The sequence below is a fragment of the Oryzias latipes genome, chromosome 9, assembly GCF_002234675.1.
Source record: "Oryzias latipes chromosome 9, ASM223467v1".
NCBI lineage: Eukaryota > Metazoa > Chordata > Actinopteri > Beloniformes > Adrianichthyidae > Oryzias > Oryzias latipes.
The window spans coordinates 31,440,865-31,555,943 of NC_019867.2; the positions used below are offsets into that span (position 1 = coordinate 31,440,865).

The 115,079-nt window shown below is 45.8% G+C and overlaps 5 protein-coding genes and 1 long non-coding RNA gene across 12 annotated transcripts; 4 read left to right on the forward strand and 2 right to left on the reverse strand.

The window, feature by feature from the left end:
* The first annotated feature begins 38,586 nt into the window (after positions 1-38,586).
* On the forward strand, positions 38,587-47,006 carry LOC101174599 (fibrinogen C domain-containing protein 1). The gene is made up of 9 exons (XM_011479728.3): positions 38,587-38,809; positions 40,459-40,537; positions 43,359-43,474; positions 43,548-43,908; positions 43,983-44,115; positions 44,298-44,434; positions 45,247-45,343; positions 46,267-46,446; positions 46,518-47,006. The coding sequence occupies exons 2-9, from the start codon at positions 40,460-40,462 to the stop codon at positions 46,775-46,777; spliced, it is 1,362 nt and encodes a 453-aa protein (XP_011478030.1). The 5' UTR covers positions 38,587-38,809; position 40,459; the 3' UTR covers positions 46,778-47,006.
* On the reverse strand, positions 39,084-51,062 carry LOC111947939. The gene is made up of 2 exons (XR_002873909.1): positions 50,774-51,062; positions 39,084-39,644 (listed from the first exon to the last, which is right to left on the reverse strand). It is a non-coding gene; the product is annotated as an uncharacterized LOC111947939 (long non-coding RNA).
* A 102-nt stretch (positions 51,063-51,164) lies between these two features.
* phf19 (PHD finger protein 19) lies at positions 51,165-58,221 on the forward strand. 3 transcript variants are annotated; one of them, XM_023958868.1, is made up of 14 exons: positions 51,165-51,380; positions 51,768-51,948; positions 52,037-52,118; positions 54,727-54,840; positions 55,189-55,280; positions 55,367-55,515; positions 55,591-55,686; positions 55,759-55,948; positions 56,071-56,138; positions 56,217-56,357; positions 56,458-56,518; positions 56,598-56,683; positions 56,764-56,850; positions 56,925-58,221. In XM_023958868.1, exons 2-14 carry the CDS (start codon positions 51,769-51,771, stop codon positions 57,244-57,246), a joined length of 1,668 nt encoding a protein of 555 aa, XP_023814636.1. In that variant the 5' UTR covers positions 51,165-51,380; position 51,768; the 3' UTR covers positions 57,247-58,221. The 3 variants fall into 3 exon arrangements, with proteins under 3 accessions (XP_023814636.1, XP_023814637.1, XP_023814635.1); XM_023958869.1 differs by having other exon boundaries at positions 56,461-56,518; positions 56,761-56,850; XM_023958867.1 differs by having other exon boundaries at positions 51,166-51,380; positions 56,761-56,850.
* Positions 58,222-58,446: 225 nt separating this feature from the next.
* On the forward strand, positions 58,447-84,828 carry LOC101175325 (disabled homolog 2-interacting protein-like). The gene is made up of 23 exons (XM_023958863.1): positions 58,447-58,559; positions 58,756-58,845; positions 60,289-60,407; positions 60,789-60,891; positions 68,274-68,350; positions 69,116-69,225; positions 75,524-75,668; positions 75,751-75,923; positions 76,873-77,144; positions 77,229-77,437; positions 77,545-77,689; positions 77,775-77,919; positions 78,005-78,241; positions 78,462-78,651; positions 78,725-78,960; positions 80,151-80,242; positions 81,587-82,060; positions 82,132-82,403; positions 83,099-83,212; positions 83,281-83,403; positions 83,471-83,550; positions 83,618-83,705; positions 83,791-84,828. The coding sequence occupies exons 2-23, from the start codon at positions 58,785-58,787 to the stop codon at positions 83,959-83,961; spliced, it is 3,636 nt and encodes a 1,211-aa protein (XP_023814631.1). The 5' UTR covers positions 58,447-58,559; positions 58,756-58,784; the 3' UTR covers positions 83,962-84,828.
* Positions 84,817-95,015, reverse strand: LOC101158206 (gelsolin). Of its 5 annotated transcripts, none has more exons than XM_020706345.2 (20): positions 93,327-93,600; positions 93,174-93,207; positions 91,628-91,828; positions 91,291-91,445; positions 91,051-91,212; positions 90,920-90,979; positions 90,767-90,856; positions 90,568-90,657; positions 90,355-90,487; positions 90,196-90,284; positions 89,977-90,105; positions 89,816-89,902; positions 88,666-88,799; positions 88,430-88,520; positions 88,182-88,352; positions 87,528-87,702; positions 87,323-87,444; positions 87,175-87,252; positions 87,045-87,105; positions 84,817-85,123 (listed from the first exon to the last, which is right to left on the reverse strand). In XM_020706345.2, the coding sequence occupies exons 3-20, from the start codon at positions 91,818-91,820 to the stop codon at positions 84,975-84,977; spliced, it is 2,169 nt and encodes a 722-aa protein (XP_020562004.1). In that variant the 5' UTR covers positions 91,821-91,828; positions 93,174-93,207; positions 93,327-93,600; the 3' UTR covers positions 84,817-84,974. The 5 variants fall into 5 exon arrangements, with proteins under 5 accessions (XP_020562004.1, XP_020562002.1, XP_023814633.1 ...); XM_020706343.2 differs by lacking the exon at positions 93,327-93,600 and adding an exon at positions 93,034-93,099 and having other exon boundaries at positions 93,174-93,193; XM_023958865.1 differs by lacking the exons at positions 93,174-93,207; positions 93,327-93,600 and adding an exon at positions 94,719-95,015.
* LOC101175573 (protein FAM160B2-like) lies at positions 94,517-114,832 on the forward strand. Its single transcript, XM_023958866.1, has 18 exons — positions 94,517-94,795; positions 96,839-96,917; positions 96,996-97,081; positions 97,171-97,254; positions 99,653-99,757; positions 102,701-102,820; positions 102,890-103,054; positions 105,137-105,336; positions 107,207-107,297; positions 108,414-108,490; positions 108,674-108,830; positions 108,909-109,069; positions 109,138-109,281; positions 110,098-110,188; positions 112,187-112,324; positions 112,402-112,542; positions 112,617-112,717; positions 114,019-114,832. The coding sequence occupies exons 1-18, from the start codon at positions 94,745-94,747 to the stop codon at positions 114,182-114,184; spliced, it is 2,157 nt and encodes a 718-aa protein (XP_023814634.1). The 5' UTR covers positions 94,517-94,744; the 3' UTR covers positions 114,185-114,832.
* The last annotated feature ends 247 nt before the right edge of the window (positions 114,833-115,079 follow it).

The window sequence follows — 115,079 nt, forward strand, 5'->3', positions numbered from 1 at the left end:
AAGTTGTTTTAAAATGGTTCAAAGACACCCCAGTTAAAGCTGTTTCAAGGCTTTTTCTTTAGCAGTGCAGGTCAGACGAACAAGATGGTCAGAAGGGTTTGAAAGGTTCAGGTCTGCATCTCAACACTGACTTTTATTTTGAAAAGTCGAACCTCCTCTCCTGCACTAACGTCGAGGGAGTCTGCTTCCAACAGACCACTTCCTGTCCCTCACCCACACACAGATCCACATCTGTAACTCATTAATGACAGGGGCGGTTTGTTTCCACGGCAACAGACGAAGCTTGGTCAGAAAGGTTCAGGCTGTTTGTCTGTGAACACGGGTGGAAGTCCAGCGGAAGAAAGGTGGATGAAGCTAAAACAAACGGAGCTGTGAGGATGTTTCACGGAGGAAGCCAAACTCATTTCCACTTTCTCCAACACGAAAACTTTGTGCCGTCAACACCTCAAACTGACACTGGAGATAAATGTTGGGTTAAAACAACCTCTCTCCGCTCTGGCGCATATTCTGTTGCCTCCCCTTTTATTACGTTTGTTGAGTTTTCCCTCATTTACATTTGCGCTGAGCTCTATGGAGGGGAAACTTCTGTCAAATGACCCTTTTATACAGACACCATCAATCTAAACAAGCACTGCTAACATTTCTGTCCTTATTTGAAGACCATGGAAACAAAAACAATAAGAGTGACTTTCAACAAGCTAAGAGTCATTTTGAAGCAAACATTTGTGGCACTAAAATTCTAAACTATGGCTCATATTTCAAACATCTATCTCTTTTTCATACCCATTTATTAAAGTAGGGTCAACCAGCTACAGTCAGGCAAAAGCTGGGTCCACTTTGGACAGCAGTCAGTGTTTCAACTCAGCACTCTCACATTTAGGGTACAGCAGAGAAACATCAGTTAAGCCAGTGTTTTCAACTGGTGTGCCGCCGCACACTAGTGTGCCGTGAGATATGGTCAGATGTGTCGTGGGAAATGACCCATTCACTGATCTAAAAACAATTACCATCTCCAGCATATCAGCTCTGTGTTCATCCAAACAGGCCCTGATAAAACAATGAGTAGTTAGGAATATCCATCCATCTTCCTCTGCACATCCGGGACTGGGTCGCAGGGGCAGCAATCTAAGCAGAGATGCCCAAACTTCCCTCACCCCGGCCACTTCCTCCAGCTCCTCTGGGGGAACCCCAAGGCATTCCCAGGCCAGCCTAGAGACATAGTCTCTCCAGTGTGTCCTGGGTCTTCCCTGGGGCTTCCCTCCGCCCAGTGGGACATGCCCAGAACACCTCCCCAGGGAGGCGTCCAGGAGTCATCCGGACTAGATGCCCGTGCCACCTCAACTCGCTCCTTTCAATATGGAGGAGTAGCGGTTCTACTCTGAGCTCTCCGCGGGTGCCCAAGCTCCTCCCCTATCTCTAAGGGAGCGCCCAGCCCCCTTTTACGGAGGAAGCTCATTTCAGCCGCTTGTATTCAGGACCTCACCTATGGTCATAACCCAGAGCTCATGACCATAGGTGAGTATTGGAACAAAGATCAACCGGTAAATTGAGAGCTTCGCTTTTTGGCTCAGCTCTCTCTTCACCACAATGGACCGATAAAACGACCGCATGACTACGGACGCCGCTCCGATTCACCTGTCAATCTCACGCTCCGGTCTTCCCTCAATCGTGACACAAGACCCCAAGATATTTAAACTCCTCCACCTGGGCCAGGGACACTCCACCCACCGAGAGATGGCAAACTACCTTTCTCCGGTCGAGAACCACAGCCTCAGATTTAGCGGTGCTAACCCTCATCCCAGCCGCTTCACACTTGGCCGCAAACCGCCCTAATGCACACTGGAGGTCATGGCTCGATGAAGCCAACAGGACAACATCATCTGCAAAAAGCAGAGAGGAAATCCTGTGGTCCCCAAGCAGACCCCCTCCGGCCCCTGGCTGCGCCTGGAAATTCTGTCCATAAAAACTATGAACAGAACTGGGCAGCCCTGGCAGAGTCCAACGTGCAGCGGGAACAGGTCTGACTTACTGCCGGTTAAGCGAACCAAACTTTTGCTCCGGTCATACAGAGACCAGACAGCCCTCAGTGAAGCCCCCTGGACCCCATACTCCCAGAGCCCCCTCCACAGGAAACCACGGTCGAACGCCTTCTCCAAATCCATAAAGCACATATGGACTGGATAAGCGAACTCCCACAATCCCTCCAGCACCCTAAAGAGGGTGTAGAGCTGGTCCACTTTCCCACAATCAAGACAGAAACCATACTGTTGTTCCTGGATCTGAGGTTCCCCAGCGGGGAAGGAGGCTCCCCCGTGAACCACCACCTTAATGTGGTGGGGGAGTTTAAGAGGTTGAGTGATCCCAGGATATAAGCTGTCTGGGGCTTAAGCCCCTGGTAGGGTCTCCCATGGCAGACAGGTCCTGGGTGACGAGTCCGACAAAGAGCGGTTCAGATACCTCTGATGAATCTGGTGTCAGACCGTTGAACAAGTGAACAAAACCATGAAGCTAAGAGAAGGGAGTCTGTCTGCCCTTTTTCAGCAGTTTTTCCCACTACATCTCCCATGATGCATTGGGTTAAAGTGACAGCGTCTCAGCGTACAATGAGTCTTCCCTGTTACACATCTTGAAACAACAACAAACACACATCAACCAGTTTTGAAATCTTGATGAAATCAGAGGTCAACAGTTTAGTTCTCCTTCAAGGTTTTTGTTTCTTAACAGCCAAACATCCCAGAATTTGGTCCAAGTCGTCTTTCTAACTCAAACACTTTTCTAATAAGGTCTGGATTATATTAGATGTTACACTTAAGAAGAAGTAAGAACAACATTTAAGAAAGAAGATGAAGGTGAAGTGACCAACAGACACAATTAAACTAAATTGAATTGTTATCGCTTAACACGATAACAAAGTGGCGCATTACTGCCGCCACCTGGTCTGGAGGCGAACTACTTCTATTTAACGCGGAGAATGACACCTGTTTGTCAAAGTAAAAACCTAATAAATATGAACATTTCACGAAGACTATTTATGAATCTGCTGTGTTCTGATCATGGAAAACGTGGCTGATTTATAAATAATAAAATAACAAACACATTGGTGTTGATTTAATGCATTTTTTCAGAAATAAACCCTCAAGTCATAAGTCCATGGCAAAATTTATTTATTTTTGTGCCGCTGAACGATTTACGGGCTTTTGCGAGGAGGCATTTTTTTCTGTAGTTTTCTCTTCCACCTTTCTGAAAATGGCTTTGAATATGAATCTGTCCGTGTTCCTGGCAATAATTCAACCGTTTTTCGTGAGATCAAACCGGAAACGAGCAGATATGCAGCATCACAGGGCGGCAAGGAGAAGCAGACGTCTCAGAAGATTTCCTCTGGATGCCCTGGCCAGACATGAACAACTTGTGAGTTAAACTGAGTTTAACATTCTTTTTCAACGTTGGATTATAGTTGTATAGTCTAACTACATGAAACACTTGTGAGTTCAAAGTTTAGTATTTTTTATTCATAGTCAAACCATATCACTTGTTTTAAACAAAAATACTTTCATTTTTAAAAATGTATATGAAAATCCAAAAACCCACCAAAAAACATGATTTTCCAGTGTTCATAAATACTTGATAAACTAAGACATCAGAATAAATAGAAACATTCCAAAAATGAGATTTCATTTCCTCAATGAAATACATTAATGTTCCATTTTACAGGGTCTTCCACATCTCTACTGCTTTGCCAACTTAAAGGTTTCTGTCCTGGCCCTTTACGCCGACGGACAGTCCGACAGAAGACCGGATTTTCGCTTGACCCACAGGACCATCGAGCATCTGGTGGAGCAGCTTTGGGTTCCTCACACTCTGGGGGGGGGCAGGAGACTGAGGTCCTGATGTTTCTTTTCTGGCTGGTGTGCGGCACATCTTACGGTGTGGTAGCCAGAGCCTTTGACATGCCACAGTCCACTGTGATGGACATTGTCCACAGGACGACAGACCGCATCCTCCAGCTGATGAGTAGGGTCATCCGGCTTCCCAGTGGGAATGAACTGCCATAAGTCACCTCTGGTTTTTTAGCAGCTCGCTTGGTCTTCCACCTTCCAAAAGGTCGTGGAGCATAGATGGCTGCCACAAAAGAATAAAGGCCCTAAAAGAAAATGCAGCTTGTTATTTTAACAGGAATCTTTTTTATTCCATTCAAATGCAGGAAGTATGTGACTATAATGCCAAATTTATAGATATTTTTGTTGGGAATCAAGGATCAGTCCATGATTAACAGGTTCTACGTAGAAGCCCAATTTATGGAAATAAAACATTACCCACCTGAAGGATCCTTTTGGGTGATGGTGGGCATCTCAGCATTGCACATCCCATCACGCTGCTGACACCCTACAGGGAACCCATGAGGAATGGGGTTGAGGCCCGTTACAACCAGAACACGCTCTGTGGTGGAGAGAGAGCATTTGGCATGATTAAGATGAGGAGGAGAACAATATTTCTGGGGGCACTGGAAGTAAAAAAAAAACCTTTGCAATGAAAATCATTGCCTGCAGTTCAATTCTGCACATTCTGTGCATCAGCAAAGGGGATTGCTTGGAGCCACAGATGTTGAGCCACAGCGGTACGACACCAGGAACCAGCAGGACGACACCAGGAACCAGCAGGACGACACCAGGAACCAGCAGGACGACACCAGGAACCAGCAGGACGACACCAGGAACCAGCAGGACGACACCAGGAACCAGCAGGACGACACCAGGAACCAGCAGGACGACACCAGGAACCAGCAGGAGGACACCAGGAACCAGCAGGATGAAACCAGGAACCAGCAGGATGAAACCAGGAACCAGCAGGAGGACACCAGGAACCAGCAGGACGACACCAGGAACCAGCAGGATGACACCAGGAACCAGCAGGATGAAACCAGGAACCAGCAGGACGACACCAGGAACCAGCAGGACGACACCAGGAACCAGCAGGACGACACCAGGAACCAGCAGGACGACACCAGGAACCAGCGGTACGACACCAGGAACCAGCAGGACGACACCAGGAACTAGCAGGACGACACCAGGAACCAGCGGTACGACACCAGGAACCAGCAGGACGAGCAAAATGGCGTCCGTCTGCGAGGACAAATCTCTGCTTTCCTTTCAGCTCCAACTGTGCCACACATGACTCTAGAACGGTGTTTTTCAACCTTTTTTGAGCCACGGCACACTTTAACCTTGTCAAAACTCCCGCGGCACACCAGCATCCAAAAAAATAGATAAATAAAAAAAAAGAAAAAACTCATAGTCTGTATTGATCTACAGCCGCTCTGCAATCTCACATGCATTTTTGTGATAATTGTTGCAGAAAACGCTGAAGCTGCAGCTGTTTTTTCTAAAAGATGTATTAAAAATTAAGTCAAAAGATTCAAAACCTGTTTTATGTGTGTTCGTTGTTTTAAGACGTTAAGAGGAGAGACTCATTGTGCGCTAAGACAGTCACTTTACTGCATCATGGGAGATGTAGTGCCCGTAATCCGCCGACCGCAGAAAGACCAGCGTCTTTGAGCTTCATGGTTTTGTTCCAGTCTGATACCAGATTCTGTGGAAAGCTACACCGCTATAGACGAGCTTTAGCTGGTATTTTTTGTTAGAACAGAGAGACTTTTTTGCGCTAAATCGAAACAAGGAAGTGAAGACTTTAACCACTTCTGATTGGTCAGACTGATGACATGTGACTAAGCCTTCAAGAATGATTGGTGGAGACAGTTAAAGGGGCGGGACTTTTCCTTACACAGTTATAGCTGCAGCTAAATCGCGGTATCCCGTTATTCTTATCAAAATATCTTTAATAGAATCATATAAACACAAAGAAAAACAAATTTTATGATATTTCATATTCTTAACTTCTCAGTGTTTTATCAGGGCCTGTTTGGATGAACAAAGAGCTGATTTCCTGGAGATGGTAATAATTGCTTTTAGATCAGTTAATGAGGGCAATTTCTCACGGCACACTTGACCATCTCCCACGGCACACTAGTGTGCCGCGGCACACTGGTTGAAAAACACTGCTCTAGAAGACCACGATTATTGTTAACATGTATAAAAATAAATGTTTACATATAAAACGAAATTGTAAAAATGTACATTTGATATTTATATGAAAATCCTTTTGAGATTTTTAAAAATGGCTCAGATTTAAATAATACATGTAAATAATTCATTTTTGTTCATGCATTTATTAAACAATTTGCAAAAACAACGACGACATTACATTTTTTGAACAATATTTTCAACTCCAGTAGCTTAACAGACTCTCCTGTTGCTCTTCCTCCATTCTTGCTCTTTCCTCCTCTCCTCTGGCTCTTATAACAAAAACCTTTACCCCAATATGATAACATGTGATGATGTCACATGTCAATAGTATTCGTAATTCTGAGAAGCGACCAAAACCTTGTCTGTATGTGAATGATTCAACATTTCCTCGTAAAGTTTAACCCCCTGGCTTCTTTCTATTTCTATTCTTGTTTTTTTTTATGCATCATGTGTATTTGATATTTGCAAATATGTTCTTATTGCATACCTGAATGTGAACTTTTGTAAAATGGCATAATGTGCAATAAAGTTTATTTAAAAAAAATGACAAAACAAAGAAAAATAACAAAAAAAACATTCTGCTTTGACAATATGTGATGATGTCATATTATATCACATGATCTCATTTGACACAGATGAGGTCACATATCATACATGACTCAGATGATGTCACATGTCATCATACATGACTGAGATGATGTCACATGTCATCATTTGTCACATGAACCAAAACGGAAAAATGTCCTTAATATAGGCAATTTGTTCAATTCCATACTGACTGTGTCCATAGGGTTTTTGAGAACAAGAAGGTTGGAAAGAAAGACAATGGAGACAGGACATTTTCTGAGCGACATGATAGGTCCGGAGCTAATGGTTGAGAAACTGACTCATTATCTCAACCAAATGACAACGGATCAGTTGTGTCAAATCATTGCTGGAACTCCCAACAAGGCCACAAAAGAGCATGTTGGAGGCTTTGGGGAAGAGGTGATTACATTAACGTTGGATACCATGGTCAAGACAATGTTAGAAAATGTCTGTCACTCCGTGGCAAATAACTTGGCCAAAGAAATTAAGAGCCACCAGAACAAAATGGGTCTTGGTAAAAAAACTGTGGATAGTTTTAAAGAAAATTCAATTATCTACAGAACTGCCAATACCATTAAAAAGTGTTTGGAGAAACCCGCACATGTCCAACACAGTGGCAAAACTGAAACACACCGTCCAACGAGCGATGCGTCTTCTCCAAAACTCCGTCCAACGAGCGATGCATCTACTCAAACACTTAGTCAAATGAGCGATGCACCTTCCCAAAAGCTCCGTCCAATGAGCGATGTATCTACTCAAATACACCGTCCAACGAGCGATGCGTCTTCTCAAACACACCGTCCAACGAGCGATGCGTCTTCTCCAAAACTCCGTCCAACGAGCGATGCATCTACTCATACACTTAGTCAAATGAGTGATGCACCTTCCCAAAAACTCAGTCCAATGAGCGATGCATCTACTCCAACACACCGTCCAACGGGCGATGCGTCTTCTCAAACACACCGTCCAACGAGCGATGCGTCTTCTCAAAAACTCCGTTCAACGAGCGATGTGTGTTCTCCAAAGCACCGTCCAATGGGCGATGCATCTACTCAAACACACTGTCCAACGAGCGATGCGTCTTCTCCAAAGCTCCGTCCAATGAGCGATACATCTACTCAAACACACCGTCCAACGAGCGATGCGTCTTCTCAAACACACCGTCCAACGAGCGATGCGTATTCTCCAAAACTCCGTCCAACGAGCGATGCGTCTTCTCCAAAACTCCGTCCAACGAGCGATGCATCTACTCAAACACACCGTCCAACGAGCGATGCATCTTCTCCAAAGCTCCGTCCAACGAGCGATGCATCTACTCAAACACACCGTCCAACGAGCGATGCATCTTCTCCAAAACTCCGTCCAACGAGCGATGCATCTTCTCAAAAACTCCGTCCAACGAGCGATGCATCTTCTCAAAAACTCCGTCCAACGATCGATGCGTCTTCTCAAACACACCGTCCAACGAGCGATGCGTTTTCTCCAAAGCTCCGTCCAACGAGCGATGCATCTACTCAAACACTTGGTCAAATGAGCAATGCGTCTACTCAAAATACAATGGTCAAGACCCAGGACAGACAAACTCAGACCCAAACCAAGGAACCTCAAAAAGTCAGTGTGGCAGTCCAACACGGAGTCCAAACACAGAACCGATGGACTCAAACATACGTGCACACACAAAACAAAATGGCTCAAACACATGAGGTCAAGACAGAAGTGGAAAGAGTCCAGACAAAGGAGGAAAAATCATCTGGGCTGTGGGTTGTAATGCAGAGCTTAAAGTCTAAGGGACATCTCAAAGGTTCCACAAAGGATGGAGACGAGGTTTCCCAAGAGAAGCAAGAAAAAGTCAGCAACGATGCTCCAGATGGGGATCTGACAGCAGCTGACAGTGGTGCACCTGCTAGAGGAACACTGTCTGCCACTGCAGTAGACCAAAATGACCAAATACAAATAGTCATTCAAGAGTCTATTAGAAAGTTGGTTAAGCTGACAGCCTCAAAATCCAGCCGAAGCATCAGTGAACTTGAGATCCATGAGATCACTCAACGACTTTGTGACACGTTTTGGGACACAGTTAAGGCAGAAGAGATCCTGATGAGCAAAATGGACATTTTGACAAAACTTCCTGAGCTTGTTTACAAAGATCTTAAGAAAAGATGGCTGAGTTCAGAAATTGTGTCTCTTCTGACACGTTTGGGCAAACAAGCAAGCGACAGAACCATTGTGTTAGTTTTAAAAAATTATCTGGTGAAAGAGAGTCGCTCCAAAAAGTGGTTGTCTCGGTTTTTTAAGAGGCAGCAAAAGGCATAAAAAGTACGATTAGTTTATTTTATAGTAGGACAAACATTATTCATTAGTTTTAGGGGGACAAAATAGACTCAGTAGGACAAACATTATTCAATAGGGATTTATTTCAGTGTAGGACAAATAACTTTAATTAGTTTTAGAGGGTAACCAACATATCATCTTGACCATGCCTCCATGCCTAAATGTATAAAAGTTACTACCATGTGATTGGCTAATTAGAGGTTTGTGTTAGACTGCTGGACAATGTGCTTCATAGGTTGATTAGCGACTCTTACGGTATCTTCTTCCTCTTTCGGCTTCTCCCATCAGGGGTCGCCACAGCGAACAAGACGAATGGTAAACTTGGCAATGTTTTACGCCGGATGCCCTTCCTGACGCAACCTTCTCAAACCGGGCTTGGAACCGGCACAGGGGTAGAGAAGGGAACAGGGAGCAGCCCGGAGTCGAACCCTGGTTTCACGGACGGAAGGCGCCACGAACCAGCACGAGCTAAACTGGCTCCGCGACTCTTACAGTATAGAAAGGAAAAATATAAATTTACAAAGCCTAGAACAATAAAGATTAATTCTAGCCGCGAGCGGCGTTGTAAGGTCGCAGGCGCTACCCGCCCCTTGCCGCCCCAAAGCTAATGTAGCTAAAAGTTCTAGCATTGCTCACTCAGAAAAACATTTTGCTTAAGATTATCATTTTGGTAAGAGCTACATGTGATAAGTTGATAGAAAATCCACTTTTCTATCAACATATCGAGCAATACGGAAAAAAAATGAATGGGCTGAAAATCCATTCAACTCTATAAAATTAACTTATCTGTTGATTTTATCTTCATAACCTCCCAATTTTTTGGTCACCTGGGGTAACGAACAGATCAACGGCAGTTTTGGACAAATTGGAAACTGAGGTTTTTTGCTAACCACGGCCACATTCCTTAGATCAATCAATCAATCAATTTATTATTTGTATGGCACTTTATAAGCAGAAGCAACAAAAGTGCTTAACATAAAATCACATAAAATCAGAGACTATATGAAACAATAAAGAATCAATAAATTCAACAAAACAATAAAACAGTAAAAGAATAAAATTGACAAGCTGACCCACTAAATCCGCTCACTGGAGTTAAAAGCCCGGCTAAAAAGATGAGTTTTTAAAAGTGACTTAAAATCACTGACAGTTCTGGCTGACCTCACAGAGAAGGGGAGAGCATTCCAGAGTTTAGGACTTGCAACTGAAAAGGCTCTGTCTCCCCGAGTCACAAGCCGAGTCCTGGAAACCAGTTAAAGCATTTGATCTTCAGATCTTAGGACTCGACATGGACGATATACATGTAACAGCTCAGAGAGGTACAGAGGTGCCAGACCATTCAAACATTTAAAAACCAAAAGTAAAGTCTTAAAAGTGATCCTAAAAGACACAGGCAGCCAGTGAAGAGAGTGTAAAAGTGGAGTGATATGCTCACACCGTCTGGTCCCGTTAACAGGCGGGCCGCCGAATTCTGAACCAGCTGGAGACGGCAGAGCAGAGACGGTCAATACCACTGTAGAGAGAGTTACAGTAGTCCAGTCTGGAGAAGATTAAAGCATGAATCACTTGTTCCAGAGCATGAGGAGGTAGATATGGCTTAACTTTGCTTATTAGCCTCAAGTGATAAAAACTAGACTGGACTACTGCACTGGACTGCCCGTCAAATTTAAAATGCCTGTCAAGGTTTACCCCAAGATTCCTAATAAAATCTTAGATGTCCTTATCCGGGGTTTTTCAATATGTTCAGTTCAAGCCATGGATGCATGCAGTATTCCATTAAATAGCATAAGAGTTATAACAGGACGCCACTTTTCCAAGCTTTCCACGTGCACGCCATTAAAAAATCTATAACTTATAATTGCAAATGAGACAATCAATGAAAATTTGTACATTTTGGACCTGAAGTTAATTTTGGTACTAAATAATGCTCCACGATAATATCGGACTGGAAAGTCTAATAAAGAGTTTGTACAATCTGTTGTTCAATTTATTTGCAGGTAAAACTAGTTCTGTAAATTTGTTGAATACATAAGAGCCGTTCACTGTTACTTTATACTTACCAATATTTTTTTCTTAAGTATTTTAAAAAAATCGGTTGAGTATTGGTATCGGCCACAAGAGGCAAGAAAATATCGGGTATCAGTATCGGTTGTAAAAAGTCATTATCGTGCATCACTAGTACTAAACTGCTTTCTTTTTTTTATCAAGATGGCAGCCTCTTCCCGAGGTCAAAGTTTGACGAGGTGGTTGTAGACTTTTGACTTAACGCTTGCATCATGTACAAGAAATTTTGTTGAAATCGATTAAACAAAAAGGTAATTTTCCCATAATATGGAAAAACGTGATAATCGCGAAATCACAGGTTTTAGCTCAAAATGGCCGCCAAACCGTTGGCCGTGTCGCCATCCCATAATGATTTATACAATTTTTCCCCCGACAAAGTTATGTAGGTTTGTTATGCACCTTATGTCTAGGGGTGCGGGGCATAACATAAATAAGAAGGAAAATGCCCTAAATGCCAGAAAGTAAGCCCTCAAAATCACCAAATTTAATAAAGCTGCCAAAACTAATGTCTTTACAAATAATAGAAGCGTTTATTGTTCCAAATGTAAAGATGACAAAAGGTAAGAAAAGTAGAAAAAGAAATGACAGAGTCTGGCCTGTCTCCCTGAACATGAACCAAAACCGGACAAAACAGTCACAAACAAAATGGCCATTCACCCATACTGCTTTACAACATCAACAAAATATCCTGATGAAAGTTACACAATGTTTGAGAATGGTTCACACAAAAGCTCACCAAAAACTCATGACCTGAGGGTGTGCACGTGCCACTAACTTTACCACTGACCTTTCTGTCTAGCTCCCTTAAGCGTACGCCATTACTTAAATATATTGTTATTACCGACATGAGGAGGATTGAAGGCTTGGTTTGCCGACTGCGGAGTTTCAACATGATGAACGGAGCAGAGATGTCGCATCATGGAGGATGTACTGTCATTAAATGCCAATTCATGTTTGCAAATCAAACATTGCACCTAAAAAAGAAATGGAAAGAATAAAAATGATTCCTTTAAACTGACAGACATACCTATAAAACTGACATAATCAGCAATGGCTACTAATAAAATAGCGTTATTATAGCTTTATACCTTATTAGGTGAAATTAAGTTGAAATGATCCCAAGCCACAGAAGGTTTTTTACCGGGTGCCATGATGTTGATTTCATATTGCATACCTGAATGTGAACTTTTGTAAAATGGCATAATGTGCAATAAAGTTTATTTAAAAAAAAAAGACAAAACAAAGAAAAATAACAAAAAAACATTCTGCTTTGACAATATGTGATGATGTCATATTATGTCACATGATCTCATTTGACACAGATCTTCTTCCTCTTTCGGCTTCTCCCATCAGGGGTCGCCACAGCGAACAAGTCGCATGGTAAACTTGGCAATGTTTTACGCCGGATGCCCTTCCTGACGCAACCTTCTCAAACCGGGCTTGGAACCGGCACAGAGGTAGAGAAGGGAACAGGGAGCAGCCCAGAGTTGAACCCTGGTTTCACGGACGGAAGGTGCTGAAAACCAGCACGAGCTAAACCGGCTCCCATCTCATTTGACACAGATGAGGTCACATATCATACATGACTCAGATGATGTCACATGTCATCATACATGACTGAGATGATGTCACATGTCATCATTTGTCACATGAACGAAAACGGAAAAATGTCCTTAATATAGGCAATTTGCTCAATTCCATACTGACTGTGTCCATAGGGTTTTTGAGAACAAGAAGGTTGGAAAGAAAGACAATGGAGACAGGACATTTTCTGAGCGACATGATAGGTCCGGAGCTAATGGTTGAGAAACTGACTCATTATCTCAACCAAATGACAACGGATCAGTTGTGTCAAATCATTGCTGGAACTCCCAACAAGGCCACAAAAGAGCATGTTGGAGGCTTTGGGGAAGAGGTGATTACATTAACGTTGGATACCATGGTCAAGACAATGTTAGAAAACGTCTGTCACTCCGTGGCAAATAACTTGGCCAAAGAAATTAAGAGCCACCAGAACAAAATGGGTCTTGGTAAAAAAACTGTGGATAGTTTTAAAGAAAATTCAATTATCTACAGAACTGCCAATACCATTAAAAAGTGTTTGGAGAAACCCGCACATGTCCAACACAGTGGCAAAACTGAAACACACCGTCCAACGAGCGATGCGTCTTCTCCAAAACTCCGTCCAACGAGCGATGCATCTACTCAAACACTTAGTCAAATGAGCGATGCACCTTCCCAAAAGCTCCGTCCAACGAGCGATGCGTCTTCTCAAACACACCGTCCAACGAGCGATGCGTCTTCTCCAAAACTCCGTCCAACGAGCGATGCATCTACTCAAACACACCGTCCAACGAGCGATGCGTCTTCTCCAAAACTCCGTCCAACGAGCGATGCATCTACTCATACACTTAGTCAAATGAGTGATGCACCTTCCCAAAAGCTCCGTCCAATGAGCGATGCATCTACTCAAATACACCGTCCAACGAGCGATGCGTCTTCTCAAACACACCGTCCAACGATCGATGCATCTTCTCCAAAACTCCGTCCAACGAGCGATGCATCTACTCATACACTTAGTCAAATGAGTGATGCACCTTCCCAAAAACTCAGTCCAATGAGCGATGCATCTACTCCAACACACCGTCCAACGGGCGATGCGTCTTCTCCAAAGCTCCGTCCAATGAGCAATGCATCTACTCAAACACACCGTCCAACGAGCGATGCGTCTTCTCAAACACACTGTCCAACGAGCGATGCGTCTTCTCCAAAGCTCCGTCCAATGAGCGATGCATCTACTCAAACACACCGTCCAACGAGCGATGCGTCTTCTCAAACACACCGTCCAACGAGCGATGCGTATTCTCCAAATCTCCGTCCAATGAGCGAAGCATCTTCTCAAACACTTGGTCAAATGAGCAATGCGTCTACTCAAAATACATTGGTCAAGACCCAGGACAGACAAACTCAGACCCAAACCAAGGAACCTCAAAAAGTCAGTGTGGCAGTCCAACAACGAGTCCAAACACAGAACGGATGGACTCAAACATACGTGCACACACAAAACAAAATGGCTCAAACACATGAGGTCAAGACAGAAGTGGAAAGAGTCCAGACAAAGGAGGAAAAATCATCTGGGCTGTGGGTTGTAATGCAGAGCTTAAAGTCTAAGGGACATCTCAAAGGTTCCACAAAGGATGGAGACGAGGTTTCCCAAGAGAAGCAAGAAAAAGTCAGCAACGATGCTCCAGATGGGGATCTGACAGCAGCTGACAGTGGTGCACCTGCTAGAGGAACACTGTCTGCCACTGCAGTAGACCAAAATGACCAAATACAAATAGTCATTCAAGAGTCTATTAGAAAGTTGGTTAAGCTGACAACCTCAAAATCCAGCCGAAGCATCAGTGAACTTGAGATCCATGAGATCACTCAGCGACTTTGTGACACGTTTTGGGACACAGTTAAGGCAGAAGAGATCCTGATGAGCAAAATGGACATTTTGACAAAACTTCCTGAGCTTGTTTACAAAGATCTTAAGAAAAGATGGCTGAGTTCAGAAATTGTGTCTCTTCTGACACGTTTGGGCAAACAAGCAAGCGACAGAACCATTGTGTTAGTTTTAAAAAATTATCTGGTGAAAGAGAGTCGCTCCAAAAAGTGGTTGTCTCGGTTTTTTAAGAGGCAGCAAAAGGCATAAAAAGTACGATTAGTTCATTTTATAGTAGGACAAACATTATTCATTAGTTTAAGGGGGACAAAATAGACTCAGTAGGACAAACATTAGTCAATAATTTAAGGGGAAAAGGGATTTATTTCAGTGTAGGACAAACTTTAATTAGTTTTAGAGGGTAACCAACATACCATCTTGACCATGCCTCCATGCCTAAATGTATAAAAGTTACTACCATGTGATTGGCTAATTAGAGGTTTGTGTTAGACTGCTGGACAATGTGCTTCATAGGTTGATTAGCGACTCTTACAGTATACAAAGTAAAAATATAAATTTACAAAGCCTAGAACAATAAAGATTAATTCTAGCCGCGAGCGGCGTTGTAAGGTCGCAGGCGCTACCCACGCCTTGCCGCCCCAAAGCTAATGTAGATAAAAGTGCTAGCATTGCTCACTCAGAAAAACATTCTGCTTAAGATTATCATTTTGGTAAGAGCTACATGTGCTATCAACACAGCGAGCAATAGCGTAAAAAAATGAATGGGCTGAAAAACCATTCAACTCTATAAAATTAACTTTTCTGTTTATTTTATTTCTATTTTATTTTATCTTCATAACCTCCCCCCCCCCTTTTTTTTGGTCACCTGGGATAACGAACAGATCAACATCAGTTTTGGACAAATAGGAAACTGAGGTTTTTTTGCTAACCCCGCCCACATTCCTTAGGCGTCCTCATCCAGGGTTTTTCAATATGTTCAGTTCAAGCCATGGATGCATGCAGTACTCCATTGAATAGCATAAGAGTTATAACAGGACGCCCATTTTTGCAAACCTGTACATTTTCGACCTGGAGCTAATTTCGGTACTAAGTAGTGCTCCACGATAATATCGGATACCGATAATTATTGGCCGATAATGGACATTATGATGTCATGCCGATAATTCCGATAAGAAAAAAATTTGCAGATAAAATGGACCGTCGTCTCTCAGCGTCTGCACTAGAGAGCTCTGTCTGCAACATGGCGCAGCTCTCACCCATGTGGCTTATTTAACCGTGTGTGAGAACAACAACTCACTCGCTGTTTGCAAAATTTGTTCGACAGAAGTGTCACAAAGAGAAAAAAGGTCAAGCTTTAACACCACAAATCTCACAAGCTATTCAAAAATTCACCACCGCAGTGTGTGGAAAGAACATGAAGCTCCCGTCATTGATTGCGCTCATTCTGGAAAAACAAACAAACTGCATGGAAATAGCTGTCAGCGCCCTGCACTAGCATTGAGAGTGAGAGTTTTTTTTCTTCTGATGCAAATTTACTGGATGAAAAACATCAACAGCTAACCTGTCAGAAAGCAGAGATGCTACTTGTTGTCAGGAAAAATCTCTCATTGATCCAACCACAGTAAAAAACAACAAAACAATTGTAATTGTGGTGGTTTATTTCTTTTCATTCTGGTTTTTAAAATTCTTGAATGCCTATGCTTTTGAAAAGTTTATTTCTATGAGCAACCATGATTAACTTTGCACATCAGTTAAAAACTTTACAGTTGTTATTTTGCATTTCAGTTTCAAACAAAGCAATTGGTATTTACACTTTAAGATTAAACTATTTCTTTTTATATGTATTGAACAAAATACTTGTTACATTGGTATTTAAGTTAAAGTCTTAGTATTTGTTCTGACCATTGAAATGCACTTTCTCTGTTCACAGACGTATGACAGACTGGAAAGTCTAATAAAGAGTTTGTACAATCTGTTGTTCAATTTATTTGCAGGTAAAACTAGTTCTGTAAATTTGTTGAATACATAAGAGTATCGGTTGTAAAAAGTCATTATCGTGCATCACTAGTACTAAACTGCTTTCTTTTTTTTATCAAGATGGCAGCCTCTTCCCGAGGTCAAAGTTTGACGAGGTGGTTGTAGACTTTTGACTTACGCTTGCATCATGTACAAGAAATTTTGTTGAAATCGATTAAACAAAAAGGTCATTTTCCCATAATATGGAAAAACGTGATAATCGCGAAATCACAGGTTTTAGCTCAAAATGGCCGCCAAACCGTTGGCCGTGTCGCCATCCCATAATGATTTATACAATTTTTCCCCCGACAAAGTTATGTAGGTTTGTTATGCACCTTATGTCTAGGGGTGCGGGGCATAACATAAATAAGAAGGAAAATGCCCTAAATGCCAGAAAGTAAGCCCTCAAAATCACCAAATTTAATAAAGCTGCCAAAACTAATGTCTTTACAAATAATAGAAGCGTTTATTGTTCCAAATGTAAAGATGACAAAAGGTAAGAAAAGTAGAAAAAGAAATGACAGAGTCTGGCCTGTCTCCCTGAACATGAACCAAAACCGGACAAAACAGTCACAAACAACTTAGCTAGTCATGGGTTTGTACCGGTTGGGAGGAAACATAGTGCTAAACGCAAAAACTTAGAGCACCCGAGACTCCACGTTAGTAATAGGTTCTCCCCCCTCGGCGACACACCCGCTGAACACTCAACTCTGGTTATTGGCTCTTCTGAAGTTAGAAACGTGGAGCTCCCAGCGGCTACAGTCAGGTGTTATCCGGGGGCCAGAGTTGGTGACATCGAGGGGAACCTTAGGATGTTAGCTCAGAATAAGTCCAGGTTCCGGACAAAACAGTCACAAACAACTTAGCTAGTCATGGGTTTGTACCGGTTGGGAGGAAACATAGTGCTAAACGCAAAAACTTAGAGCACCCGAGACTCCACGTTAGTAATAGGTTCTCCCCCCTCGGCGACACACCCGCTGAACACTCAACTCTGGTTATTGGCTCTTCTGAAGTTAGAAACGTGGAGCTCCCAGCGGCTACAGTCAGGTGTTATCCGGGGGCCAGAGTTGGTGACATCGAGGGGAACCTTAGGATGTTAGCTCAGAATAAGTCCAGGTTCCGTCGAGTCGTGATTCACGCAGGCGGTAATGATGCCCGACGGAGACAGTCAGAGGTGGTTAAGTTAAACGTAACTTCGGTGTGTAAACTGGCTAAGACGATGTCCGACACTGTAATTTTCTCTGGTCCCCTGCCATCAGTGATGAAATGTACAGCCGCTTTTCATCATTTAACCGCTGGCTTTCTAGATGGTGCCCAGAAAACGGCGTTGGTTTTGTGGATAACTGGAGCGCGTTTTGGGGGAAGCCCGGTCTCATGCGGAAAGACGGCGTCCATCCCACCCGGGACGGTGCCGCTCTTCTTTCTAGAAACATTTCTGCTAGCCTTAGTCTGTTAACCTGACAATCCAGAGACGAGACCCGGGCGCAGAGCAGCAGTGGAAAACGCTCCTCTGGCACCGGCACTGGCACCGGCACTAACCCTTAGGGTTAGTGCCGGTGCAAAACCCATGCAGGGAAAGTCAAGCAGGTCATAGCTTTAGCTTATGTGCTGAAAGACAAATGAAAGGAGCGAGTCTTAGAAACCTTAAAGTGACAGACAGCAGTTCTCACAAGCAGAATTATGATGTCATTAAATGCGGTTTATTAAACATTCGATCCATTTCCTCCAAGTCCCTCTTAGTCAATGAGTTAATCATTGATAACAACCTCAGTCTTTTAGCCTTAACAGAAACCTGGCTCCAACAGGATGACTATGTTAGATTGAATGAAGCAACCCCCCCCCCACTTATGCTAACTATCAGAAATCCAGGATTTCAGGGAAAGGAGGTGGTTTGGCAGTAATATCAAAGTCTAGCTTACTTCTCAGCCCTAAAGTTAAAAATGCTTATAATTCATTTGAAAGCATCATATTGTCTTTAAGTCACCCAAACAGGAAAACTCGAAAACCTGTTTTACTCATAATTATTTATCGCCCCCCCCCCCGGCCCATTCAGAATTTTTAACTGAGTTTTCCGACTTCCTATCGACTATTGTCTTAGATTCTGATCAAACTATAATAATAGGGGATTTTAATATTCATGTTGATGAACCCAGTGACTGTCTAGGAAATGCTTTTGCAGCTTTATTAGATGATGTTGGTTTCACCCAAAGTGTGAATGAACCCACTCACTGTCATAAGCACACCCTGGACCTTGTTCTAACCCATGGTATAGAGATCAGCCAGCTGAGTGTCCTTCCTCTTAACCCCATCATTTCTGATCACTTTCTGATTACCTTCCAGCTTACACTGGAACATCCTTCTGCACCAGTGAATCAGAAACAGCTTAGAAGAACCTTAACTGACCGTTCTGTGTCTGAGTTTAAACACACAGTTCAGCCAGTACTTAGTGATATTCTGAGAAAATACTCTGAGTCCAGCTCCCATAGTATCAGTCCTAGTATAAATGACCACTTTGTTAATGATGCCTTACAAGCCCTCAGGAGTACACTCGATGCTGTTGCCCCCTTTGAAACCTAAGTTCGTCAGACAAAACCGAGTAGCACCGTGGTTTAACGCTGAAACTTATTCTCTTAAACAAGAAACCCGTAAGTTGGAAAGAGAATGGCGCCGCTCCGGTTCAGAGCAGTCTCTGGATATCTGGAAACATAGCCTATTAAATTATAAAAAAGCTCTGCGTAGAGCTAGAAGCCAGTACTATTCAACCTTAATATCAGAGAATGGAAACAATCCAAGATTTCTTTTTAGCACCATTGCTAAATTAACTCGCAGTCAGAGCTCAGTAGAACCACATGTTCCTGTTTCTCTCAGCTCTGTTGATTTTCTTACATTTTTCGACAGTAAAATCTCAAATATTAGACATAAGTTAAATCAAGTTATTCCTACTATCAGCCCAGAACAGGCTGAAGCGGTAGAAATGGAGGCATCCATAGAAACCTCTGTAACATTAGACTGCTTCACTGCTGTGGATCAAGTGGAAATAGCATCAATTATTACGTCCTCCAAATCCTCAACGTGTCTGTTAGACCCAATTCCCACTAGACTTTTTAAAGAAACTTTTCCCCCTAATTAATGATCCCATATTAACAATGATAAATGCCTCTCTGGAAACGGGTTATGTGTCACAGTCTTTTAAATATGCAGTTGTTAAACCTCTTCTGAAAAAGCCCAGTTTGGATCCTAGCATCTTGGCCAACTATAGACCAATATCAAACCTGCCCTTTATTTCTAAAATCCTAGAAAGAGTTGTAGTTAAGCAGCTTTACTGCCACCTACAGGACAACAGCCACTTTGAAGACTTTCAGTCAGGGTTTAGACCCCACCACAGTACGGAAACTGCACTAGTTAGAGTCTCTAATGACTTGTTATTGGCCTCAGAAAAGGGACTACTTTCTATTCTGGTCCTGTTGGACCTCAGTGCAGCCTTTGACACTATCGACCACGGTATTTTACTCCATAGATTAGAGCAGGACATAGGAATCAGAGGATCTGCTCTCCAGTGGTTTAAATCTTATCTGTCCGATAGGTATCAGTTCGTTAATGTAAATGGCCATTCCTCTCAGTGCACTCGAGTCAACTATGGAGTCCCACAGGGCTCAGTCTTGGGACCGATCCTGTTTACGCTTTATATGCTACCCCTAGGAAACATAATCAGGAAACACAGCATTAATTTTCATTGTTATGCCGACGATACGCAGTTATATTTATCCATGAAGCCTGACCAGAATGACCAGATAGAGAAACTGAACGCCTGCATCAGTGACATCAAGACCTGGATGACAATTAATGACCTCCTCTTGAACCCAGAAAAAACTGAGGTCATTATACTTGGTCCTAAAAACCTCAGAGATACTCTGTCTGCTCAGATAGTCTCCCTGGATGGCATAAGTATAGCCCCTAATTCCAAAGTTAGAAACCTTGTGTTGTGGTTCTGTTGAGCATGCCTCCTCCTTGGAGCCCAACACCTGCTGCTCATCTCTACAATCAGCACCTCCACACCTGCAGGCCATCACAGACTCTATTTATTCCTGAGGAGGATCTCCAGCCAGCGCCAGATTATTGTTCACTCTGTGGTAACAAGTCCTTGGCTTTGAACAATCCTTCACACTCAAGAGCAACTAAAATAACTTTTGCATCTCTTTCCAGTCTGCCTGCCTGCCTGCCTGCTTCCAGTCTGCCTGCCTGCCTTCCAGTCTGCCTGCCTGCCTGCCTATCAGTCTGACTGCCAATTCAAATTAAAAAACCTAACTTCTATCAGTTTGTGTCTGCACTTGGATTCAGTTATTCATTCCCCTCTCCCAACACCTTGGGGTTTTATTTGACCAGGATTTATCATTTAAGGCTCATATCTCAGGCTTGTACAACTGCCTTTTTTCACCTGCGGAATATTGCTAAGATCAGAAATCTACTTTCTAAGAGTGATGCTGAAAAACTCATCCATGCATTTGTTACGTCTAGACTGAATTACTGTAACTCCTTGTTAGCAGCGTGTCCTAAGAGTTCCTTAAGAAGTCTCCAGCTTGTTCAGAACGCAGCAGCTAGATTGTTAGCTGGAACTAGCAGAAGAGATCACATCACTCCTGTGTTAGTTTCGCTCCATTGGCTCCCAGTTGATTCTAGAATTAAGTTCAAGATCCTCCTGTTAACCTATAAGGCCTTACATGGAATGGCCCCGTCCTATATTAAGGACCTCATAGTCCCTTACCATCCAATGAGAACACTTCGCTCGCAAAATGCAGGACTGCTTGTGGTTCCTAGAATTAGTAAAAGTACGGTTGGAGGTAGAGCGTTTAGCCACCAAGCCCCTGTCTTATGGAATAAACTCCCAGCTCATGGAAGAGAGGCCGACTCAGTTTCTACATTCAAAGTTAGACTGAAAACATTCCTCTGTGGACAGGCTTATTGTCAAACTAGTTAGTATTCAGAGATTATTTAACTTAATGTTAATTTGTTTAAATTAAACTTAATAATAACTATTTCTTTTAAAAGGCTGCTAGAAGTTGAAGGTGGGGTAACTATGGTGCTCTGGGGTTCTGTCCTCTTTCCTTTTTTTACTTCTACCCTTCCTCTCCTCTATTCTTGATCATAATTTATCATTTAGTTCTCCATGCCTCTGTTTGGTGCAGTGCGATTCATGTATTGTCCCTCTTTTCCTCTCCCCTCCTGGGGAGTGGGAGTGCTTCCAGACTCCAGTTGTTTCATCCGTGCTCCTGTTCCTGACCGTTTACCTCGCCTCTGCTCCTGCTCCTACACCTGGCTGTGGTTCCTGTCTCCGGCTCGATTCGCGCCTTTGACTGTCCCCCCAACCACGGCTGGATGAAGCTCGTCTGCTGGACTTTTATATATGTAGTTGTAGATTTAGATAAGTTAATTCTTCTCTAAGAGTTCTGGTAAATCGCCTGTCCGTCCTGGGGGAGGATCCCTCCTTCATGTGGGCACCCCTGAGGTTTCTTCGTTTTTTCCGGAATCCGGTTTTTTTGGGAGTTTTTCCTTACCGCGAAGGGGGGTCTAAGGGCAGGGATGCCAGTATAGCTTAGTCAGTTTGTTAGTTCATTTTAGTATTTTTCTATTGAACTCTTTGTATTCGTGATCCTTTTGATTTCATGTTTTACTTCGAAGCCCATCGAGACGACTGTTGTTGTGATTTTGGGCTATACAAATAAAATTGAATTGAATTGAATTGAAAAATATGTGGGAATAACATCAGCCTTTATTTTGTCGGGACACGACTGTAAACACAAATCGACGTGGTCGTTTTTACGGTTTTGTAAGGAAACCGTAAAAGCTGGAAAGTTGGAAACATCTTCTCCTGCTGCTCTTATAGAGCTGCGGGGCCGATGGCAGTCTGAAGGCTCCCACAAGTAACAACGCATCCGCCCCTCATACACAAAACGTACAGTATTAAGTCCGATTGCTCGGCACAGACACGATTTGCTCCGTCCACCGGCGCAATGGGGACGAAGCGCTCCTCCTTGAAGCCGCCCTGGCCAGAGGTGTCGGAGTAGATAGGAAAGGGAGACAAGGAGCGCGCGGGGCGGGAGCGGAGCGCAGAGGCTTCTGACGCACGCCCCGCACTGAGGCGCGCGTATCGCTTTTCAGTCGCCGCTGCTTTATTTTACCGGTGTGTTTTTTAACCAGTCCTGTTACTCCCATAACGCTGCCGCGACACAAGCGGAAGGAGAGCTTTACCCCTTCACCCCTCCATGCACTGCTGCTACTTGCTCATTCTTAAACACGTACAACAGTATGGCGAGCCGGGCGTTGGCCCCGCCTTTAGCCCCTAAGACTCATGGGAAATGGGGAATCGCGGATGTAAATTTCCTCATCATAACTGAGGGATGTAATGTTGATTATATGGTTACTGTTTGTAATTTTATGTATGATACCTAGATTGTCAATAAGTAAAAAAAAAAGAAAAAAGAATGAAATAAAAACACCATAACTGAGGAACTTGTGAACAGAATAGAGGTCCATGCTGTTTGACAGATGTTGATACACTCAAATACATGAGCCAGAGGCAAAGCTGACTCCACCCACAGTGTGTTAATGAATTGCACTCACTCTGGGATGCTGGCTGCGAACTGTCAGGGTGACAATATCGCCTAACACATGCGCGGCCTGTACTCTGATGCGGCTTGTGTATGTATAAAAGCAGTTAAACACGTGAAAATGCGTGGAATTTACGGTATGTAGTTGTAGATTTAGATAAGTTAATTCTTCTCTTTGAGTTCTGGTAAATCGCCTGTCCGTCCTGGGGGAGGATCCCTCCTTCATGGGGGCACCCCTGAGGTTTCTTCGTTTTTCCGGAATCCGGTTTTTTGGGAGTTTTTCCTTACCGCGAAGGGGGGTCTAAGGGCAGGTATGCCAGGATAGCTTAGTCAGTTTGTTAGTTCATTTTAGTATTTTCCTATTGAACTCTTTGTATTCACGATCCTTTTGAGTTCATGTTTCACTTCGAAACCCATCGAGACGACTGTTGTTGTGATTTTGGGCTATACAAATAAAATTGAATTGAATTGAATTGAATTGAAACAAAATGGCCGTTGACCCCTACTGCTTTACAACATCAACAAAATATCCTGATGAAAGTTACACAACCTTTGAGAATGGTTCACACAAAAGCTCACCAAAAACTCATGACCTGAGGGTGTGCACGTGCCACTAACTTTACCACTGAGCTTTCTGTCTAGCTCCCTTGAGCGTACGCCATTAGTTATATATATTGTTATTACCGACATGAGGAGGATTGAAGGCTTGGTTTGCCGACTGCAGAGTTTCAACATGATGAACGGAGCAGAGATGTCGCATCATGGAGGATGTACTGTCATTAAATGCCAATTCATGTTTGCAAATCAAACATTGCACCTAAAAAAGAAATGGAAAGATTAAAAATGATTCCTTTAAACTGACAGACATACCTATAAAACTGACATAATCAGCAATGGCTACTAATAAAATAGCGTTAATAGTGTATTACCTTATTAGGAGAAATCAAGTTGAAATGATCCCAAGCTACAGAAAGTTTTTTACCGGGTGCCATGACGTAGATTTCATATTGCGTACCTGAATGTGAATTTTTGTAAAATGGCATAATGTGCAATAAAGTTTATTTAAAAAAAAAAATGACAAAACAAACAAAAAAAAAACATTCTGCTTTGACAATATGTGATGATGTCATATTATGTCACATGATCTCATTTGACACAGATGAGGTCACATATCATACGTGACACCGATGAGGTCACATGTCACACACATGACTCAGATGATGTCACATGTCATCATTTGTCACATGAACGAAAAACGGAAAAATGTCCTAAATATAGGCAATTTGTTCAATTCCATACATAGGGTTTTTGAGAACAAGAAGGTTGGAAAGAAAGACAATGGAGACAGGACATTTTCTGAGAGACATGATTGGTCCGGAGCTAATGGTTGAGAAACTGACTCATTATCTCAACCAAATGACAACGGATCAATTGTGTCAAATTATTGCGGGTACTCCCAACAAGGCCACAAAAGAGCATGTTGGAGGCTTTGGGGAAGAGGTGATTACATTAACCTTGGATGCCATGGTCAAGACAATGTTAGAAAACGTCTGTGACGCCGTGGCAAATAACTTGGCCAAAGAAATTAAGAGCCACCAGAACACAATGGGTCTTGGTAAAAAAGCTGCGGATTGTTTTAAAGAAAATTCAATTATCTACAGAACTGCCAGTACCATTAAAAAGTGTTTGGAGAAACCCGCACATGTCCAACACAGTGAGAAAACTCAAAAACTCCGTCCAACAAGTGATGCGTCTTCTCAAACACTCCGTCCAAGGAGCGATGGGTCTATTAAAAAACTCCGTCAAATGAGTGATGAGCCTCCTCAAGAAATCCGTCAAATGAGGGATGCGTCTTCTCAAACACTCTGTCCAAGAAGCGATGAGTCTACTCAAGAACTCAAACAAACAGAAAATGTAGACGAACAAACCGAAATTTCGATGAGTAAAATAAAAGTCCATACAGAAAATACAATGGTCAAGATCAAGGACAGGCAAACTCAGACCCAAACCAAGGAACCTCAAAAAGTCAGTGTGGCAGTCCAACACAGAGTCCAATCACAGGATGGACGGACTCAAACATGCGTGTACACACAAAACAATATGACCCAAACCAAGGAACCTCAAAAAGTCAGTGTGGCAGTCCAACACAGAGTCCAATCACAGGATGGACGGACTCAAACATGCGTGTACACACAAAACAAAATGACCCAAACCAAGGAACCTCAAAAAGTCAGTGTGGCAGTCCAACAAAGAGTACAAACACAGGACGGACGGACTCAAACATGCGTGTACACACAAAACAAAATGGCTCAAACACATGAGGTCAAGACAGAAGTGGAAAAACCACTAGGGCTATGGGGAAAGACATTACTCAGGCTCACAAAGCCTAAGGAGCATCTTAAATGTTTCACAAAGGATGGAGACGAGATTTCCCAAGTGAAGCAAGAAAAAGTCAGCAACGATGCTCCAGATGGGGATCTGACAGCAGCTGACAGTGGTGCACCTGCTAGAGGAACACTGTCTGCCACTGCAGTATCTGCTACCACGGAGACCAAGGGCAACTTTCACAAAGAGATGAATAAAGTTACTCTTCCAGAAGGATCAGAGTCTGAGAAAGTTCCCAAAGACCAAAATGACCAAATACAAATAGTCATTCTAGTGTCTATTAGAACATTGGTTAAGCTGACAGCCTCAAAATCCAGCCGACGCATCAGTGAACTTGACATCCATGAGATCACTCAGCGACTTAGTGACACGTTTTGGGACACAGTTAAGGCAGAAGAGATTCTGATGAGCACAAAGGATATTTTGACAAAACTTCCTGAGCTTGTTTACAAAGATCTTAAGAAAAGATGGCTGAGTCCAGATATTGTGTCTCTTTTGACATGTTTGGGCAAACAAGCAAGCGACAGAACCATTGTGTTAGTTTTGAAGAATTATCTGGTGAAAGAGAGTCGTCCCAAAAAGGGCTTCTTTTGGTTTTTTAAGAGGCAGGAAAAGGCATAAAAAGTACGATTAGTTTATTTTATAGTAGGACAAACATTATTCAATAGTTTTAGGGGGAGAAAATAGACTCAGTAGGACAAACATTAGTCAATAATTTAAGGGGAAAAGGGATTTATTTCAGTGTAGGACAATTAATATTCATTAGTTTAAGAGGAAAACTAACACAACATCATGACCATGTCTACATGCCTAAATGCATAAAAGTTGCTGCCTTGTGATTGGCTAATTAGAAGTTTGTGTTAACAAGCAGTTGGACAACATGCTTCATAGGTTGATTTGTGACTCATAAAAGGGTAAAAAAAAAAATATATATATATATATATATATATATATATATATATATATATATATATATATATATATATATATATATATATATATATATATATATATATATATATATATATATATATATATATACAAAGCCTGGAACAATAAAGGTTAATTCAAGCCGCAAGCGGCGTTGTAAGGCCGGCAGGCGCTACCCGCCCCCTGCCGCCCCAAAGCTAATGTGGCTAAAAGTGCTAGCATTGCTCACTCAGAAAAACAATTTGCTTACGTTTATCATATTGGTAAGAGCTACATGTCATAAGTTGATAGAAAATTCATTTTTCTATCAATACAGCGAGCAATACCGTAAAAAAATGAACGGGCCGAAAATCCATTAAAATCTATAAAATCAACTTTTCTGTTGATTTTATCTCCATAGCAACCTTTTTATTTTCTGGTCACCTGGGATAACGAACAAATCAACATCAGTTTTGGACAAATTGGAAAAAGTAAACTTTTGGATGTCCTTAACAACTGAGTTTTTTGCTAACCACACCCACATTCCTTATATGTCCATATCCAGTGTTTTTCAATATGTTCAGTTCCACCCATGGATGCATGCATTCAAGATTCACAGTACTCCATTAAAAAACATAAGAGTTATAACAGTATGCCACTTTTGCGAGCTTGCCACGCGCTCACCGTTAAAATCTACAACTTCTATTTGCAAACGAGACAATCAATGAAAATGTGTAAATTTTGGAACTGGAGCTTATTTGGTACAAGATAGGGTTCCACGATAATATCGGACACCAATAAATATTGGCCGATAATGAACAGTATGACGTCATGCCTTTAATTCCAATAATAAAAAAATTTGCAGATAAAATGGACCGATAAGTAAAAGCTTAAACTGTCGTCGCTTCCTCTCTCAACACTCTGTATTTGGTTATGCCAGCAAGGTGTCTGCTCACCCCGCCCATCCTGCAAGGTCTGTCGCATGGAAGTGACATCATCTCTCAGCGCCTGCGCTAGAGAGCTCTGTCTGCAACATGTCAGCTCAGCACTAAGCGGGTCAAAGACCAACGACTCACTCGCTGTTTGCAAAATGTCTTCGAACGAAGTGTCACAAAGAGGGAAGAAAGGTCAAGCTGTAACACCACAAATCTCACAAGCTATTTAAAAATTCACCACCGCAATGTTTGGAAAGAATACGGAGCTGCCGTCATTGCTAGCTCATTGCTAGCGCTCATTCTGAAAAAATAAATAGAAACTGTAGGGCCTGCATGTAAATAGCTGTCAGCATCCCGCACTAGCCAGCAGACTGAAAAGGCTAATAAAGAGTTTGTACAATCTGCTGTTCAATTTATTGCAGGTAAAATTAGTTCTGCAAATTTGTTGAATACATGAGAGCTGTTTGCTGTTATTTTGTACTTAATAATATTTTTTTCTCAAGTATTTGAAAAAATATCGGTTGAGTATCGGTATCGACTACAAGAGGCAGGAGAATCTTGAGTATCGGTGTCAGTTGTAAAAAGTCATTATCGTGCATCACTAGTACTAAAGTGGTTTTGTTTTTTTTAAAACAAGATAGCGGCCTTTTCCCAAGGTCAAAGTTCAACGAGGTGGTTGTAGACTTGTAGACTTAAGCTAGTGGCAAGTACGTGAAATTTCATTGAAATCGCTCGAAAAAAAGCAATTTTGTCATTTTAAGGAAAAACGCAAAAATCGCGTAATGTGTCGACGTCCCATAATGATTTCAATACTTTGTTTGGATATCCCCCGACAAGGTTGTATAGGTTTGTTGTGCACCTTATATCTAGGGGTGCGGGGCATAACATAAGTAAGAAGGAGATTACCCCAAATACCAAAAAGTACGGCCTCAAAATCACCAAATTTAATAAAGCTGCCAAAACTAATGTCTTTACCAAATAATAGAAGGGTTTATTGTCCCAAATGTAAAGATGACAAAAGGTAAAAAAATGTAGCATCTAACTTCAGGGTGAACCCAGGCCAAAATAATTAACAAAACATAGCTAACTCAGATGTCAAATGCTTCAGAAAAAAACAAAAGAAAAATAAACAACAGAGTCTGACGTGTTTCCCTGAACGTAAACAGGAGAAAACAGTCACAAACAAAATGGCCGTTCACCCCTACTGCTTTACAACAACAAAATATCCTGATGAAAGTTACACAAAGTTTGAGAACTGTCTACACAAAAGCTCACCAAAAAGCTTACACAGCCTAAGGCCTCACTAAAGCACTTAATTGTTGTCAATGGGGGGGAAGGAGAGACAGAGGCTACAGCCAAAAACTTCTTCCCCCATGGGGCAGTGGAGATGCCAGGTTTTTTAAAGTTCCATCCTCCAATCATGTGCAGCCACCAATCTTCCTCCCTCCAATCCTGAGCCAGCACCAGTCACTCAAGGCCACAAAGCCTTGTGCAGCAACCCAGGTCACCTGAAGAAAATAAAAAATACACACATACAAAATCCCAGTATCATCTGCAAACATCATAGTCCATGGTGATTCCTGTCTAACCTCGTCTGTCAGCCTGTCCATTTCTGTTGCAAACAGGGAGGGGGTCAACGCTGATTCCTGCGGCAGCCGAGAGGTGCGAGACATGTTCACATTTAAGATACAACAAGAAATCCCAGTACAAATGAACAAATATGGCAACAGAACAACAAATCACAGAACAAATATCTGAGTCCGGAAACACAAAGGCAAATCTCGGTGCAAATGACCAAATTTCGAATGACCATTACACATGAATAAATCCAGAAACACGACAACGAAAGCGGAGACACGGCTTCTAACGGAAAGGGGACGTTATAAATACATGAGACAGTCCAAAAGCATTTTAGAAATAAGCAGCGGGTCAGCAAGGGCAAAACAGGACAGCAGAAGATGGAGACAAAATTAACAAAAGCGAGCAGCTAACGGAAAGGGAATACCCTGAATACCTTGCTAACCATTGTTGGAATTTTTATTCAATTAATGCAATCAAAAAATGCTTTTGGACTGTTTCAATTTATAATGGACACATAAAGAAAACAGTCAAAAATAACTTTGAAAAAATCAGACATGATTTGGTCATTTGTACCGAGATTGTTTTTAGTGCCCCATGATTCGTTCGTTTGTGCGGGGATTTCCTTTTTGTTGTATCTTAAATGTAAACGTGTCTTAGTGGAACTCAGACTTGCATATGTCAGAGGATCCAATAACTTTGGGAAAGAACAGTTTTAAAGAGTAAATAATGAGAAGCCACTGCGACCGCTAGTGGGTGAGAGACTCTAGATCAGTGGCCCCCAACCTTTTTCATGCCACGGCCCGGTATGACGTCACACAAACTTTCGCGGAGCGGTCTTTTAAATATAGGCAGATGATTATTGTAGCAATACTAGGATGATGGAAGATCAAATACGTGACAAGACGAACCCTGTGCTTCTATTTTGACATGCTTAACAGTTGACATGGCACAGGTGTCATCATCCTCCCCCCGTCCCACAGTCATGGTACAAAAAAAGTAGTAGTCTATTAATGTAGCTTTCTTTTTTTTGGAAGTGGAAGGCTCCTCTGTCTCCTGGAGGGGCCTTGTCCCCTCGGCAGAGAAACTTTCCAAAGATGTTTTGTTTTTTTACTCATTTTTTTAGCTCCTGGGTTTTATTTTAGTGGTAACCTATCACGTGACCGAGAAGAGAGCCTTGGAATGCGTCAAAAATGACAAATATATACATACCATTAGTAAATGTGTCATGGCTAGCAGGCTTTAGCAGACCCAAGTGCTGGAACCCGGAAGTATACTCGGCAGACAAAGAAGTAAGTGGTAACAGGTTTTAATGTGGCAGCAAGGATGGAGTTTTGTCCCAGGTATTTTCAGAGGTAGCCAGAGGAGGTGGTTGGAGGGTCTTGGTGGCGTCAACCGTGTGATCCGAGTGAGGAGCCTGAGGAGCGATGGAACGAGACCAGCGAGAGGTAGGCGGCAACCCGGAGGGTTCCAGGCGAAGGCGAGATCCTGAGTGGTACAAAGACAGGGCAAATTAGTCAAAGGTGTAGCAGGCATGAACGAGAATCAAGACTAGGCCAGGAGATGCACCGTGGAAGTACAACGAACTAGCGTCGGTTACAGGTCCGAGGTCTCCTTAAGAGTCTGCAGGCAGACGAGGATGAGGAGGCGCAGCTGGTGGCATCAGTTGTAGCTGATGAGGGGGAGGAGTCTGCCAGAGGCACCGTGACAAAATGCTTGTTGTTGAATGTTTGTTTATTAGTCACATGTTTATTTACCCCCAGGGGTGTGTTCTCTCCCCTCTGCTCTTCTCCCTCTACACCAATGACTGCAGATCAGGAGCCCCCTCTGTGAAACTCTTGAAGTTTGCAGACGACACCACAGTCATTGGGCTCATCCGGGACGGTGATGAGACTGCATATAGAGGAGAAGTGGAGCGGCTAGTCCTCTGGAGCAGCCAGAACCACCTGGAGCTGAACCCACTCAAAACAGTGGAGATGACAGTGGACTTCAGGAGGAACCCCTCCACTCCCCCCCCACTCACAATTCTCAACAGCACTGTCCCTTCAACAGACTCACACAGGTTCCTGGGGTCCACCATCTCACGGGACCTTAAGTGGACTGCTCACATTGACTCACTCCGGAAAAAGGCTCAGCAGAGGTTGTACTTCCTGCGACAACTCAAGAAGTTCAACCTGCCTCAGGGGCTGCTGACCATTTTCTACACTGCAATAATCCAGTCTGTCCTGACCACATCCATCACGGTCTGGTTTGGTTCAGCTACCAGACACGACAGAAACAGACTTCAGAGAATCATCAGATCTGCTGAGAGGATTATTGGTACCAGCCTTCTCCCCATTCAGGACCTGTACCGATCCCGTGCCAGGAAGCGGGCTGGCAGGATCGTAAAAGACCCCTCCCATCCTGGACACTGCCTTTTTAGCCTCCTCCCGTCAGGGCGACGCTTTAGGACACTGCGAACCAAAACCACTCGCCACAAAGACAGCTTCTTCCCCCGAGCTGTCACTCTTATGAACACCTGACTCCAGACTACTCAAGGACACTGTACAATCACATAAACTGTCCAACTGGAATTACTGCTGCTGCATTTTTCATTTTTTATTTTTTATCTTTTCGTCTTGTTATTTCAATCTATTTCCTTATTCAGTTATGTTTATTTATTCATACAGCTACCTTACACTTACCTTCTTTTATATTATTTATCCCTTTATTATTTATCCTTCTACCTTGCTAGTTTGCACGAGAGCACAAGTAACCGAAGTCAAATTCCCTGTACATGTGCTGTACTTGGCAAATAAAGTGATTCTGATTCTGATTTGTACATTGTTGTTTAAATACTGATGATTAAAAACTACACAGTAAGATTACACAAAGATACTTTTGTATTAACATGTGAGGCATTTTATTACTAAGACAAAAAGCAGCGACCATCGTTTGTCAGGCTCTGTTAGCATGGCATTTCAAAGGCGCTGCTGGCTCCGTACGAAGCGCATGCCACGGAAAAAACACAGCTTCCTTAATGAGCTTGTATTTATCGGGCGAGAACCGCAAAGCTTATAGCAGGAGGACACGCGCGGGGCGGCTTCAATAAACACTCCGGTTGTCCAGAGTGGTTTTCTCCCGGGGACTTCACATGCTGCGGGCAGAAAGTCACTTTCTCATGACAGACAGAATTTGCGCTCAGTGCATTTGCAGTTTCTCAGCGCAGTGACGTATGTATTGAAAGATGTCGGATTGGCCGTTCTGCATGTCAATCAAGTCCCGTACTTCTCTGTAAGGATTTTGATTGGCTGGCGGATTGTTTAGAAGTACATTTCTTTTTCATTTATCTATTCCGCCTGCGATCTACCGTCATGTCCTACCGGTCGATCGCAATCGACGTAATGAGAACCCCTGAATAGACTGATGTAACAGAGAATTGGGCAATTTTTCTAAATAAAACATCTTTCAGATTCTGAAATAAATAAAACGGAAGTCATGCAAGTTATTCATTCATTCTGTGCGGCCCTGTCAGAATTACAAACTACTGTCCACACAAAGAGTCAAAGTGCTCTCAATCTTTATGTAGTTGTAAGGCAGAATGTGGGGAAAAATGCACCCATTGAAAATAATGTGGCAAGTCTGCAGCCTACAGTGCAGCAGCATGGCAGCCAGACATCACCAGACAGAGACTCCATCTTGAAAAGAGGTCCTCTTTTATAGGTGGTTGGCTCCACCCCTTGCCAAACAAACACAATTAACAATCAAAATCAAACATTTCCTAAAAACAAAAGAACAATTACATGCATTTTCCTAATTACCAAAGCAATAATTAGACAAAGAAGTCCAAACTTTAACAACATTCTTTAAACAAAAATGCAAAATAAAAAGAAATCATTTTGAATTTAAAACAGGCCTGTCAAAGGAAACCAAAACAATAGGTGGGTCCACTGGACATTCAGGATACAGGAAGTACTCCTATGAAATCAGGAAGTAAACAGATAAGACATAGAAAACAACCAAAAACAGAAAATAAATAAAGTGAATTGCAAGAACTGTTGGAAGTTTACAGCTATACAGTGTGTGCACCCACTGATGCTGTCAGAAGCAAATACACTTTATTTAACTCAAATCGTGACAGACTTGTGCTCTGTCACATTACTTTCCCCCTCTCCGAGCGCTGCCATTGTGGGAAATCTAGATAAGTAGTCTGCCAAGGTGTTGTTTCTTCCAGGCTTGTGGCGTATGCTGAAACTGAAAGGTTGTAAGGCAAGGTACCATCTCATGATCCTGGGGTTGTGATCCTTCATAGTATGGATCCATTGCAGCGCTCTATGATCTGACTCCAGATCAAAGTCACGCCCCAAGAGATAATATTTCAAACTGTCCAAGGCCCATTTGATTGCAAGCGCTTCTTTTTCTACAGTCGAGTACCTGGTTTCTCTTGGCAGCAGCTTACGACTTAGATACAGTACAGGTCTTTCTTGTCCTTCAGTTTTCTGGGTCAGAACTGCTCCAAGTCCAACGTCTGAGGCGTCCACCTGCACCAAAAAACGTTTCTGGAAGTCTGGACTGCACAAAACTGGAGAAGAGCACATGGCATTCTTCAAGGCATCAAAAGACCTTTCACAATCAACTGACCATCGAATTGGATTTGGTGAGGATTTGCGGGTGAGATTCGTAAGAGGTGTTGCCATGGTTGCAAAATGTAGGATGAATCTGCTGTACCAACCAACAAGTCCAAGAAAAGATCTCAGCTGTTTCTTGGTGCGGGGTCGTTCAGTCTTCTGTATTGCCTCCACCTTATCAACCATGGGACGAATGTTGCCACCGCCCAGTTGAAATCCAAGGTACTGGGTTTCCATCCTCGCCCACTCGCATTTCTGTGGATTGAGTGTTAGTCCTGCCTTCTCAATGTTTGTGAGAACATTTTTAAGATGTCTCTTGTGATCTTCCCATGAATGGCTAAAAACCACCACATCATCTAGATAGGCAGAACAGTAACTTTCACAACCCCTCAGAAGTGTATCCATTAGTCTCTGAAAAGTGGCAGGTGCTCCATGGAGCCCAAATGGCATCACTGTGAATTGATATAAACCCCCTGGTGTTCGAAAAGCTGTGTATTGCCTGGAGGCCGCTTCCAATGGAATCTGCCAATAGCCCTTACATAGGTCTAATGTGGTCAGATAGTGGGCTTTTCCGATACGCTCTACCAGGTCATCAACACGAGGCATGGGGTATGCATCAAAGCGGGACACAGCATTCACTTTTCTAAAATCAATGCAAAGACGCTGGGACCCATCCTTCTTCGGAACCATTACCACTGGACTAGACCATTCACTTTCAGATGGCTCAATGACCCCCAAGTCTGTCATTTTCTTGATTTCCTCCTTAAGAGAGTGTGTCAGACACTCAGGGATCCTGTAAGGCCTCTGTCGAATAGGTGCAGAATCTTTTAGATGGATGGTGTGTTGGACTAGCGAAGTCCTCCCTGGTCCATCCTTGAACAGGCCAGGTACTTGTGCCAGTAGATCCAACATCTCCTATTTCTTTTGAAGTGAAAGATGATCCAATCGAGGCTGCATAGAAGAAACATCTGGCATACAGGTAATAGGGTCATCACCATCGTCGTGTATTTTGCACACCATTAATGTCTGTTGAGATTGTAGTTGCTCACGGTCTTTCCACTCTTTCAGCAAATTGACGTGATATATTTGACTGTGCTTCCCTTTGTCTGGGTGTGCTATTTCATATGTTACTGGACCAACCCGTCTAATCACTTCATATGGACCCTGCCATTTAGCCAAAAGTTTGTTTGCCGTCAGCGGTAAAAGTATCAAAACTTTTTTACCTGGTTCCAACTCACGCTGACGAGCTTTCTTGTCATACCAGGATTTTTGGTCTCTTTGGGCTCTGGTAAGGTTCTCTTGTGCCAGGTCCCTGTACTTTTCCAAATGATTCCTCATCTGAAGTACATAGGACAGGATTCCCTCAGCCACTGGTTTCTTACTTGCTTCCCATTCTTTTCTCAGCAAATCCAAGGGTCCCTGGACTGGCCACCCGTACAGGAGCTCAAATGGGGAGAAACCTGTGGAAGCCTGGGGAACTTCTCTGTATGCAAACAGGAGAAAAGGCAACCATTTATCCCAGTCACGTCCAGTTTCTGAAACAAATTTACGCAACATCTGCTTGAGACTCTGATTAAATCTCTCCACCAGGCCATCAGTTTGTGGATGATATGGCGTTGTCCGGATTCCTTTGATGCCCAGTTCTTTATGCAGTAGTAACATCAGGTTGGAGGTGAAGTTGGTACCTTGATCAGTCAGGATTTCGCTCGGCACTCCTACACGAGAAAAAAGCTGAACAAGAGCATTTATTATTGCCTTCGTTTTGATGGTACGTAAAGGGAAAGCTTCCGGAAAGCGGGTTGCATAATCACAGATGACCAGAATATATTTGTTTCCAGAACTGCTTTTCTCCAGGGGTCCTACAATATCCATGGCAATGCACTCGAAAGGGGTACTAATAACTGGCAGAGGATGTAGCGGTGCTTGTTTAACCTTATTTAAACTGGTCAGCTGGCACTGAGGGCATGAAGCACAAAACTCTCTGACATCTTTAAACATACCTGGCCAGTAAAAGCGCTTTGCTAATCTTGCATATGTTTTTAGATGGCCCAGGTGTCCTGCCCATGGAACTGTATGAGCTAGGTGCAAAACTACAGATCTGCATCCAGTAGGCACTACCAACCGCTTACCTGTTTCTCCCTGAATATACAAAATATCGTTATCTAACACACATTTTGTATCTGTAGAGACATTGTCAGTTTCAGTTTCAACTTGATTATACAGAAAAGCCAAAGTAGTGTCAGTCAACTGCAAATGTCTAATGTCATTTGGTACATCCCAAACAAAATTCTGACATTGAGGTTTCTGTTCAAGAGATTCAAAAGACCCTCTATGCTTTTCTTGACGGCGTTGATGCCGTGTTTTCTTTTGGCCTTTGTAGCCGCCCTCAAAAAGATCACCATGAAGATCTGGAAGAGGTTCCAGCCCAGCCTTAACCTGAGACCTTGTGACTACAGCAACAACATTGGTCTGTCTTTTGTCCCCAAGTAAGTCCCACAAAAGAGGACAATCCCTCCCAATAACACAATCCACTGGCATTTTGTCCAACACTGCAACTTGCAAAAGAAATGCTTGATCATCCAGATCCAAAGTAACTTCAGCAGTGGGATATACTTTGCCATCTCCATGGACACACTCAATAACAGTTTTGTTCTTATAATTGAGAACATGGTCTGGTAAATAACATTTCTTTACCAAAGACTTGGAACTGCCGCTGTCTAATAAAGCAGTTAAATGAACACCATTAACAATCACTGGGTAGGAAGAAGCAGGGTCTGAACATGGATGTTGCAACTTAGTAACACTCATTTGTGGCACACAACAATAACCAGACATTTTGGGCTTTTTAAGAGGACACACAGAAGCTTTATGTCCAGGCTGCTGACAATAATAGCAGATTAAAGCCTGTCCTGCATTGTCACCACGAGGTGTAGTCTTACTCACGCCACTGCCGGTTCTCTGAGCCTCTGGTCTTTTGTCAACCGGCCGCCGCCCATCTCCAAGGGTGTGATGAAAGACCCGCTGCTGTGTCCTTGGGCCAGTTGTTCTGTGAGCATTAATGTACTGTGTTGCAAGTTTAGCTGCTTCCATCCCAGTTGGTGGTTCATGCTCCTTCACCCACGTGCGTATATCAGGGGGTAAGGTCCGAAGAAACTGTTCCAAGATGATGATTTCTCCAATATCTTCTACACCACGTTGGTCAGGCCTTATCCATCGACGATATAAACCCCTAAGACGATGATAGGTCTCTGTAGGCAACTCCCCTTGTGGGACATTAGTGTCTCTGAAACGTTGTCTATAGGTCTCAGCTGAGACATTAAATTTGGCCAATAAAGCCTCCTTGATATCAGGATAGGAGTCTGAGAGGTCCTCATCCATCGCTGAGTAGGCTGCTAGAGCCTTTCCTGTTAACAATGGTACAAGTCTGTATGCCCATTCAGTGTACACCCAACCCCAAGTCTTTGCAATCCTCTCAAAACGGAGTAAAAAATTTTCAATATCTTCCTCCGGCTGATATGGTAGCATCTTGGGGTCCTTCCGATGGAAGGGTGGTGGTTGCATCATGGAGGGTACAGCTGTCATGTCCATGTCAACTTCATCGCAATCTGTTCGACGATGTGGGGGCGCTGGTGTTGGGAGTGGCAATAAGGAAGCCTCACTCCTAACTGCGCGTGGAGAGTCACTTACATCTGATGCAGGTTGTCTCTGGGATTGGAGAACCACCCTCAGGTTCTTCAGTTCAGCCAACAAACCCTCTTCTCTGGTCCTCTGTGCGCCAAGGAACTGCTGGAGCATTTCCACCATCTTAGGCTGCTCCACATCTCCACTCGGGCCGGGACGCTCTGCTGATGGCCCATCGTCATCGGTTTCCCAGTCTGGTTCGACTTCCTCATCCTTCACCGCTTGACTTCTGGTTCGCATTGTGGGACGTGCGTAGCTCCTCTTTGGGCCTTTGCGGCTTGCCATATTTGGCCTCCTTCCAAGACACTGATCCCACTTCTGACACCATATGTCAGAATTACAAACTACTGTCCACACAAAGAGTCAAAGTGCTCTCAATCTTTATGTAGTTGTAAGGCAGAATGTGGGGAAAAATGCACCCATTGAAAATAATGTGGCAAGTCTGCAGCCTACAGTGCAGCAGCATGGCAGCCAGACATCATCAGACAGAGACTCCATCTTGAAAAGAGGTCCTCTTTTATAGGTGGTTGGCTCCACCCCTTGCCAAACAAACACAATTAACAATCAAAATCAAACATTTCCTTAAAACAAAAGAACAATTACATGCATTTTCCTAATTACCAAAGCAATAATTAGACAAAGAAGTCCAAACTTTAACAACATTCTTTAAACAAAAATGCAAAATAAAAAGAAATCATTTTGAATTTAAAACAGGCCTGTCAAAGGAAACCAAAACAATAGGTGGGTCCACTGGACATTCAGGATACAGGAAGTACTCCTATGAAATCAGGAAGTAAACAGATAAGACATAGAAAACAACCAAAAACAGAAAATAAATAAAGTGAATTGCAAGAACTGTTGGAAGTTTACAGCTATACAGTGTGTGCACCCACTGATGCTGTCAGAAGCAAATACACTTTATTTAACTCAAATCGTGACAGACTTGTGCTCTGTCACAGGCCCGGTACCAAATGACCCACGGACCGGTACCGGTCCGCGGCCCGGGGGTTGGGGACCACTGCTCTAGATGACAGGAGGCTCTGAGGGGCGTACTATGAGGACTTCAGCGAGTTAAGCCAGAGGGGCTCATGTGTGAGTTTGTGGGGGGCTGTGAAGGGAAAACATGAAGAATGTGAGAAGGATTTTCATTGATTTAGAAGAATGCATTTAATGCAAAAATGAAGTCAGGTGGACTTCCATGAACAGAAAAAAGTTTCCAATGTATCGGCCTCTGGATTCTGACGTGACAACGTTCCTCCTCCATCCTCCTCTGCTTGTTGCTCCTCTTCCAGAGGGAGCAGAGTTGAAGAGGACGTGTCCTCTCCTTCAGACTGAGCATGCTCAGAGTGTGAAGCTTCTCTGTGGTAGTGACAGACTGATGCATCTGCTGCTGAGCTGATAATCACAGCCGCCTCTTTCTGCAGAGGGTCTCGCTCTCTCTCTCCCCAAGTCAATGTGGTTGTCTCTCGCTCACTGGCAGATGGTCTTCTTCTCCCTCTGTGTCTCCATGATGATGTGATACGGCGCCGTGTCCACAAACAGACCTCATCGGAAATTCACTTTGATCTCTGTTCAAAGACAGGTAAGTTTTTGATCAGTGATGGACCAGAAGTTATGGCGGTGAAGAGCGTGAAGCTTCTGCTGAAGTGAAGCAGGTATTTTGTTTGACAATGCAAATTTATTTGTTTAGTTTGAAATTAATTCTGCCTCCATCAGTGTGAAATTTGAATGAAGTATTTCAGAATTCTGGATTTCATTTCTGAAGGTTTTGGGATTTTCTGTTTTTGTCACTGACTCGGTATCTGCAAAGCCAAACTCCCATGTGAACAGCACAAATAACAAACATTCAGAAAAACTGGCATTTGAATGCTGATTTATTTAAAAAATAAAATCTAGAGCAAGCGTTCGTTTAATCCCCCTGTGACCTGGCCCGGTCTTCTAAGTGTGACCTGTTTGTTTGCACTGGGGGTGCGTTTCCTCGCAGACTGCGGCACATTTACAGTCAACTCTGATCAGGCAGATTAAAGAGACGCTTCCCAACACCTGCTCGGGTTTCTCAGCCTGCAGATTCACACGTGTGGTTTCCAACAGAAACAGATTCATGGAAACGATTTTCCACCAATGAGTGCATTGATCTGACTCGACCACGGGACAGGAAGGGGTGTGGAGACAGCAGGTTGTCTTTGAGGTTTGGAGGTGTCCTGTTTTTTATGGGTGAGGGGTCACTAGGGTTCTTGAAAGGTTTCAGATCCCACTTTACTTAAAGTCCCATCAGTCCAGGAGCAGGTCGTCAGGTGGACTGAAGATTCTTTTGGAAAGTTGCTCACAAAGACAACTGCAGGGTCTTCAGTGGTTTCAGATGATCACATCTGCCCTTCTGGCCTTTTTAGAGACGTGTTAGTCAAAGTACACATTTTCTGAAAAGAAAAAAGAAAAGAACTTTAATTTAGGACAAACTTTGTTGTTTCCAGAACCTAACTAGACATTTTCAACCTTAGAGAACCTGTAGTGTCCGTGATTCTACGACGCTGTTATGGTATTAACTGCACACCGAATCATCTAGTCTTTCTCTGCACTTGTCATTCATTGCTGGTGTCGCCCCAGTAAAATGTTCCCCCAGACCAGCACCTCCAGCTTTATTGGCTCCTTTCCCACAAGGAGGCGTTTCAAGGAGCTTGGAGGAGCTCCGGCTTAGAGCAGCAATACAGCATAAAGATGAAGTTACACTAAAACGTGCAAAGATCGTTTACATAGAATAACAGAAAAACTGAAATAGAAAAAGCAAAAGCTTTTTTTTTCATGGACAAAAAAACAGTTCTGAATCATTTGTGTTTATTTATTGGGTGGGACATACATTACATTTGTGTAAAGCCTCTCCAGAAAAAGGAAAATCATATTCATAAAGACTATACTGTTACTGTGAATGCATATCCCTATTGATCAAAAATATTAAAATACTCAAAGGATTTAAACAAAATAGCATTTAAATACAACATTTTTGTGTGTGTGTTTTTTTTAAATACATCCTAGCTGACCAATTCCAAAAACTCATAGCTGTTTTTAAGCCTTTATTTAAAAATAATTGGTGTTCTGATGTAGAAGCTGCTGGAAGAAAGCAGGACTGTGATAAGGATAAGTTTGCGGTTACGTCCACGATGTTTTATGCCCACCATAGAAGAGGGAGCACGGTAGAACTCAAAGACATGACTGCAGTTGGTTTTTGTCTTGTAGGATGATGCTGAATGATCAGTGGACCATCATGAACAACAGCAGCTTGGATCTCAACAGCAAGCAATCAAACAAGCGCAAGGTAACAACAAAGACGAGAACTGCGCCACAGACTCACTGTTGGCCGGTGAGCTGCTGGTTTGTCCCAGACCACCAGAAGCAGAATGGTGGGAGGCCTCTGGGGAGATAACTACTGTTAATCTGGAGTTAAACTGTCAGATCAGAGAGTGTTTAATCTGCAGCATCTGTTGGCACCATTGATCTGCCCAAGATCTGCAGATTAAAAGCTGCAGGAAACACGAGATTAGCACAGATGGTCCTGTTCACAACGTTCCTTAATATCTGAATTCATAAATCCTCAGACATGAAGACATCTGGAACATAATAATCTGAAAGTGGCTGCTCCATAAAAAGGAGCTCTGAGGATTCAGTTCAGGCAAAGAAACCACAGCTCTCCCTGTAAACAGACACGAGCACGTACCTGCAGGACAATAGCAAAAACAAGAACTTCTTCAATGTCATGATACATTTCTATATGGTTTTACAGTAAATTCAGAAATTATTTAAGATCCAATTGTTACACATTGAAAAATGATAAGTATTTATGTGTTGTAAAGTGATCATTCTCACTGTAGAAAGTGAAACTCAACAATTTAGTCCATAATGACAAGATCACATGAGATCAATCAATAAAGGATGTTTTCAGTAGCCGTCAGGTTTCTGAAAACGTTGTTCTTTGTCTTTGTCAGGGCCTGGTTGGGCCTCCTTTTGCATGAATTCCAGAATCAGTGGCATGAAGGTGTTGAGCCTGTGAGAATGAATGCAGAAAAGTAATGGAAGGTTTGTTTGACAGCTGCCTGCAGAGCTCCTGTTTTAAATCGGGTGTTGCTCATCTCCAGTCCATAGATTGTCTTTAAGGTTCAGGACCGGCAAGTTTCCTGACCAAACAAGCCCAGGAACTCCATGGTCACTGCGGAGCTTTTGGTACCTTTGGAGAGGTATCTACGGCCAAATCCAAATTCATTCCCTACCATTTTGGTTTCTCCCTACCCCCACATTTAGCCCTCCAAGAGGAGAGATATGGAAAAATAGTGCCTTCAAGTAGGGACATTACTATGTGTGAATGACGTCATCAATAGTCACTGGTCATCTATGTTAGCGCGTAGCTGCCAGCGCTTGGAAAATACTTAACATTGGTTTTATAAATTTAAAAATTCTCACTAAAACAAAGAGTCATTACTTACATTTACATGTAAACTTCTGTCCTTCAGACCACACCCACATTAAGAAATGCATTTCTCCCCCATGCCACCCTACCGGGGGGGATACCCCGCCCTTAAAAAACAAGTCTGGACACTACTAAAGCTCCAAATGCCCCTACAATTGGAGCAGTAAGGAGGATCCAGAGGGGTAGAGAATGAATTCAGATTTGGCCTACGTATAACTCGGGTATCTATCGGGACTTGGTAGCTACCAAGATGTGCTGGAAGATGAAATCTGCACACGTCAGCAGAGAGTAGATTTCATGGTAGATGTCTGCATTAAATGGACTTCAGAAAACACAGTGGACGAACACCCGCAGTCAAAACATGTCTTTCTTCTGAAAGTAGTATTCAAACCACTGAGCAACAGTCCAGTTCTTTTGCTTTTAAGACCAGGTTAGACACTTCTGATGTTGTCTCTGGTTCAGGTGTTGATCAACAAGAGGAATGGGACATTTGTTGTCTATACCTAGCGTTTGAGTTACATTTATAAAGAAATGCGATGCACTGACTTTATCCTCACTCCACTTTTTGCGCTGTTCCTCTGAATTTTTGAGATGCTTTGTCTTGACAGTTCTCTCAAAACTGCAATTATTCCAGTTTTCTGCTCCACCTTTTCTCACAACATTTTTTCTTCCTTCTGGTTAAATACAGCACTCTGTGAAGATTCTTATCTAGCAAGGATGTTTTTTTGGTTTGCCCTCCTTGTGAAGGGTGTCGATGACTTTTGGACATCTGTCAAGTCTTTCCCATGATTGCACATCTACTGACCCAGACTGAAAGACTATTTAAAGGCTCAGAAAACCTTTGGAGGGGCTTTGACTGAATAATCTAATGAAGCTATGAAACCATGAGTGTCCTAGCACAGCTATTCAGTGTAAGGTACTCTTGTTGACGGTACAGCCCACAATGCCACAGAGCATGTGTGAGTTTGAACATCAATGTAAATGGTAAATGGCGCTTTTCTACCAACAAGGCCCAAAGTGCTTTACAGTCACAGACCCATTCACCCACTGGTGGCGGCTCCACTGCTGAACACTGGCGCCAAACTACCACCAGAGGCAAGGTGGGGTTCAGTGTCTTGCCCAAGGACACATCAACTCATGGGTGTGCAAGGCGGGAATCCAACCGGCAATCTTACGATCATGGGTCGACCGCCCAACCGCTGCACCACGGCCAATCAATGTGAACAAAAAAGATGTTAAGTTTCTGTTTCTTCTGTTTCCGACCATCAGAAAACAGGAAAATATATTTTCTCTTTTTTATTAAAGTGGTTAAAATGGAAAATATATATACATAATTTAACCTTTAATTCTGGAATGGCGGTGTAAAACCTAGAATCTAAGAGACCGTGCAGTCTAGGTGTTAGAATTTTAAAACTTTAAAGCTTGAAAAAACCATAAACAAGAGGAGAAACACAAAGTGTGACAACAGCCAATGACCTGAAAAAGCTGAACTGAAAACCAGAATATTGAATAAGGTACGGATGATTAACTTAAATAAAGACAGATGTGGATCAAATCGAATGAAGCCACAGTAGAAAAACACAAAACCTGAAAACAGAACTGAAAACAAGCCAAAGGGCTCCATCCTGTCCAGGTCATCACATCCTTTAACCTACATCTGTATGCTTTTCTTCAGAAATGCTGCAGGTTCCTGTTTTGGTTTGCGATTGTTCTAGTCGTCATAACCACGATAATCACAGGAGCAGCCATCATCCTGTATCTGAACCAGTACCCTCTGCCCTTCATCACCAAGTAAGCTCAGCAGTTAACTCTGCACTTCTCTGCTGTCCACTTCAGTTTTCACCTAAACTCATCTTAATGATAGGGCCAGAACTTCTTCTCCTTCCATTTCAACCTATCCCAAGGACTCCAGCGCCTTGGTGACGATTTCACATGTGACAGATGGAGAGCCCGTCAGCATCTTTCTGGACCCGAACTGTCCAGACTTCAGCCAGCACTTTCTGCGCTTCGAGGCCCTGCAGAGCTCACTGCTGCGAGTCCTGACTAAACACGGCGCTGACGACTGGCAGGTCGGGGGCTTCACCCAAAAGCTGGACGCAGACATGAAGGCCTTAACTGGTCATGCCCACAACCTGAGGTTGGAGGCTGATTCACTGAAAAGAGGTCAAGGAGTTCTCGACCAGCGAATGGACAGACTGCAGAGTGAGCAGAACCGCATCATTCAGGTCGGTCCCTCCGATCCGGAGCACAGAGAAAAGATACTTGAACAAAAACAGCTCATGAAGTGGTTTCTCTGCAGATGCTGGCTGACAGTCACACCAGTGTGTTAAAACTGGCTGAAGACTTCAGATCGTCTCTGCTCAGCCTGCAGGGGGAGACAGAGAGTCTGAGGAAGCTGAAGAGCGAGCTTGCAAACGACAACACACACACAGGTAACGCAACATGCAACAACACACAAACTTCAAACCTTACTCTTAGTGTTGGAAAAACTCATACAACCAGAAAAAGTAACTATACATCACGCACTGAGCTTTGCTGCCCAAATGGTGGAGTGGGATGTCATTTTTACGGACACCTCTGTCTGTTACAAATTGTTTTTGTATCTGTATGACAGCTGCTCGACCCAAAGACTGCAGCGAAATCATGGCGTCAGGATCCTCCGCAGATGGAGTTTACTCTGTGTTTCCCATTCACGACCCCAACGGCTTCATGGTTTACTGCGACATGAACACAGACGGAGGAGGCTGGACGGTACGCATCCAGACTCACACAGAGAGGCTGTGAGGAACAGACACTAAGACAGAAAAAGACCCAATGATGTCCAAGCATAATCCTGTCACTTTATTTTTGCATTGGCAACACAAACAAATGACTCTCATCCTCGTGCAAGTTTGTCTATCGGATACATTTTTAGAAGTTCATTAATAATCATTTAGTTTATTGAGGAAAGGGAGGTGTTCAGATGAAAGGACCTCATTGATTTATTCATCTTTTTGGAAAGCTGAGTTTGTTTGTTTGTTTGTTTGTTCCTGCCGTCTTCAAACCTTATCAGTATTAGACCTGATGAAGCAAGAATTTACCTAAGTGTGAGCAGTGAGACAATGTGTCACAGCTGTGGTCCCCTGATGAGCAGGTTAAAAAAAAGTGACCTAAATCTGTCTGGAAAGCCATTCCTGACATTTGGGACTCTGGAAAACCACAGTGAAAACCATGACTTATAAATGAAGAATACAGTAAGGAGCTGCAGAACTCAAAGGACTCCGTTAGGATCTGAACTTTGGATGTGGAGGAGTTACAGAGAGGGCATGCAACCATTAATAGACTGGTTAGGCAGCAACAAAGTCATATTGAGCATTGAGAAAACCCTAAAAAGAAAGACAGGAAGTGGTAGTTTCTAACCGGAACACAATGAGACAAACTGAGACTCAGTGTCAAACACCACACAGAGCAGGAGCGCCCTCGTGGCGAGCATTTGCCTATCTCAAAGTCAACTGCCTCCTTGAACATGATTCAATTCATGAACTGTCAGATAGTAGAGATGTGATGCTGGTGTGTGTCTGCAGGTCATCCAGAGGAGAGAAGACGGTTCCGTGAACTTTTTCAGAGGCTGGGAGGCCTACAGAGATGGTTTTGGGACAACTACTGGAGAGCACTGGCTGGGTCTGTGGCACAATCACTCACTACGTCTTTTGTCTTTGTGTGCCGTCTCCTGTCAGGTTCTTACCAGGGAGGAGTGCATAGGGACAATGCCCCCCCCCCACTCACCCATTTGTAAGGTATTAGAGCTTGCCCAGAAGAGAGCAGCATGGTTACCAGAGCTTAGAGGAAATATCAGATGTTTCAGAATCTGTTTCAGCTACTGGGGTTGACAGATTATGTTCTTATGAGGACAAATCCTTACTTAAATATTTATAGACATTTTACGAAGATTATCCAATAGCAATCCTTCCATTCATTTTTTAAACCCGTTTTTATCCCTTTTGGGGTCACAGGGGCTGCCGGAGCCTATCCCGCCCACTTGTGGGCAAAGGCAGGGCACAGGTTGCCAGTGTGACGCAGAGCCACAATCACACACACATATACACTCACACCTGAGGACAATTTAGAGTTTCCAATGAAACTATTAAGCATGTTTTTGGACGGTGGGAGCAAGCTGGATTCCCCGAAGAAAACCCACGCATGCACAGGGAGAACATGCAAACTCCACACAGAAAAGTTGGTGTCATTGGTGTTCTGGTTCTGGTCCCTCAGCCGGGACTTGAAGCAGGGGCCTTCTTGCTGTGAGGCAAGAGTGCTAACCACTGCTCCACTGTGCAGCCCTCAATAGCCATCAGTCATTAACAAAACAGGTTAAACACAAAGCATTCGTTTTTTGTTTCCCAACCCTAGAAAATCCCAGCCTGGAAAAAAAAAAGAATTTTATTTTGCTTTCTGTCAGTGTGACAATAAAGGCCAGTTAAAAGCATTTTTTAAAAAGCCTCCTGGTCCCTGTTCAGGAACTGTTCTGGCTTTGGCCCTTAAATAAGTGTCTCAAAGTTACATGCTATTAACTAGTCAATAAAAGTGAGTTGATCTGTGTGCAGGTCTACAGAGAATCTACTCCCTGACCAGGTCAGGAGGGTTCGAGTTGCGTATTGACATGGCTGACTTTGACAATGCCACGGCTTTTGCGTCTTACTCGAATTTCTCTGTGGGACGAGACTCTGTGAACCCAGAGGAGGATGGGTACCCGCTGACTGTGGATGGGTACTCTGGGACTGCAGGTAAGGCACAGCATCACTGTATGATGTACTGGCTCACAGAACTGCCACCAGCCTCCCTTCGTCTCTTGCAGGTGATTCTCTCCTGAAGCACTCTGGGATGCGTTTCACCACCAAAGACCGTGACCAGGATCAGTCAGAGAACAACTGCGCAGCGTACTATCAAGGTGCATGGTGGTACCGTAACTGTCACACCTCCAACCTGAATGGGCAGTACCTTGGAGGAGGCCACGCTTCCTACGCTGATGGCGTGGAGTGGTCCAGCTGGACCGGCTGGCAGTACTCTCTGCGTTTCACAGAGATGAAGATACGGCCAAGAAAGCCAGAGTCCTGAACCAAACCCAATCAGGATCTCAGACCCTTACTTGTCCAGAAAGGGAGACGGGCTCTCTGCTGCCCTTTCTCCAAAGACCATGTGTGTTTTTTTTAAAGAATACTTGTTTTTAATGATGTACAGATTTAATTGTTTTTGTGTAATTGTGTGTCTGCTGGTTGTGTAGCAAACTGAAGATCCAGTCATGACTGTAAAACTGAAGGCTTCACCAATAAAATGTTTGTCTGACTGTGTTGTGTTTTTATCTGCCTGGAGCTGGCTGGTCTGTCAAATCAAACTAATTGCCTTGAAATGAAATAAAGAAAAAAATCAACAACAAATTTGAGCATTTTGAAAGGTTATGAGGACCTTCCGTGAGATTTGAAAAAAAAACCTCTTTCAATAATGTTAACATGTCTTATTTCAGCAAACCTTAATTACAAAAGCTTCAGTTTAGAGGTGACATGCATTGTGTGTTTTTATGTGACTGTGTCTTTGCCAGCGTCCGGCTGTATTGCTTAAACTTCAAACAGGTGGATGACACGTTCCTGTCCTTTGACCTCAGGTGGTCTTAGCATGCTAGTACCTTTTCTATTCAGCATGAACATCTGGTGGGCTCTTGCATCCAAATGCATATCGAGGACTTTAGTGGATCCCTTTCTCCTCGTTTCTTCAGGTTCCATTGCAAGTATGGTCCTAAAAGAACCTCTCTTTAGACTATATTTCTGCAAGTTTTGTTTCCCTCCAAAGAAGCCACTTGGCATAAACTTACAACAGGTCAAATACCTCTCCTATCCATTTCATGCATGCATAAGAACACATACATGTTAATGATACAATTGATGAACAGGCTGCTGTCTCCATGGGACTGAAACCTTTAATGCAGGTAATAAGAGCTTTGCAAAATAAAAGTCACAGTTTCTGGAGGAATGTCTTAATAAGTAATAAAGGAGGTCAAACATTTGTGCTTTTTGTAATAGCTGGTGGACATTTTCCAACTCCTTCAAGCCTTAAAGCGCAATTCACTCTTCCTTACCCTTTCACACACACACATTCAATCCCAGCGGAGCAGCACTGTTGGGTTCAAAGTGTTGCTCAAAGGCACATCAACACAAAACAGCAAGCAGAGCACGAGCCTGACTTATGATCCAATGATCAGAGGCTGTCCACTCTACCTTTGTACCATAGAGTAGCGCCTTATCCGAATTGGTTCCCTACCCCTACGGCTTCTCCCGATCCCTACATTTAGCCCTCAGAGCGGAAAGTTATAGAAAAATAGTTTCTTTTCTAGACGTTACCACCACTCAATGACGTCATGAATAGTCACCAGTCATCCACGTTAGGGTGTATCTGCCAGCGCTCGAAAAAATTCAAAAGTCATTGCTTGCATTTAAATGCTAGCTTCTTTGCTTCAGAGCACACGCACATGAAGAACTGCAATCACCCTACCAATGGAGGGATGCCCAGCCCTGTACTGCAATGGCTCCGCCTTAAAAAAAAAAAACAGGTTCGGACACCACTAAAGCTCCAAACGCCGCTTTAATTGGAGCAGTAGGGAGGAGCCAGAGGATTAGGAAATTAATTTGGATTCATTTAAGGCCCTATATAATGCTTTTCTTAAGCCTATATAAATATATATTATAATACATAACCTTTGACACACTAAAGAATCATTGTTTGCTGAAATTAGTTATATTCGCAGCTCATTTTCTTACCCGAAAGTAATATGACTCGATCACTGAGGCTCCGCCTTTCTCTCCTTGTGGGTGCCGCCCATTTCATGATGTCACCCTCAGCAGCGTGTCTGCACTTCTCCCACTAAAACAAACATCCAAACTTTTGCAAACATGGATGTGTGTATCGTTCATATGAATTGAAAACGTTTAGCCGATCACCACTAGCTCCATGGAGAAAATGTGTGTGTGTATTATCCTGGGGGCGGAGCTGCCAGCTCTCCCTGAAAGGGACGATTCCCCAATTTGTGATGTCACAATGTAAAGACCCCCTCATAGATTGGGAGGGGCTGGTGCCAAGAGAGCAGGGTTTTAGAGGAAAACTTCGATGCATGAGTGGATCAAAATACCACTTTGGAGTTTCTTCTCATTAGGAATTTACCTTATTGTACACTTAATGGTTAAAAACATTGATTTTGCGTTACTATAGGTCCTTTAACGTTTATAGAAAACATCTCATGGGGTCATTGATGTGTTGTTCACCATTAGACTAAGAATGACCAAACATTTTTACAATAACACAAATCCACCAGGGGGGTATTCCAGGAAGCATGTTTAAACTAGCCTGACTTTAACCCTGAACTCTGGCTGAAATCCGCCTGAACTTGCTTACTCTGGGTATCTCGGTTCCAAAAGACCGGATATGAGTTGGCATAATTACACTCGACTTGGTAACCCTGGGTTAATGCAGGTGCGCCGCATGTACATAAAGACATTCTCAATGGATCGCCGATTTCCGGAGTCACCATGGAAACGCGTGGTGAAAAAAAAGAGAGCGCTATACTTCAGTGAGACGGAGTCTGAGATTTTAATGACGGCGTAGGAAGAATATACGTCCATCAAAAAAGTAACACGGCTGCATCATCAGCAAAAGAAAAAGTTTCTGCTTGTTGTAGTAGAAGAACAGACAAAGTAAACGGACGAGTTTCTGATCTTATTTCCATTTTCATGTGACGCATATATATATATATTAGTAATTAATATTGCGATAACGATATAATTTGCGGTATATAAACAATTAGCAAAACAACCAAAAATATGATTCCCATTCCATTACAACAGCTTAAAAATTATACTAGAAATGACCCTTGTTGACATAGGAGGCGAACATACAACATAATAGGGCGCCATCCGATTAGTTAACGTGAAGGGGTCCATCTGATTGGTCAAATGCAGAAAGGGATTCTTTCGATCCATTAAACACTTCAAGCTGCCATAAGATTGTTTGGCCACATCTAAGGTAACCATTTATTGCAAATTTGCTGTCTTTTGCGATATGCATATTGCACAGCTAGAAATTGCGATAACGATAAATTTGCGGTATATTGTGCAGGCCTACTTCTATTGGTAACAAGTAATTGAGTTAAATTTATTCAACCTAATTTCTTACGTCTATAAAACTCAATAGTTGTTAATACAACTCAAATTTACATATTTATTTAACTAAATGTCATATTACTCTAATTAAAGTAATTTTTTTTTCCTTCGTAATGAATTAAAATTCTTGAACTCTCATATGTCTAAATTTGAGCCGGCAGATCTTCATTTTTATAACAATAAAAAGAACAAAACAGTATAACCTGCAAGCTTTCATTCATTTAGAAATTTTCCAACATTATTAATATACCAGCTGACTGTAGGGGAGCTATATAAACTCATCATCCTCTCCCTCCCTCTCCCTCATGGTGCAGAGACCTGTGCAAAGTAGGTCAAAATAACTCGGCAAAACAGGGTAAAACACAGTAAAACAGCAAAACAACTAAACACATTTGGTCAAAAACCCACACTTAAACCCAAATCCGTCCAGACAGGCAAAGGGAATGGTATCCCACAATCCCTTGCAGTGCCGATCTAACAGCAGCACCAAAGTTACACCTACTTCATTGAATTAATTTGAATGAAAGTAAAATAACTGTCTGAAAACTACGTGTTATTTTTAAACTGACTTAACAAATAAAACGATTTTTAATTATCTTAACTGAAGCAAATAATTAAGTTAGATCAAAGTAAAAAAGTTTCTCTTTCCAACATCCATATGTGGTCTTATCACCCTCTCATGGTGGAAAAAGTATTATCTGAGCTTCTTCATCCACTAAATCATCTTCAAATGGACACGCCATGCTGCTTCACCTCTCTGAAAACAAACTAACCTTCAACTAAACCTGCTCCAGACCAGGTTATGTTCAGAGCATGAGTTGCCATGGCAACTTGACATACCCTGAAACATACCTCCATTTCTGGAACCGAAAGCTGAGGTTATCCACTTCCTTAGCCTCAAACTTACCGTGGGAGCTAGCAGAACCTGCTCTCTGGAATACCCCCCTGTTCTTTTTCTGCAATAACAAACATTTTGATCAAACTCGTTCCAGCATCATGTATGCGCAGGCGCGACAGAGAGAGGGGGGGCTCTTAAGGTATAAACCTGGACAGTATGACTGCTGCCAATTAAATATTGGCGGATCTGCTTCTTTGAGTTCTTGAAATTATACATCTATTCCTTAAATAAAACTTGTGCTCGCGCAGCCTCTTCCTAGACTCACAACGGCGCTCACCTCGATATTAAAATCAGTGAAACGTTGAAAGGGGCTCCGGCTGCAGCCGCGCAGCAGCGTCATGACGTCATCACGCACACGACGCTGGTAGAAAAAAAACCCATCCTCTGATTCGCGGGAAAATGAAAAAAATGGCGCCGGCGAGAGTTTGAAGCTCGGAGCCGCCAAACGGAGGCAGAGGGAGAGGAGAGGCACAGAAAACGAGGGACGGCGGGACACTGCTGCCGCGCCAGAGGTTCGGTATCCCCGTTCGTCCGTCCGTCGGGCTGTTACCGGGCCGAATCGGGCTCCGAGCTCCAAAGGACTGAGAAGGGCGTGATTGGATCCGCCAGAGAAGAGGTGAGAAGATGCCCTGCGTCCTTCAGCAGGTCTGGCCCGCCCGGCTCAGCCTGCAGGGGAACTGTCTGGCGTCAGCGTGCATTTATATATGCAGAACCGGTGCTGGTACCAAAACGTTTTAAACATTTAGTGATGCATGACCCGCCAGCATGCTTCGGGAGTTTTCCGTTAGTGTGAGCTGTCACGGATGTCAGGGTGCGGTAGTTTATGCGGTTGTAGGTCAGGTAAGGAAATTAGATGGGAGGATGCAGTGCGCATGCTCTGTGGTGTCAAAACCGCACAAACAGTTCAGGAATGAATCACAGCCACTAACGGCCTGTCTCTCTCTCTCTCTCTGTTCTAAACCAGCGTCTCTCTCCCTCTGTCTCTCCATCCATCTCTTTGCAGGATGTTTGAGGACTTGATCGAAGCTTTCTGCGGTCTGGAGCCTCAGGTGTCTCCTGGGGGCGAGGGGAGCCATAGTGGGACATTGGCAGAGGTGGAGGGGGCAGAGTCCAGTCTGAGTGTGGGGCAGTTTGTGCTTTGCCATTGGTCAGACGGACTGTACTACCTAGGAAAGATACAGAGGGTAAGGTTTGGCTGCAGACTCACCTGTCCGTGAACGCGGGGACTCTTCTGTTCTTATTGGCTGCTTTAAGCTTTTTACCTTCTGACAGGTGAGCCCCCCCAGACAGAGCTGCTTCGTCACATTTGAGGACAACTCCAAGTTCTGGGTCCTCTTGAAGGACATCCAGCATGGTGAGTCAGGCGGGCTCACCAAATGCTTGAAGCAGCCTCTAGATGCTCTCTGTGTGACTGAAGGATGTTTTCATTAGCGCCGCCACATTTAGAGATCATTTTCTGATTTATTTCTAAAGCGTTTGCAGTGGTCTTTTAATGCTGATGCTGCTGCTGTTTTTAGCCAAAATCGACGTTTTCTAAGACATAGTTTCTGCAGAGCGGCAGGAAATCATTAAAACTACCGGTACACGTCTTAACTGTGACTGTTGGTGCAGAGCAGCCCCGCCCCCCTTCCCCTCCCTCCCTGTTGCTGTCCAACAGGGAGGGCTGCATTTTTTTCTTCTTCTGGTTCACAGTGATGTGAAAGGAAAAATAAAATTCAAAAGTGCAATTTTGGGCTCAATTTTCTTTATAAATGTCATCCATCATCAGATAAAAATGCTCCAAGAAAATCTTAAAGGAGCCAAAAATACAGTTTTTCAACTGAGTGAGTCTTTAGTACGGTGGCCCTGAAGGGCAGATCACCTCACTCCACACAAAAAATGTCAAAATCACAACAATAACCATAGCAAAACAAATATTAAAAAACAGCATTACATTTGAGAAAATAAAACTAAATTTCAGAAACGTAAAAAATAAAAAACCTTTTAGAAAAACCAAAGTCATTTCCAGAAACGAGATAAAATGTTAGACAAATGAAACACATTAAGCTTAAGCGTAGGAACTCTGGGACGTCACTGATTGATTTATTTTTTCAAACGTGCCTTCAATGGCCCCACGCTTTTATGATTAGTATGGAGCATATCCAGAATCGCTCTATGCTAAATAACTTTGGGTTGAACAGACAGACAAATCCAATCAGCGATATCCCATAGTACATACCTTATCCAGTTTCTCCCTCGCCGCGTTTCCGTTAGGGCTGTGACGATAACCGCATCACCACGGTAATGAGATTATCACCGTGATCATCTCATCACCTTGTTGTTTTTTTTTTTGAAAGCTCTGCATATGGTGCGGGATTTGAACTATAATAAACACATTCATCTTTGCTGATAATTTGTTTTTTCTGTGAGTCCTGTGTTCAAACTTCAAGAGCTTCTGGGGGAATTTCTATTGTATTCATTTCCATTACAAGCTGCGTGCGTTCTTGAGTAGTGTGCGTCACGACCGCCTGCCAGAGGATTGTGTGTGTGTGTGTGTGTGTGTGTGTGTAGGGGAGGGGAAGCAAGAGTCCCGACACCGCGACTCCTGCTGCTTCATCACGGCGGTGATCAAAATCCCTCACTGTCACAGCTGTACTCCAGAGCAGGTTAATAAAGAATCAGTCACCGTTCTTCTGGGGGAAACCTTTCATTACTGTTCTCCTTCACTCCTAACACCAAGCATGAACGCGCGCACACCCCCAACACGCTTGTGCACTCTCACTCACTCTTTTGCTGCTCCGCTCCTTCCTCTTACACACGCAGCGCGCTGACACACACACACACACTCATTCTACAACACCTGTATACCTTAATTTCTGGACTATAGAGCGCACCTGGTTATAAGCACCATTACATTTTTAAAGGATAGAACATTTTGTACATACATAAGCCACACCTGTCTATAAGCCGCATGTGGCCACATTGAAACATGTGTTGTAGAATGAGGATGTTTGTGTGCTGAAACCACACGCGTGTGTAAGAAAGAGGGGGGAGCGCGTGCAGCAGAAGTGTGTTGGGGGTGTGCGTTCATGTTTGATATACAGAGTGAAGGAAAACTGTAATAACAGAAGATTCCCCTCCAGAAGAATGGTGAATGATTCTTTATTAACCCGCTCTGGAGGCTCTGAAGGTCCGAACAGGGAAGTGAACCCCGAAGGAAGATCCGCCTTCAGCGGAGAGGATCTCCCTGCATTTTCAGACCACCGTCAGAAAGAAAAAAAGTAATGCTGGAAAGTTTCAGCACGTGATATATTTCCAAAGAAAGATGGTACACAGGAAGAGTTTTCAAACTTTTAATAACATACTTGAGCTTTGCTTCCAAACAGTGACTGTAACACTGCAGTAACACGGCAGTAACAGCACTAACAGGGCTGGTTAAACAAACATACCAGTAAAAGTCATTTTGAATGCTTCCTTTTGTTTTTGTTTTTTATTTGTGTTTTGGTTTCTGAAATTATGTTTAGATTTTCAAAATGTAACACAGTTAAAATTATTATTATTTTCTTTTTAATTGTGGTTGCGATCTTTAAAATGTGTTTGCGTGGATTGGATGACGCGATTCGTCGACTTCAGGGCCACCGTACTTTAGTTCAGATGGAACTAGCTTTCAGTCCTGACATCAACTGTTGAAGCATTCCTGAACGCTCACTTAACTGTCTGTTGCTGGAGCAGCCATCAGTTTGAATATTTCTGTAATCGATACACACTGTTTAAGCTTTCAAATGAATCTCTGCTCCAGCAGGGTGTGAGGACGTCAGTCGTTTTCAGGTGTCCTAGAAGATGGTTGCCAAGGAAACATCAAGTTCCTCGTGGAGCTTCTCTTTCCGTTTTTAATCAGTCACAGACAGGAGAAGATCCTTCATGCTGACATGTGTGATGCCCTGAGTTGTTATGTCACGTGCTTCTGCCTGATCACGTTTCAGCTGGAGTGCCAGGGGAGGAGCCTCGCTGCTCTGTGTGTCGCAGGGCGGAGCCAGACTCTGACGGCCAGCCTAAGGTCAACAACCAAATCCTGATTTGTGGGAAGTGCGGCATCGGTGAGCATGGCGTTGTCTGAGTTCACACCTTCACATCTGTAGAAGGGGGCGACGTGTTCGGTGGGCGCTCTCGCCAAATCCTAAAGTTAGTGTAGGTCTCTGCGCCAGCCCACAACATCAGTGCGAGTCTGTGCAGGTGAACACACCTGAAGGAGGCGATGCTCTGGTTTACCTGCTTCACATCATTCATGCTGACATGGGAGTCAGTGGGAAATTGCTTGCTTTAATAGACCTGGTAGTCATTTGAGAAACGTCTTGTGTTGGCTTCACTTTGGGGAGTAGTATCACATGATCCCATGTTGATCCAGTTAACCTGGTCATAAAATCGCCTGTCTCTGTGTTTGCCAGGCTTCCACCAGCTGTGTCACATTCCTCCAGTAGAGGGCAGCAGCCTGAGCCCTTGGTTCTGCAGACGTTGCGTCTTTGCTCTGGCTGTTCGGGTAACGCCTCTTCCCAGTGCTGCATCAGCATGTTCCCACAATCCCCCTCTCCGTTGTCCCTGACCCGTTCCCTGTCGTCCTCGCAGAAAGGGGGCGCTCTGAAGAAGGGGCCGATAGCCAAAGCTCTGTGTGCCATGAAGCAGGTCCTGTCCTACAAGCTGGATTCCTTGGACTGGGACTCTCAGCATCGGACCAATCAGCAGCAGTGTTACTGTTACTGCGGAGGCCCTGGAGAGTAAGGCCGACCGCCCGAGAGACCGGCGTGTTGTGAGTGCCAGGTGTTGTCTGACTGACGTGTGTGCGTGTGCAGGTGGTACCTGAAGATGCTGCAGTGTTTCAGGTGTCAGCAGTGGTTCCACGAGGCCTGTACTCAGTGTCTTCAGGAGTCCATGATGTTTGGAGACAGGTGATCCTTCCTGCCCCCCCCCCCTGCTCCGTCCTCCTCTGTGTTCATGCTAAGGGTCTGCTGTCCTTCCAGGTTCTACCTCTTCCTGTGTGCGGTGTGTAACAAGGGCTGCGAGTACATCCGCCGTTTGCCCCTCAGGTGGGTGGATGTGGTTCACCTGGTTCTCTACAACCTGTCAGTCAGCAGCAAGAAGAAGTACTTTGAGCTTGATGAGATTCTGGCCTTCGTATCGACCAACTGGGACCACTTGCAGCTCGGAAAGGTAAACAGCAGAGGAACCGAAGAGACGCTGAGCTGAACCAGAATCTGATTCTGATTCTGATTCTGATGTGATCCTGCTTTGAGTTGTGGTGTTGGTTGTCAGCTCTCTTCTTATTTCTTCAGCTGTCTAACACTCCTCCTGCAGACAGGGGGCAGCACCTGCTGGATGCTCTCAATAACTACAAGAGCAAGTAAGTACCGACCCCGCCTTCCTGACAGTTCATCTGTGCGTCTGCCGATCCAGTAAGTATCTACATGCGTGTCCTCAGGTTCCTATGTGGGAAAGAAATCAAGAAGAGGAAGTGCATCTTTCGTTTGAGGACCCGAGTCCCGCCCAACCCCCCCTCCAAACTCTTACCCGAGCATGCTCTGCATGACGGGGGGCGGGGCCGGAAGACGACCTCGGTCAGGTAGATTTTTTTTTTTTAACTTTCAAGCTACCTGGAATCGTTTTTGGGATGCTTGGGGGTCGTGGAAATCCATCTTTGTGTTTTTGTGTTTTTGCTTCAGTAGTTCAGCTGAAAGGAAGAGGAGAAAATCCAAGTGGCTTCTGGAGGATGCTATCCCTAATGTAAGCCGCCTCTTTCTCTAAACCCTTAAAGGAGAGTCTTTGTGCTTGAGTGTCGCTGTTCCCCCCTGACCTTCTGCAGAACGAGTTGTCCTGCAGCTGGACCTCCAACCACCACATGGCCAACATCTTTGACTTCACTTTAGATGAACTCCAGAGCCTGAAGAGGTGAGTTGAGTAGAAGGACAGGTGATGGGTGACCCCTGAGGTGCAGATCCCGTGCGATTGCTTCCGTTCTTCTCCAGCAGCTCCAACAGAACCGTCAGCATCGACCAGGATTCTACCGACGCGTCCACCTCGGGTTCTGCCACCACCAGTGCCTCCTACCGCCTCAAGTAAGACGCTTTCCATCAAAGCTCTCAGACCTGATGGAGGAAGCCCCTGACTGACCTGCTCTCCCTGTTCTCAGGAGCAGAGTGGGCAGCAAGAAGAGAAAGTTACCTAGCAACAGCTACAGCCAGTGGGCCAATCGCAGTGAGGTGGACGAGGAGCCCGCCGAGACAGCCGAGGAGCGAGCTGCTGCTCCTGACGCTCGCCTGAACACGGAGCTGCCGCACTTTCTGTCTGACCCCGCCCACATCGCGTCAGACTCCTCCCTCCTTCATTCCTCCATCTCCTCGTACTTTGGCAGACTGAGCAGTGGGGAGAGGTACCAGGTGCTGGCTCGCCGTGTCACTCCTCAGGGGATGGTCCAGTACCTTCTGGAGTGGGAGGGAACTACACCCTTTTAGGACTTGACCCCCTCACCTCGTAGAGCCTTTGGTTCCTCCGCATCCCCGCCAGCCCTGCTCAGCTGCCTGTCAATCATCTCAGGGGTGACAGGTGTATCTGTGCCAGCAGCCTGTCTGTCTTTCTATTGATCCAACTGAAAGTCCGGCAAACCTGAACTTAGAGAAGTTTTGCTGCAGAAATATCAGGAGCTAGCACACACAAACACACACACACACCTGCATTCCCGTGTGGCTCTCAGGCTGGTGTGGATGAAGACGGCATCAAAGCTGCTCTGGAACCGTGAAAACAGTATTTAGTGGAAGCCTCCGTCATCGTTCAGCCAAAGAAGCAGTCGGAGGCCAAGCGTGCGTCTTCCTGTTGACGGTGTTAGTGTTATCGGGAACTGAAGTTCGGTCGTTTTCCGTTAGCGGCCTGTTAAACTGTTGCTTTTACTGTAGCTAGTGTTGCACCCCCCCTTACCCTAAGCTGTCAAACAGCAAACTGAGCCCCCCCCCCCCCCCCCCCGTTCTCCCTCCAGTTCTGGACCTCTCGGTTCAGTTCTGTCACGTTTGAACAGAGAGCCCATTGTTTGTCTGCGGCGTCAGGGTTCAGGGTTCGGACCGGAACCCGTCTGGGTTTGGTTCGGCGGGTTCCCGCCCAGCAAGCCAGCCGGTTCCACTGTGTGACCCCCCCCCAGCCTCCTGCACTGCACACACATCCATTATCTATGCAAACACCAGAAGCTTAGCTCCAAGCTAACGCAGCCCTTTGTTCTGAATGAGAAGTGCTAACAGTGCTAACAGTCTCTGAGACTTAAACGTTCACCGTGTCACTTTAATGCTGCAGCTCCTCCCGCTGCCATGGTAACCATGCTCTTCTCCCATTGGCCTGTTTGAATGGTTGTTGTGATCACATGACTGCATGTTTATCTCTTGTACGAGCAGCTGACCAGCCAGCGTTTTGGAATTAAAAAAAACAAAAAATCTGACCTTTGACCTCTGTGTTTGTGTTTCTGTGAGAATGAGTCAGTCTGGTGTCGGCCAGACTGAAGACCTCAGAGGATCTGGACCCACTTTTAGGGTCCAGGTCGGACCTTCAGGAGCCCGGGGGGTGCAGGTCCTGGAAAGTGCATGACAAGTATGTGTGTGTGTGTGTGAGTGTGAGTCAGTGAGAGTGCAACAGGTGATAATCTGTTAATCCCATTAAGGTGTTAAACAGCACATGAAGAAGAGTCAGTTCATGTGTGCTCCTGCCACACGGAGGGTCTGCGCAGACAGACGGGGCCTACAGAGAATGTGAGACCCCCGCAGCCGGGACGCAGTTTCCATCCGCCGTGAGTCACCAGCCGTCCGGGTTCGGGTCGGCAGAATGCGCGAGTGTGTTTCCGGCATGTCACGGATGACGGTGGCGTGATCGTCCGTCATCTGCGACATGTCAGGCGTGTGTGCTGCCCTGTTCTGTTGTCCTGCCCCCTGTCTTTTCACCGCTCCTGCTGTGCCCACAGGTGTGGCTTTGTGTCTCCACCTCAGGTGTGTCGGCATCAGGACGTCCTGTCCTCATGGAGCAGCTGGTTAAACACCTGTCCAGGTGTCAGCACCTGGGCTGGATGAATGTGATTGGTAAGGCAACTAGGGGAGGAGAGAAGAATCCTCCGATTTCTGATTCTTTTCATGCGGAGATGGCCTGTCAGAACTTGGCCCGTTGTACTCATCGTCTCACGGAGGAGTTTGGGGCTGAAGACGTGTCGCCATGGTTACAAAACGTCAGTTCCTTCAACAGTGTTTTGTCGCTCAGGCCTGGCGTCATGTTTCTATGGCAAAGCCTGTGCTTGGAAAAGAGAGGTGTTGTTTTGATGGTATCGTCTGTCCATCCATCCATCTGTTCGTCCATCCATCAATTGTACTTTGCCGGAGCCCAGCCACCGTTGAGCAAAGGCAGGGCTCATCCTGGACAGGTCAAAGATGAGCACCACCAGCTGGAGACCTTTATTCCAACACCAAAATTCAAAACGCGGATTTCCAAATCAAAGCGCTTCAAAAGAAAAGGAGATGCTGCTCCATAGTAACCATGGTAACCGTGCTCTTATCCAACGTTTCTGAGATGCTTTGGAAATGAGCTCATGTGGATGAAAGCCAAACGTTCTGTTGTCATAAAATATTGCGTGGTGGTCGGACGTTTTCCACTGGATCTCATTTTGAAAGCTTTGGATTTAGTAGAAGAACAGAGGAAGTGGCTTCAGAATTCTGAAGTTCTGTCAGAACTGTGACGGGTCACAGAACTCGGGAATCACTTTAGACCCAGAGGAACCACAGAATTTAAAGTCAATTATTGGGCTCAGCATGGAATAACAAATCACTGAAAAGCTTTCAAAATAAAAGCCTGTTAGAAGCATTCAATCCAGCTTTATTAATGTGAGCATTTTAAAACATCTGAGCCAAAGTTCTTTGCAGACGTGAACAACACGGTTAAGTTAGTTTGGTTAGTTACTTACGGTAGTTGGGTAATTATTAAGCAGGATATTTACTTATTTGTTTAGTTAGTTGTGTAGTTTAGTTAGCATGTTTAGTTAGTTTATTCAGCAAGGTTACGTGTTTGTTCAGTAAGTTTAGTTAGTTTGACATGGTTAGTTAGTTAGATTAGTAAGTAGTTGATAAGTTACAATTTGAAATTACTTGGTTACTTTGCTTACTTTTAGTTGTTTAGATATTTAGTAAGTTAGCCTAAGTTAGTGGGTTAGTTATAAAAGTTTGGATAGTTATCTATCTGGTTAGCTACCTAAATGGTTAGTCAGAAAGATAGTTTTTTGTTTAGTTAAGTAAGTTGTTTTCTGAAAAGTTTGTTTCATTAGTCAGTTGTTTTGTTTAGTAAGGTAGTTAAGTCGGTTAGTTTAGTTAGTTGTTAAGGAGGGTTAGGATCAGGGCAGAGGGTCATGGTCACCATGAAACGAACCCACAAATACTTTTGTATTCAATCTTTTCTGATGTGCTTCTTTGTTTTTATCACATTACAATGACAAAGTTTGATGTGTCGGATCACACAGCTGTGATGCTCCAATGTCACAGAGTTGAAGAGCGCCTCCATCCATTGGCTGTCCTGCGGACGGAAGGCGGAGCCTGACATTTGGACCAAGATGTTCTGCATCCTGACCAACTCCCAGCTGCTGATGCTGGACGACCTGGAGGTGTGAGCGCACACAGAGGCATCTGTGCCGCTATGCGGGGCTGCTGTGTGAGCGGATCCTTCGGGAAGATGGGTTGAATCTTTAGGATCCACTTCCAAAAAAAAGGAACTTTGGTTTACATGCAGATTCCTCACATTAGCCTTGAAAATGGGAACAGAAGTGAGAGGCTGGAATTCAGATCCTGGAGCTTCTGGGTGGCAGTAGAACTATCACCTGATCTTTTGGGGGGGGGGGGGGGGGGTTGTACATCAAACCAGAAGAAAGTCACCAAAGTGTCTCCTAAAAAAAGTGAATCAATGCCCTGTCTTTTGAAGCTGATGCCCCCATCAGAGCGGATCTCCTCCTTCAGGGTCTGAGCCCACTCTTCATCCTCTTCTTCAGGTTCATCCTTTGCTGCTTGCTGAGAGGGCGGAGACTTGCACAGTGTGGTTGCTGCGATACACCCTGCATGTGACCTCAGCCCCGCATCGTCCCGCCCACAAAGGTGAGGAAAAGTAGTTCAGACCTCCAGAGGTCGTGTAGCCCCAGAGCTGGACGGACAGGCAGACATTTAGACAGACGGGGACATTTGGACGCACCATGGATGCAGACTTTGAGGACGGTAAGAGGAGAAACTGGACTTGCTTTGTTTGCAGATGCAGCAGAGATCAGAGCCACTGCTTAATCTCGACATGTCACAAAAATAATCTCATAATCTTACAGCTGAGATTGGTCGTCGTTGCAAAACAGACGGTCTTGCAGGTCAGCGGTCGACCAAGTGTGTGTTCAGGTGCCCGGATGACCTGTCGAAGGGTCACGGGTCAGTTTTGGACTCTCAGGTGAAATCCAGGCCGTTTGCGGTCATAAAAGTGGCGTTTGCTTTGGACCAGCAGCAGACTGCAGCTTCGATTTGCAGCAAAAGATGGAGACGTGGAGAGTTCAGACCGCCTCCGTCTGCCTGCACTGTCTTTAGAAAAAAGGTTCTCCTTGAAGCAGGTTGAGCAAAACACCTAGCAGAGCTGTTTTTGGAATAAATGGATGCAATTTTGACCATCATACCTGCATGGTGGGGTAGTGGTCTACACTCTTGTCTCACAGCCAGACACCGCTGGTTCAAATCCCAGCTGTGGCCCTCCTATCTGCAGTTTGCATGCTCTCCCAGTGCATGTGTGGGTTTTCTCTGCAGTTCAGAAACAAAAAATGGTTTTGTAGGCGTGAATGCGTTTGTTTGTGCGCCTGTGTGTGTTCCAGTGATGTTCAGCGGTTATGTCCAGGAGGAAGCGACCTTTACCCCTCAGTAGCTGGGATAGGCTCCAGCATTCCTGGGAATATGGGTTTAGAAAATGGAGGAATTACTGATTTTTAAAAAAATACGAACATTTTTTAATTTACTTTACCAGTTGGTTCATAGTTTACAACCTTGGTCAGAGAAAATGTACCGATTCCAAGGAAAAGCTACAAAACGACTCATTTGACAGGTAAATATCCTGTTCGGGGTTTCATCCTCTAATCTATATTTGAATTCTCTGTTTTGAAGTCCTTAAAAATTCTCTGAGGCCAACGAGATGCAGCAGCAGCTTGGGGTAGAGGAGGAAGGTCCAAGACTCTTCAGGAACTTGTGACCAAATTCTGCAAAGTTCAGGTGGCCAGCTGGGTTTCAATAGACTGTCGTCGGGCAATTCTGCTGGATTTTAAATTCTCTGGAGTTTAGTCTCAAAATCATCTGATTGGTTACAAATTAAGAAGCACAAATTGTGATGAGCTTCAAAATAGTTTTTTTTTTTAAAAGGAAGCTTTCAACCAATAATAATACTATTAAGTAAATAAAAAAGCACAAAAAAGCGTTGACTTGGCCCAAAACATAGATTTGTGGAGAAAATCAACTGCAAGAGCAAAAAGGAGGAAGATGCTCCTCCCTCTTCTTCTTTTTTGCTGTCTCCTCCTGCCTTAGGGTGCATCGCCCTTTGACCTCACGGGAGGCCTGATCTACTGGCCAATGAATGATCAAATTGTCACATACAATGAAAATCTGCGCACAAGGTCAGATCATTTTCATGTCAATTTTTAATCCTATAATAAAACAGCAGATGTGACAGATGTTCTGGTAAAGCTACAGACCTGTGGGGGGAACCATCTAAAGTGAAGGCAGTTCAGCAGAAGCTTTGATATAACCTCAAAAAGAGGCTTTCTATGTGTTTGGAAAGGATTCTGTATAATTAGACTCACAGTTTGGTTTGGGAAATTCAACCAGAATTCCCCATCGACACCATTTCATGTCGGATATCAATCTGGTTTCAGGACAGAGAAGTACAGAGACATGAATGAATTTACACTCACAGACGTTTGGTTCTGGTGCTGCTGGATCTGAAGGCATTTGACCCGCTTTGGAGTCTGGTGGGCTTCTCAGGAACTGTTCTTAAGTGGTTTGCTTCTTATCTCACAGATCAACACTTTTATGTGAGTGTGGATCCATGGGCCTCATAGAATCCTAAGTGGGGTTCCCCAAGGATGCGTTTTTGGCCCGATTTTTCTTTTTATATAAGTTGGCTGTTGGGGATGTCATCGGGAGACACGGCGTTGGCTTTCCTGGTGACCGTCAACCTATCAACACTTTTATTGTATTTTGGATATAAAGTTGTGGATGGCAAATAACTTCTTACAGCTCATCCAGGACAAAAGAGAAGTTTTAATCGTCGGTCTCAAAGACGAGATAGAGATGATTTGACCCAAACTTGGGGATTATAAATCTTCTCACTGTGCGAGAAACCTGGGTGTCCTTTTCGACTCTGACCTACATTTTAGCACAAACGTTAAAAATCTTGTTCTGAGTGGATTTCATCATCAGTCCGTCCATTCCTCTCTTGCCAGCACAGAGGGGCTGATGCGTGCTTTTCTGTTCAGTCGTGTAGATTACTGTCATGCTCTGCTCTCTGGTTTACCTAAAAAATCTTTATCGGACCACAAATGTTACAGAGTTCTGACGAGGACCAGGCGGCGGGATCACATTACACACCTTTTAGAATCGCTGCATTGGCTCCATGTGTGTTTCAGGATTTATTTGAAAGTTCTCTTAACAATGATTGTTCCTGCTTTGGTCAAACTGGACGAGTTGTTCAACAACAGGAACTATTGTTAAAATCAGATGAAGGACTTAATTTAAACCACTGACTGTACTTTGGCGTCTATGTAACATTTCGTTTGTTGGTTTATTAGGGGCAGAGCGTCTGCCTCCGATTGGATGATTGCAGGTTCAATTCCCGCCCCGTGTGCCCATGTGTCAAAGTGTCCTAGGGCAAGCTGCTGAACCCCACGTTGCCTCTGGTGGTTATAGGTTGGCGCCAGTGTTTGACAGCAGAGTCACCATCAGTGTGTGAACGGGACTATGAATGTAAAGCGCTTTGGGCCTTCAAGGAAAGTAGTAAAGCGCTAAACAAGTACAGGAAATGCCATTTAGCATTTATTATGGGGTTAACTTGCTGGGCTCTGCCAGCAGAGGGAGCCGTTTCCTCACTGTTAACATTCCTGAGTCTCAAACGCATCTGAACAGGTCCTTATCCCTTGTGCTATCCCAGTGTTTTTCAACCAGTGTACCGTGGGAAATGACTCATTCACTGATCTAAAAACATTTCCAATCTCCAGGATTTCAGCTCTGTGTTCATCCAAAAAGGCCCTGATAAAACACTGAGTAGTTATTTGTGTTTATTTGATTCTATTAAAGACATTTTGATAAGAATCATGGTACCCCGATTTAACCACAGTTTCATCTCTGTTTTCTGAAAAGTCCCGCCCCTTTAACTGCCTCCACCAATCATTCTTGGAGGCTCAATCACATGTCATCAGTCTGACCAATCAGAAGTGGTTAAAGTCTTCACTTCCTTGTTCTGATTCTGCTCATAAAGTCTCTCAGTTCCAACAAAAATACCAGCTAAAGCTCGTCTTTAGCGGTGTAGCTTTCCACAGAATCCGGTGTCAGACCGTGGAACAAGAGAACAAAACCATGAAGCTCAGAGATGAGTCTGTCTGACATCACTACATCTCCCATGATGCATTGGGTTAAAGTGACAGAGTCTCAGCGTACAATGAATCTTCGTTTTTAAACGTCTTAAGGCCCGTACACACCGGGACGAATTTCGCGCGCGATTTTCGCCGACGTTTAACGCCTCGTGACTAAACAAAGGGCACCAATGTGAGTGTGCACACCGACGCGAAAAAACGGCACGCGTCAAAGCGTCAAAAAAAAAAACGCCTCGGGTTTGTTTTTGTTTTTTGACGCGTCGTGTCGAAATCTATTCGACCAATGAGAACGGCGCTTTTGCACACGTGTCTGGAGCCTCTGAAGTTACAGTAAAACACAACTTGGGGGCGCTCAAACACAAAACTGCCTTGCTGAGCACACATACCAGCGAAGAAGATAGACGCCAAGTTGCATCTACACTGCTGCGAAGAAATAATGACGGACATTTTAAAATATCCCCGAACCAAGCACCAGTTGGAGCTACTGGTGCTTGAAATATTCATGTCTTCTTTGTATGATTCTGACAAGCGCGTAAATACTTGCTCTCTTCTTCTGAGTGAAAAGCGACTTTAAGAAGCGTAAAGTTGGGCAGCGCCACCTTGTGTACAGGAGTATTTCTGTTTACATTAAGCGCCATCTAATGTCAGGGAATGAAATTACATGTTCGCTCGGCTTATCGTCAGCGAAAATCGCCTGGGTGTGAACACAAAAAACGTGGCGAAATACGCTGGCGAATAACAGCTGGCGAATATTCGTCCAGGTCTGTACGGGCCTTTTAACCACAACGAACACACAAACAGTTTTTAAATCTTTTAACTTAACTTTTATTACATCTTTTAGAAAAAAACAGCTGCAACTTCCAGCTTTTTCTGCCACAATTATCACAGAAATGCATGTGAGATCATGGAGGGACTGTACATCAATACAGACTATGAGTTTCTCTTTTTTTTTTTTTTTCGGATGCTGGTGTGTCACGGGATTTTTGTCAAGGTTAAAGTGTGCCGTGGCTCAAAAAAGGTTTAAAAACACTGGGCTATCCTATGGGGTCAAGACGACCATTGACATGTTCTCCCTACCATGACAAAGGTGGATAAAGGTGGAAAGATTTCATGTAATCCATGGACACCAGTGAAGATCACAAATCATTGAAGAAAAAAGGTTCAGAGCTCTGTCTAGTGGGTCTAGATGACCCCACTCCCAATGGTAAAGTGCCTAGGATAGCACCAGGATTAAATGGTATATTTAACCCTGGTGCTGAGCGCCAGATGCACCGGGTGACACGCGTGATTCCTCCGAGTGCTCCTCTGCCCAAAAGCCAGCAGAGGTCCAAGAGGATGGCTGGAGGAAGTCAGAACCGGCTCATAAGCCACTCGTCCTCTTCTTGCTGTCTAAAGATGCGTTCACTCCGAATTCTTCCATTTTCCACATCTTCTAAGAGCGCAAGATCAGCCATTGTGCGTCATTACGCATTGTGATGGGGCATTTTATTTCCCTCCATTTAATTACATCTGACAAGCTACAGATGTCGGTAATAATCCACGTGGAAATGGGAAATTGATCAGCAAATGTAATTTCTTGTTGCTTTCTGAATGGTTGAGACATACGCCATACATTGTTTTATCAGAAATAAAACAAACTAAAGGCATATGCATGAATACCATAATTCCATAGCTTATGAAGAAATGTTTTACTATGAAAACAACTTTCCCCAGTGGACAATTAATATGTCTGTCTGTCTGCACCTATATCTGCTCCGCCAGACGGACACATTAACAAGAATATCAGTTTTGTACATTATTTTGTTCTGTTAACTATATTATTTCTGAGGATGAATTGCACAACATGCCAATATTGCAGAACATATTTCACTTTTCTTTTTGCAAATAAGTGTTCATTTGAATTTCTGTTGTAATTTTTTTTTTGTTTTGTTTGTTTCACTGCTGATCGATCAAACGGGTGTTGGTGTAGCTGTTAATTGTCAGACTAGCTTTGTGACATCTTCATGTTATTTCTGAGAGGCAGTATTGTCATTTTCACGTGTTTCTTCCATCTGCCGACGGTGTCGCCGTTTCTCATTTCACCCGTTTTTGTGCGTACGCCTGGGTCAGAGCTTTTTCCCGTCAAGTTTGCTTTTTATAAATATCAACTATTGCGTAGAGAGTGGCATACGCCTTCTTTTGTGCGTACGCAACGTTTATAAATGAGGCCCCAGGTGACTGACTTGGCCAGTCAAGAATTTTCCACTTCATTGCTTAAATAAACTCCTGAGTTGCTTTGGCTGTATGTTTTGGGTCGTTGTCCATCTGTATTATGAAACGCCGCCCAATCAGTTTGGCTGCATTCACCTGGATCTGCGCAGACAGGGCTGCATTCACCTGGATCTGCGCAGACAGTATGTCTCTGAACACCTCAGAATTAATTGGCCTGCTTCTGTCCTGTGTCATGTCATCAATAAACATTAGTGTCCCAGTGCCACTAGCAGCCATGCACGCCCAGACCATCACACTGCCTCCACCGTGTTTTACTGATGATGTAGTGTGCTTTGGATCAGGAGCTTCTCCACGCCTTCTCCATACTTTTCTCTTGCCATCATTCTGGTAGAGGTTGATTTTGGTTTCATCTATCCAAAGAATGTTTTTCCATAACTTTTTTAGATGCTTTTTAGTAGGGCTGAACGATATGAGGAAAACTCGCGATATGCGATATTGGTGATTAATATTGCGATAACGATATAATTTGCGGTATATAAACAAATAGCAAAACAACCAAAAACATCATTTCCATTTCACTGCAACAGTTTAAAAATGATACAACAACTGACCCTTGTCGACGTAGGAGGACACAGCTCGATGTCGCGATAACGATAAATTTGCGGTATATTGTGCAGGCCTACTTTTTGCAAAGTCCAATCTAGCCTTCCTATTCTTGAGGCTAATGAGTGGCTTGCATCTTGCAGTGTTCCCTCCGGATCTACTTTCATGCAGTCTTCTTTTGATGGTAGGCTTGGATATTGATCCGCCTACCTCCTGGAGAGTGTTGTCCACTTGGTTGGCTGTTGTGAACGGGTTCCTCTTCACCATGGAAATGATTCTGCCATCATCCACCACTGTTGTCTTCCGTGGACGTCCAGGTCTTTTGGCGTTGCTCAGTTCACCAGTGCTTTCTTTCTTTCTCAGGATGGACCACACTGTTGATGTTGCCACTCCTAATACTGTAGCAGTTTCTGGTTTCATGGTTTTTGTCTGTTTTCTCATCTTAATGATGGCTCCTTTCACCTGCATGGAGAGCTCCTTTGACCGCATGTTGTCTGTTTACAGCAAAATCTTCCAAATGCAGCATGAGTCCTCTAATCAACTCCAGGCCTTTTATCTGCTTCACTCATAATGACATAACAAGGGAATTGCCCACACCTGCCCATGCAATAGCATGGAAGTCAATTGTTGAATTACTTACCAGCCCATGAAATGAAGGGATTGTGTTAAAAAATTCTTTAGTTTTTCACATTTTTATGCAATCTTTTTGTTCAACCCATGGAATAAAAGCTGAAAGTCTGCACTTCAATGGCATCTTAGTTGTTTTATGTAAAATTCACTGTGGTAATGTACAGAAACTAAATTAGAAAGAAACTGGTGAAGTAAGAATTTACTGTAAAGAAAAATTTGAAAACGTTCTTCAAATTCAAATTAAACCCGAACTTTTTCTACATTTTTATGGTTGTGAATTTTGATTAAGTGTCATCTCTACAGCTGCTGCCTGCTGCAGGTTGTCATGACGACGCCTGACACCAGCAGTTACCATGGTAGCAACTGCAGTGAGCAGAAAACCACTGCTGGGGACTACACCTACTCCCATGATGCTCTTGTGTGTTCCAGATGGTGCAGACAGGCGGCTGCGCAGACAGAGCATGCCCAGTGGTCCAGTCACGGACACGCCCACCGCCAGAGTGACAGTAAGACCCCCCCCACACACACATACACACACCCCTCCCCCACGAGCAGCCTGTGGTTTCCGTGGTAACAAGAGCTTAGTTGCTGTCAGCTTCGGATCAGCTGAACGGCTCCACCTGCAGGTGAGATGTGACATCACAGCAGAGACAGGTGTCAGCGTCTCTTTCTGCACAGCTCACATGATCAATAAGCATTTATCCCGGACATTTCTGTGGAATGAGCAGCTCAGCATCTCATCTAAGTTTATTCTACAGGACAAACTTCACTCAGATAAAGTCCACTGACAGTCGGAGGTGTTAGGAGTAAAAAAACGCTTCAGAGCATTTCTATGGCGACAGCGTGTGTTATGGAGAAACTGCATTGACTCATCAAGCAGCAGGAAGCATCAGCGTTCTCCTCGTTCATGTCTGACGCCAGGATCCTGATCTGTCGTGATCCGATCAGGATCCTGATCTGTCGTGATCCAAACAGGATCCTGATCTGTCGTGATCCGATCAGGATCCCTGATCTTTCGTGATCTGATCCGGACCCAAGATCTGTCGTGATCCGATCAGGATCCTGATCTTTCGTGATCTGATCCGGACCCAAGATCTGTCGTGATCCGATCAGGATCCTGATCTGTTGTGATCCGATCAGGATCCTGATCTGTGGTGATCCGATCAGGATCCTGATCTGTGGTGATCCGATCAGGATGCCGATCCCTCGTGTTTGTGTAGAAGAGAGGGATCCTGATTTCACGATCTCCGTTTCCTCCTGCTTCTCCTCAGGGTTTTCTGTCCCACAGACTGAAGCAGTCCCTGCGGCGGACCCGCTCTCAGCCCAAACTGTCCCGGCACAGAAGCCTGAAGACTGAGCCCATCAGCAGCACCGACACCAGGTAACTCCTGCTCAGGAGGAGCACAGAGCCTCCTCAGCACCTCCATTGTGATGGATGACCATGCCTGTTGTTCTGACAAACCTGTTGAACTTGAACACCAAGGGCCCTCGGTAAAACCACAATCTGGGCCAGCCTTTGGGTCTGGTTAGGGCCTGGTCCTTTGGGGTGGAACCCCTCTGAACCCCCTTGTTCTTTGCTCTGTGGGGGTGCTGTGTCTGCAGCAGCCCCACCAACACGAACACCGGGCCCTCGAAGGCTCCGAGCTGCAGCTCTGGGGGACTTCTCATGGAGCGTACACGTTCCTCCAGGGGAGGGGCTGAACAAGGACACGAGGAGCGTGAAAAGGAGATGAGGGGAGGAAGTAGGGCAGCTTCACTGCAGGGGAGGGGGGACTGCTGACAGAGGGGGAGAGAGAGACAGAGACGGAGAGAGCCGAGCCTGCGATGCTTTGTAGCATCCGCTAGCAGACAGACGGACAGACGGAGGGACAGACAGGTCCTCAGCCCTTCCAACAAACAGCATCAGGATTAGCAGCTTCTCCATCTTTCTCCTCCTCCTGCTCCTGTTTGCAGCTGAGGGAGGACATGGCGTCATAACCCCCCTCTCCTCTGCTCTGCTCTCCTCCTCCTCCTCACTCAGAATGCTCGGTTAGTATCTCTGATCTCTGGCTCTCATTAAGCGTCTTTGTCATCTGAAGTCTATGCTGCAGTGTGTGTGTGTGTGTGTGTGTGTGTGTGTGTGTGTGTGATGGGGGTGCATACACGGTGGCGTCCTCCACCTTATTTGCATGTCCATGCATGCTGCGTTTCTGTGAGCGTGTTGTGTGTGTGTGTGTGTGTGTGTGTGTGTGTGTTATCCAGGCTGCAGTCTCCACACACAGCTATCCTCCTCTGTTAGCATGTAGCTACGCTGGACACACAGTTAGCCAGGATGTTAACCTGATCATGTTCAGCGACACACACACACACACACACACTGTTAGCATGAAGGAGCTTGTTTAAATGGAGAGGAGGTGATGAGCTGACATCTGGGGTTGTGTTGGGTTTGCAGGTTCTGGTTCGGCGTGACAGTAGGAAGGCTCCAGACCTGTCACGGGCCAGAACCCAGCCTGGATCAAACCGATCCGCTTCCTTCTGTTTCTGCTGGCTGCAGTTTTCCTGATGGTTTCACGCGTCTGTCTGCTGCTGCCATGTGTCACAGGAACAACAAGAATCTCCTCATGGTGGCTGAATGCCTCCTCATCTGCCTTTTGTGTTGCTGAAGCGGTCAGAAGATCTCTGCGAACCTTCGTGTCTGTGTGCTGGAACTCCGCTTCCATTCCAGCTTCAGCCGGACTCATGTTCCTGTGGCAAAACTGAGGAAAAGCAGGCCAGAGTCCATCAGAAACCTGGTGATAAGCAGGATGAAGATGGCCTCCAGTGACAGTCCTGGTTTTTATCTGGGCTGAAAAGGATATCAGCTGAAAAACTGGCTTCTCCGTTTGGAGTAAAGCGGTGGTGTCAGCTTGCCGGTGAACATCTGCCTCATTTGTGACAAAGATCCGTGCTGGTCTTTGAATGGCTTCGTTTCCTGTTAGCTTTACATTCCCTAAGCTGAATCCTGAATCCAGACTCAGACCCTGAAAGCAGCTGCATCAACACCAGTTAGCATTAGCTCGTTGTGTCTGTGGTTTTCTAGTGACGAGCGTTGGACAGACGTGGAACGATCCGCACGGACACGGTGAGGGAACTTCAGTCTTTAAAAAAGGAGTTTGATTTAGGTTTTCACAACCATACTGCTGGCTTCCTTTCACTTATTCACACCCAACTTAGTTTATTAGTAACAAGTCGCTACGGTCTCAATGTTCTAACCCGGTCGGTCATCAGAACCTCTGGGTTCATTTTTTCTTTTTTTTGAAAGGTCTCTGGCATCAAAAGTCCAGTTTAATGCAGCTTTTGTTGTTGGCTGAACTCCTCCTCTGTAAATTGTTTTTCGATATTTTCCCCCAATGTGTTGCTCTGGTGCTAATCCCCACATTTAGGACTCTGAATGGACAGATAATGAACCAGAATAAAACCTGGAAACAATATTAGCTGGATGACACTGAGCCGCTCTGCTCCTCTGAGTAAGAACTGCTGGAGCACACAAAAGAGGAGAGCTGCTTATGTCATTGTTGATGCATTCATGAAGGTTAAAACTAGGATCCTAAAATACAACTATAGGAAGATCTGGTTTCCTGTGCATCCAGAGGAAACGGTAACCTGAAGTGAAGAGACTGTGCCCACTGCAAAGTGAAAGACGGCCTGAGCAAGGCAGCATCTGCTGACTCGTCAGATTGGAGCCGGGTTCATCATCGTTTCCAACAAAGAAAGAGTTAGAATTTTAATTTTAACTGCAGATTAAATTGTGTTGGCGTTTACACTGCGGGTTCTTTTCAGCATATCAGTCTGTAGGGATCCACCACTTCAAAGGTCGTCTGACACGAAAGAATCTGAAGCCAGGTCAGTTCATCAAGTGACCACTATTTGGAAAATTACACCAGTAAGAACATTCCCATTTACTGCAATCAAATACGTATTTCAAGTTGGGCACAAACGTGATGTGTTTAACGTATTTTTTTTATATCCAAGCTGGGGTCCTCTACCAGAGGCCTGGGAGCTTGAGGGTCCTGCGCAGTATCTTAGCTGTTCCTGTTCTTTTCTGGACTGAGAGGTCTGAGGTCTTTCCAGGTATCTGTTGTAGCCACTCCTCCAGCTTGGGGGTTACTGCCCCGAGTGCTCCAATTACCACAGGCACCACTGTCACCTTCACTTTCCAGGCTTTCTCCAGTTCTTCTCTGAGTCCCTGGTATTTCTCCAGTTTCTCATGTTCCTTCTTCCTGATGTTCCCATCGCTTGGCACTGCCACATCCACCACAACGGCTTTCCTCTGTTCTTTATCCACCACTACAATGTCTGGTTGGTTCGCCATTACTATCCTATCAGTCTGGATCTGGAAGTCCCACAGGATCTTTGCCCTCTCATTCTCTACCACCTTCTGAGGTGTTTCCCATTTTGACCTTGGGGTTTCCAGTTCATATTCTGCACACATGTTCCTGTATATTATTCCAGCCACTTGATTGTGGTAAATGGCGTATACTTATATAGCGCCTTTCTTCCTACAAGGACAAAGCGCTTTACAGTCACAGACCCATTCACCCAGTCACACACACATTCACACACACAGTCACACACTGGTGGTCGCTCCGCTGCCAAACACAGGCGCCCGCCTACCACCAGAGGCAAGGTGGGGTTCAGTGTCTTGCCCAAGGACACTTCGACTCATGGGCGTGCAAGGCGGGAATCGAACCTGCAACCTTACGATCATGGGACGACCGCCCTACCGCTGCACCACGGCCGCCCAATTGATTGTGGCGATCCATGTATGCTTTCCCTGCCAGCATCTTACACCCTGCAGTTATGTGCTGGATTGTTTCAGGCGCCTCTTTGCACAGCCTGCACCTTGGGTCTTGTCTGGTGTGGTAGATCTACACCTTGGGTCTTGTCTGGTGTGGTAGATCTACACCTTGGGTCTTGTCTGGTGTGCTAGATCTGAGCCTCTATGGCTCTGGTGCTCAGGGCTTGTTCCTGAGCTGCCAGGATGAGTTCTTTAGTGCTGTCCTGTAGGCCAGTCCTTTCTAGCCATTGGTAGGACTTCTTGATATCAGCTACAGTTACAGTGGGCTGGATTTGGAATGGAACCCTCAATGTATGATGTGTCAGCTGCTCCCCATTGCCCTCCTGTAGCTCTGCCCCTTTTGCCCGGGTCTTATTTTTGCCATTGAGCTGGCTTCTCAGGACTTGCCTTACTCGTTGGAGGTATTTAGCTGTTGCAGCTTTCCTTGTTGCCTGCTCCAGGTTGCTATTTGCCTGCGTAATTCCAAGGTACTTGTAACTGTCCTCGATGTCTGCTATTGTTCCGTCTGGGAGTGAGACCCCTCCTGTGTGGACTACCTTGCCTCTCTTTGTCAACATCCGGCTGCATTTCTCGAGCCCGAATGACATCCTAATGTCAGTCCTGTAGATCCTGGTGGTGTGGATCAGGGAGTCAATGTCACACTCTCAATTAGCATGATGTCATCCACATAGAGGAGGTGACTGATGGTCGTGAGTCTGTATCCATAGCCTGGCTGAGGAGAGGCTGTGAGAGGTTGTTGGTTCAAATCCATGGTTAGGTTGAACCGAAGACTTATAATAGGACCCAATGCTTCACACATTAAACTAAACCTTTCATGCTGAAAGCACATTTTTGAATGCGCGTTTGGCATGTTGTGTTGACACTGGACTGTTGCTACCTGAAAGGCTTGGAGCCAAATGTCAAAGTGGAGCAAATTTCATGAATCTTGCTCCAGGCCTTTTCTTTCACAGCTCCATTCCGATACATGAAAGACTTGGTGTCATAGAATTCTAGCCGGGCACAAACTGCAATTAATACTTTCTCCTCCATGATCAGTTTTAGATTTGTTGGCACTTCCACAAATTAAAAGGGATGCCATCCATATGTCATGACCAAATCCGAGTCCATAATTGGTCAAAGTACAACCTGATGCCCGTTTTTTATGTAGAGCTTAAAAACAGTATTAAAAGTGTGAGTAGTAAAGTGTTAATGAGGGAATTTACAACGCAGAGGGCGATGTGAACATCGGTCAAGAGGTTGGATTGGGTTTAAACACCAAATGATTCCTGAGTGTTGCTGCAGCTGACCACGCCCGCCAAGGTTAGGGTTTCACACACCCTGGAACCTGAACAAGTGGAGGAACAGAGATTGTTCCAGATTCTGAATCGTGGGGTCAAAGTGTGGAGAGGGTGGCGACAACACTGTGCTGACTGCTGCACTGAAAGGGTTACTTCTTTTGGTGGAGGCAGTATGATGTGGGGCGACCTCTCCCTTAATGGAAAAACAAGGTTTTTTATCATTGGAGCTAATCTCTGAGTCCGCAATCCGCGGCAGTGCCGTATCTTCCACAGTTTGCTGGCACTGACAGTACAGACGTGTCGTATAAAGGCTCAAGATGCCTCTTTGATGCCAAAAACAGCATCTCATAGAAAGAACAGGATGAATAAAATCAGCCACAGGAAGGAAAAGATTGGAGCAAACACTAAGCAGCAGCTGCCTTTGGTTGTCATAGAAGCTCTGCCTCAGTTCATCATCTGGTTGAGGAAAAAGGGCTGCAGAGCAAAGGGAGGTGGGGCTTTGACTGATAACAGTTTCACATTTGTGGGACTCATTGCTCACCTGCTCTGCATTTCTGGTTCAGGGTTGTGTTCAGTTGTGTTCAAACAAAGACATTTTAAGGCGTCTTTAAGGACGGCTAAAGCCACTGCTGCCCTTACAGCTGGATACAGGCTGAAAAAGCCGGGAAAACCAGTACGAGGGAAGCCGGTAGGCTGCACTAAACATCCAGGTCGTAGAACGCACAGCGAGCCCGTAGAGTCAAGATGTTCCTGCACATTTTGCTACAGGCAAGCTGCAGGCTGTAGTGAACACTTTCACAACACACAAGGGGGAAATGGGTGAGATGTAGGCGTGTTGTATAGTTATTTCTTTTTCCCACCCCCAAAATCCTTCCAAGGGGCCTGTGCGTATGTGCATACTCCTTGCGCGCTCCTTGCTACAGCCTGACTGTAAGACATGAGTGAAGGAGACTGTGTTGTTTGTGTGGACATCCTAGCGGCGTCCAATAAGCACTTACGTATGGATCACCTGCACCCCCTGTGTGTGCAGCATTTGTGCAGCCAGTAAGGAGTCAGTACTCACACCTTACTTACGACTACAGTACAGACGCCGTGCGACAGCATCACTACCGTAGTATATCAAAAGTGCGCGGAACATCTATTAGCCTTATGAATGCTTCACGATACTCTTACAACAGTCTGAAATCGGTTGCTGCTGCCTTCCTGCCACCCGCCTGCCGCTGGACTGCCAACACGCAACCACCGCACGACTGAGGCAACAATTATCTTATAAGCGTTTAATTTGAACTCTTTCTCTGTGGCTTCCGGCGTGTAATAATGTGACTGCCGCCTCCTGATTACCTATGCCAGCGCGTGGCGATGTAGCTGATAAAACAATCATTTAGGTGGCTGCACGGTGACATTTTGGCTTATGTGAGTGTTGTTTTAGAAGACTTAAGGAAAAAGGATCACACATGCATCCTAAAATGCAGGGTAGTGATGTCAGTCATTTGTGAAGAGCCCCGCCCTTTTCTGAAACCGACAACTCATGAGAAACTTTCACAACTCCGTCAGACACTTACAGACTAACTGAATGTGTGTTCCAGGTGTGTGATGCGGCGGCTGCGCTGTGGTAGCCAGGAATCGTTGCTAAGCACCGGCTGTGTGTCATCGCTTGAGTTCAAAATGGACCAATCAGTGATCATCAAACCTGTTCACTCCTCCCTGCTGGGGCAGGACTACTGCTTTGAGGTAACACCCTCTACTCTCTGTGTGTACCACATGGAGCTGCCCCAGCTGTTGTCACGGTAACCGCTGTGCTCTGTGACCCCAGGTGACGACCTCCACGGGTACCAAGTGCTTCTCCTGCCGGTCAGCAGCTGAAAGAGACAAATGGATGGAGAACCTGCGGCGAGCCGTCCACCCCAACAAGGACAACAGCCGGCGGCTTGAGAACGTGCTGACGGTGTGGGTGATTGAGGCCAAAGATCTGCCCGCAAAGAAAAGGTAACGGCCCCTAAAGTTACTGTCCGTGGGCCCTTGTTGGATGGAAGCATTACCTGTGAACCAAAGGGTTGGGGGAGCAGAGACGGCATAAAATGGACCTGTGCGTATCCGTTCGTTTACATAGACCTTTTATTGGAAGCGGTTGCTTGAACGCGCGTCGCAGAGGCCGGTGTGAACGTAGCATAAGTCTGGACCTGGAATATGTGTCGGCAGTCCTTGCCTTTAGAAATTGTTCACAGGAGCAGAAGAGATGCTCTCTTTGTTAACTTTGGTGGCGTTTGCAGCCATTTGTGCATGAAGTTGCGTCGCCTGCCTTTCAGACGGGCTAAATATAGATGCACAACATCCACAGCAGTCCTGCTCCGTGTTTGAAAAATGTCATTGCAGGTGCCACGTTGATGTTTTTGCATCGACTTCACACTTTTCTTTTTTTAAACTTGTTTGTGCATCAAAGAAACAAAGAAGGCTGATGAGCCTGATCAGCGATGGCACAGCAGCTACTCACAACCTCATTAAGAGTATGTAACTCAATACAGAGATGTTCGGTGACAGTTGTTAACCTTTAGAGACGTCCCGTCAGCTTTCACTGAGTTGCAAAGAAGGTTTGGTGGATATTTTTAGGCCAGTGCCTTTCCTGACACAACCCTGTCTTTTTATCCGGACTGGGGACCGGCACCGGGAGACTCGGGCCCCCTTGTGGCTACAAAGTTAGACAGCAGCGTTCAGGGTCCTGCTGAAGGAGCCACACTGGGTGAAGCTCTTTGTGCCTCCTGGGTTTGCCCGTCCACTTCTGTCCACGGCCCTTTAACTTTAAGCACCTATTTGATATGTGCTCTTACACATATAAAAGACAGAATTTCTTAAATAATCGATTGTGTCACATGAATGTCTCCATCCCGGCTGTCTGTCCCGTTCGAGGCGGTAATGAGGCGGGTCCTGTGCTCTGCAGGTACTTCTGTGAGCTCTGTCTTGATGACAGCCTGTACGCCAGAACCTCCTGCAAGCTGAAGACGGACAACATCTTCTGGGGTGAGCACTTTGACTTTTGCAGCCTCCCCTCCGTCAACTCCATCACGCTGCACCTGTACAAAGACACCGACAGGAAGAGGAAGAAGGACAAGAGCAGCTACGTCGGCTTGGTCAACATTCCTGTCTCCACGGTGACGGGCAGACAGCTGGTGGAGAAGTGGTACTCTGTGAGCACGCCCAGTACAATCCGGGGTAGGTGGGACTGTGGCTGCACCCATACCAGCGACTAAGAGGAGATGTTGGACGAGTGCAAACCTGTGTGGTGGGCTTTTCCAGGAAAGTCTTCAATTCCGAACGTGCGGGTGAAGGCTCGCTACCAGAGTATCATCATCTTACCGATGGAGCAGTACAAGGAGTTTGCGGAGTACATCAGCTCCAACTATCTGCTGCTCTGCTCAACTCTGGAGGCCTCCATCAGTCTGAGGGCCAAAGAGGAGCTGGCTGCCGCACTCGTACACATCCTGCACAGCACTGGCAAGGCGAAGGTAGCTCCGCCCACTCCACCTGCCAAAACCTGCTCCCTGACTCACAGCGCTGCTCTACTGAAACCATCTTACCGCCTTACTTACTGACCTTTTGTCCCCAACTGCAGGACTTCCTGACGGACTTGATGATGTCAGAGGTGGACCGTTGCCGCGACAACGACCAACTGATCTTCAGAGAGAACACCCTGGCAACGAAAAGCATCGAGGAATACCTGAAACTGATCGGTCAGAAGTACCTGCAGGATGCACTCGGTACGAAAGACTTGGTGCCTTCATGTTCGATTCATGTCTGACGTTCAGAGCACGGCTGAATCTGCTGGTCTGTCTGCGCCACCAGGCGAGTTCATCAAAGCTCTGTACGAGTCTGACGAGAACTGTGAGGTGGACCCGGCTCGCTGTTCCACCTCTGACCTAGCAGAGCATCAGGCTAACCTGAGGATGTGCTGCGAGCTGGCTTTCTGCAAGATCCTGGACTCATACAGGTAAACATGGGCGTGGCGTGGCGCTCAGTCCATACCTGTACAAGCTGGCACACCTTTCTGCAGCACGTGTCTGCCTCCACCCCAGGGTCTTCCCTCGGGAGCTGAAGGAGGTGTTCGCGTCGTGGCGTCAGGAGTGCAGCAACCGCGGGCGGCCGGACATCAGCGAACGCCTGATCAGCGCTTCGTTGTTCCTGCGCTTCCTGTGCCCCGCCGTCATGTCGCCGTCGCTCTTTGACCTGATGCAGGAGTATCCAGACGAGCGCACGGCCAGGACGCTGACGCTGATCGCCAAAGTGATCCAGAATCTTGCCAACTTCAGCAAGTACGGCACTGTTTTTTCTTCTGTGTGGCAGTGGAGCGTGTTTGTTTTCTGTGAGGGCGGCTGCCGGCTCTGACTGTCACCTCCAGTTTTACTCCGTCCGTTGCACGGCTGCTCACCAGGTCCATTCATCCAGAGCTTTTCTCTCATTAATGGCTGTAGAAGCAGAACGGAACAGAAGCGTTCCAGCCTCCTGGTTGACACGGACTAACTATTGTTGCAGGTTCGGCACTAAAGAGGAGTACATGCTGTTCATGAATGACTTTGTGGAGCGGCAGTGGAGCAGCATGCAGCGGTTCCTGCAGGAGATCTCCAACCCGGACGGGTTAAACCACACGGCCGGCTTTGACGGATACATCGACCTGGGCAGGGAGCTGTCTAGCCTTCACACTCTGCTGACGGAGCTTGATCAGGTGAATCATCTGACGGAGCGGGAGACGGATGTTCAGATGTTCTGACCTCAGCTGTCTTACCGCCCGTCTGCAGTCGTGCCTGTCGAAGCTCAGTCCCCTTCCTCGGATCCTGAGAGATGTGTCGGCGGCCCTCGCCAACCCAGGAGGCCTGGCCAGCACTGGGGCGGTGTCCTCCTCATCCCCAGAGCGACAGCGAATGGTTTCTCCTCCCCCTCTGTCTCCGCCCCCTCTGTCTCCGCCCCTGTCTCCTCCTCTGGCAGCCTGTAATCCCTCTGTTGGCCTGCAGGGCGGCATGGCTCTGGACGGAGGGTAAGTATTAAAAAACAAACGTTTTTGTGTGAGGTAGAGCAGCTCAGACCAATCACGGCTAAATAGGGTGGAGCTTAAGAAAACACCTGATTAAGGGGAGTTCAGTTTGTTTTGAACCAAATGAACAAATAAACCAGAGCATTTTCTATAAAAAGAAAGCTTTACATTTAAAGGGAGAGAAGGATGACTGCTGAAAAGTCTGCCTCTGATTGGCTGAAGCTGAAATCCTTTCCTTGTCATGGGTAGGAAATTGGATGGACAGTGGGGGTCATGGAAGGGACATGGAATAACACCTGAGCTTCCATAAGCCCAGTCACACGGCCACTACGTACATTTTGCACATTTTCCACGTATAAAACGTCGGTCTTCCGTGATCCGTGTGTGATATGCATATTTCATGAGCGTTTCTTGCGTTCGTCGATGTGCTCAGATGTCTGTCGAGGGTTTCAGCTGACAGGTCTTTACGTAAATTCTGTTTTGGGCTGTTCAGAATGTTTGGCTGGTTGAAAATTACTCAGTTTATGCATATTTTACGTAGTTTATAAGCAATTATTATGTAAACCTCACGCAGCTGGGCGAAAGTTTTGCTAAATCGTTACACAATTTTATGTCTTTCCACGACCGTTCCACGTATGTCTAACAGACTTTTCATGCATGAACCACCGATGTATAACTTTTATATCACGCATACGGTGCACAGATCACGTTACAGTTATATATTGATGCATGAATCACTAATGAACTGCAGATAAACATCACAATAATCACACGCTTCATGTTCTGCGTTGGTTTATTCATGATGCATCAACTTTTCTCACTTTTTCCACATAGATTCATGTCTGACCAGTTTTCATTCGTGCACAAAATGTACGTAGTGTCTGTGGGAAACCACTGTCTCAGAACGCCACAGGCTACACCACCCAGTGTCCAGATGAAGTAACTAACTCCACCTAATCTGACAGAAGCATTGACGCACAACACGCCCACAAAATACTTCAACAGTTGTTACAAACACATGAGAAGACAACAACTTTTTGTTGTTTCACTGATTTACCACAAACCACCGTCCCAAAATATACAATGAAGAAGGTTTTTAGTGGAGACACAGTGACGTTCATCGTAATAAATACATGCACCTGTGTTTGTGCGCACGTGTGTGTTTGTGTGCACGTGTGTGTTTGTGCGTGCAGTTTAGTAGACTTCACCCGACTTCCGTCTCCAACTCCAGAGAACAAAGATTTGTTCTTCGTCACGAAGGGGTCGAGCCTGCAGCCTGCATCAGGTGACCACTCACCTTTGACCTTTGATGCCTCGCAATGAGTTCTATCGCTAGAGAAGACACGCCCGCTTGGGAAGCCTGGACGACGGTGGCGGAGCGCAACGCCATCTTAGTGAGGTCATCGGCGCCCACATGACAATGCTTTCTATAGCCTTTGGTGGGATCTAAGTAGCTTTCATATAATATATATATATATTTATATATATTTATACATATATATAGATATATTATTTGCGTCAGGAAGGGCATCCGGCGTAAAACATTGCCAAGTTATCCATGCGACTCATCCTTGTGGGAGGGTTGTTTCGCTGTGGCGACCCCTGATGGGAGAAGCCGAAAGTGACAGATATATACAATATATAAATATATATATATATATATATACATCATTTGTTGTTGTTAAATAAGAGAAACAGTCAAAAGCTCAAACATTAATGAAAAATGCGTAGTTGCAGAACTCCTTACAAATAAAAAAATATTACAAAGAATGTTTAAAAATAATTTCTAACCATTTAGAAGTGTTAGGCTTCTGTGACATGTAATTTGAATTATTTAGAAAAGCCCATTAATAAGCCAATAATAATAATAAATAATAATAATAATAAATCAATAAAAAGTCCAAAAGTCAACATTAGATTTACCCTAAAACAAACAAAAAACAATAGATTAACTGACTCATGTGAGTGATCAGTTTGTGTGACAGATGCTATGGTGTCGGGTTTCTTCTCTAAATGTGTTTCCACCAAAGGTTCTGAACATATCCAGACTGTATTACTAGTTGGTTCCACAGTGATCCATCTGGATTAGCTCTTTTTATTGCTAAGGTCCACTTTTTCCTGAAGTTTGAATCCATTGGAAACCTGCAAGAAAAGTTCAGTCACTGAGTCAGAAATGTATAAATCTATATTACTATAATAGTCTAGTCCTAGTATACTGTATATAGGTTTAACACAATAAAGTTTACATTTATGTCGAAAGCAAATTATCCGTACATCATGCAGCATGTTGATAACAGCCCTGCAGCATCATACATGTCAACATGTGTTCTATTAATGAAGCCCCTGCAGCATTAAAAGAAAAAATGATAGTCCTTACCTGTGAAATGTTATGCCTTTCTCTTTCTTGGACCAATTTCTCCGATTTTATAAGTTGAAACCCGGACAATGAACGGGTGTTCTGCAAAAAATGTGTTCACATGCACTGCAGCAGTGACTTGACCTCACCAAGATGGCGGTGCTCTCCTCCCATGAGGAACCACGTGATGTCTCCTCTAGCCATAGAACTCAGTGTCTCTGCACGCCTGAGGCTGTAGCTTCTAACCGCTGTTAATGATGTCACTTCCTGCAGGCATGCGAGGCTCCCCAGCTCCAAGTTCCTCATACTCAGAACCCAACGAGACCGAAGCTGGGTTTGAAATGACCAACGGCGGCCGGAAGGACGGGCCAGAGCTCAGCCACGAGAGCCGCAGTCTGTCTCTCGTGGACCTTCAGGACTCCTCCCCCAGCGAGGTCCTCGATGATGTCCAGTGGCAGCGCAGGACTGGGCTCCTCCCACTCTCCTTTCAGAATCCTGTGTACCACATGACCACCACATCGCCACGCCAGCCGCAGCAGGCGGACGCCACGCCCTCGGATGGTTCTGTGGGGTCGCAGGGAAACATGGAAGACAGGAACGCCATGGCAACCAAGCCAGCTTTCCTCACGCAGATGTCAGTGGGGCTGGGGGGCCCAGAGAGAGGGGAGCGGATGTCAGCCATGTCCAGCAGCAGCAGCGGGGAGGAGTACTCCAGACGAGCCCTGTCTCTGACAGACACACTCACAGGTACGAGCGCGCCTCCGCATCATCCCAGCCGGAGTGTGGTCATGTGACTCTTGTGGCTCCTCCCCCTGTAGGCAGCTCCGTCCCTCCTCGGCAGAGCTCTTCTGGTCCTCAGAGGCGCATCGATCAGCCTCCTCCGCCCTCCTCAGCCCCACCCGGGCCTCCCCGAGGCCGCACACCTCCCAGCATGCTCGGCGGCGGAGGCTCTGCCTACCCGCCGCGCCCCGCCTCTGGCAGCATCATGTCATCGAGCCCCGATTGGCCGACCGGCGGCCAGTCTCGGCTTAGGCAGATGTCGTCATCCTCCAAAGGAGACAGCCCCGAGAAACAGCGCTCCACCGCCAAGGTAGCCGAGCTGTTTCCATGGTGACCTCCGGTTGCTGGACATCTCACCGGCGGCGCCTAAATAACTCTCTGACCCAGTTCAATAAATGTCTGTAATATTATCCGGTTGTGTTTTCTACACATACCTGACCTGTTTCGACGTCCGTCAGGTATGTGTAAAATAATCCAACCGTGTCTGATAACAGAAGAACCTAAAAGGTCAAGTCTCTGACCTTTCAACTGTTCACCCGTTCAGCGTAACTCCAGCTGATTCTCCACTTCAGAATCCGCTTGAGTTACGCTGAATTATGCTGCCCTATCGGTGTGACGACGTTCCAAATGTCGGTGTCTCACCCGTGGACCTCACCTGCGGATCCCATCCGAGGTGGTGACCTGTCTTGTTGGCCTCGGTGGCTGTCGGGGTCAGCCACTGAGGCGGTGGTTGTCATGGGAATGGCATCACTGTTGCCGTCAGCTGGAGTGTTTCCGCCCTTGTGAGTGTGTCTCTGTGGTACATCGAACGACAAACGCGGGAAACACTTCAGAATGACGCATGACACGCATGCACCGCCAAAGACCCAAAGTTTGTGTGCGGAAAATGCTCCAAACGGACGTAGTTGTCGGTGTGACACGGCCTTAAGGACGTTCGGGTCAGGCGTACCCGTCCGGGTTCTAGATCAGGATTCGTGGACCGCTAAAAGCGTCTTTTGTGTCTAGGCTCCTTCTCCGTGCGCGCTGGACCGAACTGCCGCCTGGCTGCTCAACATGAACTCGGCCTCATCCTATGGCGAGGCGGAGGACGATCGCCATGACGACGCCCTGGTGGAGAAGGTAAAGGACCGGCCATGGTTGACGTGCCGCAGCTCTGCGGGCTCTCATGCGGTTGTGTGCGCGCTCAGTACCAGCAGGAGATCGCGCTGCTTCAGGAGAAGCTCCGAGTGGCGGCGCTGAGGCAGGAGGAGTGTGAGGCCCGCCTGATGGTCCAGGATCAGCAGAACCAACGGATGCTGCAGGAGTACCAGGTCTGTGGCTGGGCTGACCCACCACCAGAGGCATGGCTGCAGAAATCACACGGGCGTTTCTTTTCAGGCTCGCTTGGAGGACACAGAGAGCAGACTGAGGAGGCTGCAGGACGACAAAGACCTGCAGATGAACAGCATCATCAGCAGGTGAACAGCGCTCCCAGCACCTCGCCGGCCGCCGCCTGTGGACGTGTCTCACGTGTGGTGTGTGCAGGTTGATGGCCGTGGAGGAGGAACTGAAGAAGGATCACTCTGACATGCAGGCGGTGGTAGACTCCAAGCAGAAAATCATAGAGGCCCAGGTGACTGTGTGTCTCCCTCCGCCTCACTCACCTGCTGCTCTCACCTGTCCTCACGGCGTTTACGTTGCTCCTTTTCGCCTCCTAGGAGAAGAGGATCGCCAGCCTGGATGCAGCAAACACGCGCCTGATGGCAGCGCTGACCCAGCTGAAGGAGCGATACGCCGTGACATCCCAGAGGAACGGCTTGTCTCCTAGCAACACATCGTCTCTGCAGATCACAGAAAACGGGGAGTTTCGTAACTCTGGGAACTGCTGAGCGACCTTCCTGAGCTGTGATTGACTGACTTCCAGAACTAATGATCCACTCTAAAATATCTAAATCATTACCAGTAATTTCCCCCCCATCATTTCAGCAGTTCTCAGCCCCTGAAGTGCCCCTTCCTGATGAAAGGTGACCCCCCCCTCCAGCTTTTGTTTTGCATGTTCCTCCACAGGCAGCCCATGACGTCCGGCACCATTTCTCCTTCTGTTTGGTAGCTCCTGTAAATATCCAGAGCTGTCTGATAGCTGCTCCTCCTGCATGAGGCTCTGGCCTTTGGTAGTTGAGGGTAACAGACACGGGCACGTGCGTCTGCAGCCGCCGGCTGCCATCCTTTAAGGTACAGAAGCCGCTGGACCGTCTTCAGCAACGGGAACGTGTTAGACTAGCTCTAAGCCTTCGAGTGACTGTGGTGACCTCTCCGGGCTTCCGTAGCGCTCAAACGTAGTCTCAGTGGATCAGAGGAGCTCCTCCAGAGTTAGAGGTAGTTTGTGTTATTTCAGAGTTTTAATGTACACACCAGATTTTATTGTAAATCAGTAAGAACTTGTGAAGAGTTTGTGAACACACACGCACACATGTACACACACAAACACGGGTCTTTCTATAGTTGTAAGGTTTTCCACTGAGACAGACATTCCTCTGCTCTTAATCCTTCAGTTCTGCCCCTAAAGGCTGTGTCTGCATAGTTTCTGAATGTCCCGGCACAGCCGTCCAGCCGTAGGAAGACGCGTCCGAACACACCGTCTGTGCTCACTGTGGCTCTTGTCTGTATCCCAGATTCTTGTGTTGTTATTTATCTGCAGCCGTATTTATAAGATGACTCGCCTAAATAAAAGAATACACTCTTACTTTCTTCAAAAATTCTTTGGTTTATTGGAAAGGGCCGTTAACGAGCCAACGTGACGCCGCAGATGTAACACAGATCCGTGGTTCCGTGTGATGACAGGAAGGCTGCTGAGGCGCCGTGACGGACAGACGGACGGACGGCGTCGTCTTCCAGAACCGCTTTACTGGCTCAGTGCGTCGTGGGTCCAGTAGTCTGTGTTCCAGCCCAGGAACCAGCCGGTGAAGGTTGGTGGTTCGAATCCCTGCTTGACCTTCACGATGGGCGTCCGTGGGTCTCGATTGGCTGGGTCGCTCTGAATGTAGCGCTCGGCTGCAGAAAAAAATAAAGTTTTTTAAAATGTTTCTCCCTTGTTCATGAATCGTTTCATCTTTTTTAAACTCCTAAACCCTTCACTAAAAATGTCGTTTTGAGGTGTCGAACACGGCCACTAATGTTTGGTGTCAGCACTGCCGTCTGTGACCAACGAAAGACGCACAAAGAGAACGGAGCTGGAAAAAATCAGAGTCGGTGTGTGAACACTAAACCTTTAAAGTGTCCTTTGTTCAGAACAATCTCTTTTACTCGACGCATCAGCAACTTTGATGGCAGAGTCGTGTGAGTGCACCGCTGCAGACTTGGACTGTACAAAAAGATGCGGGGGCCCTACATCGTAGTCATTCTTTAAAAGGGACGTGTAGATTCTCGGACACTGGCCGAGACTCGCCATCGCAGCAAATAAAGGGAGCAAATGCTGCGAATAAAAAAGCCAACTTCACATTTATCCAAATAACTTTTGTTACCAAGGCCTTAGATTATTGTCAGCATAATTATTAATGATAAAAACAACCACAGCTGGATAGTAGCATTTAGTCGTCAGATGTGTTCTGGTCCCAGACTCAGTAGCTGTTGTTAGGCGTTTGTCTGCGGTAGACTCTGCTCTGGAGTCGGACCGTGCGGTGGTGCATGGAACTGTGGTTTGCTGCATGTTGGAGCAAAGCTGCAGAACTCTGTTCTGCTCTCGTTAGTGTCTTTCTGCACTCTGGGTGAGCCGAAGCTAACGATAATCCCCTTCCGTTGTGGCTTTTTTATTCGCAGCGTATCATTACTTTGCAGCAGCGTCTTTCTATTCACAGCAGCGTTTCTGTTTGTTTGCAGTGGTTCTTTTTTCGTGAGCACAGCTCCTTTTTTTTTTCTGCTGCGATGGCGGGTCTTGGCCTCTGTAATCTCATTAGTCCAGATCAATTTTTTTTAAAGTAATGAATAAAAAAATTATTTAAAGGAATAAAAAGATAAATCAAGTTGTCCAAAGTGGGACTTAAGAGGGCAAGACAGGCCTGAACGGTTCTGTGAACTGAGAAGATTTCTGCATGTATGCACATGTATGCTCAATGTTGCCTTCGTCTCATGTACCATCACTGGTCACAACGTTTGACCTGCTCAGGTGCTGCAGGTTTGTCCGCGTCCGTGGAGGCTGCAGGTACATCATGGGGCTCGTATGGTCACCTCAAAGGAGGTCCTGACAGTGGAGCGTACCATTGTCGTCTGGGTGGTAATATGTCCGTCGGCGTCCTGACGCCCCTTCTAGTAAGGTGCACAAACTGAATCATACTGACCGGAAGCACGGGGTATGCATGTGCCCATGAGATGCCCGTGCACGTATCCCGTGAACAGGACTAACGGGCTCCTGCTGCAGTCTGCGCGTTTGGGGATTAAAATAAAAAACCCGAAGGACACGCCTGCGCCTCACCACATGTATGCAGGTGTTCGCTACCAGCGGCGGTTCTGGCTAGTTTGGTGCCCTGTTTGAAACAGTGGAGGGGGCCCCCACCTTCTCCCCCCACATTGTCCTTCTAGCAGCATGTTGACACGGTAGTTGGGGCATCTTAGTACAAGGTTCATTAACTTTACATGGAAAGGGGCGGTTTAGCCCAGAAAAACTCCATGGAACAAAAACTGTCAATGTTTTTTGTTTTTGGGCGCTTCTGCCCCCCCTACAAGATTGCGCCCTGGGCGACTGCCCACAGGAAAAACCGCCACTGTTCACTACGACCTGTCACCTGCAGCATCTCCACAGAAGAAAATGTGGATGACAATTTTGGCTCCATGGGTTCATGGAGGGGGTTAAAATCGTCAAATGTCCCGCGGACCACCGCGTGCCCCGTATGGAGTTTTTCCCCCCATTTTTTGCCCACAGACGGCCCGTTTCCACCCAGAAGGGCAGCTGTGACTTTTGTTTGTGTGCTAATCCCACCTGATGCCAGAGCCTCCGCCTTTTCTTCGTCCAGAGCCTCGTTTCCAATCCAGAGGAACACCTGCAGGCAGAAGGAAGGTAGCAAAGAGGACGGAGCGCCGTTCTGTCCATGACGCCAGCAGAGACTTACCTGGTCCCAGGTATCCAAAAGCATCACATCGTCTGGAGCCAGGTCGTCCTGTGTGAGTTCGCCTGGAACCTCCTCTATCTGAGCGCAGGAAAACACAATCAGGACGTTTGGTGATGGACAGTCCCGTCACGTGACCACGCCGACCCACCGTGAAGTTTCCAGTTTTGTTAGAGCAGGCAAACAGACGAGGAGGGTGAACGTCCATCTTGTTGCTTAACCGGGGCGTGTGGCAGTAATCTCCCTGACCCCCCAGAGCCTCCCAGAATGCACCTGTTCCCACAAAGAAACATGTCTATTAGTCCATGCAAACTGATCAGGTTTGCACGGTCGACTTCATCAGACAACGGCCATACCCTCCTCCTCCCCCTCCTCCAGTGGGGTGGGGGTCACACTGAGGATCTCGGCAAGTTCTTTGGCCCCCTTGGCTTCAGCTGAGCTGCTGTTCTTCCCCTTCCACGTCCAGGATCCAGAGTTTGACACCAACAGAAAGACGTCACTAGAGTTCAGAGAGGAGGAGGATGGACCCACCTGGAGGGGGTGGGGGGGTGGGGGGGTAGAGAAAAAAGCCTGGAGTCAATCTGGCCTCAGCTGCATGTGGTCACTCTGACAGGGCAGCAACGAGCCGCAACAACTGACCCTAATGATAGCGACGGTTAAGAGCAATGAAGGTTTCTTCCATGAATCCATCCGTCTGATTCCAAACCTGCTTTATCCGTTCACGGGGGTCACAAAGTTGCTGGAGCCTATCCCAGCGTTGGTTGAGCAAAAGTGGGGTTTACCACAGAGTTTGTCTGATCTGCCCTACATCAAGGTTGAGCTGTACCACACTGGTGGACTTGAGGCTTCTAACAGCCTGGGGGCGGGCCTCCCACTCATGACCTTCACAGACTGAGCATTCAAGGGTTAAATGGCGAGGACTTTGTGCAGATCAGGCGGTTCAGGCTCCTATTGGATCAGAGGAGGTGGGATGGACTGAGTGGTGAGCTAGTGTCAGTTCGGTGTCTCACCTCCACAGCTCTGGTGTCTCCTGCGGGATTGGCTCGGACCTGAAACAGGCGAGTGTCTGCAACCTCAGACTGGCCGCCCTCTCTGGAAGTCCCACCCTTGTACACCACCATTGGTTGTCCCTTGAACAGAGTCATCAGGTGGGCGGGCTCTTTCCCCTGAACCACACGCACCTGCACACAGACACGGTCTGTGGGAAGAAGTCTCAGAAAAATGACGTTTGGACTCCTGCGTGTCCAGAGGACCTCACCTGAACAGCACCACCTCCAAGTTCATCGTCCAGCTGCACAGCCAAGAGGGCAGATGCCCCAACCTCATCCTGGCTGGACTCCGCCCCCTGCCTGAAGAAAGACCAACAGCTTATTCGCTATAAACGAGACATCTCCACTGTTGCATGAAGGGACAACGCCACTCTAAAGATTTCTAAAGACCGCCAACAGTCTGTGAGGAAGTAGTCCTCTAGATGATCATGGATGGGCCACTCACCACATGTAAATGATGTGGCCGGTTCTGCTAGCATGCTGGTACTGATACTGGATAATGTAGCTGTCTCCTCCATAGAATTGACCAAAGGTTTCTGGGTTCACTGGAACTTTATCGGACCCCTCGATCCGCCAAATCTGCAAAAAGGCCGATCAACAAACAGGCTGGATGGAATTCAGAAGAACATCAGAACCAGCGCTACCGACGAAAACGCCATTACTGACAGGAGTCTCTAAGGCGAGAACGGGAAGTTCATCTGTGTTCAACCTGAAACATGATGAGGTCTGTCGCTGTGTTTCCATCCACTATGAAAGTGCACATTTTGAATTTGCGATAATAAATGTGCCAAATGGAAATATGAGCATTTTGAAAAAACTCACATTTTTGCGCTCGGAGGACGAGTTTTTTGAGACGTGTCGAATTTGACATATTTATATATAAACTGCAATGAAATCATGTGACCAACAGCCGGATGGCGATGAGCAGCACCAGATCATCCAAAGCTGAGCGTGTCGTGTGGAATTGTTGGATCCACAGCTCCTCTGGAAAATCACCAACCACCATTTCCCCAAAACGGCTTCATCCGTAGCCCCTCCCACGTGTAAGGAGCTCGCCGCTCCACGGCGTGAAGAATACGCCGACGTCTCCTTTGATAGATGATGATGAACGCTAGCGCCATGGCAGAAATGTGAACGGATCTGCTGTCAATCAAAGTGTTGGTCACATCCGTCACCGTGTTTCTGAATGACTTGGTTTTTGTTTATTCGCATAATTAGGATTTAATGGAAACAGTGTTGTTGTTCTTTTTTGATATTTCTAGAATTTCAATAAAGTTTTGCGTGTACGCGTGATGGAAACGCAGCCAATAAGATGATGTCATCATGAGGAAGTTCTGCAGAAACCTCCACTGAGCTGCAGAGACACAAACAAGCGTTTGCGTAAGACTTCAGAAACTTCTTGTTTAACTGGTTTGACGTGAATGCTCTCAGATCCTCTCTGTTTTTGTTCTCTTCACTCCCCCACCTGAGGGCATCAGCCTGTCTTTCCTGTATGTATGTGACCTGGTGTCACGTTCCCCTGGAGCTGATCCAGACAAACACGGAACCCCATCACGCCAAAAAGCTGTGAAGAATGAGACCGGAGTTGTGCTCACCTGTTTCTCTCCATCACCTTTGTCAACCATTCCATACTGGGCCGCCATGGAGTCTGACTGGTGGAGCTTGGTCACGTCGAACGGCACCTGTCCGCTCAGAAAAGTTACGCTTCCGCTGCTTTTGGGGACGTTGGACTCGGACGCCGAACTTGTCAACTTACCTTCTCAATTTTTGCAATCTTATTGGACATATAAACTGTTCCCATGCCGACGGTGTCCTCCCGATTCCTCCAGTTCTTGAAGAACTGTTTGAAGAGGGGCGTCTCCCCCATCTCAGGCAGGACTTGGATCTGGGTGGCGACACAGGAGTCAGATCAGGTGTCTGGGACAATGAGTGGACATGAAACTGATACCACAGATACAGCTTCACCCTTTTTTACCTGTGTGTAGGGGTTGTAACCCATCTGACTGATAAACGTCTCTGCGGTCTTCAAAACAGCTAGACGCTCTTCCTCATTTGCATCCTTGCCTGCACACATGTACTTATTAAGTCAGGAAGACGTGCGTTTCCTCCACGAGCGCGCTGCAGCTGCTCTGACCTTTCCAGAGGAAAATCTGTCCGTTGGCACCATTGTCCAGGACGAAACAGTCACTGGACATCAGAGCATCCTGAGGGAAAGGGTTCTCCTCCGCTACCACCGTGACCTCCACGTCCCCTCCAGCATTGGACACCTGGGAGGAAGACGGCAGGCCAGTTTTTCTCAGGAAGCCAGAGGAGAACGTCCTGCTCACCTGGTGGGTGGGGGCCTCACCTTGTAAAGCTTAACTGCCTTCCTGTTGGAGGCGTCTGTCTGTGTGTCGTCGCTCTGACACTCAGGAAGATCCGGTTTCTCCCCCAGAACCTGAACACAACACAGCAGGTGGTCGGTTGACGTCTCCTCACCCGTTTCGTGTTTTTCTGGCGCCTCTGCCAGTCGGTGCATAAAACACAAAGCCGTCGGGGTTCATCACCTCTATCATCTTCTTCGGTTCTGATCCTTCATCACAGGTCACGATCTGTGCCCGTCCACATCTCTCATTGTCCCGGATGTCCCTGGACACCTGTCAGAGAGTCAGTCAGTCACCTGATGAGCTGTCATGCCTCAGACTGATGTTGCTTCTCACCAAGTTGGCCTTGAGTTTCTCAAACCGGTTGCTCTTGCCACCAGACCACTGGATGATCTCCTGCAGGAACAGCACAGACGGAGTTGAGCACTAGCTCAGCTGTGCGTGTCTCACCTCTGAACCTGTCTCACCTCTCCCAGGTCCAGAATGAAGGTGTCTCCCTGATTAAAGCTGTCCCAACTGACAGGAACCTCTGTTGCTCTGACCACACGTCGACCTTTGACCTGAAGCAGTCGCTTAACCTCCACATCATTGGTCGCCACATGTTTGAATCCGGAGGCCACTCCCCCTTGCTGAGTTAGCACAGACAGGAAGTGGCATCACCATGGCCGCAGACATGACAGGAACGGGACGGCTGGCCGTGTGTTTACCATGTATGTGAGGCCTGTTTTGAAGTACCCACTAAAGGTGGTGGACTCGTGACCCTGGACCTCGCGGTACTGGATCGGTGCTCCGTCCAGGAAGTCGTCCATCTGGACAGAAAAGATGGCTGCTGCTCCACTTTCGTCCTGAGAGCACTCTGAACCTGCAGTGAGACCAGCCAATCACACGAAGCCAGAGTGTTTGCATCGTTCCGCTGACGACCCCTACCGCTGCTTCAGGACCGGTGGACTCTTTCCTACAGCTTCCTACTCAGCTCAGAAGTTTTTGCTCCAGTTTGCTGTTCCTTACAGCTCTTTGACCGGTGCTGCTCAGGTTCACACTCACCCTGCCAGTAATGGAGGTCATACTGCAGCTTCCCTCCACGGTTGCTGGTGCTCTTCAGGACCAGGTAGGCATCTCCTGTATAGAACCGTCCAAACAGGTTCTCAGGAACCGGAGCGAGATCCATGTTCTCCACTCGCCACACCTGAAGCCCAGCCTCCTTGCCCGCACGTTTGAACTGTGGATGGTGGACCATGATGCTACCTGAAGTGGGAGGAGCCACAAAAAGGATGATGTCATTAAACGCTAAACGATTTGAGCATCTTTTCCTTTTTTTAAGGTCGAGGGGTTAAACCAGGCGAGGTATGCTCGCCCTGCATCCGCCTCAGGGAGAAGGAGAGTCCGAGTTTTTCAGTCTTCCCGTTGCATTTTACACGAGCTTCAGCAGAGACCAAACCCTCTTTTGAAGTCACACCCGTCATCTTGAGCAAAAGAAGCAAACCTTATATGTCTGATATGAACGGGAGCAGAAACTGATCAGGGCGACCTGCTCTGAGCAGCGGCTGCTGGCGTTTGCCTTTTATGGCCGTTCTTCTGCAGAATGACTCAATACTTCAGAACAAAGCATGTCTGCTTTGAGGGAAGAACTGGTGTTTCTGTGAGGCCTCAGAACCACCAGCAAACGGAAAAAAGACAACACACCGCCAGGCTCAGGTGTGTCATGGAGAGAAGAACAGAGAGGCTCTCCAGTTCAGGTAGATGACCTTAGAAAGCCACGACCCTGCAGCTCAACTCACCCTCAGCGTCTGTCGTGTGTTCGTCCTCGGAGAGAAGCTTTCACAGACTGACGACAGGAAAGGGGCAGCAGGTAACTGGACCTGTGAAACCGGCCCCACCCCTTCCCCGCAGCACACAAGACACGCCCACCTGACACAACAGCTGCTGCCAACACCTCGCCTGCACATGACTCACACACACCAACATGCATGAAGCCGGCTGAGCACACAAACCCACCACACACAAACAGGCCCGTGCAAGATGCAACACACACAAACAGCCTCCACCCTGCAGCTTTGTGGCTCCATCAGACAGAGGAACTCCCTCCAACATGCACAGGTCTGGTCACAGGTCTCTGCACTTCCTGGTCTGTGTGTTGCTTTAAACTCACAAAAGAGGAAACCTTTTCCGTGTCTCAAACATCCAAAGTCTGAAGCCAAAAGCAAAGAATGTTAAGTTCAGTCCAGCAGCTTTAAAAAAGCTGAACTGAGATCCGACATGGAATCAGTTTATCAGGAGAAACCTTTGGACCAAAAGTAAATTCCTGTGGTCACCCAGCACTGTTTTAAATCTGCCTGAAGGAGATTTAAGTGCTGACATGTCTGCCCCCTCAGGCCTTGCTCTGTGACCGAAGCCTGTAACCCACAGCCCATCCCTAAAACCGCTCGCTTATACTATACAGTAAAACATACTGGATTCAGAACGGTGCTTTGTTCTCATGTTGTATTGTTCTAAATGATGTGTCTTTGTATTGTATTCTGCAAATGTTAAATAAAAAACATATACATTAATAAATATATCCGGCTTCTGAAGCATCAAAAACCCGGAGAACCAAACTCCTGGAATTTGACCGAAACAGACGATTTCTGGTTAGAAAGAGGAAAAATCGACAATTAAAAAAAAGAATTTCAAGGTTAAAATTAAAGTTTTGAAATTAAAAACTGAACATTTAAAGCTGAACAAAACAAGGTTATATTGGACTTACAGTAATCTTTGTTCACGTTTTCATTGTTTGTTTGAGGTTTTCTCCATTTAGAGTTTCAAAACCAGTTTTTAGTTTCAACTTTTTTTTAGGTTTTCCAAACTTTTGGGCCCAATTTGGTTCTACAAGAAACGCAGTGAAACGGATCTGGACCCACAATAGTGTGAATGTGACACAACAGTGACAAAACAGTGTGTCACAGCTTCACACAACAACAACACAACAGTGTGTCACAGCTTCACACAACAGCAACACAACAGTGTGTCAAAGCTTCACACAACAGCAACACAACAGAGTGTCACAGCTTCACACAACAGCAACACAACAGTGTGTCACAGCTTCACACAACAGCGTGTCACAGCTTCACACAACAGCAACACAACAGTGTGTCACAGCTTCACACAACAGCAACACAACAGTGTGTCACAGCTTCACACAACAGCAACACAACAGTGTGTCACAGCTTCACACAACAGCAACACAACAGTGAGCCACAGCTTCACACAACAGCAACACAACAGTGTGTCACAGCTTCACACAACAGCAACACAACAGTGTGTCACAGCTTCACACAACAGCAACACAACAGTGTGTCACAGCTTCACACAACAGCAACACAACAGTGTGTCACAGCTTCACACAACAGCAACACAACAGTGTGTCACAGCTTCACACAACAGCAACACAACAGTGAGCCACAGCTTTCACACAACAGCAACACAACAGTGTGTCACAGCTTCACACAACAGCAACACAACAGTGTGTCACAGCTTCACACAACAGCAACACAACAGTGAGCCACAGCGTTCACACAACAGCAACACAACAGTGTGTCACAGCTTCACACAACAGCAACACAACAGTGAGCCACAGCGTTCACACAACAGCAACACAACAGTGTGTCACAGATTCACACAACAGCAACACAACAGTGTGTCACAGCTTCACACAACAGCAACACAACAGTGTGTCACAGCTTCACACAACAGCGTGTCACAGCTTCACACAACAGCAACACAACAGTGAGCCACAGCGTTCACACAACAGCAACACAACAGTGTGTCACAGCTTCACACAACAGCAACACAACAGTGTGTCACAGCTTCACACAACAGCAACACAACAGTGAGCCACAGCGTTCACACAACAGCAACACAACAGTGTGTCACAGATTCACACAACAGCAACACAACAGTGAGTCACAGCTTCACACAACAGCAACACAACAGTGAGTCACAGCTTCACACAACAGTCTTTACTGTCGGCTCATCTTTGATCTCTGGAAAACGGAAGCGGACACGTCGCAGTTTTATTTTGAAAGTACAGGCGGAAGCGGTGGTTGGAGCCGCGAGGAGTGTTTTCTCGGGTTGTTGGTCAAAATGTGGTGCTGCTGACCCGGTTCGGTCGGGTGTTCGGGGAGGATGGAGGCGTTCGGCAAGCTGACCAGCATGCTGCTGAACGCGCTGGAGACGGTGAGTGCCGGTCCGGCCAGCCCGGCGGGTTCGGGTCGGGGGAAAACTTTGGCAAAGTTCGGGTCCGCGGCCAAAAGTTTGGTCCTGCTCCGGTCCAAAACCCGGAGGAGCCTCCAGCAGCGGCGCGGACCGCAGACCAGTCAACGGTCCCGGGTCTGCGCGTCCTGCCGCGGGGCCGTGAAGCTACATGCTAACGTTAGCTGTGTTGTTGTTCACGGTGACGGCGCCGATCACGTGACCGCGCTGTCACACCTGAGCCCTGTGGTTCTAGAGGAGAGTCGGTGGGTTCTGCTCGGTGATGACGTGTTGAGGCGTGCGCGCGCGCTTGAGTGGGACTAACCTGCTGTTCCTGTTTGGGATGAAATGTTGAAGGTTCTACCTGAGCACAGGTGCGGACGCCAGTTCTTCAGGGTTTCAGGAGCTTCTCCAGTTCCAGCCTGTCTGGGTTCCTCTGGGGTTCCACAGGGTTCCCCATTGGGTCTGCTTCAGTTCAGCGCAGACAGTCTCTTCTCTTCCTTAATGGGTCTATTTCACAATGGAAACACAATGGAAACACAATGGAAACACTGGAAAACCCAGACTAGACGGTGCTGCTCAGTGGAATCAAAGCTGTTTGGTTCTTTGTGGTTAGAAAAGTGTTTCATATTATCTATTCATATTTATTCTTATATATTAATATTATTTATTCTTGTTTGAAGCGCCGTAAAAAACAGGTTATCACATAAATCAAATCAAACTTTATTTGTATAGCACTTTTACTACTCAAGTCACTCAAATCTAAAAGAAAAAGAAATGCCGACCCCCCCCCCCCCACACACACACACAAAATGATAAAAATGATGCAATGTAGAAACTTGGCTTTGTTCTGATGCAGGGAAACAATGTTTTGGGGACCACATCAGTGACCCCCCCCCACTCTAGTTCCCAGAGTACACTACCACAGGACCCCCCCAGATCTAGACAAATAGCCAGGAGGATCCCAATGAGGAAGACACTGGAGTTATAATATGGAAAAGGAATCAAATAACAATTAACATAGATAAATAACCAAAGAAGTAAATAAATAAACCTTAATAGATATAAAATGGTAAATGTAAATGAAGATATTAAATCTTTATATATACATAGACATATATCAAATTAATAAAAAGAGAACATAAATGGTTAAAATATTAACTAAGTTCTTACATTTTAACTAAAAGTTAGATTAAAAAGGCGGAACTTAAAAACATGAGGCATGCTGGGAGGCGGTTCCACAGGCGAGGTCCATTATAACTGAACGAGGCCTCGCCGTATGTTTTAGTTCTGACTTTTGGGAAGGCCGGTACCAGAGGACGTCAGGGTCCACGAGGGCTCACACTACCTGTTTAGTGAAAACAACACATCCCTCACTGTGGTCCAGCCTCAGCCCTTTGAAGGCTTTTGATTGGACGTCACTTTGTTTGCATCACATGTTCATGAAGACGAACAAAAGAAAAGGAACTGGCAGTCTGCTTCCCCATTGATGTGATAAAAAAGAGTTTTGTCTGCATCCTTCACATCCCTACTGTTTGATCTGAACAGCTTCTGTGACCCCTCCCTGCCAGATGTGGGTGGGCTGGTTCCACAGACGAGGCTGACTGAGTCATGGGGTCAAACGACCGTTTTTACTGTGACTCCCTTTATTTTGAAGGAAGTCGTCCATCTCCTGTCTCCAGCGGAACCCTGCTGCTCCTGTCCTGGTTGGATACATTTACACCAAACCCTCAGGGGGTTCCTGGTTAACGCATCCTGGGTCCTTTCTGCGTGGCGTTTGTGTGCCCTTGCCTTTGCCCTTCGGTGGCTGGGATAGGCTCCAGCAACCCGTAACCCTGACCAGGACAACGTAGCTTCAGATAAAGGATGGAGGGATTTTGATAAGGTTTTTGTTCTTGAACTTGTTGATCCTCTCTCTGACTCGGACCAGCGCGTTTATAGCTTTGTGCCTGGAGACGGGACCTGAACACATCACAAAATACAAGGATATTGTTCCACCAATCACTCCTACATCTGTCTGTCCATCAGAGGGAACCCACGGCGGATCTGCTGGACTCGTTTGTGGATAACTGGAAGTCCGTAACTAACTACTACATTGAAACAACAGGTGAGTGGCTGCTGCTCTGACTTTTGCTCGACACACCGGCGCTGAACTTGATGGGTTTTCGTCTGTCTCTTGGTCCAGATGACAGCCGACCTGTAGGACAGACGGACATCCCCTGGCGTCTCAGACAGATGTTGGACATCCTGGTTTATGAGGAGAAACAGCAGGTGAGTGAGCTGAGGGTTGGAGGGCTTTGGCGTCCCTCAGCATGGCGGAGTGCTGCTGTTTTGTGTTGACGCTGCGCTTGTGTCTCCAGGCTGTGGAGGACATGGGACCTTGTTTGGAGTATCTGCTGCAGCACAAACTGCTGGAGACTCTGAGCACTTTGGCCAAGGCTCAGGTAAGCTCAGATCTGGTGTGAGAACTCAAAAGAGCTAGTGATCAATTCAGATGGGGAGGATTCTGGCAAAGATTAAGATCAACTTTATTAATCCCCGTAGGGAAATTCAGTTGTAGTAGCAGCACCATGAAATAAGATAAATATGAAATATACAGTGAAGAAATGTACATGTACACACATGGCTACCAGATGAGTCTAATGGCGGATGGCAGGAATGACTTCCTGTACCGTTCCTTAGCACCGCGGGCGTGAGTGAGACTGCTGCTAAAGCATGGGAGGGGTTGTCCATGATGGTCCACAGTTTAGCCAGCAGTCTGTCCCCCACCACCTCCTCCAGATTGGCAAGCTTGAAGCCAACAACAGACCCTGCCTTTTTGATGAGTTTATCCAGCCTGTTGGCCTCCTTTGCTTTGACGCCAGCGCCCCAGCACACGACGGCAAAGAAGATGGAGCTCACCATGACCGACCGGTAGAACATGTGGAGCATCCTGCTGTAAACATTGAAGTACCTGAGTCTCCTCAGGAAGTAAAGTCTACTCATGCCCTTCTTGTAGACCGCCTCAGTGTTTGGGGAGAAAGGGGGGGAAAAAGAGAGAACAATCAGCAACGGTTGCTGTGTTTGTTTAAGGCAGAGTGAAGCAACATTCGGTCAAAGGTCAGGGATCTGCTGGGTCTCTGCCTAATGTTGATCCACTTCAGATCTACTTTCCTGTGAGGGAATGTCCTTCCAGGTCGTCCATGGAAGCCAGCTAACTAGACGCTTTGATGTAAGGACTGGTGTACATCACGGATGCCTCTTACCTCGGTTTTTGTTCTTGGCCATCAGCTGGGTGACTGAAAGAAAAACAGCATCCAGTGGACCCTCTGGTCACAGCTAAATGACCTGGACTCACACAGCTGACATTAAAAAGCATGACACAACGTCAAATGTTGCATCCTTCCCTTCCCACGTTGGCTCCATATCCACACCAGAAGGGCAAAATCCTTAAGATCAACTCTTCCAACCCAGCGCCACTGAAGATTGGTGACAACAACCTTAGAAGAAGTGGAGACCTTCACGTATCTAGGAATTATGGTCAACCAATGTGGAGGAATGGATATGGACATAAAAACCTGCATTGGAAAATCAAGAGCACAACAGCATGTGAAGATCCCACCTCATCACAAAGAGCACCACGATTCACCTGTTCAACCTGAACATCAAGTCAACAAAAACCACCATCAAGAGATGACAGACGTCCATCAGTTTCAAATCCACTGGGCGAAAGAACGAACCACGCGCCAATGGAAGACGACATCCAACATCACCCGTCAGACCCTGAGCTGGAATCCCTCAAGAGAAGACAAAACGAGGGAGACCAAGGAACATGTGGAGATGCACTAACTAACAAACGCACGCACCATTGACTGTAAAAGAGAACTGGACAAAGTGGCCCCTCCCCCTGGCGTTCCAAACAGGAAGTACCTGCTGGTTCCGTAAAGGCCAAAATCCTGTAGACCTCTATAGAGAAATAAACAGGTGTTACTAAGTCAGTCATTCTATTGGTCAGTAGAACCATTTTGGCTCTGATACCTTTTTTTTAAACATCTTCTTGATCATCTTTATTTTTTTCCACGATATTTTTTCTTTATTGCAAGTTATTCAAATTATAAAGTAACCAATCAGATTCAAATTATAAACTGAACAATCAGATGCCTCAGTAAAAGCATGTGGTGCCCTCTGGCCCCAACCTCTAACGTTTGATGGACAGATTCTACTGAGCTGCTTTCAGTAGGAGGGGTGTGGACGAGCTCACTCCCTGAGGGGCGACAGTAGTTGTTGCCATAGAAACGTGACTCAGACCGAATCGGACCGATCCCTGACGACTGGCTCCAAATGGCGGAACCCGTATCACGGAAAAATGGCGACTGAATTAGCTTCATTTTGCTGGAGCCAAAAGTAAGGTGTCTCACCTGCTCAGTCCAGTTCCTGTTGCAGTCAGAGGCGCTCATTCGCTCGCTCAATTGCTCGCTTTAAGCTCGTGTCTGGACCTAAACTTAGGAAATGTTCTGTTGGGAGGGTGTTCCTGGCTTTGGGTTCTGGATCTCAGGTTCATGTTTTTGTCTTTGGTCACGTTTGAAAACTTCTTTTGATAATTTTACAGAGGTTTCTTTTTTCCACTGGTGTTCAGTGTCTGGTATCTGGCTAACATAAGTTCCCTGAAAAGACTTCTTAGTCGGGTGGGGATCACGTGTGGATCAGACCGGTCCAGATGTAGATCTGCAGCAGGAACGGTTCAGCATTCAGCCTCTAAATCCCTTTTATTAGCATGATCTGAGACGACCTGATTTGGACCGATGATGCTGCAGACATGTGTGGTGTGGGGGCTCAGCGTTGTTTTCTTCTCCTCCTCCCCAGTATCCTCCTGGGATGCTGCAGCAGGTGCTGATCTTCTTCTGGAAGCTGCTCTCTCAGATGCAGAAGCCTCTGCTGCAGCTGGTGAACGTTTACAGACCTGTGCAGGTAGTTCCCACACATTCACAGCTCATCTGTGGACCACTTCCTCACTTTGCCCAAACAGACTTTTGCTGTAGACCAGGGGTCGGGAACCTATGGCTCGCGAGCCATATATGGCTCTTTTGATGGTCACATGTGGCTCGCAGACAAATCTTTAATTATACTTTTTTTTTTTCATTAGACAGGTCCTTCTCGGGCCGATGCGATGCCAGAGGCGCGCAGTAGTAGCGGTGCTTGGAGAGAAAAATCTGCGCCACCACTATAAGTTTACAATTATCTATTATTTCACAGAGTTTGTACCAGCTGGAAACCTGTGAATTGCAGTGGCTAAAACTGCGCGCTCCCGTCTCTGAGAAAGAGTGCGCAGATGCGGAGACGGGATGTGTGAAGAAGAAAGCAGAGGGTGGGGCTGAGGTGTTGTGGGGACTGGCAGCAGGTGAATCGCGCAGGGATTGTAAAAACCTAAAACCCGCTGCCCGTCACTCACTGCAGCGTGTGGGTGTGTGTTTGGCTCCCCGTCTGCATGTGATCAGTCTTTGTCACATCTACAGAACATTCAGACCTACGATGACGTTTAACGTCTCAACGCCTGCATGAAGCAGAAACTCGCCACGTATCAACCAGACTAGACCATCAGCAAAACTACTACGAGAAATACTCATCATTTATTAGCAACAGCATAACAATGTTATTAAAAAGAATCCACAGACTTATTGTACTTTAAAAATGTTGAAATTACATCAAATGCACACATTCATTTGTATATTTAGTTTTAAATATATCGTTGCTTACTGACTTGGACTGGGTGGCTGTTGGGCCGCGTTATAAGTTCTGGAGTTCCTTAAACGCATCAAGCAGAGATCTGATTGGCTCTCAGTTCTGTCGCTCAGCCTGTTGTTAGGTAATTTGGACCAATGGGGTTCAGCTATGGGCCGAATAAGGGAAATGGGAGGGCTGGAGCGGGAGCAGGTGAATATAAAGTTCGGAGAAGCGCTCTCGTCTCGTCTCGGCGGGAGAGATTCAGGAGTTGCTGAATTAATTGTACGGCGTTCGTTGCGGTCTGCAGTAACCGGAATAAAGAACCTTAAAAGAGGTTAAGTCTCCGTGCCTCAGTGTGGGAAAGGGACGCTACATTATTGTATGGCTCTTTTGAAATTACATTTCAAAATATGTGGCGTTTATGGCTCTCTTGGCCAAAAAGGTTCCCGACCCCTGCTGTAGACTGTAGGCCTGGAGATGCACACACATTTGATCCCAATTTCTTTCCACCGTTTGGACCATGGGTGCCCAAAGTAGGGCCCGCGGGCCAAATTTGACCCACCAAATGTTGTCTCTTGGCCGACCAAGTCATGCCTGTAGAGGCCGCAGGGTGTTTAGTTAAAACCTCTTAACCTTTCCCATCACTCATGGAGCGACAACGGCAGTAGCAAACGGATAAGAGGCATTTTAAAAAATATGGGAGGAGGATTATTTTTCTCCAGAAATCTCTTCTCAGGCTGTTTGTCTTTTTTGTCAGCAGTCCGTGGCTGTACTGAAAGAGTACAATATACGCCGCCACTACGAGACTGAACACACAGTTTTATCCAAACACAGAGGCGAGGCGCAAAAGACAAATTCTAGGGAGTTCCAATCTAAACCTCTGTCACACTAAGCCACCCTCATGATGCCTCGGCAGCACAGGACAGCGCCTCATTGGATAGCTATGAAAGTTTGGCGTTAATTGCAGAGAATGGAGATCGAGAGAGAGATTCAAAGAAAAATGTTACTAACATTTTAGTCTCACTAATGTGTGTTACCTTGAAAAGTACCAAATACACAAAAATAACAAACTATATTATTTATTATCTGTTTTTATTTCATGACATGCTAAAAATTATTGTATTTGTCCCACGGACTGGGATCACATTTAGATCTTGGCCCTTTGAGCGAAAAAGTTTAATAACCCTGGTTTGGACTCTGAAGACAGTCCAGCAGCTTCCAATCTGCTTTGTGATGGTCTTTCAGCAGCAGCTGCTGTCTTAGTGGGATGGAGTTGAATTCTTCCTATTTCTGCCTTCATCTGCACCAACCGTGTGTCTCTGAATCAGCCACAGATCTCTTCATAGTACGATGATCACGCTAAAGTTTTCCTGAATTATCCAAAGTTTCCAGACCTTGTTCAAGTATTTCACGCTTTCAGGATTTCAGCAGCAGAGATCCTTTTTCCTCCCTCACTGTTTGAAAATGTTGGTCTGTGTTACGCCCCCATTGGCAACACCTGCAGTAGCCTCCACTCCTAGGCCGTCGCCTACACCACCTCCAACTGACCTCTCCAGCCAAGGTCTGCCTGCGGGTTGGAGCATTCCCTGCTCAGACAACAACTGCTCTTTAAAAAAAGGCTCTTGGTTTCCAAAGCCAACAGGTCACTGACAAAAAAAACATCAAGTTCTGGCCCACAAAGAAAAACGGCCAAACAAGTCTACCCAGTGAACATAAAACTGTTAACCAAAGTCTCCAAATGCAATCAAATCTGAACTAAACCTAAATATGAAATATGAAGAAATTATAGAAACCCAAGTGGTTAACGATCCCGGACGAGCCCCCAATTATGTAACGCCCCCTTCCGTGTCTGGGGGTATCTAGGGGGCAGAACATAAAAAAGTAAAGTTTTTGGCTACCAAAGTTTAAAATCAACAAAAACACTAAACAAATGTCTCCATACAAAAGTATAACAAATTTATTCACAAATAAATAAACAATCAACAAGAACTAAAAGTGAAGCAAAAAGGCTTCAGGATGAACCAAGGCCAAAATAACAAACAGAACCCCAAGTCCAAAACAAAATGGAGAAGAGAGCCAAGCTGCAATGGAGACTGGTTGCAGCCAAACCCCCTCCTCCCAGACTGGAGGTCCATGTGGTGCAGATTCCTGCCGTGGTCGCCTTGTCCCTGAGCTGCCCTCCTCTTACAGAAGCTGATCCGCCTCTGTGGGCTTCCTGGTTCCCTCACACAGAAGGAGGAAGCTCAGTTCCTATTTGCTGTCTGCTCGGCGGTCAGGAAGGATCTGGAGGTGCTCGGATACGTGCTGGAGGTCAGAAAGCGCTCCAGCCTTTGTGTTTCCGTACCTGCAGCGTCTGAGCCTCTCACACGTTTCCTTCAGCCTCCGGACCAGCAGCTCCGCACACCGGCGTCCAATCAAAACCCGGCGCCGCTCCTCCCCCAGTTGGCCGAGTCCAACCCTGTCCCACCAGCTGCCTGCCGGTCCAGTCCTGTGTTCCCAGAGAACGGTCTCATTTGGGCTCTGATGAAGCTGACCAGCAGTCAGGTCAGTTCCCTTTGTTAGCTGAAAGGAGCCGACCTTTGGGGTCGTTTGATCTAAAATTGATAGAATGTTGAGGAATGTTGTAAGCATTTAGAATTCGAATCAAAAGCAAAAAAAAAAGGTGAAAAATTCTCAAACTGAATCTGTTTGATGGATTTAATTTCATGAGAGAGATTTCAAAGTCACTCAAAGACGTTTCAGTCGCCAGTTTTAGGACAAAAAGCCTTCTGGAGGCGGAGCCAGCGAGACTCAAAGCCATTTACAGTGGTGGACAAAATAGTTGGTTCCCCTCAGTAAAAGAAAGAAAGTCCACAATGTTCACTGAAATGACTTGAAACGTTCAAAAGGAACAATAAATCAAAAATTTAGTGAAGATTAAATGAAATAGGGCTGGACAACACTGATGGTCCCCATAACTTCATATTTTGTTGCTCAACCTTTTGAGGCAATCACTGCAATGAAACGGTTTCTGTATTTGTCAATGAGCCTTCTGCACCTGCCCACAGGTATTCTGGCCCCCTCCCCATGAGCAAACTGCTCCAGATGTCTCAGGTTTGACGGGTGTCTTCTCCAAATGTTTCAGCTCCTTCCACTGATGTTCAATGGGATTCAGATCTGGGCTCATAGAATCCACTTCAGAATCGTCCAACGCTTTTCTCTGAGCCATTCTTGGGGGTTTCTGGCTGTGTGTTTTGGATGGTTGTCCTGTTGGAAGACCCATGACCTGCGACTGAGACCAAGCTTTCTGACACTAGGCAGCACATTTCTACCCAGAATGCCTTGATAATCTGGAGATTTCATTTTACCTTCACAACTTCCAGACCCCCTGTTCCAGATGCAGCAAAGCAGCCCCAAACCAGAACTGAGCCTCCTCCATGTTTCACAGTAGGGACAGTGTTCTTTTGGTCGGATGCTTCATTTCTGAGTCTACCAACATAGAGCTGATGTGTCTTACCAAAAAGCTCCAGTTTGGTCTCATCTGTCCAAAGGACATTCTCCCAGAATGCATTTTTGCAAATTCCAGTCTGTCTTTTTGATGATTTCCTTTCAACAGTGGTGTCCTCCTTGGTCGTCTCCCATGAAGTCCACTCTGGCTCAAACAACCACGAATGGTGCGATCTGACACTGATGTACCTTGATCTAGGAGTTCACCTTTAATGTCTTTGGAGGTTCTTCTGGGCTCTTTGGATACAGTTCCAACTATCCGTCTCCTCAATTTGTCATCAATGTTCCTCTTCCATCGTCCAGGGAGGTTGGCTACTGTCCCGTGGGTCTTAAACTTGTGAATAATATGTGCCACTGTGGTCACAGGAACTTCAAACTGCTTAGAGATGGTTTTATAGCCTTTACCTTTACCATGTTTGTCTATAACTGTGTTTCTGATGTCCTGGGACAATTCTCTCCTCTTTCTGTTGTCCATGTTCAGTGTGGTTCACTACTTTTCACCAAACAGCAACGTGACTATTTGTCTCCCTTTAAATAGACAGACTGACTGATTCTGGGTTTGAAAACAGCTGTGATGTCAATCAAAGGACATACCTGAGTTCATCATGACCCCCTGGGCAATTAGTTCTCAGTCTTTTATGGAGGAACCATCATTGTTGTCCAGCCCTATTTCAGTAGTTTGTTTAATTTTTTTTTTTATAATTCTGTTAATCAACAACTCAAAAGTAATGGCTGATTTTAATTATTTAATTTTCAATACATTGTAATTTATTGTTACTTTTAACGTTTCAAGTCATTTCAGTGAACATTGTGGACTTTCTTTCTTTAACTGAGGGGTACCAACTATTTTGTCCACCACTGTATTTAAAATCTATAGATTCACCAAATCAATGAATCAAGTCTTTTTGAAACAGAACCACATAATTTTTGTGTTTTTGATGCAAGTATTCCTGAAAGTCACTAATATAAAAAGTGTTTATCTTCGTCAAATAAATTACTAAAAATACGTTTAAAAATTGTGAAACAACTGGAGAAGTGATGGTGTGAATCCAAATGAAAGGAATGCCGTATTTGGCATCCGTGTCCGTTCTGCTCACACACGGCTTCCTGCCTGTTGAGGTGTTCACGCTGCTGTTTCAGAGGGCGTCGGTGCGCCTGAAGGCCCGCCAGAGTCTCCTGCTGCTGTCCGGCCTGCCGGGGGGGCCCTCCGCCGAGCTGCTGAGCGCAGACACGCAGCTGGCCGAGCTGCTGGCCGGGAGGCTGCAGGAGCTGCACGCCCTGCTGCCTGCAGACACGCTGGATGCTGCAGCGCTGCAGAGCTGGCCGCACACGCCCTGGAGGTACACGTGCACGTGCACGCCGCGGGACATGGAACGGGCTTCTGGAATATGAGAGCCTTTGATAGCAAACAATAAGCTCTGACGGGTGATGAGGATTTCTGCAGCAGTGTTTTAATATCCTCAAAGCATATTCAATAAGCACTTCATCCGTGTTACTTGGTAAATAATTAGCACAAATATTAATAACTTTAAATAGGTGATAAGAACCGGATTATGTGTGAAAAATAAAGTGACGTGAAACACGAGGCGTCGGATTCAAACTATTTGACAGTCGCGTTACATGACGTGTCACATGTGTGTGTATTGTATGTATTCACACAAATATTTCTGTTTAAGAGCAATTTTAAGTAATTAATGGTGTCATTTTGTTTGTGGGTCAATTCCTCCTAATTATTTAATGGGAATGATTTTGCTGTGAAAAGCCTCCAAAAAAGGTCAAAGTAAAGCAAAGAAAAATGGCTTTATGTAGTTTTTTATTACAACTGTCTTCTTTTTTTTCTATCCATAACAATTTGGGAAAACATAAAAAACCATCAGGTCCATACGGAGCCCCTAAAGGGCCATTGATAGAAAATAAATGGAGGAAAAAAAAAGTTAAAAAAAATTTTTGAAGTAAAAAAAAAAAGAAGAAAAAAAAACTAACTGGTGCGCACCAGTTAGTTTCAGGTGCGCACCAGTTAGTTTCAGGTGCGCACCAGTTAGTTTCAGGTGCGCACCAGTTGGTTTCAGGTGCGCACCAGTTAGTATCAGAAGATATCAGATAGTCGACTTGCTTGCTCATTGTGCACCAAGTAGCTACAGTTGTCTTTAGAATGGCTAAAGTTGAGGATACAGACCTTGTAAACTTTCTGAAAACACGAAATATTACTGACTATGTCTTAATGTCACCTGAAACTAATTGGTGCGCACCTGAAACTAACTGATGCGCACCTGAAACTAACTGGTGCGCACCAGTAATTTTTTTTCTTTTTTACTTAAAAAAAAATGTTTTACTCCCAAAAAATTTTTTTTTACTTCAAAAAAATTTTTTTTTCCTCCAGTTTTTTTTTTTTTTTCATCAATGGCCCTTTAGGGGCTCCGTAGGTCCAGAGTCTCTAATTCAAAATATAAAAAAAGAGGAAGAAGACTTCTGAGCAATCCAAAAAAATGACCTGGAACTTCTTAATAATCCTACAATTCCTGTGCTGATAGACTTTATATTCCACAGTTTATTATGACAACAAGACGGATAAAGAAAGGAGAGAAGACAGGAAGGAAGAGATGAGGAGACTATTGGGTTGTTTTTGGAAATACATTTTTCTTTATCATCTGGACAAAAACACGTGCTAGGAGGCTAACCTTCCCTCTGAAGTGATGCTCTGTCGTCACGACGATCACTTTCCTCAGAGAGGAAGTCATGTTACCATGACAACGTGACGCGCTGCCTTTAAAATAGTACGCTTTTTGTGATAAACGATTGAAACTTAAAAAGATAACGGGACTAAAGTCCGAATGACGGATTCAACATTCATATTTTTGTAAATGATCGTGGTACGAGGGGGCTCACGCCCTCCAGGTGTGCCTGATCAGACGTGAACACGTGGAAATAAGTTTAATGCTATTAAAAGATGTAAAATGTCTGTAACAGATTCATGGCGATTAATGCGATAATTTGACACCTCATTGTAATGCAGAGAAGATGATGCCAAGAAATACCGGAACCATTTTAAGAAGGACCGTCTCTAATAAACGTGATAGATATGTACAGTTTTGAAATCAGTTTTCACGCACACACACACACACACACCCACACACACACACACACACACACATCAACTGTTTGTACACATAGTTTCCATGGTGGTACGACTTTCTCTCTCTGTGTGTGCAGCGCAGACGACAAATCCGAGTGTGCAGACGACCTGCGCAGTTTCTTCATGTGGCTGGACTTCCTGGATCAGCTCACCTCAGAGGCTCCACAGGTAGAAACTGCTGCAGGTTTCCAGATGTTTCTATCTTAGCCGAGCTTCTTTTGGAGAGTCAGTGCGCATGTTCTGCAGCTCAAAGGCCCCACCGCTGTTTGCTGACTTTAGGGTCGGTGGGTTGATTCCCGACTCCCCGGTTTAGGTCAAGGCCGCATTTCCATCAGCCGTCTGCGCACGCCTCTTCTTTACGATGTTCCACTCGTCCTGGTTTGTTTCTGTTTATGCTTCAGTGCCGTCTCACCGTGGGACAAACGCAAACACCTGTGGCTGTTTTCAGGAGGGTGTTGTGGACCAGCGGTCCCCAACCCTGGGGCCGCAGCCCCGTACCGGTCCATGGGTCATTTGGTACCGGGCCGCACAGACAGAATAAAAAACTTACATGACTTCTGTTTTTATTTATTTTGGAATCTGAAAGATGTTTTATTTTGAAAAATTGCCCAATTCTCTGTTCCATACGTCTGTGTCACTCTTGACGCAGGCCAAGGCGCTCTTCTGGGTCACATGACAGGATACCGCTAAAATAAAACCCAAGAACTAGCAAAATGAGTAAAAAACAAACATCTGGAAAGTTTCTTGGCCAAAGTGGAAAAGAGCCAGGAGACAGAAGAGGAGCCTTCCACTTTAAATAAAGAAAGCTACATTTAACAGACAGTTCTTCTTTGTAGAACCATGAGTGTGGGGAGGGGGAGAGGAGGATGTACGATGTCATGCGTGTCAAAATAAAAGCTCAGAGTTCATCTTAAAGACCGGGCCGTGAAAACTTAGTCGACGTCATACCGGTCCGTGGCGTTCTAAAGGTTGGGGGCCGCCGTTGAAGATGACTTCCACCCAAACGTTTGATGTCTCCATTCGGGACAGCGAGGCGTCGGCTCGGCCTCTCCTCCATCTGTTGGTATTTTAACGACATTTTAATGATTTAAAGGTGAAGGACAAACAGTTAATCGGGGCTTTGAGAGCTGATCGGTTGATTTTCCGTCGTTCTGAGGCGTCTTCCTCCCACGCTGAGGCGTGGTAGTAGAACGGTGCGGGGACCTTTTCCGGGTTCGTCTCTGCAGAGATGCTGCAGGACGGCGTCCTCTCTGGATGTTTCTGTATCTCTGTGTGTGTTTACAGGTGCTGGCAGTGAAGGTGGCTCGGTGTTTTCATCAGGCGTGGCTCCTGAGCTCTCTTCATCCTCAGCTGATTCACACGTAAGTTGATCTTCATCATCATCGCCTCTAAGATCAGGCCGTGATTGTTCTGCTTTGTGAGGAGGCGCATTCACTCAAACACACGAGTGTACACGCACACGTGAAGTGGGGGGTTCAGTGCAGATCTGCTGTGGGGCACGCGGCCTGAAGGGGGCGGTACTCACGTGTGGGTGTGTGGTTCAGGTGTGAGCAGGTGGTCTTGGGCTCCACCGCCGTCCTCTGCGCCGTTGTCAGACTGCTTACGTCCTCGTCTCTGTTGGATCAGCTGGTCCACTTCCTGCTAAAGACCCCGCCTCTGATGCCTCTGCTGCTGCAGCGCTGCGACCACATCTCCGATCAGGTGAGAGCCGACAGGTGAACGTCACACCTGCAGGTTTGAGTGTCCAGCTAAAAGACCTGAACCCGCCTGTGTCCTCAGATTAGCATGACGTCTCTGTGTTTGGTGGAGGAACTCCTACAGAAGCCCCACAGGGACATTTTGGATGTTCTGGTGTTGAGTTTTCTGCAGAGTCGCTCCTACCTGTCGGTGGGTCAGGAGGACCGAGCCGTGGACGGCAGCGAGAGCGGCGAGGACAGCCAGTAAGTGCAGCAATGACTCCCCCTGAAATGGAGGAAGCTGGACCTGAAAGCTGTCCGCTGTCCTTCAGAGACCTGGAGGACGACCCCTTCTTCTCTGACACCCTATCGGACCCGCAGCTCCTCCCTCCTCCTCTTCCTGACTCCTGCACTGCTCCTCCTCCTCCTCCTCCTCCTCCTGCTGGACTGGGATCCACTGCAGACATTGTTAACAGGTGACTCCTTTCAACCATGATGATGATGATGATGATGATGATGATGATGAAGCAGCTGTGGTTACATGGATGTCAGGGGGACAGGCCTCTGTCAGTTCTGTCCCTCCTCCTGACTTCCTGCTCCCCTAGACGCAGGAGTGACCTCGTCTCACTCCTCCTTTTGCGCAGACGTCTCAGCAGGTCTGGGGTCAGAGGTCAGCTCCTCGTGGGGCAGACCTCCCCCCTGCTCCTCTTCATGCTCCTGCTGTAGTTTCTATTGGAGCTGTTTTCTCCGACAACAGAATCTGCTCCTCCGACCTGGAGAGGGCGCCACAGACGGGTCAGAACATGCAATAATGAGACGACGGGTGTGTCCAAATTGGAGGGTGGCGTCCTTCAACAGCCGCTGGGGGCCGGATGTTTAACGGCTGTGAATTTGGACGAGTCCAGCTGTTACATCTGCGAATGTCCTGTTGCCTAGCAACCGTGAGTTCCGAACAGAGAGGACGTGAATTTGATCCAACTTTTAATCTTGTAAGTGTAATTATTTTCAACTCCGGGTCCCGCTTCACACTTTGGTTGCAATGCATCTTGGGATATGGATACATAGAAATCGGGGGAAAAGGAGGCCGTATCCTTTGGCCGCATTCGAAGGAGTCGCTGAATTCGGACAGCACTTGTGGCAGCGCTGTGACGTAAGCAACCTTGGAATGCAGCCCAGGACGAACGCAGCCCTCCAAATTGGACCCACCCACTGCCTTCCAAAGTCATGTGACCACAGCTGCTGGCGAGGACGGCCGGGCGTGTCCTGAAGCCTGACTCTGCTTGTGTTTGTAGTTTCCTGTGTCTGGTTCCTGTCCAGGTCCGATCGTCCCAGCTGCTGCAGGAGGGAGGCTACGAGTCCTACGTCCACGACGCACACACACTGGTCAGAGCGTGTACACGCACACACACACACACACACACGTCTGTTACCACGGGGATGGCTGGTCCATAGGGGACTTGGGTCATTTTAATGCTGGTTCTGATCTGAGAAAAAGTCCACATAAAACTTTCATCTTTTGTCAGCGCAGTGATGTCATGACCTCACATCACTCTCCTCCGTAAAAAACAAACCAAAAAAAGAGAACAAAAGCCTGCAGACCCCACAGAGGCTCACTAAGACATGGCCCTGAACCCCCACCTTGCCAACGCTGACCCTTTTGTCTTTGATTCTGTCAATAGAAACGTGTTCATAAAGACAAAGTTCTGCACATATAGACCACAATGCATTGCATCTGAACAATTTTTGCAAAGAAAATGTATATAAATGTAATTTTTTAAGAAACCATCAACGTTTTTATCTTCAGAAGACAGTGGACTCATAAATAATGGTCGTAAAACGCTCACATCAATTAGATTTTAACTTTGTGAAATCGCATCCATTTAATGTCCTTTTACGCGTCTCCTCAGATCAGAAACATGTTCAGCAGGTCGCAAACTTTATTTGAAAGAATCTTCATTCTCTTTCTCTGGATTAAACTCAGACTTTGTGATGAAGATCCAGCCGTCAGAGTTGATGCTACCGACCGGACTCTAATTTTAGCTGAGTCAGACTTTTAAGGTGTGATGTAAAAATAAAGAAAAATGAAAGGACGCAGTTATTTTCTAAATATAAAAATAAACGTGACTCCACCGTGTCTGCAACGTTATTATCTGCGTGTTTGAAAACATTCAAAGTCTGGCAGAGCAGCTTCTGGTTTCTGAGACAAAATAAATCCGTATTTGATGAAAACTCCTGGTTTTGTCTGGAAACAGCAGCTTTGTGTTTCTTAAGTCGAAGTCTTTTCTTCAGTTTCCTCGTTGACTCATTTCTCCCCAAACATGTTTTATTGTTTGGATTTCTTTAGATTTTTAGCCTTCTAACTTAGCAGTCCTAGCAGCTGATCAAAGTCATGTGACGCGTCAAGACAGGCGGATGTGGGGAACAGAATCCAGTAGTTTTCCAAAATAAAACTTCCTTTGTTATCAAAAAATAAACAAAAAAATAAACAAAAAAAAGAAGGAAATGCAGAAAGGTACTAGAAAGAAATATCTTGCAGCTCCAGCAAATGCAATTTGCTCCACTTCCTGTTTACCTGCACGTTTGCACAGGCAGCAGGTGAACGATCCAACTGTCCCTCATGTTCAACAGAAACCCTTTACTTGAAAAGTATAAACGCTCAGAAGTTAACGACGGTTATCGCAGACTGTCAAAAGCCCATCCAACCACCGGGCGGCTGACCGGTACCGGTCCATGGGTCATTTGGTACCGGGCCGCACAGACAGAATAAAAAACTTACATGACTTCTGTTTTATTTATTTTGGAATCTGAAAGATGTTTTATTTTGAAAAATTGCCAGATTCTCTGTTCCATCCGTCTGTGTCACTCTTGACGCAGGCCAAGGCGCTCTTCTGGGTCACATGACAGGATACCGCTAAAATAAAACCCAGAAACTAGCAAAATAAGAAAAAAAAAACATCTGGAAAGTTTCTTGGCCAAAGTGGAAAAGAGCCAGGAGACAGAAGAGGAGCCTTCCACTTTAAAAAAAAGAAAGCTACATTTAACAGACAGTTCTTCTTCGTAGTGCCATGAATGTGGGGAGGGGAGAGGAGGATGTACGATGTCATGCGTGTCAAAATAAAAGCTCAGGGCACGTCTTGTCACGTCTCTGTTCCTCCTCCATGGTAACGTCGCTACAGTAATCGTCCGCCGCATCTTAAAGTCCCGTTAGTAAAAACGTAGTATGACGTCGTACCGGTCTGCGCCGTTAAAACGGTTGGGGACCACTGATCTAGACGATACCATTGATGCGATGGCGGACTTGCACGTTTCAGACGTGAACACGGCGTCTGCCAGGTGGGCGTAGCAGCAGAGCAGGTGTGCTAAGGCTGTGGGTCTTCTCAGGTGACCCAGTGTCAGACTCTGTCCCTGTCCTGGGACTGGCCACAAGCCCTTCCCTGCCCTTCAGGAGAGGAGGCCCACTTCTTTGAAGGCCCACTGTTGAAGGTCCTGTTCGACCGGCTGGGACGCATTCTGGAGCAGGTACCCTAACCTCTACAACTGCTGAACTGAGCTCACGCCGTTCACCTGCCTGCAGCGACTCACCTGTGTGTTTGCAGCCGTACGAGCTGAACCTGCAGCTGACGGCGGTTCTGTCCAGACTGTCGGCCTACAGCCATCCTCTGCTGCACGAATACCTGCTGGACCCGTACATCCCCCTGTCTCCCTGCTCCAGGTCGCTGTTCTCTGTCCTCATCAGGGTGAGTCACCTTGACGGCTGATCTGAGAGCAGTCAGACGTCTGGGTCAGGCTGATCCCGCTGTCTGTCCGTCAGGTGATGGGTGAGATGATGCAGAGGATCCAGAAGATTCCAGACCTGCCAGACCGACTGTTGAACACCAGGAGAGACCTGCTGGGAATGAGCCACAACAATGGGTACCTGTCTACCTGCCTGCCTGCCTGCCTGCCTGCCTGTCTGTCTGTCTGTCTGTTCAAATCAAACTTTATTTAAATAGCACCTTTCCTATAAAAGTGTAACACAAATTGCTTTACATTAAAACAAAACACAATAAATAATATGACAGCATGCACAAAAATTAAAATAGAGCCCCCCTCCCTGTACGTACACACTTCCCATCCCATAATTGATGGGGAAAGACAATGAGAAATAGGAAAGAGGCACAAAAACTAGATGTTTGTAATTGGAAACGCAAATAATATTTGGAACCTCCCTCTCTGTGAATAGCTGCATAACCAGCCAGATGCAGCATCACAGGCGGGGGCCAGCCTCACCATGGGAGGGGGACAGCCTCACCACAAACGGGGGCCAGCCTCGCCATGGGTGGGGGACAGCCTCACTATAGGCGGGTGGACAGCCTCGCCATGGGAGGGGGCCAACCCCACTATATGCTGGGGACAGCCTCACTATGGGTGGGGGCCAGCCCCACTATAGGCAGGGGACAGCCTCACTATAGGCGGGTGGACAGCCTCGCCATGGGAGGGGGACAGCCTCACCACAAACGGGGGCCAGCCTCGCCATGGGTGGGGGACAGCCTCACTATAGGCGGGTGGACAGCCTCGCCATGGGAGGGGGACAGCCTCACCACAAACGGGGGCCAGCCTCGCCATGGGTGGGGGCCAACCCCACTATATGCTGGGGACAGCCTCACTATGGGTGGGGGCCAGCCCCACTATAGGCAGGGGACAGCCTCACATCACAAATCAATCCTGAAGCATACGGGGGGCCAATGCAGGGATTTTAAAATTGAGGTGAAGTGAGCCCGCATTCTGGTCTTGTTGAGAACTCGAGTTCTGGAGAAGCTAAAGGTTCTTAATGTTAGTTTTTGGAAGACCGGCTAGCAGGGCGCTACAATAATCAATTTACTGATGATAAAGGATGCATTAGCATCTCCGTGTTAGCAAGACAGAGTAGTGGGCGGACCCTAGCTAGATTTCTAGGATGATAAAAAGCAGTTTTGACCACATATTTTATATAAGGGATAAAAGTTATCTTAGAGTTGAACAACACCCAGGTTTCTGACTGTTTCTGGATGACTTCATGATGGTTCCTTCAGCTTCAGGTTAGGTCTGTTCTGTCTGTATTTTCTGAGCCGATAGGCCTTCAACGAGTAATATGGCATTGATGAAGATGATCAGATAAGCTCAGAGATGTTTGGTGAGACAGACAGGTGACCTGTGTGCTCTGCCTGACCCCTCCCCTGTGGGCGTGTCCCCAGACAGGAACACCTGACGTTGCTCAAAGGGATCATTGTCCTGGAAGAGTTCTGTAAGGAGCTGGCCGCCATAGCCTTCGTCAAGCTCCCTGTGGAGAAGGACTTACCTGCTTCTCCTGGATGTGGCTCTGATCGACCTCAGGTAGAAACCTCTACCGATACCCCCTGATCAGGTGGCAGGACGCACATCTCCACCCTGAAGGTATGACAACAGCCACACCTAAATAAACCCAGCGTGGGTTTCTGTTCCCACACGCCTGCCGGTTCCTGCTGCATCACTCCTGATTCAGCGGATGATCTCATCAAGACGCATCTAAATCCTGGAACTGTTGTTCCTCCGAACCCAAAACCTTCAGCAGGTTCTTATAGGCTGAACAGAACCAGGATCAACAGCAGAACGGGAGGGACTTCCAGCTCCGGGTTTGTCGGTTCTTCCATACTGACAGACGTTTACTGTTGGATGAGGCCAACCAGATCAGTCCTCAGAGCAGAATCCACCTCTTCATTCTCAAAGAAATGATCAAATATGGAAGCAGAGAAGAACTCCGGCCAGAACCTGAGTCCCACTGGAACCTGGATTGACCCTGATCCGGTATCTGCACCATCTGGAAAACGAATGTTTTAGCCTGTTAGGGATATTTATTTAAAGTAAGAGAATTTTACATATGATGTGGAGGAGCTGAGATCGATGGCGTGTTGTGTTGATGTTTGTCACGTCCACCAGAACGGTGAGCTCCGATGTGTCGGACGTGCAGCTCTGGCCGCGAGAGATTTTTGTTTCCAAGATGTGTCAACAATAAAAACTAGACAAATTAAAGATGTGTGACTTGATGTGACTGTTCCTGAAGTATGCAGACCTGGGAGATGTTCAATGTCATAGCTTTGGCCTTTTCATGTTTCTCTTGGTCTTCTTTGTTCTAACTTGGGCACCAGATGGTTTTGTCCTTTTCATTTTATTGGGCTCACAAAAATACACAAGTTAGCATCTTCTGACACCAAGGACCGCTTAGCATCGCTTCAGCTTGGCCTCGGGCTAAACCAATACTTATTATAGTATTTTGAGA

Bases quoted from the DNA above. Each gene is read 5' to 3' on its own strand.
- LOC101174599 (XM_011479728.3), top strand. From the start codon at position 40,460: ATGATGCTGAATGATCAGTGGACCATCATGAACAACAGCAGCTTGGAT. The intron at 43,909-43,982 runs GTCGGTCCCTCC...GTTTCTCTGCAG, and splicing joins AGCAGAACCGCATCATTCAG to ATGCTGGCTGACAGTCACAC. The intron at 44,116-44,297 runs GTAACGCAACAT...TCTGTATGACAG, and splicing joins AAACGACAACACACACACAG to CTGCTCGACCCAAAGACTGC.
- phf19 (XM_023958867.1), top strand. From the start codon at position 51,769: ATGTTTGAGGACTTGATCGAAGCTTTCTGCGGTCTGGAGCCTCAGGTG. The intron at 55,687-55,758 runs GTGATCCTTCCT...CTGTCCTTCCAG, and splicing joins TCCATGATGTTTGGAGACAG to GTTCTACCTCTTCCTGTGTG. The intron at 56,684-56,760 runs GTGAGTTGAGTA...GTTCTTCTCCAG, and splicing joins GAACTCCAGAGCCTGAAGAG to CAGCTCCAACAGAACCGTCA.
- LOC101175325 (XM_023958863.1), top strand. From the start codon at position 58,785: ATGGAGCAGCTGGTTAAACACCTGTCCAGGTGTCAGCACCTGGGCTGG. The intron at 58,846-60,288 runs GTAAGGCAACTA...CCAATGTCACAG, and splicing joins GGGCTGGATGAATGTGATTG to AGTTGAAGAGCGCCTCCATC. The intron at 80,243-81,586 runs GTGACCACTCAC...CACTTCCTGCAG, and splicing joins GAGCCTGCAGCCTGCATCAG to GCATGCGAGGCTCCCCAGCT.
- LOC101158206 (XM_011479743.3), bottom strand. From the start codon at position 93,157: ATGCTTCAGAAGCCGGATATATTTATTAATGTATATGTTTTTTATTTA. The intron at 90,488-90,567 runs GTGAGGCCCCCA...TCTTCCTCCCAG, and splicing joins AGGCAGTTAAGCTTTACAAG to GTGTCCAATGCTGGAGGGGA. The intron at 90,106-90,195 runs GTAAAAAAGGGT...GTCGCCACCCAG, and splicing joins GTTACAACCCCTACACACAG to ATCCAAGTCCTGCCTGAGAT.
- LOC101175573 (XM_023958866.1), top strand. From the start codon at position 94,745: ATGGAGGCGTTCGGCAAGCTGACCAGCATGCTGCTGAACGCGCTGGAG. The intron at 103,055-105,136 runs GTCAGTTCCCTT...CTGCTGTTTCAG, and splicing joins TGAAGCTGACCAGCAGTCAG to AGGGCGTCGGTGCGCCTGAA. The intron at 105,337-107,206 runs GTACACGTGCAC...CTGTGTGTGCAG, and splicing joins TGGCCGCACACGCCCTGGAG to CGCAGACGACAAATCCGAGT.